Raw genomic sequence first — 144,179 nt, 5'->3', positions numbered from 1 at the left:
GTATCGCTACCCCTTCTAATGCACAAGACAGCTCAACAATGACCTGCATTCATTTTCTATACACATTTATGTAAGAATGTGTGATTCTTTAATATATTGTTAAAATAAATTAATCATAAATCATTTTCTATTCAAAGTATGCAGTAAATCTCTGCACAGATCTTAATTGTTATGTTCCTTTTTTACTTTATGAAGTCAATTTGTACTGATTCAGAGTCAGATATTCCTGATGATGTTATGATCCAGCATATGGTAGTCAGATTAGTCTTGTAGATGTCACAGACATCATAGTCACAATCTTTAGATCTTGTTGTCCTTTCCTGTTTTTTATATTTGCCTTGTTCCTCCATTTTCTGTTTTGGTTACATGTGGTATCTGCATAAGGGTCCACCCGCTTCACCACCCTAAAAAACTGACAGTATGTGTGTGAAGGTGTGTGTATGTGTGTGTGTGTGCCAAAATTACACTTGAACACTTAATAAATGTTTGTCCACACTTATGTATAAAAGTAACTTCTTGAAACAAATGATTATAGTATTAAGTCACTTTTTTTAATATCACACTTGGATCAGGAATATTTTTTTACATTTTAAACTGGAAAAATAGATGCATGCTAAGAGGCTCCACTAACAACTTTCAACAAACTATGGGATTCTTTTTTGGCTTATGCTGAGCAATTATTACTTTAATTAGTACTAATTATTAGTACTATGATTATTGTATAAATATATGTGTACATATGTGCTAATTCATATATATATATATATATATATATATATTTATTAATATCTGTCACACTTGGCTTAGTTCTGGTGGGTAAAAGAAAAATATTCAGATATGTTTTTCTTGTAAAAAAATTAAAAAGCAAATGCTTGAAAGAAAATAAAAAGATGTGTGTGTAAATTCAATGTAGAATAAAATAATATAAAAACTATTATTGTTCATAAAGTATTAAAGTAAATGCGTATGGGGGGGTGTGCATATGTTGCACATCAAAGGGTTAAGGTGGTTTAAAGGCTGAACACAAGCATCCCCTACACTCTTAAATTAAACTTAAATTAGCTGGATAAGCAGCTTGTGACCAGCATTGTGTGGGTTGCATTAGATTTTGGCTATGCTGAAAGATGGATCAAATTGATCATGCTTGTTGACCAATTTAAAGGAAAAAATACCCAGAACTGGGCAAAACCTACACGTCAGAATGCTGTTTATAGACTTCAGTTCAGCATTCAACACCATCATCCCACAGAACCTCACCAGGAAGCTAAGCTCGCTCGGCCTCAACACCCCCCTCTGCAACTGAATCCTGGACTTTCTGACGGGGAGACCCCAGTCAGTCCGGTTCGGGGGCAGCACCTCCAGCACCATCACACTGAACACGGGGGCCCCCCAGGGCAGTGTCCTGAGTCCTCTGCTGTTCACCCTGCTGACTCATGACTGTGCTGCAAAACACAGTTCTAACAGCTTTATCAAGTTCGCCGATGATACAACCGTGCTGGGTCTCATCACCAAAGGCGACGAGTCAGCATACAGAGAGGAGGTGCAGCGGCTGACAGACTGGTGTACAGTCAACAACCTTCACCTGAATGTGGACAAGACAAAGGAAATGGTTGTTGACTTCAGGAGAGCACAACACACCCACTCTCCACTCAACATCGACGGGTCCTCTGTGGAGATTGTTAAGAGCACCAAGTTCCTTGGTGTCCACTTAGCAGATAACCTCACCTGGACCCTGAACACCAGCTCTACAGCCAAGAAAGCCCAGCAGCGTCTCTACTTCCTCCGGAAGCTGAGAAAGGCCCGTCTCCCTCCACCCATCCTCACACTCTTCTATAGAGGGACCATTGAGAGCATCCTGAGCAGCTGCATTACTGCCTGGTTTGGGACCTGCACCGTCTCTGACCGCAAGACCCTCCAGCGTATTGTGAGGACAGCTGAGAGGATCATCGGCGTCTCTCTCCCCTCCATCACGGACATTTACACCACCCGCAGCATCCGCAAAGCAACCAGCATTGTGAATGACCCCACTCATCCCTCACACGAACTATTCTCCCTCCTGCCTTCGGGAAGAAGGTACCGCAGCATCCGGTCCAGCACGACCAGATTCTGCAACAGCTTCTACCCCCAAGCCATCAGACTCCTTAACTGCAGAGACTGAACTGATGGTTTTTCTGTACATGCACACACACTCTTACCCCACTTACCCCAGAAAATGGAAAGCACTAAAAACCCTACTACCTCACTGGACTCTATTGCACACTGTGTAATAGAGTAATTACTACCTCACCTGGTCTTTTTTGCACACTGCAAAATTTGCACACTGTCTTGTTATTTATTATTCTTTGTCTGTATTGTGTTGTATTGTCTGTCTGCACTTTTGTACTGTTGCACTATTGTTCTGTCTACACTGTGTTTATGTGCACCATGGTCCTTGGAGGAACGTTGTTTCGTTTCACTGTGTACTCTGTATATAGCTGAAATGACAATAAAAACCACTTTGACTTTGACTTTGGTCCACCAGTTTACCTACATACCCAAGCCAGCTAAGCACTGTTTTCACTGTATACTACAATATATTAAAATATGAGAACATATCTCGGTACCACTTTAAAATAAGACTACCTTTATAAAGGATTTATAAATGGTTTACAATTAGTTTATTAATGGTTACTAATTAGGTTGTAAATGCCTTAAAAATCATTAATTATCAGTTATAACACATACGTAGAAAGGGCAACAATGACCTGCTGTTTGCCAAATAGTGAACCAGCAGCCATCTATATTGTTGCCCTTTCTACGTATATGTATAACTGATTATTAATGATTTGTAAATCATTTACAACGTAATTACTAACCATTAATAAACTAATTATAAGCCATTTCTTAACCTTTAATAAAGGTAGTCTTATTTTAAAGTGGTACCCATATCTCTACTAGTCTGGTTTTAGAGTATCTGGGCTAAATAGCTGAGACTGTATCCAGCTGAACTCTTTTTTCTCAGTGTGGAAAGACCTGTTTGTGTATTTCTCACACTCTCACACACATGCAGTGAGACGTAAGGTTCATTGTAGTGCATGAACATTGTAGACACAACGTCTCATATCTGATGAATATTTCTAAATATTGTCTCAGGATGTTTACGAGACGCCAGGCGGGTTTTGTTTTAGCTCCGTGCACAAGACGCTCGCGAGCAATTTACCGGAGAAAGGGGAAAAGAAAGATAAGACAATCCAGTAAGGAATATTAAATGGGATGGAAGATTAGTGTAATTAGCCTAAACCTGAGGCTCAGATAAGGGGGCTCGGGGTAAAGAGGAGTCACTGTGCATCCATTATTAATGCCTAAATTGAAGTTGTTTTCATTTATTCAGTTGTTTTCGCGGGCGTTTCCTTCACTTCGCCATCTGCAGGAGAGACGCTTCCCTCCAGGGAGCTCTGACCCAGTCTCAGAACCACGACCGTTCCCTCAGAACTGCAGGCTGGTCTGGCTTCACACACTCTCACTCTCAATCTCCACGCCAAACTCTCAGTCGTCGATTTATTAGTGCTGTCAAATCATTCACAAAAATATTTGCGATTCATGATTTTGTTTTGTGTTGATTATTGCATTTAATTATATTTACTGGCTCTAATTTGACCCTTAAAAAGAGAATTTCCATTTTAATAAGCAGTGAATTGTATTATAATTATATAAGAGAACAGAATATTCACTGCAATGGGCTTAATGCTTGTCAATCATTCAGCGTCACTCAGCGTCGAGTTAATCTGGTGAACTCGGGGTTTACATGCATTAAACATGAAAATCAGATGATTTCCACTCTGTGAAGGGTTTCCCATTTACATCAGTATTGTCCACAGAGAGCAGCAGGGAGCTGGTCTAAATTGTCTCCTTACTGTGGAGAGTTAAGAAAGTAACAGATGACCAGATTTTCAAAGAAAGCAAACAAAAAAAAGTCTAAAATTATTTTTTTAAATTATATTTTAGGCAAGACAGCTTTTTATTTCTATTAACTAATAAAAAAGGTGTTTTTTTTAAAAGCTGGTAACACTTTACAATGAGGGTCACAATTAACAGTAACTTACCACAGTAATAATTGTTAATTAATGTGTTAACCACCTGTCATGTCCTGGCCCCGTTTCCTGTCTGTCCTCGTGCCTGTGCGTGTTCAACGTGACCTGTGCCCCTGTGTTCTGTCCCAGTACTTTTCCACCTGTGTCATTTGTAGCTCCGCCCTTTCCCAGGTGTTCATTGTTTCCTGTTCCTATATATAGTCTTCCTGTGGCACCTTGTCTTCGTCGGTCTTTGCTCCTTCCCCTGTTGTTTTGTCGTTCCACATATCTCTTCACTCTAGTCGTTTATTTGCTTCGTGTTTACCTATGTTTATTTCTTGTTTGTTTTTTTCTAGTTTCTTGTTTAGCTCCGTGTTCCCTAGCTCCTTGTGTATACCCCTGCTTTGTGTTTATTTCTAGTTTATTCCCTTAAGTATATTCCCTGTTTATTTATCATCATTATCTCTAGTTGGTTTAGTTTATGTTCTCTGGTTTGTTTTGGTTATTGGTTATTTGTGTATCTTTGTTTCATGTTACTTGTTCCTTGTTTCTTTGTTTCTTTGTTATTTATTTAATAAATTATTTATTTTGCCCTACCTGCATTTACGTCCGCCCCCGCGTCTTCCCTGCACCCCACCCTGACACCACCTATTAATTAACACTAGTTAAGACATTATTAAACATTCCTAAATTTTATTGATTACAAATATTGTAAATAAAAAATGAATTAAGACATTAGTTAAAACATGTAGTAATGATTAATTTATTAAGTCTTAACTATTTTAAATTAATACTTTGTTGTATTTTCTGTAGTAAATACACTAAATTAATGTACCCTTATTGTAAAGTGTTACTAAAAAGCTTCTATTTCTGAGAGATTCTTGAATCATCTTGCTGCATTACTCTTTTTTTTTTTAAGTAAAGCCACAGATATCTGATAGTGAATTCATCTCCTAATAATAATAATGATGAAAATGAACAAGCCATTAACCTCACAAGCTAATTAGAGTCTGAGACTTTGGTAAAAAAAAATAAAATAGAGGGTGAGAAAACTCCAATCTCTCACAGAACCTAAACTGGTGGTAAAATGTTAAATATTTAACTCTATTACTTTACAGTTCATGTTCTACTATTTTAACATCCACAGTGATAAATACTTTGACCTTGGTGTCCAAATATGCATGTCACTGTATCATATATAGAATTAAGGGTTTCAGCTCCTCTGCAATTGTGGATTTTGTCCCCTCATTCATACAGGCTGTGGATTCTTGTTGCAGTTTGGATGAAACATAGACATGTGCTCTGAGCCAATAATGAAAAGGACCATCCAGACTGTTATCAGCAACAAGTCTAAAAGACAGGGTCTGTCACGGTAATCGATTGGGTTGATACACTTCTAAACTGCACATATGATGCCTTTAAGACATGTTTGCAGGAAGAAGGAGAAGAAATAATACCTGAAACACTTCATCATTCCAGTACCTTTGGTGTCAAATGGTCTTTTAAGTGTTGTTAGAAGTATTGGCAATTTTACAAAGTGGTAAATGCTTTATATCATTCCAAATGTGTAGCAGGTCTGAAAAGTAGGATTTGAATGTATATTCATAAATGAAATGAAGTTCACAAAGTTCAGCAAGTGAAAAATCTTGGGTACACACTGTACACACATGTAATTAAATATAAGTCAAAGTACATGGAAGACAATATATAGCGTGAATTAAGGGTGACTGGGACATATAATCAGTTAGGGGTGACTGGGACATAAAATCAAAAGCGTTTTTTTTTGCATGAAGAATCATATCAATAAAGTTTTAAGAGTTCAGAAATTAATATTTGGTGGAATAACCCTGGTTTTTAATCACAGTTTCCATGCATCTTGGCATGTTCTCCTCCACCAGTCTTACACACTGCTTTTGGATAACTTTATGCCACTCCTGGTACATGGAGGTTTTCAATTTGATAAAAGCAAAGAAATTCATCATTTTTAAGTGGTCTCTTATTTTTTTCCCAGATATATATTAGCTTTGGAAATGAGAACCATTTTTTCTTTTATTCAAACTAAATAAAAAGTAAAAAAAATGCAGAAAATTCACATTTATTCACAGAAACGAACTAAAAGTCCTCATTAATAAAAATTTGACTTCTTGTTTGAAAGAGCTGCGATTCAGCAATAATTGAACAGGATGTAAGAAAAGGCGTTTGGAGATGTATACGCCATGGGGGACCTAGGAGAGTAAAATTCACACAGTGGCAGCAGCAGGGTGCAAAATTTACACTAATGATATTCTGCTGATTCTTCTCCGGGATTTTGGCTGTGTGTCCTGGGCTGAGCTGGGCTGCTTCGTTAGACATCAGAGCGAATAAAAGCAGCCCAGTAATGGAATAGATGTCTGGAGACGCACTTAAAAGAGAGGCTCAAAACGGATAGTGGCAGCTCCATTAGGAAAATGGCCACCCCTGGAAATGAGGGGCTTCACTTATTGAAGCGGAAGGTAGGCCTGAGCTCGCGGATTGAAAAAAAAAAAGAAAAGGCTGGATGGATGAAAGTGAGCGTGATGTGGGACGTGGCTGGTCAGAGCCTTCACTTGCTTTGTCAGCATGATTATGAAAAGTGGGTGGGGACCCATGCAAATGGGGCCACTGCTGGAGCACAGCTGGGAGCACTTGGGGGGAGGGCTCCTGGGATTGCTTCACCTCCCTCTCTCATCTATAATGGATGAAGCTGCAGTAGGGGGTGAGAGAACCTGCAGCTGGGAACAGCCCTGATCTTGTGCTTTAGTCCTTATTCAAGAATGGAAGGTCCTGCGGCAACAGACCATAATATCCTCTGACCTGTCCTTCATTGCTGGTGATGGACAATGGGTTGATCTTCACATTTTTCATGTATACCATCATCATGCCATCATCTAAATCAAATAAATATACAACAATTCAATTAAAAATAAATTCTATCTCAGGTGTGAGCTGATAAATATGCAGGACGCATGACTAAATGCGCGACTGAGCCTCACTAAATAGCATATTGTGTAAGCTACATTCATCCAGGACTAGCGCGCTCTGCTAATACATCCATCCCTGGTCTCCAGAGATCGTCAATACTGAATGTCATGTGTGATTGATGAATGGGTGAATATCTGTCTGGGCTCTTGGCCTTTGCCATAATGGGGTGAAATGAAAGGCATTAAGCTCTTGAATGCTGCCTAGCATTGCAAAGATTAAAAGGTTTCTCTATTTACCAGTCACACATGGCTTCACAGGTAAGTTAAATGGTAATTCTGTAATAAGCAGACATGTGTAAGAGACCATATGGTGGAGGATAGTACTGAAAACAGTAGTGTAAAGTATTACACACACAAATGCCACTATAAACCTAAAAAGCTTTATGTTTACCATGTCCAGTGATGTCAGTAATGTGTTACCTACCATACACTCTCCCCCAATCACACGCTTTTCTTATACCCTAAACACAACAGTGCATTTTTTAACAGTCATCGAACACAGAACATTACTGCAGATTCACTACAGTTTATTTTTACTTTCTTCTTGAGTTTCAGGGAGTGATGTCTAGCCTATGCAAAACACGTATAACACCACACAGCCACACAAACACTGGGAGAAAAGAGGCGTGTTTTTTAGCTGGAAATACAGACACTATTCTGAGTTTGTATCAGCTAAACATGGCAATATCAAGGTTGCTTGTTCACTCTGTGCTGGAGACAAAGTGCTACCTAGCTTCAAAAACACAACGTCAAATATGAAGAAATGGAAATGGTCTTGCAGCGGCACACTTACAGACCAAATCCCAAAGGTGGAGCGAAGCTTCCAGTAAAGAGAAACTCTTATGTTTAGGTGACAGTAACTTATAAGTAACTTAGTAGCTTTTAAAATCAAGTAATCCATAAAGTGAATAAGTTATTTTTAACCCTTGTGTGGTGTTCATATTTTTTGTTACTCGTTTACTTTGTTTGTTATTTAATTCAGCAAAATTAAGCAATTTTACATTAAAATGCTTTACACATGCTTGCTTCACCTAAATTGCAAGCAATATAAACAGCTTACATGGTTAATATACCTTTACCTTTCTTATGTTACATTTATTTTAAAAAGTGCTACTCTTTTTTTTATTAGTGTTTTTATGAAAATGTAAAAGAAAATGAATTAAACTCAAGATATGAGAAGAAAATTTGTTTAGTTTCAAATTTACAAATGAAGCAATGTTTATTAGCCCTTGGCCAAACATACTGTATGTAATATAAATGTGTGTGTGTGTTGGGGGGGGGGGGGGGGTGTACAGTGTGTGTTTATCGAAAATGTGTTTTGATATATGTTTTTCACAAAAAATGAGCCAATGCCAATGAGTTTGAGTTAGAAAAAATATTTTTTTGTATCATTTGATGAAAAATGAAAACGGGTCCCACAGACCCGAACACCACACAAGGGTTGAAGGGGTAATACGTATTTAGATTAATTTCTACATCACTAACCATGTTCCAATGTGGTGTCCACTTCTCTAGGCTCTGAGGTATCTAGGATGGACCATTATGAATGAGAAACATTTACAATTTTATAGTCAGACAAATCAAAAGGACCATCCAGACTGTTATCAGCAACAATCATAAAAGCCAAAAGTCTATCAGGGACTTCTGTGATAGCAGCAATAATGCAGAAAAGTACATTGAGGTCTTAGAGCAACATGTACTGCCTTCTAGATGACATCTTTTCAGAGGTTAGTTTTCAACAAGACAGTGCAAAACCACATGCTGAACTTATTCCAAAGGCATCCCAGCTGGCACACAACCAATCTTCAACGTTGAAATATGGTTGAAGTAATGTCTGTTGTTGTTTCAACGTTAAAACAAAGCATATTATGTTAAATGGTTGTGCAAACGTTGAACATTTTAACATTTAATCTGCTTTTTAAGCTTATAAGACATATATTCAGAAAGAGAGAGAGAGAGAGAGAATAAAAACCTACAGATGTGGAAACACCAAATCCAACCATAACATCACCGTTGATTCAATATTGAAATGTCAGGGCTGGCTGGCTGCTGAAGAAGAGGGTACACCTGTATAAATGAACTAGTCAGTCAGGTTGGGAATGTGTAATTTATAAAGCTGCAGACAGGAAGTGGAAGAACTTACAGCTGTGAACAGCTCTGATCTCATGTGCTTTAGTCCTTATTTAAGACTAGAAGGTCCTTTAGGAACATAGCAAAATGTGCTCCGGTCAGCACTGGTCTCCAGAGATCGTCTATATTGAATGTCGAGTGTGATTGATGGATGGATGAATATCTGTCTGGGCTCTTGACCTTTGACACAATGGGGTAAAATGAAACACATTCAACCATTCAACTTTTGAACGCAGACAAGCACTACAGAGATTAAAATGTTTATTTTTTATTATTAACTAGTCCCACATGGGTTCACAGGTAGGTTGTGCTTTATTTTTTAATAGGTATTTGTGTTATAAGAGAGATTGTATAATGGTAGATACTATTAAAGAGATGTTGAATGTTCTTTAGAGCAAAATTTACAATGACTGTGACGCCCGAAAGCACTGAAAGCGCTAGGATGCACCACATACTGACTCTCACAATCACATGACACTGCACATGGCACCTCCAGGAAGCCAATCACCTGAATATTGAACACCTGCTTACTGCCCTACTTAAACCCCTCAATCCACTTCACTCCTTGCTGAGTATTGTCTGTCAGTTTATCCACTCTACAACAAGTTTATTTTTCCTTGCCCTTGATCTTGTTTTGTTTTGCACTGTTACTAGTTTATGGTTTATGTTCTCTCTCTCTTGCTACTGTTTACTGGTTTTGACACTGCTCGTTTTGAATTTTGTCAATATACTTTTTTTTATTGTATCTGTGCGTGTCTGAGATCTGCCTAGCCATGACAATGTCACTTAAAACTTCTCACTGTGCAGAACACCAACCTTATGGTAAACCCCGTCCAGAAAAGAGATTGATTTCTCTGAGCTCAGAGTCACCTGGAATAGGCTATCACAAAGTGGAAAGTGACAATGTATTGTGGTCAGATAGATCACTATAAAATGGATAAAATGGACAATCCAAACTGTTATAAGAGCCAAAAATACAAAACCAGGTTCTGTCACAGTAGTACACAGAGCTCTCTACCAGGGATGTCCATGAATTTTTTTTCAGCACCAATTACAAAGGCATAGGTGCTAAAAAAAAGATGATACAGATACTAGACTGGCCAGTTGAGAATGTGAAATAGATGAAGCTGCCAATTTGTGCTTATTCCTTATTCTAGACTGTAGGTTTAGGTCCTTTAGGGACATAGTAAAATATGTTCTGGCCTGTACTGGTCTCCAGAGGTCATCAACATTTAATGTGTGATTGATGGATGCATCTGTCTGGGCTCTTGACCTTTGCCACAATGGGGTGAAATGAAACACATTAAACTCTTGAATGCAGACGAACACTACAGAGATTAAAATGCTTTTCTATTAACTACACTCTAAACCCAATATTTGTCTGGATTAAAACAGTTTTTCATAAAAATTGTATATTTTCAAACATTGAAAAGTCTGAATAACTGTGGCCACATTTACATTCACATTCCATTTACATTTACAGTTCAGTCTGTTGTCATTGGCAGCTTCTTTTCCATTGGCTTCTGGCACAACAATTTGCATATTGGGTGTGTCTCCCAGTTTCTGACACTCACCATCAGTGTGTAGTGATGTAGCTACCGTAAATAAATTGCTATACTATTAAATATTTTGTGTTCAAGCAGAAATTATATTCATTATGTAATTCTAATCACATCTGATGTAGTATAAAGTACTTGAGAAAAATCGTTTTGTAAAATAAATATATGTAAGTTCAGGAAAATCTATGTATATCTATTTGTTAAGCTCACTCTACTTTAAAATAATAAAAAAAAATTACATAACCTTAAAATTTCTTAGATAATCGGTTACAACAAATGTTTTAAGTTTAGTGAACTTTTAGTGAACTATTAGGTTTCACAGTGTAGTCATGCATGGTAACATTCCCAGATTCACAGTTTTGTGGTCATATTTTAATGACAATTAGTGTTGTAAAAGACTGTATAGTGGTAAGTAACACTGATTCATCTGACTGTCTGTTTCTCGGCAAAGTTCTGAATAGCATCTCCCAAGTCATTACACTAAGAAGAATAAATTTATCATCTCCAAGCCATTACGTTACTGTCCTCTGCAATTTCCAATGACAATATTACTCATACTAAACTGCTATTATTACCATGATACACTATATGCCATCAGCAGAGAAAATAATTTGCAGGCAGACAGAAAATCAATCAGATGGGCCCACACCTCGGCCACACTATCAGGCAGCTGGTCTTGGGAGGCTGACCTTCAACACTGCAACGAAATTGTCATTTAGCTGAGGACCATCTCTCCCACCCTGCTGGGCCTGGACCACCTGGGCCCAGCTTATTTCAAATGCAGAGAAAAGACAGAACGAAATGACAGGACCAGACATAGCCTCGGGACTGCCGACACGGTGGAGGGCTTGTCAGGAGTGCTGTGAACTGTTCTGTAGAACTATGTACCAATCATTGGAACCGGGGATTTACTACATGGAAAAAAAGTGCTGGAACATCTGCTCACTCATTATTTCTTTAATAAAACAAAAAGGCATTAAAAAAGGGACATTAAAAAGAGTTTATCCTGCTTTTGTTCATGTCTCTGCTGTCTGAGGAAACTTTATACTAGATTCTTTGGAGCATTGCTGTGAGGACTATGACTTTAAATTTAGCATTCAACAAAAACTTTAAATAGGTCAGGATCAAGGTTGGAGCACCATCATTCCAGAGAACATAGTTCCACAGCTCCACAGCTCAGTACTTGGGGGCATTATACTCTTTTGATACCAGTAGGGTAATATTTACAGTATTTGCTCCCAAAAGTCCTGTTCTATTAACATAACTTCTCTACAAGGACTAAACAAGCTGTCTTGGTGCATTTGCACAGCTGTGTCAGCAATGAAAAGGGCAATTAAAGCTAGCAAAATGCATTAATTAGAAGCCGTGTCCACAGACATTTGGGGATACAGTATAAAGCATAAAAATAATGTTTTACTCTACATATGTTTTTAATCTGTTAAATCTGTTTCTCAATCAGTTTCTCTGATTTTGCTATTTATAGGGAATGTTTGAGTAAAATGAACCAAATTCCAAATAAAAATATTGTCATTGAGAGCATTTATTTGCAGAAAATGAGAAATAAAAAGCAGAGTTTTCAGACCTCAAATAATGCAAAGAAAACTAGTTCACATTCATAAAGTTTTAAGTGTTCAGAAATCAATATTTGGTGGAATAACCCTGGTTTTTAATCTCAGTTTTCATGCATCTTGGCATGTTCTCCTCCACCAGTCTTACACACTGCTTTTGGATAACTTTATGACACTCCTGGTGCAAAAATTCAAGCAGTTCAGCTTGGTTTGATGGCAGATATTGATATTGCAGATGTTTTCATTTTGGTAAAATCAAAGAAACTCATCATTTTTAAGTGGTCTTTTATTTTTTTCCAGAGCTGTGTTATATCAATTATATACATCAATTTTTACCCTAACCCAAATCCAGTACACCTTCTTTTGTTACTTAAACACTTCTGAGAGTATGTTAGTAGTTAGATGGACTTGGTCAGGTAGATTTGGATAGGAGTGAAAGTCTACAGTTAGTTCTTTGTTACATGCTGATTTAATTCACAGCATAAATTATTATCTACATATATGTAAAAAGACTCATTTATACTTGTGCATCATATACATGACATCTTTCATATTTACTACATACTGTATGTTAGTTGGATTCACCATAAAAAAACATAAACCATAAAAATGTATGCTGGCTGGATTTATAGCTATTAAAGTAATAGCAGTGAAGCACTTTTTGAATCTTACCATTTGTACTATACATTTTTATGTACCACCTGTCAGTACCGTTAAAATAACCACCCCTAAGTCATAAAGATGATGTGTCCTGTCCACAAACAGAGCTAATGTTAACAGGTTGGGTAGCAGTTAGAGTAATTGACCTAGCAATCTGATAATGTCAGCAAGCTAAATCATTTATATGGCACCCACGATTCAGAGTCACCATGACCAAGCGGTAAGAAAGCAAGGTAGACTATAGGTTATGTGTGTTTTTTGGAACTCAGAAAGAAAAATAATATTGATAATGTTGCAAATAATGATATTATTAGCTAGATTATATTATTTAGTGTTACCATGTATTTTTTTTCTCATTTTTTTTCTCATTTTCTCCCCAATTTACACAGCCAATTACCTAACACAATCATTAGGACTCACCCTATCACTAGTGATGCCCCAACACCAGGAGGGTAAAGACTGGCGCATACCTCCTCTGATACATGTGAAGTCAGCCACCACCTCTTAAGCTACATGAACAGGATTCAAACCGGCGATCTCCTGATCATAGTGTTAGCCCTTACCCTGCTGACCATGTATTAATTTTAATAATTAATACAAAATATAGGGACACAGCACACATAGCATGAAGAATCGTCTAGTGCCTAGGTTGGCATCAGTCATGTGGAATTGGGCCGAATGTGGTTTATACTCGGCAATAGGAGAGGTTTCTAAAGAAGTGCAGGCAGATTCCTATATTATACACAGCAACCGAGGTGTTGGCACAAGTGATAGGTGTTACATTTCACAGATACTTTAAATCTAACTTACCCACTTTTACCAACACATACCATCTACCCACACAGTGCCATCAATAAAGTTCAATGAACAAAAAAAGGGCAAACAAAAAAGCAAATAATATGAAAAGAAAACCACAGAGCAGGACCAGCAAAAAAGTACATAGAATCACAACAATAAGAGGGTCATGGTATTTTCCTTCAGGTAAAAAAGTGAGGCTCACCAGACATTATGTTAGGTAAGAGCCACATAGTATTAGAATCTGGAGTTCAGCACTTAGTATCTGGTGCTCATATACTGTAGAATGATAGATTTGATATAGTTAGAGCAAAAATGGTAGAAATTCCAGACAGTTTACAACACTTAGAATGTTTTTTTAGATTTTTCTGTTTTTCATACAAAAAGGACTCCTTTTTCTGGTCATTGCAGATATTACAGCCTAGGCCAGAGTTCCATAGATGCACGCAAATGTTCTTCAATCCTGGTCCTGGCACCCCCCCCTGTGCTGCAAATTGATGGCTTTCCCTTCTCCCTTCACCCCTGATTCAACTAATCTGCTCATTAATCACACACTGTTTCACTGCTTTAGCTGCAGTGGGTGTGTTAAAGCAGGCAATCCTCTAAAATGTGCAGGGTAGGGTAGGACAGTGAAAGGACTTGGACTGAAGAACCCTGGTCTAGAAAGACATTGGCATAGGTCCTGGCGTATCTGTGTTCCTTTTGTTGTGCAAATTGTGTGTTATATTTATATAGTGTTTAACAAAGTGTGAGTATTAGCTGACAAAAAAAAAACGTCAGATACTGGGTGATGTGAAGGTGTGTGTGAGAAATGAAGCTTCAAATGATTTTGCGATCATCAAGCCATTCCTTTCAAACTGAAACCACATCAGAGCCAGATCACAGCCTACTGTTCCCAATTAACACACTGTCAGCCCATCCCGAGGTGAGCAGTGAAGAAGCACTGAAGGTAAAGATACTGGAGGTAAAGAAAGTAAAATGACATTAGAGCTGTCTTGTGTCTGATGCTTTTATTGTGTTCGTTCTGTTTTTTTATTTTTTTATTTTACTGAATTAGCAAAGACTCCCCCTTGCAATTCTTTTAACTCTAGGAGGGTATAGACAAGTGCACACTCCTCCAACATATGTGAAGTCATTAACTCCCTCTTTTAGAGCTGCAGGCAATGCAGTATTGTATCGCTGCCAAAGCACATAGAGGAAAGTACTGTATTCCCAGCTCTGATACTTCAGCCAACAGACACCTGTGCCAACTAGCATTACAATGGTGGTGATGAGAGAAGAGGCCGACATCTACCTATCTAGCCGATTGTACACTCTCGGACTCCTGCTGCTGATGCCAATGCAGCATGACCTAGCATTTGAGCTTGCAGGTCTTGGGCTACAGTATCAGTGTCTTATGCTAACCATATACTAGGCGACTATTCTGAAAATAACTTTAAATAGACTAAAGTTTGACACCCTCTGACATCCTCTCACATTTTTAGTCACAGACTAGCCACAGACTAATATTTTGCAACGACTGGGTATCTTACCGGGTCACTATTTGAAAGACTGCAACGAAATTGTTTCTGAGATTATTTCCCATCATGCTTCTGGTGGAGTTTAACAGGAAGAGAAGCTGTTTAACAATGGAGCTGAAACAGAAGCACCTTTTGGCACAGCTGCCTTGGTGTGTGCAGTGATTTGTTCAGAAAAACAGTGCACCCCCGCAGCTCTCCTATTGGTTGTTGACATTGTTCACGTCATGATTTGCGTGAGCACAGTATCAAGACTTACTACAATATTAAACACAGTTCATTTAACCTGAACACCAGGACGAGAAAAAAGACTGACTTCAACCTTCAATCCTAAACACCTTACACTGAAAGATCGCAATTTGGCTGCAACTCGACTCTAGCCAGACTCTCGTGATTTTATTGTGAAATGTAAATGTTTAATTTAAGACAAATGGACAGAATCCACTGTGATTGTATATGATTGCTCTGCAATGGAAAATTATACAACAATAATTGAGATTTTACTCCATTTGATGGTTTGCTGGTGAAACAAAAAGTTGCCTGGCTGCCATTTCGCTGAGGGATTATGTGTGTTTTAAATAATAAATCAGGTACCTTGCTTGATTTTACAACATATTTAAAAAGTACCTGACATGGGCACCATGCTTAGGCTGACATGTCCCAAAAGTCCCAAATGTGGTTCGGTAAGCCTTTTAAGGACAACTGCACACATTAGATGGTTTGTTTTAGACCAGTTGTTGTACGCTGGCCTTAAATATGCGTGCAATTTTTTTGCAATTTAATAGGAAGACCTACTGTAAACCTACTAATTCATGCAATGACCTAAACTGCTAATCATATGGCAGCAGTGCTCCTAATGGACAGTGCATCAAGAAACAAGGAGGTGGTCATAATATTCTGCCTGGTCTGTGTATAATTGTCACTCTGCTCTCAAAATCTATTCTGCAGCATGTTAGCTGAGTACTCCTTCTGCTGCTAAATGCAATTCGTCATTGATGTGATCAGAGAACAAGCAGAGACATCATATATCAATAAATAATCCAGAAAATCTAATAAGTGTCAGACTGCTGTTCACTGAGGCCATGTCTCTATTGCGTTATGTATCTCGGATCATTGTACAGTTATACAAGGACTGTAGAAAGGAAAAAAAAAAAGCGAAGCCCCCTGAATGCCACTGTATAATTTCCACTCTGACACCCGGGGTGCCCAGCCTTGCTCCTGGTAATTATCCTGCAGAGTAGTGTTGTAACCCTAATTATATCCACTTGCTTCTCTCTTCCAGATGCTCCTGAAGGCTTGATCAACCGGATCAGGTGTGTTAAATGCATAGGTGAGTTTCTAGTCAGCCTGTAATTAAAATCTGGCAAATGTATGTGATGCTTTTCTATGTAACACATTTTAAACCAGTATATTCCAACGAAAACCACTGTATTTCTTTACATATTCATTTAATCTCATGCCAAAAGTCGAGGAATAGCAGGAATAGGAAGTTGTACACTGGGTAGAGTGCTTATGGCAAGGCAATGTGCCACATGTATGTAAAGAATTTATCATTTACATTTCGGGTATTTAGCAGACATTCTTATCCTGAGCGACTTATAAAAATGCTTCGTTGATTACTTAGAAAATATCCAGAGCTAGTTTGTAGAGACTCAAGAGATATCAAGAGATACAGGGGTTGGACAATGAAGCTGAAACCTGGTTTTAGACCACAATAATACACAAAAAAGTATTGTGGCAACGGACAGTTCTGGTGGAAACAGGAGAGTTGAGGTGCACATTGAATTCTGTCGTGATTTGGGCAGCCGTGGTTTTATGTTTTTTGGATACAATCCGGGTTAGCACCCGAACATCCCTTTCAGACAGCTTCCTCTTACAGCGTCCACAGTTAATCCTGTTGGATGTGGTTTGTCCTTCTTGGTGGTATGCTGACATTACCCTGGATACCGTGGCTCTTGATACATCACAAAGACTTGCTGTCTTGGTCACGGATGCACCAGCAAGATGTGAACTAACAATTTGTCCTCTTTTGAACTCTGGTATGTCACCCATAATGTTGTGTGCATTGCAGTATTTTGAGCTCCTACCCTGCTAATCGAACCCCTGTACATTAAGCTTTGATAATGTTTAGACACCTAGAAGAAAAGTGGTAGTTTAAAAATTTTGGAAAGATGAGTCTTCAGTCTGTGTTTGAAGACAGCAAGTGATTTTGTTCTGTTCTGATATCCAGTGGAAGTTCATTCCACCGTTATGGTACCAGATCAGAGAAGAGTCGTTTCCACTTGTTTTCTGTGGGTGTTGAGGGATGATCGGTCAAGCTGATGAGCTGTACTGGAAGCTGAAAGAGGCACTGGAAGCTCACTGATGAAGGACTAGATGAGGAACAGCCCAAACTGTGCATCAATAAATATGCTTCTGTCTCTGACTTTACATCTACAAGGTGTAGCAGCTATAAGTATGAGTGCCTAATAGAGTGGAGGACAGTAAGTAAACAACACAGTGTTTAAAAACTCCAGCAGCACTGCTGTGTCTAATTCACTTATACCAGCACAACACACACACACTAACACACTAAGCATCACCATGTCAGTGTCACTATAGTGATGAGAATGACCAAAAACCTACTCTACCCTACTGGAAAAACCAGCTCATACCAGCTAAAGCTGTGTTTTGGAACCTGGTAACTGGTTTCTAGCTGGTAACTGGTTCATAGCTGGTCAGAACATCTAAAACCAGCTTGTAGACGGTCTGTACCTGGTAACTGGTTTCTAGCTGGTAACTGGTTCATAGCTGGTCAGAACATCTAAAACCAGTTACCAGGTACAGACCATCTACAAGCTGGGTTTAGATGTTCTGACCAGTTATGAACCAGTTACCAGCTAGAAACCAGTTACCAGGTTCCAAAACACAGCTTAAGCTGGTAAAGCTGGTCAACCAGCTTGACCAGCTTTAGCTGGTATGAGCAGTTTTTTCCAGTATGGTAGGGTTTTGATAATGGAAGACTAAGGTGAAAGGAGGATAATAAAGTTTGCAGAGAATGAGATAGAAATGCTGGGAAAATTCTGTCTGTCTGCTTCAGTGGGAGGGAAATCCAGGCCACACATTCACAAGAGGAACAAAAACGGGGGCACCACTGGGAAACCTCCAACCTGTTGTTTAGATCCAGCAGTGCACCTGGCCCCTCAGCCCGGGGAGGGGGGGATGGGATGGGAACGCAAGAATCAATTTACAACTTCATGGTGGAAATAGGCTACACCAGCTGAGATAAAGAATAGCTCTGTCACAGGGAAGCCATTTTAGGCTCAGACATCGCTGACTCGCAAGAAAAGCCTCCTTCACAGTCTCCCTGGAGACACGCAGATGACCTTGAGGACAGACATGGAGAGCTCGCATGCTCAAACGCGCGAAAGCTACAACACGACCGAGACGGGGGTCAGTCACAACACACACTCTCACAAACATACAAACAAACCAGCTCCTGCTTCCCCTCCCTCCCTCCCTCTCTGTCGCCAAGTTGAAGCGCAGAGCCACAGTGGACTTCACGCCAAAGCAACTGCTGCTCTGTTTCATCATCGTCTACAATGATGGCACAGCCTGTCAGAGATGGCCTGGATTCTGACACAGGCCCAGAGTGTATTTCACCAGAACTTTACACTCAGATCCAAAGACAGCTTGTGCTCATATCACATTCCAGAAGCCAGATCAAAATCTTTTCTGAAGTTCAAGATGTTCAAGGAATTCCTCTTGGTGCAGGTGTCCAAAAAGCCAGAAAAAGCGGAAAAACAACCCAATACGATTCAAAAGTTTGAAATCATGTCCTATAAATCATATATTTTATTTCAGTAATATGACTCCTATTTTATATGAAATAATAATAACTTCAAAGGGTGCTTTGAAATGTTTTATTCAATATTTCTCAAACTGTTTAGAGAACAACAAAGTAGCTTGACATGTAACTAAAAAAATATTATGTATCATATTATCCTTTATTATTATCCTCATTCAAAATGCTGTGAACTTTTTGAAAACAAGGACATGATCTGGAAAAAACATAAAAGACCCACCACTGGGTTTCCTAACTTCATTTCGTCCAATCTAGTCTAATTGCAATGCATATAATCTATACTAGTGCATCTCAAAAAAAATATATATCAAGGAAACGTTGTTTTATTTCAGTAATTCAGTTCAAAATGTGAAACTCATATATTATATACAGCTCTGGAAAAAAAGAATAAGAGACCACTTCAGTTTCTGAATCAGTTTCTTTGATTTTGCTATTTATTTGAGTAAAATTGTTGTTTTATCCTATAAACGACGGACATCATTTCTCCCAAATTCCACGTAAAAATATTGTCATTATTTATTTGCAGAAAATGAGAAATGTCTGAAATAACAAAAAAGATGCAGAGCTTTCAGACCTTAAATAATGCAAAGAAAACAAGTTCATATTCATAAAGTTTTAAGAGTTCAGAAATCAATATTTGGTGGAATAACCCTGGTTTTTAATCACAGTTTCCATGCATCTTGGCACATTCTTCTCCACCAGTCTTACACACTGCTTTTGGATAACTTTATGCCACTCCTGGTGCTAAAATTCAAGCAGTTCAGCTTACATGGTCTGATGGCTTGTGATCATCCATCCTCTTCTTGAATATATTACAGAGGTTTTCAATTTGGTAAATCAAACAACTCACCATTTTTAAGTGGTCTTATATTTTCTTTCAAGAGCTTTATGGAAAATTTCAGCCAGATGTTGCTGGTCCTGATCATTACCACTGACTGCTCTGTGCTGTTCTTTGTACACATGTGCCACTGTGTGTCGAGAAATCCTTATCCATCTGCCACCCGCTATCGGGCCTGAGGCTTCACTATATAATTTACATTGCCTTGCCATGAGCACACTGGCCAGAGATCAACCTTGCTCACAAGATAACAACTCACAACTTATACAGGTGTGTGTGATCCCAAGCTGTCTCCTGAGGTAACAACACTTCATGAGTCATTGTTGCCTATGACTATAAGTCTAGCTTTAGTCTAGCTGAGAGCAGAAGAGAGATTTTGGGAAGGATCCTTATTTAGAAGTCTTCAGAACTCCTGTTTTAGAGAGAATTTGGAGAGTGCATTATTAAAAATAAAAAAACAGCACAGATTCTATCCCAAGGCTGCCAATTTCTGTCCAATATTATTTTGCTGATTTATAACACAAGGTCTCACTGACTATATATCAGCAGAGCTGACTTGCATGTTGGCTTGATCAGACAGAATTAAGACAAGTAGTCAGAAAAGTTATTGGAGGGAGATTCCATCATTTAGTCATCATTTATTCAGCAGTGGCTAATATATTAGGATTGATTTTACTGGCCTTGTGTTGTGATGATCTGATTTCCATCATGGTTATAACACTTAATAGAGCACATTATGCCACTGTCATATTTTTCCCTGATATCATAATTTCCAGGTGAAGTGTCTCCAAACATCTGTCAGTTCAGGTCTGCCTCCTTGCAGTCAGCAATTCCCTGCATACTCTCAGTATGTTTTTGTTATGGTTTTGCACTGCTGAAATACACTGCCATGCTAAATGTCAAGGGACAGGAACTAGTATTATGTCCCATGACTTTTGCCTTATGTCCTGCGGGAGCTAAATAACACAAAACTGACCTTTGGGATTTGCTTGTGGGGTCTTCTGCATTGTCTGTTTGTTGCTTGTCCGTTGCCATGGACAATTCTAGCCAGATGCTGCTGGTTACGATCATTACCACCCATTGTGCCACTGTCTATGATGTACTCCTGGTACACATGTAACACTGTGGATCAAGAAATGTTAAATATTTATATGCACAACTTGAAAATTTAGAAATTGAATGTACCATCCATCTGGTACCCACTATCAGGCCTTGCTTGAACAGAGATCATGCCAAATCTGACAATTTCTGTCTCATCAAAATACATATATTATATAGATGTATTAATACAGAGTGACCTATTTTAAACATTTATTTCTTTTATTGTTGATGTTTGTGTCTTATAGTCAATGACAGCCCAAAAATCTGTGTCTCAGAAAATTTAAATATTGTTGGTACTTTTGTGAGTGTGAGCAGTGTTCCAAGTACTGCTGAAAAATGAAATCTGCATCTTTATAAAAGTTGTCAGCAGAGGGAAGCATGAAGTGCTGTAAGATTTTCCGGAAAAACACTGCACCAGCAGACAACATGAAATACACCATAATCATCAATAAAATAAATAAAAAAAACACTTAAAAAAATATGAGTTTCTTTGCTTTTATCAAATTGAAAACCTCTGGAATATAATCAAGAGGAAGATGGATGATCACAAGCCATCAAACAAAGCAGTGTGTAAGACTGGTGGAGGAGAACATGCCAAGATGCATGAAAACTGTGATTAAAAAACAGGGTTATTTCACCAAATATTTATTTCTGAACTCTTAAAACTTTATGAATATGAACTTGTTTTCTTCGCAATATTTGAGATCTGAAAGCTCTACATCTTTTTTGTTATTTCAGCCATTTCTCATTTTCTGTAAATAAACGCTCTAGACTTGTCTTCGATGTTCCTTCTATGTGTCTTCAAAGCAAACTCTTGAGATGGGATCAGTATGTGGATAAACATTGTCCTGCTGGAACAGTGCACCAGAACGAGAAAGTTCAGAACAATATGTGGGCACTGGTTGCGTTATTAACTCATTAATTTAACATTGAAGATGATGATAAGAATATTTATATATATATATATATATATAATATATAATAAATATATACATAAGGATTCAGCCCAACTTAATGAGAAAGGTGTTACATCTATTAGGTATTAGGGTTATTAGGATTGATCTTATTGGCCTTGTGTTGTGACAATCTGATTTCTATCATGGTTATAAAACCTGATAGAGCACATTATTCCACTGTCATATTTTTTCCTGATATCATAATTTCCCGGTGAAGTGTCTCCAAACATCTGTCAGTTCAGGTCTGTCTCCGTGCAGTCAGCAATTCCCAGCGGACTCCCTCAGTAGGCCTGTGCTTTTGTTATTGTTTAGAGCTGCTGAGAGGAACTCTTGTCTGCGCAGCACTGACTGCATTATATTCCTTCATCACGCATTTGGAAGGTAAACCGAGGCGAGTATAACAAGCGCGTTATCTTTACAATATGCAGCTTAGAGACAGACACTCTTCTTACTTATTCTCAAGAGTTTACAAGCTCAGGCAGAGCAGCAGCCCTGCTCCCAAACCCCTCTTTATCCTCACGCTCCACAGCTTACACTGCTTTCCTTTATCCCCCCCCCCCAGCTGCTGGCCTGGGGTTTCAGCAGTGCTGGTGGTCTTGCTCCTTTTTGTGGTGGATAGAACAATACTGTAAAAGAATACAGAGACGCTGAAACATCACTGAAGTTCATCTGTTCTGTGAGCTTCACTCAGTTCCTCTCCACACACTGGGGGCGGGAGACTGAATGCTGCTGCTGCTGCGTCTGATAGTTTGATGTAGGAATAAAACACATATTGAATACAGAGAGCGGTTTAAATTAAGTAGGTTAAACATGATGAAAAACACACACTGGCACATCCATGGAAAAATATACCGTATGTAAATGATCAGAATGCTCAGTTGAGTGTAGTAAGCCTAAGTAGCTTACTATATGGGGTATATATTTATAGGAGGATTATGCATTTTCTAATGTATTTTAATAATTCAAAGGAATTGCACACCAAAATTCACAATCCATCAGCAATCCTGGAATTTTTCCATATCTGTAAACTGTTCTTCTCTATTCAGGATTCTAATTATTCCCTTTTATCACTGGCTGTTTAATTCCCTTTGTTTGTATGGAGGACCACTACTGCCACAATTAAAAATAAATAAATAAATACATAAATAAATACATCAGGAAATTAATGAATGCAGAAATAAATAGTTATGTAAATAAATAAACAAATAAATCAAAAGAAAAATTGAACAATGTTAATATAGAAACCCATAAATAACAATTTATTAGGATATTTATTTTTTGTATATGTATTTATTGTTATATTAATGATAATTATTATTTTAATCACCATAATACTTTTATTGAGTGATTTACATACATTTTTAATTATTTATTTTTTTATTTTTTTATTTTGGCATATGTTTGTAGTAGCTGTATAATACTGGCAAGTAGACATTATTCAGGTCAAGTAGGCAGTATTAAGGCAGTAATATTTAAGCTTAATGCTAAACACAGATACAAATAAAATAATCAGGGTTCCTACGATCATGAAAAATCTGGAAAAGTCATGGAATTTGAAAATAGCCATTTCCAGGCCTGGAAAAGCTTTGAAAAAATAAAAATACACAGAAAGTTTTGAAAAAAATCCTTCAAATTTGGTCTGCAAAAAGTGTTTCAGTTTACCGATGAAGAAAATCTATTTTAAACTAACAAATACGTCAGCTCAGAGTTAATTTAGTAAGTTAGCCCTACACACAATGGAGCTCTATACAAGGTTGGGTTTTAATGCTTATGTTCAACATCTATTCAACGTTCGGTTTTGATGTCAGACTCATTATTTTCTTTTTTAACTTAAATTTAATTTCAACATCTATACAATGTTTGGTTTTGATGTCAGACTGATTATTTTTATTTTCAACTTAAATTTTAATTAAACATCTACACAATGTATGGTTTTGATATCATACTGATGATTTTCAATTTAAACTTAAATTTAAATTTAACATCTATACAATCTTCAGTTTGATGTCAGAGTAATTATTATTATTTTCAACTTAAATTTAAATTGAATATCTTTACAATGTTCGGTTTGATGTCAGACTGAATGTTTTTTTTATTTTCAAACTTTTTATTTAACATCCATACAAGGTTTGGTATAATGTCTGGCTAAACATTTTGAATTTTAAATTTAAATTTAAATTCAGCATCTATACAATGTTCATTTATGATGAGTAATTACTATTTTTATTCTTAACTCAAATTTAAATTTTACTTTTTATAAGGTTAGGTTTTGAATTCAGCCTAAGAGTTTTTATTTTCAGCTGAAATTCACTGTTTTTAGATGTTTTGGTTTCTACATTTTCAGCTGAAATTCAACATCTACACAAGGTTGGGTTTTAACATCAGCCTGACCACTTTCATTTTGAATTAAAATGTAAGGTTTATAGAAGTTTGGGGTTTGAAATAAAACCAATTTTAATTTTTTAACTAAAATTTAACGTTTGTTTGACATTGTTCAGCGTCTTTCTGGCACGAAATTGATGTCCAGTGCTTTACCTAAACCCAGGCAATGAAATTAAACCTGAACCACCATTTTTAAAAAAATCACATATAATCAAATTAAATATATTACTATCATTGTAAAAAAATGACAGCTTTGCCCACATCTCTAAAAAACACTTTAATAAGAAAACATATAACTTATAGTCATTATAATTTTAATTCTGGAATTCTCCTTTAAGGCAGGAAAAGCTCCACACATTTGCCAGTCATTAGCAGATATCTGCTGCTATATGGGATAGCTGGAATAAGGGTAGGGGATTATGGGTCTAAGCCTGTTTTGACTACAGATTGCGCGGGGCACTCAGATTGAGCGCAGAAGCCAGCTAAGAGATTAAACTGGTGAGGCGAATCGCTCGCTGGCATTTGTTTGGTTAAGAACATCAGTAGGAATGATACTAGATGTAAACAACTTAAGCCCTTCAGCCGGGTCGTAGACGGAAGGGGTTGTTTAGGGTCTTTTACCCATCTTACACTTCTCCTGACCTTCAGCTTACCTCCTCCTCATGTTCCCTCAGCTTCAGAACTCTCATGAAAAGAATTTCTGATTGTTTCTAAATTGTAAAAACAGCATGAAAGTGTTCATCATTTAAACAACAACAAAGATAAGATCCAAATTACCATCTGAGAAAATCAAACACTGGAATTAAGGAAAGACTTTGAGTTCAGAAACTCTTTGTAGCTTGAGCTGAGTGCCTGGAGGGAGGAGAGAGGGGGGAGAGAAATGATAGAAAATATTAAATCATTCATATATTATTTTAGACTCATCAAATAAATAGTGGAAATAGTTGCACCCAGAAAGAATGGAGAGTTTTGATTACATCAAGGAATGTTTCTTTTCAGCTGAAATTTTACATCTATGCAAGAATGAATTTTAACTTTAATTTAATTTAATTTTAATTTTGAATGATTATTTTCATTTTGAATTGTGAAAATGTAAGGTTTATAAAAGGTTGAGTTTTTAGATCAAACCAATTTTTTTTGCATGTCAAAATTAGATTTGAGTCACTTTCATATGTTGTCCTAAATCGGCTACGTATTCGATTCTTCATAGACATACGACATGAATGTGAACGGTCAAATCTGAATACACGCGTCTTTTTGCTTTTACACATGCGCCACGTGCATCTCTCTTCGACCCACACTCTCTCGTATCTCTTGTATTGGTGCAGCTGTAAAGCTAAAGGAGCAAAAAACAGCAAAAGCAAATCGCCTGGGCTTTTTTTTTTTACCACCTCGACCTGAGCACGTACTTTAGTACTTCACTCGAGCAAAAGATGCTCCACATATAAGCTGCTAATGCATCCATTTCCCTTTATAAAGCTACCAGTTGTCTCTCAAATATGACTTTTTTTTGTTGTTGGTAAAGAAGGCGACGTTATATTCAAATAAAAAAAAAAAAAAAAATATATATATATATATATATATATATATATATATATATATATATATATATATATATATTTAATTTATTTGTTATCTGTTAGTCTATTAGTTTGATTTGCTCTTTAAATAACCATATATAATGTTTAGATTGTCTTATACTACTGTATATTAAATAAATGATCATTAATTCGGCACAAAAGTCAACATCCTAAACAATTAACCAAACCACAAATATTCTAGTAAAAAAGCAATCAGCAATTTAATTTATATATTTTCGAAGTTTTTACCTGGCGAGGGGGGGGAGTCCTGGGGGGGCGGTGCTGTAGATAAACCTCCTCATGCAGGATTGAACCCGGGTCGTCAGGCCGGGTAAAACGTCGTTATAAGGAGTTAGGGAGCCCAAGAACGGGCGGAAAAACGAGAACGGATGGAAATTAAGGTACCACTTTAAAATAAGACTACCTTTATAAAGGGTTTATAATTAGTTTATTAATGGTTACAGATTAGGTTGAAAATACCTTAAAAATCATGAATAATCAGTTATAACACATAATTAGAAAGGCCAACAATATAGATGGCTGTGGGTTCACTATTTGGCAAACAACAGGTCATTGTTGCTTTTTCTACGTATGTGTAATAACTGATTATTAATGATTTTTAAGGCATTTACCTAATAACCTAATTAGTAACCATTAATAAACTAATTGTAAACCATTTATAAACTCTTTATAAAGGTAGTCTTATTTTAAAGTGGTACCGAAATGAAACTCTGTAGGTGTCCATGACAGCAGCACACAGAGGAGCGGAGCGGAGTAGAGGGAGGAGGGATTTAGTGTTGATCTGTGGGTAACAGACATGTGGATTGGACATTCGTGGAAATACGGAACAAATCGTGTTCTGTATTGGACATTAAGTTGCCAAATAAAGGACTATTCCATATTTTATGGGATGGGTGGCAACCCTAGATACAGCTCACTTACATTTGTGAATGTGAACCATTAAGATAGCCAAATCCGATCGGAGCAAAAATCCGATTCGAGCAATGTGGCTTGTAATGTGAACGTAGCTTGGGACACTTTGTTACAGTCTGACAAACTACCCACTAAGATTAATTTCTGCCGTTGATTCCATTGGGGAGCAACTATTTGTTTTGATGATGAGTTTATATATTATTTAAAATAATGTTATTACAGAAAAGGCATTCAAAGTTATACATTATTAAGCATCTCAAACAGTTGCATAACTTGTTTTTGTCCTTGTCTAATGTCTCATTAAAGCTCATGAGCTCATGAAACTGACGTGGTCATTTTTTAGCAGGACATTTAATACTCATCACCACTGAACCACATAACAAATGACTTGTCATGTCAGTTCTCTGTTCCTGTTAATTCCACTGGAAATCCCCCAGCAGTAATAGCATTTATTGCGCTGGCTTGCGTCTGCTACTGTTACAGCTGCATCACGCTGCCTATCAGACACACAAAGAAGAGCACGCGGTTAGTTCATGTGGGGACAGAAGTGAAGATCTAAAGTTCTTTATTGTTCCTGAAACCTTATATCCAAACTCCTGACTCCTGACGCCGGAGTATCTGCCGAAGGCTCCAGACTGATCCTTATCGCCTTGTTTATTCACGCCAAAAGACGAATGTTGAGAAGAGAACTTTTGTGTAGAGGTGTATTTACACACGTTTAGCCCCTGTGTGACAGCTTATCTTCAGAGCACCTTCCGATCTTTATCTTGAGAAGAGATCTGCCAAGATACATCGTCCATGACTTGCAGACATATCGTCTGTAGTTCCTTTAAAACTCTTTAAAAAACATATTCATACAGAGCCAATAAAATGTTTTCACCACTTGGATGTTTTTCTCTTTTATTGCTTTTGTAAATGGAATCATAATCAATATAATTTGATTTTTTGAAGAATATAAGAATACGCTCTTAGAAATAAAAGTGAAAAGAGATTTCTATAAATACAGTGAGTTAAATTCAAGTATATTGTCGCTGTCCAATATAAAAAACACTTACCTCCAAAACAGCAACTTTACAGGAGAGAGAAAAAACTTGTAAACTTTCAATGGAAGTCAATGTAAAAAGAGTTTATTTCAGGTCATTTTAAAGAGTTTCTATTGGTCTGTTCATCAATAAATTTTGGCACAGTGTAAGGGACAATTTGTCTGTTCAAATTATGTAGTAAATAAAAAGCGACAATATAATGTTAAAAAAGTGATTGCATAAACATTAAACCCTTCAAGTGTTACTTCTCTTGCAGACTGAATCAAGACTGTCTTTCATGATTTTCCTCTATTTTCTCTATATTAATATATCATAAAATATGTAGAATATAAATTTGAATGAATTATTTTAGCAGTGAAATCAGCACATATACAAATACAATTGTATTATGTTGTTTTTTTTATGTTTACACTGACCTCCTATCAGTTCCCGTATGATACACTTCTCAAAGCCTTATTACCATTTGGCTAGAAAGGTTGGTTAGTATAATGTTTTGGGCTAAAATTAACAGTTAAAATTAGAATTAATACAGCAAGTGCTTTTTCAAAATGGAGCAGTGAATTGCATGTATCAATAGTCAACTATAGCAAACTACGCTAAAAACTAACACTGGGAGTGACTGATAAACTCTTTGGATATTTTTTTTTATAAGAACTAAATTACACAGAATAAATACACTAGACTATTCTTACTGCAGCAAATCATAAAGAATGTAACTACAAGTGTTTACAAGTTCATAATTTACACAATGTATAATGTGTAAAACTATCACACTATCCCTCAGTGACTGGAATGTGATGCTTTGAGGCTCTGGCCAAAAAACACTGGCAAGAAGAATTTCTAGAGTTTTGTGTTCATGGGCCTTACATTTTTCACAATATTATTATTTTTACTGACATATGTCAACCGATCTTCTCTTTTTGTACTTTAAAAAATTATCTACCAATCCCTTCATTAATAAAAATAAAAATAGGACCAAAAAGTTTTTTATTTATATATTTCATATATAAAATTATTCATATAGGTGTTTTTGCTTCTGGAAAGTCTCAGATGATGAAGTTAATAAAACACAGAAAAGAGAATCTTTGTGACAAGAATTTAAAACATTTTTATTACTTTTTTTCATTTATTAAAGAGAATTTCTTTACAACATACATTTATCTGTGAATCAGATGTTAAGGAGGTTGGAGAAGGGCAAGAAAAAAAAAAGAACGTGTGACAGAACAATATCTTACAGGCATACAAACTTCAAACGATTTCCAAAAATTTCCAACTTGGTTTGCCTCTATCAGTGTATAGCAAAAGGGTGAAAGACAAAAGGCACACCAAAGGGCCCACTGTCCACGAACACCATCAAAACGCGTGGGCAGAGATGCATTACTCAGAGAAAGAGGTGTGAGCATGAGTGTCCCGGTCCTACTCCTAACCTGACCCCAGACAGGCCAATGCAATCTGACCCTACAAGCATCTATGTACACGTTAGTCCAAGTAAACACACGCCCGAAGGCCAGGGTGGGGATCTGTTTGATTGATGAGCTGCTTTTTTAGGATTTGTAAGGAACCCCAGTGGGAAAGTTGAAGTAGAAAACTCACTGGCCTACAGAGACTACAACAGAGGAGCGCTGGGTTCATTTAGGGGAAGAGGTGAGAGCCATAAAACATATTAAACAGTTAAATACCCAAATCAGACAATTAAAAGCCCGTCTTTTTACGCAAAACGATTTAACAAGTTAAGGAATTTTATTAGTCGGCATCTGTCATAAACATCGAAAGCATTAATATGTTCCCTAATATTATTCAAGTGCTTCTCTTCACAGGAGCCAGCCTGTATTTGCTGCCTAGAAACTGAGTTTTATAATGAGCATTAGGACCCTAGTGTGTTTTAAGGGGGGCATTAGTTCTGTAGCTGAATTAGCCTTTAGCTATTATTAGATATTATTGCATTGTACCAGAACCAAGGAGGCCTTTTCAGGAATACACACCGCTTAACCTAGAATGTGGTCAGATAAAAGTCAAATAAAAACATCAAGACTCTAAAAAAAAACAAAACAGAAAACAAAACAAAACAAAACCAGCATGGACGACACACCGCCAACACGACAAAAGGGCGTTTCAAGCGTTTTCATTGGCACAATCAGAAATAAATCAATTACAAAGTTTGTGGTTAGCCCCTCCCACCCAATATTTCCAAAGGGAGCAGAATGAACAACAAGAACACCTACATTCTTTAATTGCTTTTTCATCAAATGAGGGAAATACATAATCAGATCAATAAGAACTACTAGGTAACAGTTAACAGCTAACAAACTCTTCACTACTCAGGGGTGTAAGGCACAAATTTACACGTGGAAGAAACCAAAAAAAAAAAGAAAAGAAAAAAAAAGCAGGCTACCAAACAGATGTAATACAATGAAAGGGCCTGTGTGAAGAAGAGACTGTAAAATTGATACGTTTTGATACCTGCCAAATAAAAAATAAAATAAAAAACTAAACGAAGCACCCCCCCCCCCCCACACCCCTGCTGGTCGTGCGCCAACATCCACCCATTTGTCTCGCTGCATGTTTTAAGTGCAGATTATCTGGGGCTTTTTTTTGTTCTTCCTCTTCTTCTTCTTCTTCTTCTTCTTCTTCTCAGTCTTTGCACACTTTCATGCAAAAACGTGAATCAGAATGGCACTCGGTGAAGCTGTAGGAGTAGAAGTTACTGACACGATCCACAGTGCTGAATGGAGATGCCCATGGAAAGGTGAGGGTGCGATCTAGGAGTTCCAGTTTGAGGATTCTTTTTTTTTTTTTCCTGTCTTTCATTTTCTATCCTTTTTATTTCACAAAAGGGAGGTTCTTATCATCTTAGGGTGCTGCTATTTTCAGAGCCCTTCCCGAGCTCCTCTGGCACAGTTCAATAAATATCTCCTCCGTGCAGAGAACTTAATTCTCTCCGAGTTCACTCAGCAACATCCCAAAGAAGTTAGAGGATCTTTTTTTCCACAAGAAGCAAGAAAAGTGGTACTGGCTCCAGTTGAATGACTTTAAATAATTTCACACAATTAATTAAAATTAAAAAGATCTCTTCTCTCTCTCTCTCTCTGTCTGAGCCTAAAAAGAGTCAGTCTTTCTTTGAAAGCACTTTATTAAAAATAAATACAACCAACTATTAGTACTAACAGTCACGGGTTAAGCAGTCACCAGTTACAGTAGACGATTTTTCAGACCTTGCAAAAGGCAGAACTTGATTGCTGTGTCCAGTAGCTGCAACACTGAGAGGCGTTGAGAATCTTCTTTTTTTCTCGTTCTGTTTTTTTTTCTTACTTATTCTTATTTCACAGTTTTCCATTGTAAAGCAGCAGTTGTTCCAGTCTGAGCTTGCTGCGTCCAAGTGCTTTGAACTGGGGCATGTCCCAGCTACCGAACTATACAATTACACTCCTCTCCGTGATGTGCTTTTGGCAGTCCGTTAAGAGAACAAAACAACAGTTGCAACGTGGCTGTGTCCTCAGACTGACATACTGTCATTTCTGGAAAAAAAACCAACAAAAACGACAAAAAAAAATATGGCTAAACGTTGTGGCTCGGCGATGAAAGATTTAAGAGAGTGTCCTTCTCTTTTCAGTAGCAGGTGTTCCATCTCCTGCCGTCCGGGAATCCGGACATTACCAGCCTGAGCTCGACACCTCCATATATATGAAAAACATTTTTTTGTTGTTGTTTGTTTTCTTAAAAAAACAGTGAGTTGCATTTCCTGTACACAGCTGTACAACGCAGATGCACTTTGTGTATCCCCCGTTTTCCCCTTACGCTGCTTTATGTGCATAAGTCACTGGACTTGACTTTTGAGGAGAGGGAGACTTGCGAGGGTTTAGGTGGAACATCGGGCTTGAGGTGCCTGCTGGAGCTGCTGCAGCGGGGCAGTGAGCCGTAGGAGCTCAGGCTGGAGTGCCGCGTAAGGCCCATGGGTGGAGGGGAGCCGAGATGCATGGAGTCCACCCTTTGTGGGGCCGGTGGCGGAGTTTCAGCCCTGGCGAAGCTGTGGTTTCTCGACAAATGGGATGAGTTGGAGGAATTGGTGTTGTGCTGCTTCTTCTGCTTGCTGGAGCTTGCAGGATACCCACGACTGTACATGTCCAGCCTCTTGCCCATTTGTGGGACGGCTGGTGGCACCACAGCGGCCAAAGAGGCCTCCCGCTGTGGGACTCGAGGCGGTATCCCATCACTGTCCGACATGCTAAGACTGTGGCAGGGACTCTTCATGGTTTTGTACTCCAGAGTGGCGGCTTGGTCATCAGGCAAATGTGGCTGCTCGACGTACTCGTGCTGATAGGCCTGCTGGTGCTGAGGTAAAGGCAGCACCACCACACTAGGGATGTGGCCTGGCGACGCCCTCAGTGGCAGGTCAGTTGGGATGACTGGTGAGCCCATTGAGGCTAGGTCTTTGGCACAGGCGTTGATCAAGTTCTGGTTTCGCTCCCATTCGCGGCTGCCCCGGCTTGGTTTGCGGCGTGGCTGCATCGGGGTGGACTCTGGAGTCGGCAGAGCGGCCAGGTCCAGGTGGTGCTGTTCGGCCTTGATGAGCATCTTGCCATTGGTCAGGCGTCCATTGTGCATCAAGGGTGCTAGGATGGCCTCAGGGCGGCCATCTTTTGCTTGAGTCTCGAATAGGCCTGTCAGCTTGGTGACACTGTTCATGGAGCCTCGTCTGGAGTTGACAGAGTCCTTATCCTTGCGTCCGGGGATCTCGAAGTCGCGTCGGCGGTGGTGGTCACACACGCAGTAGACTATGATTCCTGAGAAGACGGCACCCATGACAAAGGCCAGGATCACAGCGACGGCAAGCAGAGTGATGGGGACCATCTGATCCCGTCCTTTCTGGAAGCTCTCACGAATCACTCCTGTGGACAGAGTTTGGAAATGCTCTTCATCAACCAACACAGACAAGTGGAACATTTCACTGTTAGAAAATCTCAAACATAATATATCAACAGATCAATCTAAAAACTGGATCTCAAGACTGTGCAAGGATCATGGCAGAGGTAGAGCTGAAAAAAAGATTGTTTGTTTTAGAAAGAAAAGACTGTTAGGGAAAGGTACGGCATAACAATAAAGACTGCCAGGCAAATCTCACAGCTCCTTTTCAAGTGCTTGTTTTTCACAACAGAACTTTAATGGGAAAAGCAAATACCTCACAACTGACCTACTGTAACACTGCTGCTTTATAAGTGAAGCATGAAAATAAACAAGATTTAATGTGCTGCATTTAAATTGTGTATTATTAAAAACATGCCGGGAACTTAAAGCACAAACAAACTCAGGCAAGTTCTGAGACTCAACTGTATGAAAGTAGATTTTGGACCATAGTTGGACTTTATTATGACCAAAGGGGAAACTCTTGTATTATCTCCATCTATGATTATGAATCTAGTGATTTTTCTCGGGGTAGCAGATCGGTATGTTAACACTAACAAGTAAGGGTTCATTTATATTCTGTAAGGATTAAGGCAAGTGGCATTCATGGTTTTCATCATCTACACAGCAAAACTGCAAGGTGCAATAAGTCACTGGAGCACAGATTGTGATCTGAGTCACACCGGCCTCATGAAATCCACAGGGTCATGTTTAGACTCTCTACTTGGCACAGTCGCTCCTATCGTTGGCACTACGAGATATGGCGAGCCGATCTTTAATGAAACTAGCCTTGAGTCGCCTGTCACGGGGGCGTTAAACCTGACCTCATGATATTTATTTACAGTGCTGTTCTTGCTGGCTATGCCTTTTACTTATCGGAGAAAGTGTCTGCCTTTTTAGAGGCTGCTGTGGATCATGTGGTTTTATCTCACGGCAAGCAGATGAATGGATGACATGTATTGTGCAAAACCCTGGATGACAAAGCGACCCATTTGTACGGTACACACATCTGCTTCTTCTCTGCTAATGGAGAGATCTGAGAACCTTTTGCTTTCAACTTTGTCTGCATTTCTTTCTCACCAAGCAAACTTTTTTCCCCATAGCTCTGTTCTGCATCTATTTGATGTTTTGAAGGGTTTCCCATCCTCAACTCCATACATATACTGTGCACAGCAGAGGAGATAAGACTCTAGGATGTATATTTAGCTGAAGGAGTTGTTTTTTTTCCTTAAAGAGGTGCAATCTCTGGCAAGAGGACTTTGTATTATAGATTTAGTAAAACTCTGAGCAAATGTTTAGGTAAACTGTCAGTTCATATGACCTTTAAAGCAATCAGCTTAACCAGCAATTTGTGCTCAGGCTGAACAGCTTTTTCTTAAAATAAATCAGACTGTGATCACTGGACTGCTTCTTTTTTTTCAGGTGGAGATTAAAAAGGTAGCACTGCCAAAAAGGCTAGAATGACTATAAATCGATAAAAGCTTTCCCGGTATGAACTTTTCTACTCTGCTAGGTTCCTTTACTGCTGTCAGAGCTGTCCCTTTTGGACTAAACAATGCTGTCAGTGGATATAATACATCTGATATTCTACAATGCTACAAAAAGAATGAGCGAATGTCCAGTATGCTGAGGTGTTGGACATTTTCCTGAACAAAAAATACATAGCCAAGACAGAATACTAATGTTAGATTTTGCCAGCTCCACTGAGTATATAGGAGCACTTTTGTAGTTCTATAATTACAGACTGTAGTTCTGTATTTGTTTCCTGTCTCTGCATACTTTAATATTTTTCTTTAACTCTTCAATGGTAAGAACCCACAGGACCATCACAGATCAGGTATTATTTGGGTGGTGGGTCATTCTCAGCACTGTGGTGACACTAACATGATGGTGGTGGTCTGTTAGATAAGACACAGCAGTGCTGCTGGTGTTTTTAAACACTTCAGCATTAATGCTAGACTGAAAATAGCCCAAAACCAGAAATATTCAGACAACAGCTTCCTAACAGCAGAGTCCTATGGGCACTGATGAAGGACTAGAGGATGACCAATACAGTTGTCACAGAAACAGAGTTTCTGTCTCTGACTTTACAACTACAAGGTAAAGCAACTAGGTAGGAGTGTCTATTAGAATGGACAGTGAGAGTTTAAAAACTCCAGCAGCACTGCTGTGTCAGATCTACACACACTAAAGCCCTATCAGGACGGGATTAGTTTCTCAGGGGTTCCTGGGGTAGTTTTCTTTTTTATGGGGGGGTCCTCTGTGATTTTATTCTTGTCAGGAACGACCATGCATGTGTTTTTCTCAGACGTCCTCTGAGAAAATCCTTTCTCAGAAGATTACAGGCTGAATTACCTACTGTTTTTTGCTAAACTCTGTGGTCCTCCGGTAATTTTAGTCCCGTTCGGATGCACATATCTGAGTTTTGTCTCTTTGCGTTTAATAAAATAGCTACGTATTTCCACGGAGATCCATGACAAAAACAACAGAGAGTGGAAATGAAGGAGGTACTGAACACGATGTCATGTGACTAAGAAAGCCAAAAACTCACTGGTCCTCCTGTTTTTTCAATTGCAGTCTGGATGCAAGAGTTCTATCAGTAAGTAGAAGTGTGAGATATTTTTGACAGATTAATCTCGTTCAGATAGGGCTTTTTTCCGCACGACCACCCAAATGATACCCGCTCTGTAGTGGTCCCATCCACTGAAGAACAAAGTGCAAGAAGGACAATAAAGTATGCAGAGCAACAGCCATAGGACTGCAGACTGTAATTACATGTCGACCAACGAAAGAAAGTGCTCATATACGGTCAATGAATAGGATAAAAATGACAAAAAGTACAGAAACAACAAGTTGGTCACAATACTCAAACTTCACTGTGTACATGATAGTGCCAAGGACATTCTTTGCTACATCATTCGGCTACGCGTATAGTGATGTAACACAGTCAAAATGAATTGCCTTTGGTGAACTGAGGGAGAAGAGCTCAGTTTTTAAAATCAATCTTGTCTAGCCACAGAGCCTTGTTTGAAGTGGGGAGGAAAAGAGCAGCCCTCTCATTGGAGATCACGCTCAGGGACAGAGGCTCACTCCCGCCAAAGGGATGAAGAGAAGTTAAAGTGCTCCTCCCTTGGCACTGCGGGCCACTCTCCCTGACCTTGACACAGGGCTGTGAGAATACGGGGCCCCACTTACAGTGCCTCCGGACCTTTGAAGATCCAACTTTCATGTAGGAAGTCAATTGTTTCTGGAGTCAACTTCAAAGAAGAACAGCCATAAAGAAGACCAGGTCTCAGACAAATGAAGTGCCATTAGTTAGGAGCATAGAACTAGAAGATCTCACCCTTTTTTTTTCTTTTTTTTTAAGGCAGAACGTTTTTTATTTTGATTGATCTTGGACGCCCTAACTTGCTTTAAAGCAAAAGCAATCAGTCAGGCTACCGATCCAGCCCTGTCAAACGGTCTCATAAAATTCATGGGCACCAAATAAAACACGTTAATGTAACCTTTCCAGTGCAGGTTGCTGACAGCAAAGCAGGCCCGAGAACAAAGCTCGAGACTAGCGGTCTGCATCTGAATTTCATGAGGCTTTGGTCCTGGACAAATTAGGTAGCTTGGAAAAAATGGTTGGCTGCGTTTGAGAGGGCTAAAACAAATCCATAGTGCTTGTCAATATGCTCCATCCTGTGTGAAGATCTGATGTGTGAATATTTGCACATCCAACAACAAGGCAACCTGTTTTAAGCGACATCTTCCGAAGGGAAGGAAGCAACAATTAATAAACCTACGTGTCTCACAATCAAAGTGCGAAAACACGCCACAGAGGACTCGGAACAACTTGCTAAAGCATAGGTACAAGTGTTGATTGACGACAGGTAGGGGTGGAGCACGTTTGAGGGCTCTAGTTCAAGTGACATGTTCCGATTTAGTCGGTCCCACATGAGAAATCCTGAATCTGAATGCTAGCTGAGCTAATGATGTGGAGGATTTCAGCACTGACACTGCATCGCTAATATGTTTACTTCTCGGCAGAGCAATCAGATACCCTCTGTGAACATTCTGATTCAAATGCGTCTGCACAAAGAACAGGAGAGTTGATGCTTGTGGCTCAATATTTGTGTCTGATTTCTCTCTCTTTCTCTCTTTACCCCTATCTCTCTCTCTCTCTGAGAGGTGTCCCTAATTCTCTTGCATTCACAAAAACAATACCAGCACTGATCTTCAATCAACATATCCTCGGTTATGTTTATCCATATTTTTCAACCCTGTTCTGGGACACAATCAGCTAATCAACTGTTTCCATACAAACTCTCAAAAAAATTATATGTGTTGTGCTGGTAAGAGTGGATCAGACACTTCAGTGTCACTGCTGGACTAAAGCCCTATCCAGACGGGATTAGTTTCTCAGGGGGACGTGTTTGAAAAATATTTTACACTTCTACTCAGTGATAAAACTCTTGCATCCGGACTGAAATTGAAAAAACAGGAGGACCAGTGAGTTTTTTGGCTTTCTCGGTCACATGACATCACGTTCAGTAGCTCCTCCATTTCCACTCGCTGTTGTGTTTACGTGGATCTCTGTGGAAATGCACTGTCCAAAGTGTAATTATGGTGTGTGGCAGTGGACAAATAGCTTTTTTAACACAAGATAACGAAACTCAGAGATGTGCATCCTGAAAGGAATGTTAATTAATAAAATTAACTTATGACCACAGAGTTCAGTGAAAAACAGTAGGTAATTCAGCCTGTAATTTTTTTAGAGGACCTCTGAGAAAAACACACACAATGTCGTTCTGGACAGGAATAAAATAAAAGAAAAACGTAACCCAGGACTCCCTAAGAAACTAATCCCGTCCCGATAGGGCTTAAGAGTACACTAACCAGAACTTTATAAAGTAGTCACCTGGAATGGTTTGCAATAAACAGGTGTACCTTATCAAGAGTTAATGTGTTTGAGAACTGAAGTTGTGTTGTGCAGAGATAGGAGAGATATATAGTTTTCTATGCAGTGCACAGCCCTATCCATCTGCTGTTCTAATCCATATTATGGCAAGAATTACTCAACTAAGAGTAAAGAGAGTTAAAGTAAGAGAACCAACAGTCCATCGTTACTTTAAAGCATGAAGGTCAGTCAGTCCAGAAAATTCCATAAACTTTGAATATATCCTCTATAATAGTGCAGTCATGAAAACCATGATATGCTATAATGAAACTGGCTCTCATGAGGACCGCCCCAGGGAAGGAAGACCAAGTGTTGCGTCTGCTGCACAGGATAAGTTCATTAAAGTTACCAGACTCAGAAACTGCAAATTAATAGCACCACAAAAATGCTTCACAGAGTTCAAGTAGCAGACCGTTTTAAAAATCAGCTGTTCAGAGGAGACTGGGAGAAACCTGGACTTTATTAGCCACTACTTAGCGAGAGCAGCAAGAAAAACAGACCTGATTTGGCTTAGAAACCAAAGGAATGGACTTTAGACCAATGGAAATCTGTACTTTCATCTGATGAGATTTTTGGTTTGATGAAAAGGTTGACAGTTGACATGTGATGGTTTGCATTTAGTGAGGCCATCATTTTGGTTTTCCACAGGACAGCCTCAGGCTATGTAAGGGCTTTCTGAACCATGACGGACAGTGATGGAGTGCTCTGTCAGTTGACCTGTTCTCTACAATCACCCGCCCGAAACCCAACTGAGAAGGATTTGGCATAGTGAAAAGCAGCTGACAAGTGCTCAGCACCTCTGGCAATTCCTTCAAGACGGTGAAAAAAAATGCTAATAGTGTGCAAATCCGTCATCAGAGCACAAGGTGACAACTTTGAAGAATTTAAAGCCTAAAATATATTGTAGTGTTTCTTGGATTGGACCAACAAGGCCACGCCTTAATAACGTTTGAAAATAATTGCCTATGACCAGTAGTTCTCACTGAAATTGGTGGACCACTATTGGACACCTTATTCACATTCTAACCCAACACCAAGTGGAACTGCTACCTTAGTGGAACCTTATCGCATTTATCTAGACAAACAAACACATAAACAAACATAAACCAAACTGACAACAACACAAAACCCCCTAAACAACCCCAAGAACAAAAAGATAGCTGTGCAGTTACTGAGCATTCTGGGAACTACCCTGTAAGGCTCTAAGCCTCACCTCCTTTATCTTTCTCTTCTTTTTTGTTAACAAAATAATTACATAACTGTTTCTCCATAGTTTTGATGCCTTTGTTATTAATCTACAGTACAATAAAAAACATAACAATGAATGAAAAAGTGTGTCCAAATGTTTGAAAAGCAAATATGCTTCAACATTAATTTCAGTGATTTAGCAAAGTCTCTCAAGAGTCAACATAACACAAACACCTACAGGATGCCCAGGGCAAAAGGTCTCAGCATTTCATCTTCTGAATCTGATACTGTGCTCCGGAGCTACAACGGAAATACAAATTGCCCCCATTAGCTATGATTTAACAATAAAAAACAGATTCCTTTGTCCTTCAATGTATAATTTGTATTCCTTCCTTTGTAAAGCACTTTGTTTCACTTCGATCTGAGAAAGTGCTATATAAATAAATGAACTCAATTGAATTAAAAACAGAACACTTACGCCTAACTGCCTTTAATAACTCCAATACGCTCACTGTGACTTTCTTCTTTTTTTAACCACTTTTTCGTAGGAGAGACTCACTTACAGGTTGTTTATTCATTCATCCAGTGTGGTCACCTCTTTCTGCTAGTTTTAGTCATTTTCCGTCTCAGTAACCCCATAAAGCAGCATTCTATTCAAGCCGTTCCTGGAACCCTGTCCGTGAGAGCGTGTACCGATCCCATGTAATTGTGCTTTTGCTGCCGGGATCACGAATGGTTGGCTGATTATTCATCTGCCCTAGATCTATGGGGTGTTTTTATAAGGCTTTGCTTTGTCTACTGCATCCTGATTGAGGCCATCATATGTGCACATTTATTATAAAAATATTTAAGGTCTAAGCCAGGTCACAGTGCCACAGTGCAGCGATCCTTCATTAACGCCTGTGATGTGCACGCGATATTACTGACGAGATTCCCACTTTCAGAAAATGTCACGCCGTGCTGCGTGTGAAAAGCCGTGCTGGCATTTATACCGCGTTCTATCTACTTGAAGATATTGAAGAGATATAGAGTCACAGGTTCCAATCATAGCAAATATTATAAAATGTCATGTGCTGGATTTTTAAAACTAACTCTGACATATGAAGTGAATATGAAAACTGAACACAGTAAAAGTACTACAAAATGTTCCAAATAAAGGTGATTGAATTAAGCAATAATACAGTCGAGGTTTGTGCTATAATGTGTAGTATTGGCACAGCTGTCCTGCAGTCGTAGATCATTATACCACAGCTCCATTATTGCTGTTTAATAAATTGAATGATAAAATACGATCTGTTTGGTTATAAACACTCTACGAGTTAAAACAGTTTCATTGCTGCCCTGTTTGTAGCTGCGCTGTTTGGCTTGTAAGCACTGCACCCTTGCTAGGTTATGGGTATGGGTGGAGTAATACTTAGAGAGCTTCAGTTACAGTGCATTACCGGCTGATAATGTCACTCATAATACGCCGCCTCTCAGCCAATCACATTGCAGGATCGGAAGTAACTGTGGTATAACTGTTCTTTGAATGATGCCATAGAAGAATCGCCACAAAACTGCTACGAAGAGCCATGTTTGTAATAGAAATGTGTGAGTGTGAAACGTTTGAAGAATCTTTGCTTAATAAATGGTCCTCTGCTGTTTAAATTTTGTTTCTTAACACATACACATCTCTTTCAGAAACACTGTCCAGAATCTTCCTATGAATTGTTTTAAAAAAAGGTTCTTGGGCACAGAATGTTTGGTAAAATAATAATTTCTACTATATGATGACATTTTCTTTTAAAAGCAATACTAAAATATGTCTAGGCTAAATAATTAAGCAAGCAATGGTGGAAAAATTGGCAAAATAGACAAAATAGTGGTTTTAATATGTGCCATCTTAAAAAGAACCACATTTCAAAAGGAGGAACATGCCTGAAGGCCAATCTAACATCTATGAATACAATTTTCACTTTGCTTACATGTTTGCACCAAGTCTCAACAAAAAATCTGCAGCTTTGCACTTATATTGATGAATCCTATTGTTCTCATAAACTGAAAATCACTCAAAGAACCATTGAAGCACCTTAAGAACCAGCAGGAAAGCATGAAGTGTATTATATACTTACTCAAATGTAATTAAGTTTATTCTGCCCTGAATAAATGTAGCCTTACATCAGAATAGAGGTGAAAGGTACTAATCTGAATGTCATTAAGGAACAGGTAGCAGAAAATAGTAATATAGTCTGGACACTTATCTCTCCATAACTGTCAATATGATGGAAAGTCCTGTTTTAAAGCCATGTGCTATAAAACGTTAACCATTCCATAATGGAAGTATATTTCTCTGATTTAAAGTTGGAGGCCGGGCAGAGCCCAGTCAAATACTATAATACTATTAGCAAATGTACATACTGGCTGGAATCCAGCTTCCAGCAGGAGAAAAAAATAAGAAGAGATTTAATTCAGAAAACAAAAGAACCGGTACAGAGAGTGGGCGGAGAGTGGCGCTTATCTGGTCATGTTCAATCCTATTATCTGGAAGGTGGAATTTTCTGCCTTTGCATTTGATTCGCTCGCACCGGGCTATCACATATCAGCTGTCATGTCCACTCAGCCGAGGAAGGGTAGGCTGGAATAGTGTTGATTGTGAACATATATATATATATATATACACATACACACCAGTGAAGTGCAGTTATGGCAGCACTATAAGGAATATAGACTGAGAACCTCCAGAAACACCGTGTTCCCTTCCTCTCTGTGTCTATATTGCCTTTGTAATTGACCTATAAATTCGAGAGGCACGCAGACAGCCACAGGTTGGTGGGGCGGGAAGGGGGTGCAGACGGAGAGGGAAAAAGGGTGGGAGGGAGAAAAAAAAGAAAGAAAGAAAGAAAGAAAGAAAGAGAGAGAGGGAGGGTGAAGGGAGGGGCTGATAGAATCCATTCCCCAGACGCGGGGAAAGAGAGACATGGCTCCATTTGGGAAGAAAGAGGATGCGCTGTACAGTAGATTAAGGTTAGTAATAGGTTGTGGCTACATTAAGGTACAGCCTTGGAACGTTCCATCTGGGGAGATGAAAGGTCCTGTGGAAGGGAGACTACTCACAATGGCAGCAGATGGTGGAGGTGCAGATAGGGTGGGAAGGATTACGTGCATGAGTCACTGCATGTGTGTGTGTGTGTGTTTAGCGTTGTTGGAGAAAAGCAGGAGCAGAAGCATCTCACATAGACACACACACATACACTTACACACACACACAGACAAATAGATGAGACCAGACAGACACACAGTGCTCAAATGTACTGCGAAAAAATGTCGCCACCAGCCAGCTTTGGTGCGTTGGGAATGGAGTGAACTCATAAACATTCCTTTTTGAATATTCATCAAATTCACATTTCGCCAGTGTTACACTAATGCACCACGGCACCGTGATATTACAGCAGTATGAAAAAAAAAAGAAGGCAGAACTGGCCACACTGGGCAGATCGAGTCATGCTTCCATGCTGATAAAATAGTGTGTATAGTTAACATACTGTTCGAATATTGGTAATTTTACTGTTAAAATAAATGTTTTTGATTGTTTGCAATAACAATCATTTGCACACATGAAGGCCTGTCACAATAATTACACTGCTGATGCATACATTTACGGACATTTAATGTGTTTTTCTTTATTTTTATTATTTTTTTTTATTTTTGAGTAAAATTGAAAACATCAAAACTATGAAGGATCACATATGAAATTCTGAAGTAAACCAAAAATTGTTAAATAAGACAAAATACGTAAAATAGCCCCTTTTGTTTTAATGTCAAGTATCTATCTATCTATCTATCTATCTATCTATCTATCTATCTATCTATCTATCTATCTATCTATCTATCTATCTATCTATCTATCTATCTATCTATCTATCTATCTATCTATCTACGTACCTATGTACCTACCTATCTATCTATCTATCTATCTATCTATCTATCTATCTATCTATCTATCTACGATCTACGTATCTATCTATCTATCTATCTATCTATCTATCTATCTATCTATCTATCTATCTATCTATCTATCTATCTATCTATCTCTAAAAAGGGTTGACATTAGTGATTCATATTTACCGTCTTCTCCTAATCTGATAAAGGCAATAAGTAAAACATAAGATGTTTCAACTATATCAACTTCAATGTCTGTTTTATTAGGCTGTTTTATTGAAGTAAAACATAAGCAACCTCTACATTCTACACATATTTGTGTCCTAATAATGTCGAGTTCACTATTACATTCAGTTTTATTATCTTTCTGTTAACTTACTTTCAGTTTAGGCCCTGACTTAACGACGCAATACTTATAATACTTATATAATAAAAATAAACCACTTATATACTTTTTCTTCACTCTGTTTATGTGTTCCTTCATAGTTTTTAATTCATTCACAGTACTTAATATTAATCTACAATGTAGTAAAAAAAAATACAAATAAAGTACAAATATTAATGAAAATGTGTGCCCCAAACTTTTGACTGGCACAGTATACGATTAAACATATCATAAGTAAGTATGGGTGTTGTGCTGGAAGGAATGGATCAGATACAGCAGCAGTGCTGCTGGTGTTTTTAAACACTGTGTTCACTCATTGTCCTCCACTCTATTAAACATGCATACCTAGCTTAAACAAGTTGATGTAAAGTCAGAGACAGATGCTTATCAGTCACAGTGGACAGCATGCATCATGGGAAGAAAAAGTATTAATCTCCCTATCATTAATTTAAATCTAATTGCTCTTTAAAACGGTATAAATGCATTAGTATGCAATTGTTTATTTATATACAATTATATTCAATTATTGTGACAGGCAAACACACATGTCCATGTCCATCTACAGACATTTTTTCCTGAGTACATTGGTCACTTTACAACCGATAAAAAAAAAAAAAAAACACAAACACAAACACAGAGCAACAGACATATCCACAAGAAAATGAAAGGTTGGGCTGTGTGAACATTGAAATATGAAAGTGCTGTTAATATATGTTAAAGCAGAAATAATATATTGCAGTGTGGTACAGTTTATATATCGCAAAACAAGTCTTTAAAAGCGAAGCAGTGAAGTCAAATGCCATGCATAAGCAAGAAACAGAAGCAACAAAACATCACAATTAATTATGATTACATAACTAAGATGGGTAATAAGCTAATACCAGCTCACAGAATTACTGGACATTACAAAGAAGAAGCTTTTAATAATAATAATAATAATAATAATAATAATAATAATAATAATAATAATAATAATAATAATAATAATAAAGACAAAAGGAAAAGAAACAACAGCAATAAGAAGCTCTGTTTAGATATGGGCCACTTTGCCTATACCAGTGATTTGGATGTCAGCACTGGGTATTGGCAATGGAGGCAGCAACACTGCAGTGATGCCAAATAAGCATGCCTTTTCTCTGCCACCATTGTGTATGTTCAACAGGTGTACTGCTTCCAGTGACGTAATGGAGGAATCTCTGCAAAAACGCTACACATAAAATAATCAGCGCTCTTAACAGTGCGGGCTGGACAGGAAGTGCATTGTGCTGGTTGTTTATCATAAGAGTAAAACTGTTTTATAGTCATAAATACTCTGTTTAAATAACACATTTTATTCATTTTCAGTAAAACTAATTGAATAAATATTTTATAGGAACCTTAGGAAACCGTCTGTTGCATATTTTACACCACAATACCTATTTAACCCTTTCAGACAATGTGTCCATTACAATGGATATAATGTATATATGTATATAATTTTTTAAATGCTTTGTTGCACATAACAATCAATTAATCGAGACCGGTTGTTTATCAGAATAGACAATTAACAAGCCAATTAAAACGTTTATAAGCCAATGAAACAATAGTTTAGCCACGCCCAGCACTAGAGACAATTTAAAGAGCTTATTTTTACTAACTGTATGTGATTTTTAAATCATACTTTTTATCATGTTTATTATAGTGTTTAGGGATGGTTTGTGAACAAAATGGTCAATATCAAATCTAAAATAAAGATGTTTAGCATTGGCTTCCAATCTTATTATTTTAGTTAACTGGATGTTTATATAATGTTTATATAGATTTAGTATTAGAATATTAGAGTCTTTTTCTTTTTTACTGGCACATAATTCAGGTCTGGAAAATATTCATTTCTAATTTACGTATTATAGTGAATGAGGATCAGTCACTTTATAGCATGAACATAAAGTTTATTAATGTGATTATACTACAATTCTACAAGTGCCTCCTGGTTTAAATGACATGTTTACACACAAAATATGTCAGAGAAATTAAATATGCCATGTTTTATTTATGTTAATGTGAAATAAGGGCATAAATAGTGAACCCACAGCCATCTATATTGTTGCCCTTTCTACGTATGTGTTATAACTGATTAATAATAATTAATAAATATTTTTAAGGCATTTACAACCTAATTAGTATCCATTAATAAACTAATTGTAAACCCTTTATAAACTCATTATAAAGGTAGTCTTATTTTAAAGTGGTACCGGATTTTATTTTCACTTTAAACAAACAAAATAGGTGTCCTTTAACCAGAGGTGTCTACACTTTAGATTTATGACTGTATGGTCTCATTTTACTTCAGTGTTTAACCTGATTGAAAACACTCCATATATTAAGCAGCATCCACACAAATGTGCCATTAAGGAACTTGGCCAACTCAAATTCGCATACTGCATATATTACTATAAAGAATTAGTATAAAGAAGCTTGAGAAACAAGGTTTGATCTTTGTATTTTAACTTTTTGTCTTAATGTGAATCTAACATTGTGTGAGAAATGGTTGCTATGTATAGACCTATTGAAATTGTTTAAACTAACTTAGGATATTATCTTTTTTACAGCGACTTCCACTGAAAGTGAAGAATTTGTTTAATTATAAATAAAGTGTTTTTTTATTTTTTTATGCGATTGGGTTTTAGACAGCAGAAATGCACTTCCTATCTACAGTGTCCTTTTGAACGTGAGAATTTCTTTTGAATTTCTAATCCTGAGAGAGCGAGAGATATTAAACCGAAGGAACAGCCTACATACTGATCACCAGTGATTTAACTTCAGGAGGGAATCTGTGACTTACTAATTGTGAATCTCTCAGATATTACTCTGTACAAATTAAGCAGTTTCTCATAGGCTGTCATTTACCAGGCTTAGTGTAATAAAATTCATAACATTTTATTGATCTGAGAGAATATCCTCACCGCACGGCTCTTGTTGGGAGCTTCATTACGAGCGGCAGTTACAGGCCGACCTTGCGGGAGTTGTACGTCGGTATCGTTCGGAAAAGGGCGTTCAATGTCGTGTCACAGAGCCAAGATAAAGATGGGCCATCATGTGTAGAGGAAATAAATACAGAGCAATCTTCCCTTTTTCATCGGCAATAGCCTGGATATTACACACCCACCTCGGGGGGAAGGTACAGGCTTTGTTAAATAAATCTCTCTCTTTCAGGAGCACGGCAATTTGTCACGCCCACAAATGCGTCTCCGGCTTTTACGCACCGGTCAGCTGGAAGCAGTAAGCTACTGTAAATCTCCTCCCCCCACAGGACAAAAATGGACATGTCCATTCCAAGGCTTACCAGTGGACTCCTGCTGGGTTAGAGAGGGCACCGCGATATAAGGGTCCCTCTTATCGGTGGGCAGGGGCGGGTCCTTGGACTCGACCATGCGGTCCTGTCCCAGCGGCCCGCTGGCGGCGGGCTGGACAGTGCTGAGAAAGGTGGAGGTGGAACGGCCTGCCAAAGCACAACACAGGTTAATGCACTCTTATCTGTGAGGTTCTGGATGAAATGCAGCTGGGATGCTGAGGCTGGCTGAGGTTAAAATCCTGCTCTTTTTTATAGAGCCCAGCCACACACACACACACACACACAGGCAACAGTCTGCCATGGATGCCCAATGAGAGCATCTATATGCTGTTCGACCAAGAAACTACTTTTAAAAAGCTTGGATATAAAGACAGGTCTACTGCACTTATAACATCATTCCTACATAAATCTGGTAAGTTTACATACATTTTTACTCTCTAAAAACTAATAAACCAATTGTAAAAGCAACATTTAGGAATGAAACATTCCCCTAATTTATGAGCAAATCAATCTGTATAATTACTTAAACACAGTTACAAAGGACTATAGGGTCGTATTTAACAAAGGCTATTTCTACATTTATTTAACAACATGATTTGTACTTTTTTAGTAAATAATTATAGATGAATAAAACAATAGAAATGATCTAAAATTATTCAGAAAAGCTCTTCTTTTATTGTACAATTATTTCTATTCAAGCATCCTATACACAGTAAATTTGCCAGTGTTAAATCAACACTTTGAGTATTAAAGTTGATTTAACACTAGTGAATTTACTGTGTAGCTGCTCTATACACTGTGTAAATAATTCCGGATCGATCAACCAATAGAAATGCTCTAATAGTGTTCGAAAAAAAAACTCTTATTTTACACATATTTCAATTCAAAGTTAAGAACATTTTGTCTTCTACTATAAACTCACCATTTTGGAAATACATGTTTTTCATTAGACAACAATATGTGTATGATATTCATGTTATATAAACTGTTTAATGTTTTACAAAAAGTTAAATAGGTTTTTCTTGACCTAAAATAATCTAAAATATATTTTATTATTAAATACTATAACAATCTCAGTTCAGATTATGTTTGGCCTTTGTCAAACATCCTTGAAGAAAGCAGCTCCTGTAAATAAATAACACTATAAACCTTTCAGTACTTCTATGACGCCCAATGCTTGAGCTGAATGACAGGCTGAGTTATGCCCATGTGTCGCTCCAGCATGACTCCAGCCTGTCCTCACGAGGGCCGTGACCTTGCGGTCTCTAACGGAGAGGGCAGCTGCCTTGGAGGAACCCGTCTTTGTGGGCATATTTTCTAATTCGGGGCCCTGACAGATCTGCTCTCTCTGCAGGAGTCACCTGGGGTGAGCTTGCTTTATCATACAGGCAATGGAGATAGCTACAAAAGGCCTCGCCTGTATCTGTGGGACCTGGCTGTTCTTCAAGAACAGCTACATTTCATTCACAGTCTTTTATTAGGTTTTTATTGTGTCATTAAATAAAATAATCACAAAATTTGATTATTCACAAGTTAATCATTTTGTACTTCCTGTTTTTGTGTGTGTGTAAGAGGGAGAGAGAGAGGAGGAGGGATGGGGTAAGCAAGTGAGAGTTAGTTATGAGATTTAATCCATATCACAGCATGAATAAACTGTAATCTAACTCAGAAATGACGCTTAAAATGTTGCTTAAATCACTAAATAAAAGCATTTTGCTCTGTAAAAAGAATTAATTGTGTCTATTATGTTGGGGCCAAATTGGTCAAATGATTAAACTGCATTAAAAATAAATCAATCAACATGTGTGTTCATGCTATCGGCACTAGTACTGACAAAATTATAATAAATAACAATAACAACACAACAGGCCATTAAAACTGTGCAAGTCATTAATCTCTCTGAATTGAATTGAAGAATTGATTCATTTTTTTTATCTCCAGCACGCATGAAAACAAAATTAATTATTATATAAAATCATTAATAAGAGTTACACAAGCAGAAAAAAGGCAGGTGTTGATAAACAGCTTTTAAAGCTTATCATTTCTTCTTCCACCAGCACACAGACATATATATGTCTTTAAGCGCTTCTTCTTCACAGATTACACTGATTGGTGGATCAACTGTCAGCTCAGATACTATTCTATAAATCAGAATAAAACAGCAAAACAGCACCCTTCAAAACAGTCACTTCATCACAAAGTGTATCTTCATAACTGTAATCACCCTGTATCTTAATTAAGCGATAAACTCCCGTTCCCATGTGTGCGCGGGCGGAGTGAGTGTTGTGAAGCTGCCGCTGTTTGCCATCGGTCTATCATGCACCACAGCCTTGCACTCTCCCAGTAGCAATCATTAAAATTATTTATTTAAGAATGCACCGGAGGCTGAGCGATTAGTGTGACAGAGCTATTTTATAATTTATTTTCCACGGCCAGGGGAAGTGCCACGCCGGCAGATGACACACATACAGGAGTGAAGGCTCGGACTCCTTGAATAATAAAAAAAAATTATCTCTAAAACGCCAACTTGCACATCCCTTTTACTGGTTAAACAGAATGCTAAACAGGCCTTGCAGCGACAGAGATACAGTGCACTCGCTACATACACCCAGCGATAATCAATGCTCACTATTTACTGTGTGTGAAATGGAGCTTTTAGAAGGGGAGTCGGGGAAAATATGATAGTGTTCCAAGAACATCGCAATAATATCCCATTTATAATTGCATTTTCTCCATGCCATCAAGCCTCACAAATGTATTTGTTTTGTATGAGGAAATATCTGGCATTTTTCTAATAGTTCCGTGAAACTAACTGAGGAATCAAATTTTACGGAAAAACTAAAAAAAAAAAAAAAACTAAAAAAAAAAAGGAAAGCAAAATCATTAATACAGCATCATTACACAAGATGATTTGAAAAAAAAAAAACACTTTCATATAATAATCATTGTAGGGCATTTATTAGCTGTTGCATCATAATAATAACTAGACGTGAACTAAAGAGGTGTTTAGAATTATTTAAGCAATAAAACATGAATGGGAGTGCTATAAAGTGCCCTGATGTGCCCATCATTGACTAACTGCCAACAGCAGACATTTGTGTGTATACATATTTTACAAATATACATATACATATACAATACGTACATAAATGTACACATGCATAGCTTTTCTTACGAATATTTGTGAATAACTGATAATCAAATTCTATATTCTATACTTTTTATTTAGTTATGAAGCTACAGCTAATAGATGTCTTATAAACTAACATTATTATTTTGTATATGAGTATTTGTTTATACTATACAGTTCTGGAAAAAAATAATAGTTCAGTTCGGTTTCTAGTTTCTCTGATTTTGCTTTTTATAGGTTTATGTTTGAGTAAAACGAACATTGTTGTTTTATTATATAGGTACCACTTTAAAATAAGACTACCTTTATAAAGAGTTTATAAATGGTTTACAATTAGTTTATTAATGGTTACTAATTAGGTTGTAAATGCCTTAAAAATCATTAATAATCAGTTATAACACATAATTAGAAAGGGCGACAATGACCTGTTGTTTGCCAAATAGTGAACCAGCAGCCATCTATAACCTTGTCCTTTGTAATTATGTGTTATAACTGATTATTAACGATTTTTAAGGCATTTCCAACCTAATTAGTAACCATAAATAAACAAATTGTAAACTATTTATGAACCCTTTATAAAGGTAGTCTTATTTTAAAGTGGTACCATTCTGTAAACTACAGACAACTTTTCTCCGAAATGCTTTCAGACAATCATAAATCAATATTGGGTGGAATAATCCTGATTTTTAATCACAGTTTTCATGCATCTTGGCATGTTCTCCTCCACCAATCTTACACACCGCTTTTGGATAACTTTATGCCTGCACTCCTGGTGCGAAAAATCAAGGTTTGATGGCTGTGATCATCCATCTTCTTCTTGATTTTATTCCAGAGGTTTTCGATTTGGAAAAATCAAAGCTGTATATTATATATGGGACTATGCCGAGCAGAGAAAGGCAACATGACAGAAAAGCTAAGAAAATCAAAGAGGAGATCCGAATTCCTATTTTTATCATACAGTATGTGTGAATGATAATCAGACCTTTCCAAATAGGGTGATTGCTAATGAGATATGTAGGTCGAGGAGGCAGGCATTCTCACCACCTCCCACCTATCACTGGATCTGTTTAGCATTCCATTCTGTACCAGAGGGACCGGTATCAGTCATACAGCACTGAGAGAAGCATCTGTGTGCGTGTGTGTGTGTGTGTTTGTGTTTGTGTGTGTTTTTGTGCACATTTGAGCAAGTTTTGCAAGGGCAGGAGAGCATCTGCGTTAATAAATATGAGTGTACGCAAGTTTTTGTGTGTGTATGTGTATTTGTGTGTGTATATATATATATATGTGTGTATGTGAGCGCACTGTGGATGCGCCCCACTTTTGCCCGGATTGTATTTCATGAATAATTTCTAGAGGAGCTTTGGAGAACAAGCTGCTGTTTAGCCTCTGTAAACAGCTTCCATCATTTGCATTTGGCTACGTCTCTAACCCACAAAGCCGCCTTCTATTAACCAGCTAGATCCATCCAATTAGGAAATCAAAGGTCAGGGCGAATCAATGGGACCACTGAAGGCTTGCGGAGAAGACGGGGGGAGGAGAGTTATGGCAGGGGTGGGGTGGTGGGTTGGGAGCACGCCTCGTTTCTAGTCGAGTGGGGAGTGAGACTCGGAGAGCGAGCCGGGCTGCTACGGACCACTGCGCTGGTCGGGGAAGCGTGGGAATTAAATATGTAAAACTGACCATGTGATGAATTTTGAGACATTTCATGACCCTGGTGAATGAAATGAAGGTCTGAAAAAAAAAAAAAAATGATGGGAAAAAGTGTGAAAGGAATTAAACTAATGTAATTAAAAATATGTTTTTATTTGAAAGTATTATCATTATTCCTGCTTTAGCAACTGATTATTTGTAAGACTCAATCAGGAATAATCCAATTCTTTATAATTCTTTTCTAATATCTTATTTTTTTTAACGAAGCGACAGCTAATAGAGGTCTTTTAAACTATTGTTATTATGTTTTTAACAACATTTATGAACATTATATAATATATAGAACCGTGCTCAAAGCATCAGCTGACTGCTGATGTCAGTGACGAGATGAAAAGAAACAGACCAGGAAAGCAGAGAGAATTCATTCAAGGTGAAATCACAATAAAAAAAAGAAAGAAAAAGTAGAGGAAAAAATCATAAAAGGAATTAAGTTATGTAAGTTATTTCTAGGCTAATCTAAAGAGAGTAATGTAAAGGGAAAAAATTGAATGAAATGGAATGAGTGAGTAAATGAAAAGACACTGATAAAATTAGTGAAAATAGCAATGCAATGTGCCTTCGTGTGATTGCCTCTGACTCTGATGTCACTTACCATTTAGAGCCACAAAGGAGTCTGGGGGGGAAAAAAAGTGAAAGAAGAAATATGTTAATGTATTAAAAAAACGAGTCTTTCTTCATTCCGTATCCATTTCACTCTGAAATATGCATGCTCTAATATGTTAACACTTGTTTCTAATATTAAAAGAGGAAGGTATTCATAATTAATACGAAATTCTCTTTACGGCAGCCGAAGCTTTCATTACACTGTACAGAAGGAGATAATCGCACCTTACAGGCCAATTCGCTTTCAGCTTTTTCGCTATTCACGGCAGCTAAAATGATGCAATAAGTGAATGCGGGCGATTCAAAGCAAATCTCTGTAGGGCTTAGTGTAGCTTAGTGAATAGGTCATACTGAAACCCTCTGCGAGTAGTGTGTGTAAGTGTGTGGGTCTGAATCAAGACCTGGCTGATGTGTGACCTGTGTCCATTGTAGTGCTAAAGCTGAAAATCATTCCAACAGGACAATGCTCATCCACATACTGCTGCTGTCTCAAGAGTATGCCTTGAAGACACAGACACTAAACCAGGGCTAGCCCCATCCGCAGACTTGTCTCTGATCGGAAGTGTGTGGGATGGGGATGCTATTGGGACTGTGTGAATATTCAAGCTTAATGCATTGGACCTTTTATTGCAGGACACCATCACCCTTAGGAACCTCTACAACTCCATACTCAGTTAATGCAAAGATAAATGCTTAAATGCTTAAAAAAACATGCATGCTCTAGTATGTTAACAGTTGTTTCTATTAATCAATGAAAGAGGAAGTTATTTATAAGGAATACAAACTTGTGCTGTACAGAAGGAGGATAATCGCACCTTACAGCCAGCCTTTAACTCGCCCTCAGCTTTTCACTATTCACGGCAGCTAAAATGATGCAATAAATGAATGCAGACGATTGAAAGCGGGTCTCTGTAGGGCTTAGTGTAGCTTAGTGAATAGGTCACACTGAAACCCTCTGCGAATAGTGTGTGTACTTGTGTGTATCTGTGTGTATGTGAGTGTATGTGTGTGAGGGTCTGAAGCGAGGCCTGGCCTCTGTGTCCAGTGTATTGCTACGGCTGAAGGACAGGCTTGTGAGGCAGAGCCCAGATAAACAGGAGGGAGAAAAGGAGAACAGAGAGAGAGAAAGAGCGAAAGCGGGAGAGAGAGGAGGCCTTTGCTTACTTTGGCAGTCTCCCAGTCCATCTGTGTTGCCCTGCTCCACGTCCTGCTCGAATGACCATCTGCATAATCAACAGAGACAAGACACACGGTGGTGAGCGGCTGCGGCCCTGCTGGCTCGAAGCGGGTCTGCGTGCGCGAGGACGAGCTCAGCTCAGCCCTGGGTGCGCGACCTCCATTTTGCACTGGGACTCAATGACTTCTAGACCAGGTGGTTCTTGGACATATTTAGCTACATAGCAAGAAATAGCAAGAACTATTCAAGTAAACTCATAAATGACCCTGTCAAAAGTTTTTTTTCAATGAACTTATCAGTGGATGCAAAATTAGGGCAAATTTGAAATGTACACTCATCATCAAAAAAAGTTGGACCCAGAAGGAATCAACCAACATTAATGACACTTGGTGCTTTTCCACCAATTAGCGCTTTTCCACCAAAAGAAATCTTGAACTTGTTCCATTTAGGCTTATAAGAACCTTGGTGCTTTTCAGCTCAGCAGCCCACGTTTCCAGCAGTTTTATTGGAAACTTAAATACGTCACGTCATACGTCATCAACAGAGGGCGCTGCACAGCTGTGGTGCTCCTGTACAAAGAGACACGGCCACAGATGTTGTCACAATTCGTGGTGAAGAACCTAGTATTTTACGTTTTCTGCTGCGAATGAATGTTTCTGGTTCTGGAACCTACTTTTGTTGGTGGAAACGTGGCAAACCTGTTCAAAATTAGGTTTACAAACCAGAATAGTGCCGGGTCCACATCAGTGGAAAAGTGCTAAAAGTGAACTTCATTGATAAATCATGCTTTTTTGTTGGATAAAACCAGATGAATCTGTTTGTGGAGGCACCAATTTCAGCGGCAAGATCAATAGTTTGTTGTCATATGTTACACATCCAGAAGACCTTGTGTCATGGTGTGGGGACAATGTCAGATTTTTCACCTTTTTTCTTCATTACAGGGACTTTAACAGCCCAACATTACGGTAATGATCCTGAAACCAATGGCTCTACCTTTTCTGAATGCACTGGATCACTTCACTGTGGTATTCCAACAAGAGAATGCCCATCCACATACTGCTTTTGTCTCAAAATTAATAGCACAATAAATATGCCATGCCATAGCAGACGATTGCCAGACCCATCCTCAAAGGAATTTCCAAGCTGCATGGAATGGATTACTGCAGGACACCATTAGGAACCTCTACAACTCCATGCCGAGACGTCTGGCATGTTGAGCTGCACATGCCGTACGCATGCCTTACACACTACACTGGTAACCTTTATCCTCCCTCTGAATATCACTGCAATCCGACACTTCCTTCTGGGTGCAAGTGTTTCTTTGACGACGAGTGTATTTCCAAACGGTACCAACGAGAAGAACTCTCCTCCAGAAGTAGTAGTAGTTGCAGTAATGCAATCATAAGTTAAGGGAACACAGACAAGGCACTGAGGAATTGAGCGTGCTGTTATCATACAGGCCTCTATTGTCTTGTGTCAGGCTGAGCCTGCTATTCCTGACAGACGTTCAGCCATGCAATCAGAGACAGCCCAACCGTCAAAGAGATTACATTCCGGGTTGTCACAGCTGACAGAGCCGCGTCTCGTAGCTCCCAGCAGGGCCATGTATAGAGGAGAAAAGTTTCCAAACTATCACAGAAATGAAATGATACATTCGCCTGGACAGGCTATTTTCTGAAGTGCGGCGAAAAACACAGAGAGTTTCATTTACAGGGCCGATCAATTCACCTAAACATTGTACTTTGTGAATTGAGGCGCAGTACATCAGAGATATATGATGTCTGGGTGTCAGGTTGACTCGACATCTTCAAGTATACATAACTTTATACAACAGAGCGCTGTGTGCAGAGAATATTCTTAGAGATACTCTTTTTCTAAGATGTTGCAGGTTGTCAAGGCACAAACTGCAACAAGTGTGCAGGTTTAGCTCTTTATAAACAACTGCACACAATGGAGCACAAAGAGGCGATTTATCTTTTTTAAGTTATTTCAGTCTTGCAGCAACTGAGAAAGTGTAGGAAAGTGTAAACTTTCAGCTATTTCTCTCTGGGGCCTGTTTTGTACCAGCACTTTTCATTAAAATGCCACACAAAGCGTGGAGCCAAATGCCTCTCAATCGCTTACCACAAAACCCAGCAGATCATAACCGCGTAATCCTCCACTCAGTCCCTTTAGAAACACCGTGCAGCAAGAGTGAGGTCATCTAACCTCTTAATGCTTCTGTCTACTCAATTTCCAAAGTGGAAAGCTCAATCAGAGCAGTCAAGGCTTTGGAAATAATAACAGGATAGAAAAAAAAAAAAAACACACACACACACAAAAAAAAAACCAACAGCACGCCATAACCGATCGCTTTGTGGAGATCAAATTCACTCGTCAAACATCAAAAAAGTCTCCCGCTCCTGTAATAATGACTTCATCTGCAAAATGCATGATTTCTGCTCCCAGAAATGCCGTATGATGTTTGTTCAGCAAGCAAACCCACCACAGCATAGTAAATACAGCTATAAATTATGCTGTCCCCCCCCCCTTCCCCCCCAAGGGTCAATATATCTCCCTTGTTCCTTCCGTCAGCTTTTCCTTCAGCCTCATCCACCAGAAGCAACAGAGAAGAGCATCAAACGCAAGGCAAACCACAATTAGATGAAGCTGCAGGAGGGAGAAAAGAGCATGTGTGGAAAAGACCGAGGCTGGAAACCAGAGGGTGGACTTAGGTCATCACCCTGCAAGCCAACTGTGGCTGCAGCAGCTGGTGAAAAAGGGTGGATCAACGTACTTTGTGCTGGTGACGACTTCTCTGCAGGCTCCCTCCGACAGCCAGCCACAGTAGGGGTCTCTGGAGGCGATGCAGGACCTGCGCGGGAAAGACAAAAACCTGGTCAAACAGAGCGTCTTCAATTAACATGATTTTTTTTAAACTGGGGGTGTAAGAAAATATTGTTAGTTTTTTAAGTCTTGCAATATTTTTCTATAATTAAAATAATATAATAATAATAATAACTGCTTTTAAATTAGTTCATATGTAATGAATGGTGGCAGACAGTGGTTCACTTTGTGTTGTGTTTAAACTCCGCCCACTAGATAACACAGTATTGTCATTAGATCCCATTGTTTTCATTGAGTTAACTTTTCCCGGTCAACCAGCAACATGTTTTAAGCCTTACTGGCCTTCAGGGGCCTCTTTGCCTGTAATGTTCGATCCCCGTAAATCGCCGCTTGCGGCTATATTTATTATTATTATAGTTCTTATTCTTTTTCTGCCATAGAAGTGATTGGGCAGAAGAAACCGTAAGGCCTACAGGGCTGAGACTTGGTCATATGGTAGTACTTCTCACCGCTACTTTATTTATAATATGTACAAGATTTTATAAATACTGTGTGTTTATACTCTGACAGTTTCCATAGGCAATATATTGCCTTGCGTACAGAATTTCAATATATAGTGATTTAGTGAATTGTAGCCCTTGTATCATGATATGTATCTTACTGCCAAGTTCTTGCCAACACACTCTATTTTTAATATTATAAATATTGTGAAGTGCAAGGAAATGCATTGTTGTGTCTTTTATAAAAAGTATTTCTATTCTTTTTAAAAAATAATAACTATGTACAGTAAAGCTTGATATAGAGCAAAAATACAGAAATCTAGATTTCTGAGGGGTTAACCAGGATCACTATGCTCACTGATATCATCTCCTGTATTTACTAACAAAGTACATACAGGTCTGACATCTTTTCCCAGTAATGAGGTGAAGACAAAGCTGCTGATAACCTTATCAAGTAAGCTGATATGCAGGCTTTAGAACTCACTTTTTGCATCTCCCATGTCTCTCACACCGCGATAGTGGAACCTTGACTACACAGGACGTGAAGGCTACAAACAGAGCGTGACTTTTGCTGTCGATCTGCATGTTGATTATGCGTTTATCGTCTACGCCGTCAATGCTGCACCTGCAGAAACAAAGACACAATTCATGCCAAGGTCAATTTCTTCTTATTCATGTGATCCAAGGTTTGAGTTATCACTGGCTGCTGAGAAATGGAAAATAAAGGATCTCTTAAGTGGTACCCAAAGTTTTCCAGTAGATCCCCAAGTTCTAGTTTTCCAGTAGATCCCCAAGTTCTAGTTTTCCAGTAGATCCCCAATTTAGCTGAGCCAACTAACACAATTACCTACTAGGATTCCCGCTATCACTTGCAATGTTCCAGATTCTAGAAGGTAGAGGACAAGCACATGCCCCTTAAATACATGTGAAGTCAGCCATCGCCTCTTTTTCAACTTTTGCCAATGCAGCCTCACTAGACACCCAACAATCTTTAAGGAAAGCACCAGATACCCAGCTCTGATACATCAGCCAACAGACACCTGTGCCAGCCAGCATCACAGTGGGAGTGAGGGAGCATTGGCAACTGTGCTCTCTCGGGCTCCGGCTGCTGATGACAAATGAACAAAAGCAAAAACCTAGCAGTAATAGTAGCCAAAACCCCAATCTAACATAGTATTCAACTGTGGGATGTTAGTCAGCTATTCCTTCATAACCTTGCTGCTCATTTCAGTACATATAACGAAACGTGTCTGTATTATTTAGCAGCAGTTATCTGTGAAGTCTCTCCTGATGCTCCTCCAAAGCATTTCTGTTTGGCTTTCTGAAAGCGCACAGAGCTTCACTCTAATCCTGTGCTCCACAGATCTGAAGGGGGGATTTAATTCCGACTTCATGAAGGTTGGCCCCCGTGCATTAGAGCTCTCAATTAAGGCTTACGGTCCATCTACCCTATGTAATGTGTGGCGGGCATCTTTTCTCTGATCCTTCCCTGTAAAGTCACTTACGCTAACCGCTAAAGCTAAGCCACATGGCCTTCAGCCAGAGAATGCTCTACCCGTGCCACGCTGTGTGTGTGTGGGGGGCAGGCTTGCTTGCTTTGCTACTCCACGCTTTGTCACATGACGCAGCTCAGTGGCTAACAACGGCAGTCTCCTTAAATACCCTCATCCACCAGCAACTAACTGTGTCCAACTGCTTCCATCCAGCTTTCATCCACATATTTGCTTTGGCCCCCAGTGCTCTGTTTATCCCGCATCGGCATGGTCCAAACCTCCTCATCGCGTCTTAGAAAAAGAGGGGATCTCAACTGGGCTTTGAGACGCTCATCCGATCCCCTCCTCAAACCGCCCTGCATTCTTTAATCATCCACCATTCGTTAGGCCGGGCCTTGCGGCGGTGGCCCGACGGCAGAAGTTCCACTACGCTCCCTTTAATTTGCTAACCACACTCGAGGGGCTGTAACCTGATAAAACTCTTTTAAATGATAGAGTAGAGCTCTTCAGCAGGGCTGGGGTGCTGTAGCGTGGTCTGGAGGGGGGGGGGGAGGAGAGGTTGGGGGGGGGGTTGTAATGAAATACACACTTCTCGGGGTTGTAGATGCTCAGCTCCTCCAGGAAGAGGCTGTCGTTCAGGAAGCCGCTGTTCATTTTAGCCAGGAACTTGAGGATGATGCCTCTTTCTGAGCCCAGGAAAACGACGGTGTGGTTGCGATAGGGCCCGGCGGCATTATCCACTGCTATGCGCGTGAGCCGGTATCTGCAGAAATAAGAGGGCGAGAAAGCAAGAGAGAGCAAGAGAGAGAGAGAGAGAGAGAAGTGTGAGGAAGCACACATTACCCAGCGATTCGCCAGCGACTTAAAAAACATTCAGCTCTCGCTCTCGCTAAAGAAATTAGACCATTATCTGGCGCCTGCCGCTCCAATTACCATGCTTATCTTGGTGTTAATCAAATGTATGTATAATTTTCAAATCAGTATGCAAATACACTTTCAAGGTAATTAAAACTGGCGGGATGAAAACGCTAAGACAAATAAATTATCCAGGAATTTTCTTTCATCTTCACAAATCTCTCGAGTCTTAGAACGCCGTCTCTGATATTAAAACAGGCGAAGGGAGAAGATGAGAGACATGTTTTACAGAAGTGTATGTTCAGTAATTTAGCATTACTTAGACAAATTTGCACAGACCTCAATGAACACTGTACTGTTCAAGACTAAAGCAGGGACGTGGTGCGCCGGGAGGTCCGCTAATATTCTTCCGCCATTTCTGTCTGTAAACGATTTCGATTCTTTTTAAAACAAAGCTAGTTTTTTCCTGCCTGACCTGAGAGAAAGAGAGTCAGATCTCTTTTTTCACTGTCTGCTTGGCAGGAACATCCTTTCGCTCTGTTCCAAAATGGACTCCATTGTTCTAATTTGTTAGAAAAAGAAACACTTGAATTGAAACATCTTCCCTTCAGGGTAGAGCTCAGATAAAGTCTTACTCCAGATTCAGTTTCCAGCTCACTTCCTGCAGCTAAAGAATAGTCAGCTCCGTTATGGGTGAAACAGATATCCCAACCCCCTGCCCCAGTTACTAAATGAATCTATTTGAGGGGCTCTTAGTGCCTGAATTTGACTTGATCATTCTGCCACCATCATTCTGCATTGCAAATGCATTGCTGAAACCCATGCCCAAATCTGTGATGACTATTATGCTAAAAAAGAAACAAAAAATGAACCCATACATATCATTATGTGTTAAATCAGTGCAAATTATATACACTCACTGAGCACTATTTTATTAATAATACTACTTATACTACTACTAATAGTGGGTATAGCCTCTTTAAAAATTTGCTTCTGATTTCAAAAGAGCCTCATGAATTCCGTGAGATGTTGAAATTGTTAGGATGCTGAGATGGGGCCAGGAAGGGATGCACACGGTCAGCAAATTCTCAATACTGAAATAGACGATGGCATTTAAATCCCAAGGCATGCCAAGAAAAGATTCCCCACAATATTACACCACCTCCACCAGCTGGTAATGTTGACACAAGGGAGGCTGGGTCCATGGATTCATGTTGACGCTGCCAAATTCTCGTCATACCATCTGCATGCCTCTGCAGAAATCGAGATTTATGTGCCGCTTGCAGCCTCAACTTTCTGTTCTTGGCTGACAGAAGAAGAACAAAACGTGGACATCTTCTGTTGTAGCCCAATTAGTGATATCTGTTATGTGCTGTCATAGCATTTGTGTCAATTTGAACCTGTCTGGCTATTCCTTGTTGACGTGGTGTTTCTATTTGCTGAAATGAGTGGATGTTTTTTTTTTATTTATAGCATTAGAGTAAACTCTGGAGTAGCACTGCACAATACAGCTCTGGAAAAAATTAAGAGACACTCAGTTTCTGAATCAGTTTCTCTAATTTTGCTATTTATATGTATACGTTTGAGTAAAATTAACATTGTTGTTTAATTCTATAAACTACAAACAACATTTCTCCCAAATTCCAAATAATAATATTGCAATTAAGAGCATTTATTAGCAGAAAATGAGAAATGGCTGAAATAACAAAAAAGATGCAGAGCTTTCAGACCTCAAATAATGCAAAGAAAACAACAAGTTCATATTTATAAAGTTTTAAGAGTTCAGAAATCAATATTTGAGGGAATGACCCTTATTTTTAATCACAGTTTTATGCATCTTGGCATGTTCTCCTCCACCAGTCTTACACATTTTTTTGGATAACTTTATACCACTCCTGGTGCAAACATCCATGCAGTTCAGTTTGGTTTGATGGCTTGTGATCATCCATCTTCCTCTTGATTATATTCCAGAGGTTTTCAATTTGGTAAAATCAAAGAAAATCATAATTTTCAGGTGGTCTCATTTTTTTCCAGAGCTGTATATAATTTAAGCTTTGTTATTGCACTGTGTTCATATGCAATTGTCACATCTCAGGATAGGAAAAGCTTTTTTTGTGCAAAATGTTTTTTCCCCACATTTTGATGGTTGATGTGAACATCACCTCAATGTACATTATTTTATATATTTTAACATTTAAACTGCTGCCATATGCATATGCATGGATAGTAATAGATATATAGTGAATAGATAGTAGTACTTACTATAGATGTTCCGAATAAAGCGATTCCAGATGTACTGGTTACATTTATTTACAAAGCCTTACTTGAATAGACTGCGCCATTAGAAATGTATTTATGTTAGGAAGTGGCCACTGGGCTTCATTAGTGTCTATAAGCTGGAATGATGTGAATGCTCACCGAACCATAGTCTTGAGAAACCAAGGGCGGTTGGCGATAGAGGGCACTGCCTCTTCCATCAGAGGATGCATCTTGATGAAGTTCAACGTGTCGTCTGGGAATTCGTTGGACACTTTGTACTTTTCCACTGATGGTGTCCCAGCACAGCAGCCTGGCCTAAAGGGCAGAGGACATGAGGGCTTAGAGAGAGAGAGAGACTGAAACAAATAAATGACACAGAATTTCTAAATATAATAAACTGTGTGCAATCTATAATAATAAAACATACAAAGGGAGAAGATGTAGGGATTCAACAAGTTTACGTATATGTATTTGTGGTATATGAATGTGTAAATTTAGCGTCAATGCTGGGAAAATATCTCCAATGTAGATTTATGACTAAAATAGCACAGTTGAGGTAAATATTTAACAGAAAATTGCACTGCTGAGGTAAATGTGTGACTAGAGTAGCACTGCTGAAGTAGGTGCTCAATAATTTTTTTTTTATTAATTTGTAGTCTTGTATTTGCTTTTTCTTTGAAAAGTAAGCCAAAATACGTTTAGGTTATTTAATTAATGGTATCAATGGTACGATACTTGAAATGGGTGTTCACTAACATTAGTTACAGTTTAACATATTTACACAGATTGAACAAAGCAAAAAACATCAGGGGCAAAGAAAAATCACTGGAAATGTTGTATATGTTGCTTTGCAACAAGAGTTTCTGTATATTTGTTCAACTCAAACCACAGCATTCCAATAAAGGAGCTAAAAGAAAAACAGCTTCCTTCAGCAAAGGTTTAGATTTAATAAAGGGGTCCTGTCAGCTTCATTTTATCATAGTCCAATCTATTTGGCATCCATTTACCAATGCGCTGGCTGGCTAAACGTTGTTTTGAATTCACAAGCAACACATGGAGTCTTTTCCTCCCGATTAAAATAGCAAGGTTCAGCAACCATGTAAACCTTCTTAGTGTTAGTACACTCCCGGCATGTAGAGGGAAAATCTAAATTACATAAAAACAGAGCTAGTGTCTTCGCTCTCATTAACACCTGACCTTGTTTCCCGCAAACACGTAATTTTATGCTAATCAGCGCCGCTGATACCCTTGTTGTCCTCGACTTGACGATGAACCATATGGAGGGGCAGAAGCGGCTAGGAATCGTCTTCCCTGGCTCTTTGCTCTTAAAAGGCTTTTTCGGGGGGAAAGCAGCAAGCTTCTTGGTGTGATAATTAGGGGTACGGGGGACAAAGATTGACCAGGCTGGCTGGTGCGTTTGGAAAATTAGTCGGCCATCTGGAAAATGAGCTCATGCCTCATTTGCTGATATGCACTTTCTCTATTTCTCCATCTCTCTCTCTCTCTCTCTCTCTCTCTCTCCCGGCAAGGTAACGTGTTATTCAAAGAGCACTACCCAAGGTGGCCATGATTCATTTATAAGGCATGCATAATGCCTCCCTAAGTCATTTGTAAATATTCATAATTGTGGTCAGAACCATGTTACAGAATCTGAAAGCTGATACTAATTATATCAGAATGAGCCCAAACCGCACAAATGTCATGGAAAAGCCAATTTTGACAAATCTCTGAAAAGGAGTGTGATAAAGCATGTTAAACCAGTTTTAACTATTTAACACTAGTCTAGCCTATATATGAAAACTAAGCTAGAAAACAGTCTGTACTGCTCTCAGTGTACTACCCTTGTAATTTACATCATATACTGTACATCTATTCAACCTACAGAAATGAGTGATAAGTGATAAGGCCAATGAAGCAATGAATAGCTTTTTAAACCAAGCACAGTCCAGCATTTAATACATAATCAACAAAGTAATGCAAATTATGTGGTTACAAGATATTCTATCCAGATCCAGTGATTTGGTATTGGGGCTGGTCCAGGCATATTTTATTTAATCCCAATGCATTTCTCAGTCCTACAATGTTTAAATAGCAGTGTTCAAAGCGGCATTATTGAACATTGGCCAGCTGACAGCAATGTGGAGAATTCTCAGAAGGTAAATAAAACCATTTAGTTGAGAGTCTGAGTGGGGAACTATTTTATAGAGGAGCGTGAAAACATGACCTAAAATCTGAAATTGTACAAACTTTTAGTTTTTGACTGCGGTGAATGATCAGGAATGTCAGTCAGACTGGATTATGAGCTAGAATACACTACACTATGTAAGCATACTATAAAGCAGTAATTAGTAGTAAAAATCTCGTAAAAAAACGAGATAATTAATCCAGAATCCAGTCCCATTATATAAACTGTTTGAGAAAATAAAAAGATTTTACTTCAGTAGTAATTAGTAGCACATTTTACTTCAACTGTTTGGCTGCGTTATTTATACATTATTTATACGGATTAGTATAGATCAGCATTTTTTAGCATTAAGAGACTCGAATAGGATTGGGGGAAAAATTACGTGATGGAAACAAATTTTTTCTCCTAAGTCTAGCTAGGTCAATTGTCCAACTTGCTGTCTCTTTTCCAACTGCTGCTGATGCAGCATCACCAATTAGCATCACATCGCACTTGGAGGAAAGCACGGTGACTTGGTTCTGATACATCAGCTCACAGATGCCTTCTGCTGATCAACATCACCTTTTGGAGTGATTAGAAGAGAGAGCACCATCTACCCACCCAGAGAGACAGAGAGGCCAAATGGCAAGCTGCATAGCCTGGATTCAAACCAACGATTTCCTGATCATAGTGGCAGTGCTTAGCCCACTGGACCACTCAGATCCCCACATCCATAGTAATAACATTTAGCAAGTATATAAAAAAAAAAATCTAAAGATGAATACCTGGGCTTGGGAACTTTCTCCTCGGGCACCGGGGTCCAGGTGGAATCAGGGGACTTCTGCTCTTTGAAACGGCCCGTGAAGGCTGTAGCGATGTCGGCCATGTCATAGGCACAGACGGCTGAGCCTGGAATGCTGCAGCAGAGCCAAGAGACGTACAGTTATTCACCCACAGATAGCCACTACTGTGTACATAACAAAACTCTGAATCACTCATTCTCTTGTGTCCTCTTTACACCAGTCAGTCGAACAGAAACACAGCAGGGGAAGAGGAAACACAAGGACATAATTGTGATAGCAACAGAGATGGGATTCTGGTAACCTCATTGGGCAAAACTGTAAATCTCAGTAATTAGCCAAAAATACTCAGCCTGCGAGGCAGAACTGGCCTGCTGTCAAGGCAGTCGGTCAGAACCAGTGACTAATCCATCCCCATTGTAGAGCTGGAACTTCCAGTCAATAGAAGTTCATTCTCTATGCTTTGATTAACTCTGAATATGGCCCTTACTGAAACCCTCATTGAAATTTCTTAGTTGCTCGGCTGATTTTAATGCCCATTAAGCAGGCTCAATTGCACTGTCACAAGCAATTGGTTTATCTCCTTACACCTCCATAACGTGGGAATTGTAGAATACGGCAGGCTCTAGGCCGGCTCCGCGATTCCAATTTAGATAAAGAAATTAGCTGCTGAGCCTATTCTCCATTCATTATTGATAAATCAAAACTATTTCCCTCAGAAAACGCCGCTCCGTATTACAGGGCCAAAGACCGGTAACGAGAAGGTAACGAGAACCAGCGTAGGTACCTGTTGTACGGCGTGGAGAAGGTTGCCATGACAACATCACGCCCATTAATATGGATGACGTCAGTGACAGCCTGCAGGATGTTGAAGTAGAAGTGCGAGTCTCCGGGGATGGAGCAGTTCAGACGGGCCTTTAAGAAAGACGTCCACTGTTTCTCCAGGACACGCTGTGAACCGCCGCGATCGTTCTTACACACCCGAGCCACTCGGGGGAAAACCACCTAGAAGAGTGGGTAATGCAGACGTGTTCTAATCATTCTAATCAGATATTAGGTCTGCAAATTCAGAAAAATATAATTGTGTTAAAGGTAAAAAGTGTTTTATTAGAAATGCACGTAAGCATTGTGCAACTGTCTGACCTCTCAATTATTTATTGCATTTTTCGCACTATCAATAAACGTCTATAATAAAGTCTATTTTCTGGTCTATTTTCTGATGATTTTTAAGGAAAGGGTTGTAAGTGTGCCTTACAAATGTTACATTTGTTTTAGAAACGAAACAAAATTTTGCCTCTTTTTTCCACCAGAAAAAAAGCAATTGCAAAACTACAATTTTTTAAATATTCATTTAACACTCAACATTTTTAACATCCTTGGTTAAGATTTGTTCACATCCTTAAAAACTTCATTTTTTTCTTTTTTAAATGATGTGGCCTTTTCACTTTTTTAGCTAAAAAAAATTTATAAATCAATCAATTTATGAATTTAAAATATGATGTGTGATTGTTTTTTGCTAAAAAGGGCATAATCAGTAATTAAAACTACCATCCAAAACTTTTATAGTTTAATCTATTAAATTATTTTTAAAAGGAAATCAGGGGAAACGCTGGCAGAGCCAAAAAAAAAAACACATACAAAAGCTGGAATGCACAGATCATTTTTAAACAGATTTTGTTTCCCAAAATCATCTTAAAAATCCCTTAAAAAAACACACTGAACACTCTTTCTATCAGTCAAGATGATCTTAAATCTCAGATGCATTTAGGAAAGTGAGAAAGTTATTGTAAATTAAAATATCCTGAATTATCCTGAATGTGTCAACTTTTTCCCATTTATTATAATGCGAAAATACTGTTAAACCTCTAAATGTGTACCTGTAAATGTAACTCAGAAACCCCCTGTAAACATACAGTATGATGTTAATTACAGTGAAAATGTCTCTACACAGTGTTGTTGGCAAATACATTCTCTACATTTTGGATCGTTCAGAGATCTGGAGCCCTCCAGCACGCCACTTAACCCTGCATTAGCAGAGCAGGATGACTGTAATTATAGTAATCTTTCAACTGCATCCTTACTGTAAGCACTGAGAGCTGTATTCACAGAATGCGAGTCTGCTCCCTACACGGCACCTTGTTAAAGGATACGAATGAGGAACTAGGAATAATAAAATTAAATTTGCTTTACTTTTCTATTACATTCCAATATGCTTCAGCAACAGCCTATAGAGGAAATCAGGGCTATTTTGAGACTTCAGACTGACTATTAAGACAATAACTGCAGAGTTCTCTCTGTTATTTTTAGCTGTGTATCCTGAGTGTTTTCCTATTTTGAAAATGGCCCGACCTTTCCTGAAAGCTCCTTCAGACATTTGAGACACCCACTTCCTGTTTGCTTCCTATTCGTACATCCTGTCTGTGATGGCTAAGGTAGGACTGCACGCTGCATTTTTTTTTTAATCACGAATACCTTTTTTTAATCCTCACCTTTCCCATGCTGTTGTACTCCATGGCGATTTCCCGATAGAAAAAGTAAATGAAGTCTCCGTAATCCACCGCCTGGACAAAATAGGGCTCTGGAAATAAAGAGGATAAGCAATAAGGATAAACAGATACACACTTTGTTCAAAGTCCTCTCTTAACTCTTTTAACAGCTGCTTAAATGATTGCTAGAGCACATTTGAGTCATTATATTTGATTAAAGTCAGCGTTAGTGTGTGTTGTGCTTGTACAATTAGATCAGACACAGCAGTGCTGCTGGTGTTTTTAAAGGGGTACTAAACCTCTTGATTTTTGCTGACTCCACCCTCAGATAAAATTTTTAAAAAGGCTAAAAAATTGTGAGGGGTAGTTTGGGAGTGGCACTGGGTGATGTATGGGTTTAGAAGCAGGGATTGTCTGATCTGCATATTGTACCAAAGTACACATAATCCATGTCTATAGCACAGTTAATCCTGAGAGGACGCTACAGAGGCGAAAATTAGCACAATAAAAAAGACTAGGAAATGTTTATTAATATTTAGGCAGGACTGGTATGTTTCATTACTTTAAAGGAACACATTTCAGCTATTTCATTAATGAAAAAATATTAAATTTAGAGTTTAGTGTTTTTTTTTAAACCATAGTGTTCACTCCCTGTCCACTCTTTCAGAAACTCAGGGGAGCTGAAAAAATAGATAACAAGGATGTAGTCTTTACGTTATACTTGATCTGTGTATGTTAGGCTAAAAAAAAAATCTCTAGTGCTCACTGTGTCTTACAGTAGTATATTCGTTTTTTCAGGTCTCATCCCTAAATCCCTAAACCTCACACATGTGGATTGTTTTTTTTGTGTGAATTTATGTAAAAAAGCATATTTTAGCTTCAATTAAAGGAATTATGTAACTTTATACAAAATATATTTTATTGCTTAATGAAAATAACGCATTAAAAGGGTAAATCTCGAATCAGTAACGAAGGGCATGAAAAATAAAAAGACGGTCCCACTTTATAATAAGTGTCCCTAAGTACTATGTAGTTACACGGTAACAATCCATGTAACTACAGTGTAACTACTGATGAAGTACACATTGTTACAGATTAACTACAGAGGTACAGGTTATGTAATTACACATGTGTATTAAGGATAATTTTGACTTGTGTAAGTACACATGTGTACCAGGGTGTGTGTACTTACATATGTGTAATAGTGTGTGTGTATAAACTTATCCAACAGCTATTGTCTAGTATGTAATTAGGGCTGAGTACACACACATTGTTACACATGTGTAAGTACACTTGCTCTATTAATTACCTTAGTACATATGTGTAATTACATAACCAATACCTCTGTAGTTAATATGTAACAATGTGTACTTTAGTAGTACTTTAGTACACATTAGTAGTTACACTGGATTGTTACCATGTAACTTCATAGTACTTAGGGACACTTATTATTAAGTGGGACCAAAAAGACTAAACTAAGTAAAAGGCTCTCTACAGCTGAAACACTTCATGAGCGAGTGCAAGGCCATGTTTCTGTCAGCAAACTGGATAAGGAGAGGAAATGTCCCTTAACCAAGCCCAAACAACAGTAACTCCTAAAGACAGATACAATCTCTCTCTCTCTCTCTACGCAAAACACATTCATACTTGCTCTCCTGTTCTAGTCACGCCTTACCTTTTAGCCACTTTGAATCGTGCTTTACTGTTCGTAGAGTCGGACTGTCTCCTAGACTGCGATAAATGACAGCGTCGATAGCCAGAAAGTCGGTGACCGTGGCAGAGTACAGCTTTCCATCTGCAAAGAGAAGACGGACGTCTTGTGTTACAAACACTTGCGCAAAGGTTCCACTCTCTGAGAGAACGACCACACAAGAACACACGTAGAGAAAGAGAGGGCTTACAATCCCAAACCAAAACTAAACTAAGCATGATGAAACACCTGGCATTCACAAACAATCGTACATCTACAGACACGCTCAGACGTTCAGACGTTCAAAAGACAAATTACACATATTTAAAAAAACATCACCAACACAGACGAGGCTTAGAGTTAAAGTTAAAGGGAAAAAGTTAATGAGTCACTGCCAAAATGTTTGCTCTGCTTCGGCAAAACAAAGAAAAATATGACTGCAATAAAGCAATTAGCAAAACTGTGAGTATCATTGGGAGTGAATCACTTTTGCAGGCCTCAAATTGGAAGGCTTCACAAGCCACTAATGGAGAGATGACTCATCTGGGTTTTCCATCTTGGGAGTTATTTTTAATCCCTATATTTCGGGGAGGACTCCATCGTATTCTTTTTTTTTTTTTTTTCTAATACCACAATAGTTTCATGTGTTTCCAAACCGGCCACAGGCGAAGGCTGCCAAGCAGTGCGCTCTTCCCAGAAAGAGTGAACCAGCACGAAAGAGAGAAAGAGAGAGAGGGAGAGAGTGAGAGAGAGAGTCTGTGGCAGAATGAGTATCTGCTACCTCACGCTACCTCGCAGCTCCTTTTATTCCTGGCAGGCTTCTTTAGAACGTACAGTACAGGGCCATGTAAAGAATCCACCCGCATTACTGTTTAAAAGCTGCGGCTTTTAAAGCCTGGCACTAATCACCCGCAGCCTTTAAACAGTCTTAAAATAAAGTGCTACATGTGTAGATATTGTATAGACACAATTTAACAATGAATGAATTAGTGAAGCAGTAGTTATTTTTTTTTATTTTACGATTGGCCGTATAAAAACAGTTGTTTCGACGGCTTACCAGCAAACAAGGCAACATTGGCATGCTTGGCATCATATGGGCATCGGGCCATTCCGCTAATCTCCTCTCCAAGGGTGTCCAGGGTGTCTGTCTGGAGAGAAAAAGAGAAAGAAGCGGAGGTCAAAGGTCGGCTTCACTCAATCAGTAGCAGGCAAGCATTACTTCTACATTCAATCACTTTAATTAACTATTTAATTAACTAAACCAAAAAAAAACCCTGAACTTTTGGGAAGATGTAATACATTATGGTTCATTTTTTTAGTTTTTGAAATGGTAAAAAGTGTTACTTTTGTTATTTAGCTGATAAAACAAAGAAAACACAAACAAATTAAGTCTAAAACAAAATGAAACCTCAATGAGGACCATAACAAAGTACAAATCTAACACTGAACATCACTGAACATCATATAACTGGTAACAAAAACAAGAAACTGAGGCCCTGTCCACACAAACCCGGGTATTTTTGAAAACAGAGGTTTTTGTCTAAGTTTTGGCCTTCCGTCCACACGAAAACGGCGATTTCGGTCACTGAAAACGGAGGTTTTCGAAAATGCCTCCGAAGGTAGAGATGTTTGAAAACTCCGCTCCAGCTGAGCCGTGTGGACGGGGGGAAAAGGTCTCTGAAAACACTGATGTCATACAGGGAGTCTGCGCATGTCTGCTTTTCCTTTTCGATCCGTAGGGGACTCTTTTGGGTGCAACAACAGCAAACTCCGGCCGTTTAAAGCATATTTACACCCAGCTGATCCAACTAATGAACTAACTGCCCTCTCTGACCGAACAGCGCGGAATTACCCAGAACCAGCTTTAAACGCTGTAACAGGTTTTATCAGTGTAGCTAAGACGAGTGATAGTGGCGTGTTTGACTGTTCTACACACTACTCTATCAGTATGAGCTTTAATTATACTGCTCCAACACCACCCTGGATATACTGACAGACCAGCTACACCAGCAAACTCAAAATACATCATATACTGTTACTGGAGCTCCTCATCCAACCTGTTTCCTCCCCAACCTCTCTGGATTTTACAAAACCTCAGTTTTTAAAAATCTCAGGCTTCGTGTGGATGGGGTCTGAGGTACAAGAAAACCCAATACTGTTTATTTCCTTCGCTGCTCAGCGCAGACGTGTTCAAACTGTTTGAACAGCAGCGGATAAATAGTGGTAAAATGAGACAACTGCACGGAATCGTTTCACCATTTCAACCATTTCTATGAGAGACAATAAAACAGCATTTCATGATCACTGCTCATGCCGACAGTCATAATACCCTCAGGCTTCTTCACTAGATGTCTGACATTGTTCAAAACATTCTCGAATTGAGGAATTCTGCCAGGAATTCCAGTGCATCACTAAACTGTACAATGTCTGGATGATGATCCAATAGTTCCTATAGTATTATTTCTTATTGCATAGTAACAGACTGTAGTGCTGCATCTGTTTCTATGCATACCTCTATACATTACCCTCCTTTCATCCTGTTTTAATCAATGATCAGGACCCCAGAGGATAGACCACCACAGAGTAGCTGTATTATCTGGATGCTGGTGGTGTGTTAGTAGTGTGTGATGTGTTGGTATGAGTGGATCAGACACAGCAGTGCTGCTAGAGTTTTTAAACACTGTGTCCACACTCACTCTTTACTCTATTTGACATTCCTTTTAAAGTGCAAAGTAGCTGGTCCACCTTGTAGATGTAAAGTCAGAGACTCTTAGAGAAGCTCATCTCTTGCTGCAGAGTTTGTGTTGGTCATCGTCTAGTCCTTCAAGAGTGCTCACAGGACACTATCTACAGGACACAGGCTAAATAACACTGTTACATTACATTTGGCAGATACTTTTGTCCAAAGTGACTTACAATAGTGAAGTACAAAAGGAATAGAAGTTAAAGGTAAAAACATCTTTATATAGGGCCTCAAGGAGGTCAGAGGGAAGTAGTGGGATAGATGAGTGCAGGAGAGGAAGAAGGAAATAAGGTTAGAAGTAGTTAGTGTGTTAGAGGTGTTAGGAGAGTAAGTGCTCTTTGAAGAGCTCTGTCTTCAGGAGTCTATTAAAGATAGTGAGGGATGCTCCGGATCTGGTGGTGGAAGGTAGTTTGTTACACCATTGGGGAACTCTGTATGAGAACAGTCTGGATTGCTTTGTGTGAATGTTTGTTTGGTAAAGCGAGGCGACGTTCATTGGAGAAGCGCAGCGGCCGGGAGGTAGCGTAAGCCTTCAGGAGTAATCAGTGCAGGTAGGAAGGAGCTGTTCTATCATCACCTTGTAGGCGATTGTATGAGCTTTGAATTTGATGGGAGCATCAACTGGTAGCCAGTGGAGCTCAATGAGCAGCGGGTTGACATGAGCCCGTTTTGGTTGGTTGAATACCAGACGTGCTGCTGCATTCTGGATCTGCTGGCTGGATATTTCAGGTAGGTGGTCTATTCTAGGTATTCTGGTATAGCAGTCTATAAACCTGCAGCAGCACCATTGTATCTGATCCAGTCATACCTCACAACACCAGCACAACACACACTACTAACACAGCACCCTCATGACAGTGTCACTGTGTGCATTTCTGAGAATGATTCACCTCCAGAATAATACCTGCTCTGTGGTGGTCCTGTGTTTTTTTTTTTTTTGACTGTTTTTTTTTGAGAATTTAGTGAGAAGAGGAGTAACTATTCAGAGAAACAGATACAGGACTACAGTCTGTAATAAATTATAGAACTACAAATTGCTCTCATATGCTCAGTGAAGCGGATAAAACAGACAATAACTGTTAAAACAATGAGGTGTTTCACTAAATGTATTTACACTTCTGGTCATTTACTGACGGGGATTTAAAATACTAGGCAACTCTGTCAACTCTGAGCAAAATAGAAAGTCTAGATCATATTGCATTTAAAGACACTTTAAAGCACTCTCTGCACATTTTAGTATAGGTTGATTTTCACTTTAAAAATAAGTGTGTTATTTTTAAAAAGCCTTTTCTTGCTCCTCACAAAGGCCGGAGCTTGCCAAGAAGCGCAAGTGCTTACACCACCCTTTTTGGCTTCTAAACAGGTCATTTTGTTTTCTATTTCTTTCTCGCTCGGCAGATAGAGCTATCATCTAGCTTCTGAAAAAGGTCACGCTGAAGTCTCGCCACATGCAGGAGTTCTGCTGGAGGTCTGCTGGAGGATATGAAATATCAGGAGCCGACACCGAGGTCCTAATTAACATTTTTACAAAGGTGTTAGGCTTAAGATGAATAGGAACGCCCGAATTAGGAACACTGCCAGCGGGGACCGTGTAGTTACTGCTCTTTCTCTACACTTCCTTTGCACTAGAACTTCGTGTCTGACATTACATAGCGGTGCGAGCGTAGGTGAGGGCTGTTTCTGCTGTCTCTTTTGATGAGACCGCGGCAACAACCTTTGCTCTCATTAGAGCTGCCTTTCAAGCTACAACAGGGCTATTCTTGCCTTTTCAGTGAGAGAGCAGGAGACTCTATACTCTAGACTCAAATAGTGAACAGATATATGAGGTCAACTCTGGATCAAACAGCATGTGGGGGGTTATAAAAAAAAAAAATTAAAAAAAGGATCCCGTTGTTTCTTTCTGCTATTCCAGCGTCTTGCAGTTTTCCCTTGAAGGAGGACTTTGACTGATACCTTCATTAATTCCATCAAAAGAAGGAATTTCCTAGGAAATCCGAGCACAGCCTGGTGCTTCCTAGTAGACGCGTCGGTAGACGAACGGAAGGTGGAAGGTGTATCATATAACGCTTAAAGGCCCATCATTCATGTGTGTGGTTATAGCTTCCGTAATGCATTAGGGAGGCCTCCCTTTGAAATTGGTTATGGGAACTGTTTTTTTTTTTTTTTTGCGTGGTTTGAGTTGGCCTGGCTTTTAGTCGCTTTACCTGCGCCGCCCCAGCTCCGCCCGGCAACAGGTGATGTAATCAACACCAGCCGTATATCAGGCGGCCGAGAGAGGCAGGCGTTAATACACAAATCTGTGCTTTCCTGCTCTGAGCCTGGGTCGAGGCTGCCAAGGTGTCTGTCTGAGCGATCTCAGGGTGCGCGAGTGTCGGCGCCAAGAGAGCCGCAGATGGGCCCTCGGGAGGGGGAGGTGTGTGTGTGTGTATGTGTGTATGTAGCAGAGCCGTCGTTCAGTAGAACATTTGTACAGTGGACCCCCCTCCTCTGCTCTCTTTCTCTCTTTCTCTTTCTCTCTCTCTATCTCGCTCTCTTTTGCCCGCTCTCTCTCTCTCTCTCTCTTGGAGGCTCTGATTAATGTGGGATGAGTTTGGCCTCAAAACAGAAGCCCTTTTCAGAGCCGTCACACTGGGAGGATGGAAAGGCGGAATGGTGGCCAAGGTGGACACACACAAGCGCCGCCCGACTACGGCCATCGCACAAACGGGCACGCCCATAGGCCTGCCAGGGCCAAAGATCCGCAGGGGGAAAATCTGTGAGCAGCTTCTGCAGCTCCAGGCAAAAAAGCTCTTGAGTCTCTTCTCAACAAGACTTGGAGGACTGTCTTTTTCTTTCTGTTTTCTTTCTTTTTTTTCTTTTTTTTGCAGTGCCAGTTATTACACAGCCCTTTAGACATCGCTCTTTGTTGGAAGAAAGTAAGGATGGATGATATGGCCAAAACTGATATTAAAATACATTTAAAATTTTTGATTGACAGGATAAAATTCAGATCTTTATGTATAGTATAAAAGCCACTGTGAATGGTGTACATACTGTAATGACACACTGACAAAGGTGGGTGAACTAGACAAAATATTATATAACTCTGGAAGGAAATAAGAGACCAATTAAAAATGATGAGTTTCTTTAATTTTACCAAATTAAGAAACCTCTGCTAAATAAGCAAAAGGAAGTTGGATGATCACAAGCCATCAAACCAAGCAGAACTGCTTGACTTTTTGCACCAGGAGTGGCATAAAGTTATCCAAAAGCAGTGTGTAAGACTGGTGGAGGAGAACATGCATGAGATGCATGAAACTGTGATAAAATAACAGGCTTATCACACCAAATATTGATTTCTGAACTCTTAAAACTTTATAAATATGAACTTGTTTCTTTGCATTATTTGAGGTCTGACCTTCAGCCATTTCTCATTTTCAGCAAATAAATGCTCTAAATGACAATTTTTTTATTTGGAATTTGGGAGAAATGTTATCCGTAGTTTATAGAATAAAACAACAATGTTCATTTTACTCAAATATATACCTATAAATAGCAAAAGAAACTGAGAAACTGATTCAGAAAAGTGGTCTCTTAATTTTTTTCCAGAGCTGTATATCACAATATTTAAAGACTTAATCTATAATGACATGTACAGTTGGGTCAGAGTTTTTTAGTATGTTGTATATCCTCCATATGTTTATTAAAGCATATTGTCATCAAAGAGTTTGTTATAGTGTATATTGCGCTGGTATGAGTCGATCAGGTGCAGCAGTGCTGATGGAGTTTTTAAACACTTTGTCCTCTCACTGTCTATTAGACGCTTCTTTCTACAGTAGTTGGTTCACTTTGTAGATGTTAATTCTGCAACAGAAGCCCATCTGCTTCACAAAAAGCATGACAACTACGGTATTCTAACGCTGACATTAATATTACATTACTACTAAGACATTCAGACGAACAATAGCCTCTGTGTTCACTCTCTCTATAGTAAACCCTGTCAAAAGCCTTCAGCCTAGCTTCATGCATGCCTGCGAATCCTGCTAAAATAAATGCACAAGGAAATGAAAGCAGAGTTCAAAGGGCGAGTCTTCCAGACACTAGGCTGAGAAAGGACTCAATGGCAAAAAAAAGACTATTCAACACTTACAAAGAGCAAGGGAGGGTGACGAGAACATCTCAGTGACAACTACAAGCATGTCGACTAAAAATCCAGCACAGAAAAGACGTTCATTACCATTAGCAGCTAATGCGTGCCCTGGGAGAAGGTGAAAAGCATGTGGGGGGAATGCCAGTGGAAACTTCTCTCATGAAAAATGAACAAGGCCCCCAAACCCAAACCCTTTCTCCAGCCGGTGCACTCTTATTCACCATTCCAAAGTTTTCCGCAGAAAGAGAGAACGCAAGCTCTCACATGTTATCTAGCCTAGGACGGCACTCTGTGATAAATCTGTCAAAACAAAAAGACGAACGCATTCACGTTCGACCAATTGTAGCATCAACACAAGAATGGCTAATGCAAACCATCCGTGCCCTGCTGGGGCGTCTCGGCTTTGAGTCAACCCCGCCAGCCCACACCTGCAAATCACTCATGCAGGGGTAATCCATCACTGTCCACGGCTCCTTGTTTTTTGTGCTACAGTATGTCACATTCTTATTGAGCTGTTTGCATTCCAAATCTGCCGCGTATTCTGGGGCTGGGGAGAGAGGTCACAGGGAATGGAGCAATACCTTGTACGTTCGACAGGAAGGGTTGAAAGCGTTCGTTCCGCACACAAACAGGGTGTCATTGTTTTGCTGGAGAAGGACCTTGATGAAATTGTGGCACTCATCCTACATGAAGGGGAAAAAAAAACATGATGAGAAAAAAGAAGAGGAACCACTGAATAAAAACAGCTTAGCACCAGAGCAAGGCAACATATTGATACATTGATTCAACATGCCAGATACTTTCTATTGTAATACAGTGCTGTGGAAAAGTATTTAATTTAAGTTTTTAACCTATAAATGACAGTAAGGGCTTTGAAATCTTTTGAAACACTCAACAAATGTTAGAGCACTATTAAACACAAGATACATTGTTTTTATTATTTTCAATTTCCAAAAAGAATTGTCCAAATTGCAGTTAACTAAGAGTCAAATCAAATTTTAAAATGTATTTGTATGGCCTGATGTTGTCGCAAAGTGGCTTTACATCAATTCGGTAATCAAACAAACAAACAAACAAACAAAAACAAGTAACCCAAGGTAAGCAAGCATAAAGAAAAAACCTTGGGTGGGGGGGTCAAAACTACTTGCAAAAATGAGCATTAAAATCACTTGGTGTTCCGCAATATATATTAAAATGTGAAAACGTCTGAATTTTTCCAGACGTCACATAAGAAATTATCTAACACAAAATTATGTTAATAATGCCGTATGTGTATCAAATATCAGAGTAAAGTAAATGATATCAGTAGCTACAGCATGATGTTTGATGTTTTGAATTTTCTTGCAGTATTTATTGCAGTAATAAAGCCACAAACAGTAAAGCCATTTTTTAAAAGATATAACAAATAAGGTACCACTTTAAAATAAGTCTACCTTTATAAAGGGTTTATAAATTGCAATGGTTTACAATTGGTTTATTTATGGTTACTAATAAGGTTGTAAATGCCTTACACATCATTAATAATCAGTTATAACACATACGTAGAAAGGGCATATGTGGGTTTACTATTTGGCAAACAACAGGTCATTGTTGCCTTTTCTACGTATGTGTTATAACTGATTATTAATTATTTTTAAGGCATTTACAACCTAATAAGTAACCATTAATAAACTAACTGTAAACCATTTATAAACTCTTTATAAAGGTAGTCTTATTTTAAAGTGGTACCCAAAGAACAAATGTTATACAGATGCCATATATGTTACAATGTTATAACTATGATATCGATATGTTACCGTAACACCACACAAGTAATAACTTGAATGTAGTGGGAATAACTGCAAAAACAACTACAAAAACTTTGAAACCATTTTTTTTTTTTAACCCAACTTTTTTTATTATGTGAGGTCACTCGACTTTAATCAGATACACCTGTAGCTTTTTAAACATCAAGGCCCCACCACAGCATCACCACAGAGTTCAAGCCAGGACATAGGAAGCCCAATTATTCAGTTTCTCAGTAGAACTAATATGCAAGAGCAGAGAAAAAACAGTAGAGAAGGAAAAATGCTTTTCACAGCACTGTATGTGTTTTTGCTGGCTATAAATATAAATTGTGCGGCTGTGGCTTTAAAATAGCATTTCAACTCTTGGCCCTTTATCACCCTTTATTTCAGCCCATTAGTTGCAATCTATTAGCAATTACGCCATTACAACTTCCAAATATATAACTCCAGAAACCTTACTCCATTGTATCACATTGCAAAGCCACATTAGTCTGGACCTGAGAGCCTTTATTAGATTTCTGAACATTGAGTTATCCGAACATCCAAACAAGCGCGCCCTTGTGTAACGACATGACAAAAAATAGATAAATGGAAATGAAACATGGAAATTGTGGATGTACCTTATGCTTCCCTTTCATTCTACAAGTGTCCACATCCGCTTGCCTGGACTTCCACGTCATTTTCTGTTGAGAAGAAATCGATGGTGAATCAGCAGTGATCTGCTTAAGCTTTACGCTGAGGATGCCTCAGACATGCTCAGACACGGAGTGCAGCACATTATACTAGATTACGGCCGTCTCTTATTGGCCTGGAGGTCAAACGGAGCTGTCGTACCGTGGGGCCGTGTAAGCTGTAAACCGCATTTACAAACCACCGACTGATTAAACACTGACGCTAAATTGCATCCTTTTGTTAATCAATCTCTCTAACCCCCAGGCCCCCGGATCAATCTCATTGTTTTATTATTCCCCAGCACAGGAGAGAGAAGAGGAGAGTGCTGCCGGCTTAATGAGAGCAGTTACATGCACGCATAAATCTCCAGTTTCCCGTGTTCCTCTTTTTAGGAAAGATGACGCATGGCAATGGCTCTTGATTGGATAATGTGCTTAGCGGGGTCACGGCGCTGGCGCGGCTCCTGCTAGCGTCCCGCTTGGGTTTCAGTGCCGCCAGGTAATTACAGGGGAGTGGAGAATGGTATCTTGCTGGACAGCTCGACAGGGTGTGCTCACCTTGCTGAAAAAGATCTCTTCGCTGTTGGCTGTGTCGATGTCCACTGTATATACGTGATCCCTAGAAAGAACACAGAAATAATTCATTTAGAAGTGGAATTGATGACAGAATGTTTCTATGTAAACTGGGTACCTTTGTTTCTGAAACAAAGGTGTCAATGCTAGTAGCTGCCTTTGCTTCAGAGGAAAACAAAGACATGTAAATACATATGCGGCAACATTTGTGACAATATAATCCAGAGAATAAACTTTTTTTGTGTGGTGTCAGCACTCATCAAAACTCACATTTTAATTTATTTCCAATTAGTTTTCGCAAAAATTAGTTTATGCACTTAAAATATTAAAATTTTCCCCAAAATCTTCAGTTCGCCCTGTAATCCGGTGCGGTGCGCCTTATATATGAATTTTAGCAGTCAGCACTAGCTCTTTTGCAATTCAGAGGTGAGTATTATTAGCCTGTAGTCTGCTGCTAACCCCCAGCTAGCACTGCTGGAGCAGCATTAGCATTAGCCTGCAACCGTGCTAAGTAATAGCTCTTTCGCAGATGAGAGGCGAGTATTATCTGCTTGTAGCCTGTGCATTTACAGTGTTAAAACAAGACACGTGGGACGAACTGCTAGCTAATATCAACCTGGCTTACCGGTTCCTCAGTGTAGCATTGTTGGGTGGCAAAGTGCTAGCAGTTAGCTGCTAATGCTGCTGCACCCAGCCTTAGTGGAAATCTGAAAATCTAAGCTTACTGTAAAAAAAAAAAATACGGAAGCATATATAAACAGTTTTCAGGAGAGAAATCTGTGTAGATTAACATCCAGCTCTTGTTTGACTTTAAAATATATATTTTTTATATTTTGCTTACTTAGATTAGCTTTACTCCACTTAATTTAACCTATCCCCCCACCACCCCCCAGGAGGGAGACCTGATGAAGTAGATGGAAAACATGGCGAAACCCCTGTTCCTTACTAGTGTCGCATAATAAGACTTAATAATATGGTGCGCCTTATGGTGCGAAAATTACGGTAAGTCTAGGGTTTCTTTTTGTATGTGCTTCTAACTAGCATAATTTCTGGAAAAAAAAAGCATAATTCATAACACATACAAACTGTTTTTATTTGCAAACAGCTGTTTTAATACTTCACACATACCAAAAAAAAATCTTGGTTCTTTGGTTCTTGAAGCCATACAAAATACAAATGAATATATACAGTATTACAGAAACTGATCAATTGTTTGGCGATTTGTTTTCCACCAAAAAAGCTCAAAAACTGTCCCAATCTCCCTATTTAACTTGCTACAAACACTTAACACTATAATCTCTTAACTTACATTTAACATAAATTATTACACTGCTTACACTGTTTATGCAAGGTAATACAGTATACATTAGTGTGCAATAGATTTAGGCACCAGTGGAAAATACATTAAAAAAAAAAGTTTTAATTAGCTCAGTTACACACTGATACTATATTAATGCAAAAAACAAATATACAATGAACATCCTGTGTTCATTAAAACATCTCCATAGCTCTCTTTGTGGGAGTCTGGTATTATTTATGGCTGTAATCATATCAACACCAGGTGAGCTGGTGTTGGAATTGAACACACCCACTGCTGCGCTGGTTGGGGGCTTTATTCCGGGACAAATCTGGAGCCAAGCTGTGTTCTTTAAAGTAGTTCGGAACATTTTCAAATACTTTCTTCAAAACAAGATTTTTCTATTACTTTCTAATACTTTTACTGTATTGATGTTTACTCACATTCATTCTAATACAGTCTTATTTCTGAGATAAATAATTTTTAATAATCTACATAAGTGCCTAAAACTTCTGCATAGTTCTCAATGTGGGAAAGGTGAGAGAAGAGGAAGTCTTGGTGGGTGTAGTGTGCCTGTGAAATAACCTTCATTTCTTCTACAAATGTAATCCCAACTGAATTCCAAAGAAAAAAAAAATCTGTGTCCCAAACTTTTGATAGTCAGTGCACTTTCAATTAGAAAATAAAGCCCACTTGTCCCTTTAGACACAGACACATGCTAACAAAGCTTTCAAAGTGCTCCAGCACCCACAAAGCTGCCTTTGTTCCCGGGGAAGGTTGGTCACTGGGGGAGTGCCAAGTCATTCTGTGTTGTTCAGGTCAATTAAGTTCGGTGCTCAAGCACAGGAAATATATACCAACACTCATTAAAATACGAGACAGGAGTTATGCGTTTCGACCGGTTACGCAGCCATCCCCATCGACGTATGGAGCGGATAAACTCGGGGGCGATAAATGACCCTTGCTGAGGCTCCAGTCTCTGTGTACATAACAATATTTGGAGCGTATCACGTTCGCTTCGGGACGAGGACGCGATGGAACCACGCCCGGTGCAGCAAATTGTTTAATTTGTTTGAGATTACTTGCAAATGTGTTTTTAATCAGAGTGCCTTCGCTGACATCTTCAGAGTTCGGTTTAATTATATCTAACAACCTGCGCAGTGGCTTGCGTTCTCATTACCCAAATTTAATAAAGTCTGGAAGAGAAGCCGTTTCTGCAATGAATCCACTCACACAAGTTTCCTGGGGCTTGGCAATCTTCGGCTGGATAAAACTCTTCCGAATTATGTTATCCAAAAGCCTCAGTCAGAGCGGCGTAATTAATCACGCGTGTGTCAAATTTCTAACAGTTTAGAGTCTCTCCTGAATGACACATTGGAAAAAGTCTACATTGGGGGGAAAAAAAAAAAGGTAGACATTCTCGCTCTCCTGTCTGCCTCGTGGTCAAGTCCTGCCTGAATCTGAGCCCAGAAAATTATCATGTTATAAATGCTTTCATTACACGCTGCTCAAAATGATTAGACCTGCTCCGGCAGATCTGGCCACGGTGGTCAGTGATTTCTCTGCGGCTCCTGATATTCATTCCTCCACCGCGCAGCAGCGACGGCTGGCTAAATCATTCTAATGCTAATGAAGAGTAATTGTTCCGCCGCGTATGAGAAACGCGTCCACAAACTCCAAACTTAAATCTCTGTTCGCTTGAAAGTTTAAATGTGGTTCAAGCTTCATGACTTTGCCTAAAAAAAAAAAAATAAAAAAAAAAGAACAGGAAAAAAAGTTGCGGTCTTGTGGTCAAGATCAATGACTCACAACTTCTAGATTACAGAAAGCTAAACCCCATGTGATGCTATATCGTATTTCTGCGGAGCAATTGAGCTCCACTCCTAATGAATTTCAATTAGCACAGGTAAGGTGTCGTCTCAGCTGACTGTCCCCCAGTTCGTTAATGAAATTTCATTCTACCAAATAATTATGACTGCAGAGGACTTGCTTCGAGGCACGCTAACGGTCTGTGAGCCTCGTGACATCTGATCATGAGGTTCAGCAAGGAAATCGACTCCATATGTTACATAATGAACCGTTAAATATAGTAAATATCGCTGGATAAGTGAAAAAAGTACCATTGTGCACTGTGTTGAAAGTACGCCAAATGATAGGAAACACTACACTTTTTAAATGAATCAATAATACTTCAAAATATTGTAAATATTTGATCCTCTGCTTATCTCATATCTTATAATAATCTCAAATATATCTCATGCTAGATTGGAAAAGAACACAGATAAAGACATATGATACTATAGTTCCCTGGCCTGTAGAATGCTGCAATGACCTGTGGTATATGCCTGTGGGGCATCCCACAGTAGATTTAAACGTGATTTCTGCCAAAGTCGCTTGTCTGTTCGTACGGACAATACTAACCAGATGCCAACGCTCACAATCATTACCACCCACTGCACTGTCCACTGTGGATGGTAATGCCTTCTATGAAATAATCCAAGTACACATATGTTGTAGGGGTGGGCAAAATTATATCGTATACAATATATCGTGACACAAAAATATTGTGATATTAAAAATCCATATTGTGATAATAGAGATGTTCTTTAAGTGTATTTTTTGTATAATTGTTTAAGTTTGTAGTTTATATGCATGCACTAAATATTCTGCAATATTTTTGCTACATTATATTATTTTATTCTATATTATTTATTTTGCCACATTATGATTATGCTGTTATACTCTTATACTATATTCCTGAAAATAATTAATTATTTTTCTGTTTTCCTAAATCGCCAAGTATATCGTTATCGCAAAAATACCCTGAAATATCGTGATATTATTTTAGAGCCATATCGCCCACCCCTAATATGTTGCTGTGGACTAAGGGCTGTTAACTACAATTTGAATTGAACTGAATTTTATTTAATTAACTGCCCACACTTAAACTTCAATAATGGAATGTCATGCCACACGGCGTCCAGCACAAATCCACACTTAAACTCACGCCACATTGCTAAAAGCAGGTGTGGGTGTTTCCACACCTGTGAATAATGAATTGCGGAGAAAATGATCTCTCTCAGACTAGGAACATCAGAATCTCTTCTTTCTCCCAGTTTGACATCCTAAAAAATCCATCTCTATGTTCCATGGCCACAATGAAGTGTTCACAACCCACCAACATCCCACCTCCTCTCTTTACCTCCTTCATCTCGTATCTCTCAGTCCTAACTTGTGTCTTGGTATATTCTGACCATAATCCTATTGCTGTTTTGTAAGGAATATGCAAATCTTCTCATTACAGGACAACCAGTTGTTTATTCGTCCAGCCTCTTCCTGTGTTGTGCTAAAGAGGGATGTTGCCTCAAAATATGCAATTTTACATGAAGTTATGCCTTTTTATAAAACATATGGAAAGGAAAGAGCTTTAGCAGCACTCCATGCTGAGAAGAACATTCTGGTTTGAATGGAATAACTCACTTGCTTAAGCAATGATGTAGAAGTAAAAAAAAAAAAAAAAAGCTTGATTCACATTTCGACGCAGTTTAATCTTTATTGCTGGAAGGGCTTTTGGTTGTCGAATCTTGGATATCTTGAATAATTAGATGCATATACACTGCTATATCAGACCACCTCCTGCTACAGCCAATGAGAGTGCAAGAAACAGATTGAGAAAAAAGGCAATGGGGCAGTTTAATAAGACTGTCTTTCTTTTACTTTTTTTTTTTTTGCTGCAAATCAGCTGATAAACACTTTGTATCATCTGCTTCTTACAGACATTCATTCTGGAAGTAAAACAAAACAAACTTCCTTATACATCTTATCAGATATTGTGTGTGTTTTTGTGACAAAGCCTGATTTTGAAGAGCAGTAAGGCTGGCCGTGTGTTCCTCCTGGTGAAAGATCTTGTGTAGTCCGCAAACTCAAATGACTGAAAGATTCCTGATTACAAGACAACACATTATGTAGTTTCAAAGGTTATGTCTTTTAAAAGTAGTGCGATCCTGGAAAAAACTAATCTTTTTGTAGTTTGTAGACAATGTGGTAAGACTTTCTTTGAATGTCATCTCTGTAAGACTCTATAAACATACTCGTAACACATTATAATGCATTCATAAGGCATTATAAACATGGCTATACATATTTATAAAAATGTATAATTCATTATAGCCATGTTTATTATGCATCATGAACTGTGATTATAATGCATTAATAGCTGTGTTTATAACATGTTATACATCAATACCAAGAAACTCTGTATACCAAGTCCCTGCTTGCAGACTTTATCATGACTTAAAAAGCTTCCAACTTATAAACACACTCTCAGTAATCCTATAAGTATATTTTTAACAACTCATAAATTATTCTTGTCTTGAATATAATATTAATTATAGTCAATTATAACGTATTATAACAGGTCTTTGTGTGCTCTAAGTAAAGTGACAGACTTTAATTGTAGGACTAGATTATTAATGATAGAGATATACTATTTTAACATGTATATATATATTATAAGCACAGCTTATAATGTTCATTATGATCACAGGTCATAATGCTTAACAAACACGGCTATCATTGGTTACGAATTTTTATAAACATTTATAGCCATGTTTATAATGTCTTATGAACGCATTGTAATATGTTACGGATGTGGTTATAGCGTCTAATATAGATGATATTCATAGAAAGTGTTACCGACAATGTCTTTAAATACCCATATTGTCTTTTCTTGCTTATTTTAATTAAGCTCTACTTTTAAAAAGAGAACTATTATCCCCAAACGTCTGAAAGATAACTTCTGACAGGTACTACAGCTACAATAACGATGTACAGTGCAGGTCAGGGGTGTCCAAACTTTTTTTGTTGGGGGCCAGAAGGAGAAATATATTTGAAGTCACGGGCCACACTCTGTAATAAAACAAATAATGAAATATACCACTTTAAATAATACTTTTTTCCTGATAATTTCATTTACACACCATTTTACATGACTTACTATCTTTATCTTTGACAGTGTTGCGTAAACTAAGATTTTTCAAATTGATGTTTAATTAATAGTAATAATTAGTAACAATTTCATGATGTCTCTTAATAATAAACTCCTTAATTACGGCAACTTTTAGACTCTTTTTTAGACCCGTTTTTCTGCCCTTTCCGCATTTAGACTCTTTGGCCCGTTTTCTCTGCGCTAGAAATGCGCACTCTCTCCGCTTTTAGACTCTTTGGCCCGTTTTCTCTGCGCTAGAAATGCGCACTCTCTCCGCTTTTAGACTCTTTTGCCCTGTTTTTCTGCGCTAGAAATGCGCCCTCTCTCCCCTTTTAGACTCCTTGGCCCGTATTTCTGCGGTAGAAACGCGTACCCTCCGCTTTTAGACTCTTTTGCCCCGTTTTTCTGCGCTAGAAATGCGCACTCTCTCCGCTTTTAGACTCTTTGGCCCGTTTTTCTGCACTATAAATGCGCGCTCTCTCCGCTTTTAGACTCTTTGGCCCGTATTTCTGCGCTAGAAATGCGCACTCTCTCTGCTTTTAGACTCTTTGGCCCGTTTTTGTGCGCTAGAAATGCGCACTCTCTCCGCTTTTAGACTCTTTGGCCCGTTTTTGTGCGCTAGAAATGCGCACTCTCTCCGCTTTTAGACTCTTTGGCCCGTTTTTCTGCGCTAGAAATGCGCACTTCAAAAAAGGAAACCGGCTGCAAATGGCCCGCGGGCCGTAGTTTGGACACCCCTGGTGCAGGTAATATGATCAATGCCTCTGATCAGCACCAGAACCGTAACCTCTCCACATTCTCCCACACTCTACAGCATCATCTCTGTTCAAACATTCCAGCCACAAGCAAAAAAGATAAGACAGCGGACAGCGATTAGGCAAACATCCTGCTGGCACAATACTGCGGCGGTCACTGTGTAAACATGACTAGTTCAAACACCAGCTGCACCTGAGGCCACGTCAGTTCGAGTCCACGCTTGCCTCCCGCGGCCTCCTGCTCCCCGGCGTTCCCACTAAAAGCGCTGACAACTGCCATGCTTTTAGAAAGTTCAGGGCTTTGACCAGCTGCAGAACAGCAATTGCTGCGATAGACGAGAGTCTTTCACGCTGAGTGACCGAGCACTGGACTAGACTAGACAAGCAAACAAAGGATTTGGGCGCAAACAAAAAAAATTGAGTTCAGCTTTATCTAACTGTCACTTAGTTCTCAGTGCTGGAGGTGATGTAAAACTATGTGTACATATTTAAATGGAATGGAAGTATGAGTTCATGGTAAAAGATCTGATGAATATTAGGGTGTGTTGGGCTTGGGCAGAGCAGAGCAGGCAGAAGAGGACTTGGCCGTCCACCAGCAGAACAGAGAGGCTTTGTGCTGAGGAATGTCGTTTTCATAACACCCCGCTTCTTTCGGGGGTGACTGTGGGCCAGTGCCGGTCCATCTGGTGGCCTTTTGTAAAACAATCTCGCTCTCCGGCGGCATGTGGCGGGGGGGCTTCGTTAGTATGCACCCCGCACCTATCTAAATGCACCCCACCCCCTTCATAACCAAGTCGTGCATGGCTTGCGGATGGTTGTACTCTTTCTCACAGTACGGAAACTATTGTACACTAGTGCTGAAACAACTAGTTCAGAAAACCAAGAACGATTTATATGTTTATTATAAAGAAAAAAAAATATTTTTAATGAAAACTGAGTATTTATTGCGGTCCTCTGCAATGTTACATGTGGTTATAATAAATGGATACAATACACCTCAACTATTGGTGTACTAATATTTAAAAACTGAAAATGTTTGACCAATAATGACAATAATGAAAAAACCCTTTTTTTGCTGCTCAGCTACAAAAAATGATAATTCAAAAATCCCTAACTGTTTGGTCTAAATCATTCTACATTTCATTACATTACAGTGTAGCAGCTGCAGACCACTTTTATGATTAAAACAGCGCTACTGAGGTAAGTTTATGATTAACATTGTACAAGTGTACAAGTGTGCACTTGTTGGTTTGTATGCTTGGATAATTAAAATGTTCATTAAACTTGTTTTAAAATTCATTTTTTTTTGGCAAGAAAGACAAAAATACATTAGGCCTATTTAATTTATGGTGAAAATTGCACATTTACTGAAAATCTGTGAAAAAAATATGTTTGGTATTTGGCCCAATGCTTCTTTGTGGTGCATCCCTATGGTGTCATAACATTCTTGTTGGCCAATGTCCAATGCTGATATGCTGTAGATTTTTGATACACAAATTGAATCATAGAAAAATATAACTAACAAAATAGCAAAAAATAAATAAAATATATATTTTAGATGTTTTAGTATAGTAGCCCGAATGTTCTGCTTCTCTAAAGCACGATGACATTATAAGAATAAATAGTGGTCAAAATAATATATTATGATACATTTTCAAGTACAACACAAGTTAGAGCTACAATAGTCTTGCTACACCATAAAAGAAGAAGAGAGAGGAACTGAAGAAAGCATTATATTAGATTAATCAATTAATCAAAACACACAGTCCAGTGCCAATACTGTCGCTGTCACTAATCTCTCTCCATGTCACAAGGGCTCATTTCTGTGCAGCATAAACTGGTCAGTGGAGGAAGCGTAATCCGCGTCATTAGCGGAGCTTTAACAGGATTTGACGCCAGCGGATGAATCGAAGGCTCTCACACCTCAAGAGCTCCACCTGGTTCAACAGGCAGGAGGCTCCTGGGGCCGAACCTGCATTCCTTATGGACCAGTGGCCCATTCACACAGCCTGCTGAGGGGCTCCCAGTACAGAATAGTGGAAGTGGTTGCCATGGCAGGCTGTGGAAGGGCCAGGGGGAATGTGGACAATGGCCCGCATGTGGGTGACCCAGGGCGGTGGTCCATAAGTCCATAAGTAATCCCGGTTTTACAATAGGAGAAACTTTGAATTCAGTTTTGTGTTGTAATAAAAGGATTGTATTAGCTTATAAGCTGGTTTATGTTATTACAACTGTATATTATTGTATGGTATACTTCAAATATTGCTAATGTTTAATAGGTTCTATCCAAATATAAGCAGTAAACCTATTGGTTAAAACTACTATTATAAACTAAACTAGCTTAGCAACTCTATATTAAACGTATATTAACTAGTTTAATATAAAAATGAATAACACATTGCCGAGCTAACACAGAAGCCCCATGCCCACGCCTGCACATCACAGACCATGGCAATGGCAACACCTCCTGCTTGCTACCTTTTGGCAAGCGCATCTATAGAGGCTAGCCGAGCTTCCCAGCAGGCAGACACCAGGAAGGAGCTTAACTGAGCTAAGCTGCAGTGTCTGCTCTCTCTGCCTCTGATCACCACGTCTGGCCGACACCAGCCAGTCTGCGTAAACAAGGGGCAAAATCACGCTGCCTATGATGTTAGCACTTCCAGCCCACGTCCTAATTACTAAAGGATGCTGGTCAGTCCCTGCTAGCCACAACAGTACACTGACTCACCCACTTCCCCTGCTTTCGAAAACGCCAATGTATGGCTGTGAGTGTATCACGGAGCTCAAAAAAAAAAAAAAAAGCTGTTCAGAGATTCTGTAGCAAATGAGTTTTGATTAAAAACACCAAATCGGAGACAATATGGGGGATGTTGTAAATGTGTTTCTTATGTTTACTTAGATTCTATTTTAACTCAATATATTTAATGGTTTGCCTGGTCAACCTCATTTCATTTGCTAATATTGTGGAGTTTGGAGGATTATGTGGTGATTTTTTAGTTTTTTGTTTATGTGGTTTGAGTTTTGTTGGGGTGATTCTATTGGAGTGTTGTTCACGTTTCTAGTGTTATGTTAGTTGGTGGATAAGGGCTCTGCATTTTACATTTTAAGAGATGACATTTTAAGGTAATTTTTTTAGCCGTGTTAAAAAAAAAAAGTTACCTAACTGGACTATGACATGGCATTGTTAAAAAAGAGATGTTTTGGCACCAAGGACAGGATTTTCCTCCACATTATTAGCCTTAAACTGGACATATCAACCCTTTTTTAGAATGTGTTGCAGACCTTATAAAGCAGGAATCAGAGACTGTAAAAAAAGATGGACGTCGTGTCTCCGTTCCCATTCATTCAATGAAAATGAAGCCAAAATCTTCCGCCATGTTTGAGATCCTGACACCCGATTCTGCGCAGTAGAGTCCAGAGGAGGGAGAAAGACTGTGGAGAGCAGCCTACTCATTTAAATAACCCCGCCCCTGAGGGCTGCCTCGCGGTCACAGACTGCAGAGCAGGGCGGAGCGGAGCTAACGGTCTGTTATTGGTCCCGCCCATAACCAGACCTTTTACATTAACCACACCTTTTTTGAATAGACCTGAATAACGTTTTAAAAAACGAATTCTGTGGGGATATAAAATTTTGATAATATAAGCAGAGGTTTCACTAGCTGCTGCATTTAAATAATGGAGGTAGAATTACAGTATATTAGAAAAAAACGTGATTGAAAGTTGTCTGTTTCTCCATTGAAACCTATGGGAATGGGTGGAGTTACACAGCTTTCTGAAACCGAACAGCAGGGGGCGCCCGACCTGTGGTGGCTTCACTTTTGAGAGACGATGCTCTGTCCAGCTATATACAGTCTATGGCAGGTATGTATATATATATGTACTACCTAAACAAATTAAATGAAACTGACCAACAACTTAAACTTTATAAAACGTTGGTTCATCTTTGGTTCCTATGCAATTTGCATTTTCTATACTGTGCCACTATTTTTCTGATTTGGGTTTGTAAATGCATACAAACCAGTGTGGGTGGGGGGGGGGGGGGGGGCTGCTAAACATAGAATGCCTTGAGGCGACTGAAACCAGCTCAAAGTTAACAGGGACTAAATTCACCATTATCACACGCTTGAGCCCTGGTGTTTAAAAATAGCCTTCCAATGGCAAGTCACATGACACTAGCAACCTAATTTAATGCTTTGGTGGGTAAATATTTTCAGTCACCAGCTAAATGCTATTTACAGCATCAGCTGGCCCTTCATTACTGCCAATAATCACACGCCTTTCTGAAAAAAAAAGAGAGAAAAAAAATAAATCCAGTTTTGTAGAATTTTGTCTGCACGCCCCACTGTCGGCCTGGCCAGCATTTTAATCACTGGACTTTACCACGAGCCAAGTGATTCGAAGCCATTCACAAACAGCATCTGCTTTTTGGACCGCATATCTGCCGGCCATCTGCGGACGAGGCACAGTGAACTGAATAAAACGAATCTCGTATGCAAAAACCCGGTATCCTGCTGCCGCGGCGCAAGCCCCGGTGCCTGGACACACAAAAGACGAGGTGCGGGCGGTTTGTGAAGGCTCGCCAATCCACAGGACCCTTATCTCCTATTGAGCATCTAGTTGGCTGAGCAGACGCATGTCAGGAAGTGGGTGCTATGCCCATGGACCGCCGCTTTAATCAGCCTCCAATTTCTTTCTGTATTTAAAAGCCAGTAACTGGAACACACTCAATGATCTGCTTCATTCTGTGGGGCTTGTGTGCGATACAGTAGATTGGGTAGACTGGGTAATGTTACCGTTATTTCATTTGGATGGCTGGCTTTGTTGTACGAGCCCCATGAGCCCGGAATATCAACCACTAATATAATCAACTAGCTAGCAGTAGCCTGCTCACTCTCTATATACCACGTGTATAGATTCTTTTAGCACAGTTTGGCTAAAGTGCTCCACTAGCGGTGCTGATAAAAGGTAATTTGGTAACTGATAAAAGACAACCAGCTTCCTAACTGACTGACAAACAAACACAGACTTTCAGCTCTACATACAGACTCTGTGTCTGTCTCTCTAATTTAATCTGTAATCTAATAATGTCCCGATTAACCTGTGTATAAGCGGAAACAGTGGTCAGCATGTGTTTTAGCCCTGCATGATTAACACAGTACTCCTACAGTGTCAGCTAATGTACGGGGGCGAGTAACAAAAGTAAGGCAAAAGTTACTTTTACTGGTAACTAGTTACTTTTATAGTGTAGTAACTCAGTTAGTAACTCAGTTTCCTTTTTGGAGAAGTAACTAGTAACTATAACTAATTACTTTTTCAAAGTAACGTGCCCAACACTGGTTCCTAACGGTATACACAACAGGTTACATCGTTCCTTAAGTTTTGAATGAAATACTTGACTGTCATGTACATTTTGTTGCGAATGTTGTACTAAAATAGTACAATTTAAAATGTTTACAAATAAATAATTCAATACATGTTACACTAAAGTGATGCTGTTGCAATTTGTATTTAAAATAAACAAACAAGATTAACATATTTTGCCACTGGTCTTAGTGTTTCTATGGTGCGGAAAGTCCCAAGTTCCTGATCAAGTATTCTTTAGTTCTTTCAGGGACTGCTGTCAGAAGGCCCTTATTTCAACAAAAAAAAAAAACAATTTGAGCAACCTTTCATTGAGAATACACATATCATCCCACCGGTCACAATTGTGACCAGTAATAAAACACACTTTTTCATCTACTTTTCTCATTTTTTTGGAGGAAATAATTCTTGATTGTTTCAAAGGGTTGCTAATAACCCATGATTTGCATATTTGCATGTCTGGGAAAAATTTGGGCATAAATGGGTTAATCAGCCACGGCTTGTCTCATGCCGCACTTGTGCTGCGGGGTTCGTTCTGCATGTGTAGTTAAGGGTAGAAATATACTTGACATCCACAAAAAGTATGCGAATACATAGCCAAAGAGCAAGTATATCTCTAGCCTTAGGGAGAATAGATTTCTTATAATAAGTGTCTGAACTCAATTAAGTATTTGCTGTTAAAAACGGGGGTTTGAAATTCACTTGCTTGGTAGGATCAAAACCTTTATCGTTTCTGGTTTTGGGCCGCGGGCCGTATTTTTGACACCCCTGCTGTATACTCTCACAATTCAATTGCAAGTCTGTTCATTCTTCAGTTTAGTTCGGTTTAGTTCAGGTTTTCTTTTCCCTGCGCTGTGGTTTTATTATTTTCCTAAGGAGAGACGCTGCCATGTTTTATGCAGGGCTGTAGTATGTAATTATTGTGCGAGCGGTTATGCTAATTATCTTAGTGTATTGGGAATGTTTTGACAACGTGCTGTTTTATGTCAATACGTGTTTAAAATGTATTTCGGTCAACGGAAGAGCGAGGAGAGCTGGTTGCTATGGTCGCTGAATTGAGGAGAAGAATGAGGCGCTCTTGAAGTCTTGTGGTTTACAGTCTCGGGCATATAAAAATCCCTCGGTCCAGAAGCTTCAGACAGCGAGCAAACTCACCTCGCAGCAACGTATAGAGTCCGGTTGGTTATGACGATCAGCTGGATGTCCAACTTGTGCCGCTGTGTGCTGTTCCTTCCTGGTTTGTGGCCGACGAACACTGGGTATTGTTTTGTATCTGAAATGGGGCGGAATTAAAGGGAATCTTATTGGGAAGCATTTCCATATAGTGCACAAACAGCAGTATATTATCAAACAGCATGGTGGTGGGTGACTCGGGTTCACAGATAGTGAGAGGGGGGGAGGAAAAAAAGAGGAGAAGCAAAATGCACTCTGTATCTCTGTGCCCCATATAGCAGTTAGTCTTCTTCATAAGGCTTTAAGCTTTGACAGGGAAAATAAAGGATTATCCTTTGATGTCAGAAAGGCTCCATTTCAAATAGCATTTTAAGTTCACATTTTCTTCTGTGCTTCCCTGGGCAATGAATCATATTTCACATTCAAACAGTGCAAAGGAGAGAGGTGAGCAGGTGAAAGAGAAAGAGAAAGTAAGTGTGAGGAACTGTAGTGAGAACTGTAGTAAAAATGATTTAAAGAAAGAGGAGAAATGCGGATGTGGGTAAGAACGAGAAAGAAAGAGATGCATTAAGGTGCATTAATTAGTGAAGAAAGATAATGAGAGAAAGGGGAACGAAGGGAAAGAAAGAAATAGATGAGGATAAAAGGAGAGAGAGTATGAGAGAGTAAGGAAGCGATGCATGTGCATAGTGAGAAAGAGAGAGAGAAGGTGACTAAAAGAAGGAAGGAGTGTAGATGTGGATGAGAATGAGAGGGATAGAAAGAGCGAAGGAGAGAGTGAATGAGTAGGAGAAAAAAAAGAGCTGTGTAGAATTATGAAATAGAGAATCATAGAGAGGTAGTGAGAGAGAAAGGAGTGAAGAATGTGGATATGAGCAATAAAAAAGAGAGTGAGAGAGAGAGAGAGAGAGCAAATGAGAAAAAGAACCATGTGAAAATAAAGAGAAGACAGAATGAGAAAGAGAAAATGTGGTAGAGAGAATGGCAGTGAGAGAGGGAGAAATGTGGATGTGGATTAGAACGAGAGGGAAAGAGGTGATTGAGGGAGGCTGAGAGAACGAAAGAGTGTGAGAGAGCAAATAGTGTATGAATATGTGAAGAAAGATAATGAGGGTGAGAAACCTAGAGACATATATAGAGACAGATAGAGAGGGAGCGAGATAAAATATGTGACAGTGACGAAAAAGAATAAGCGAGAAAATGAGTGGGGAACGTGGATGAGAATGAGTGTGAAAGAGAAAAAACTGTGTATGAAAAAGTAAAATAAGGTAATGAGAGAGAGAGAGAGAAACAGAGAGAGAAAGAATATGCGAGGAAGAAAGAGAATTAAAACTAGAAAATGTCTGAGAAAATGTCAGTGAGATAGCAATGGAGGCAGAGACAGAAGGAGAGAGCGGATGAGTGCGAGAGAGAAGAAGCGTGTATGAATAATGGAGAGAGAAAAACAGAAAAAGAGAGAGAGAGAGAACGAGAGAGAAGGTATGAGGAAGAAACTATGTGAACATGAGAAGAAAAAGAATAAGAAAAAGAGAAAAGTGAGAGGATGACATTGAGAGAGAGAGGGAAGACTGTGGATGTGGATGAGAATGAGAGAGAGACAGAGACAGAGGGAGAGCGTGATTGAATGTGAGAGAAAAAAGAACTGTGTATGAATAAGTGAAGAAAGATAATGAGGGAAATGGAGAGAGAAATATAGAGAAATATAGAGAAAGAGAGAGAGAGAGAGAGAGAGAGAGAGGGGGGGAGCTGGGAATGAAGAACGGAGAGGTGCAGACTTTCGTGCAGCAGCTCCTGGTTACTCACAGTTGCCATGTGAAATACTGATTGGCTCTGAATCCTCTGGGAAGCCGGCCCCAGCTATCTGCAGCAGGGTGAAATACAGCAACAAGGCCTCCGACCTCATTGTTGCACTGCCTACTGGCTCCTGATTACTACTTTACTTCAGCCTGTGAAGAGAGACAGAGAGAAAAAGAAAGAGAAAGACTCATTACATTCCTTAGTTCCAGTATAAACAAATATATATTGACTCATATGATATACAACTCTGGAAAAAAAAAAAACTCGATCACAAGCCATCAAACCAAGCTGAACTGCTTGAATTTTTGGCATAAAGGTATCCAAAAGCAGTGTGTAAGACTGGTGGAGGAGCATGAACATGCATAAAAACTGAGATTAAAAACCAAGGCTATTCCACCATATATTGATTTCTGAACTCTTACAACTTTAACCTCTTTTCTTTGCATTATTTAAGGGTCTGAAAGCTCTGTATATTTTTTGTTATTTCAGCTATTTCTCATTTTCAGCAAATGAACACTTTAAATGACAATATTTTAATTTGGAATTTGGAAGAAATTTTTAGAATAGTAGTTTATAGAATAAAACAACAATGTTTCTTTTACTCAAATATATACCTATAAAAAGCAAAATTAGAGAAACTGATTTAGAAACTGAAGTGCTCTCTTCATTTTTTCCAGAGCGGTAGATCAAAATCATAAAACTTGCTGGATCACATCACTGATCAGGTTTGAATTAATAATCAAAACACAAAAAAATCGTCATTGCAATACAGACACCCAGGCTAGCTCAGAGTAGCAGCGACTTTAGAATCCTGCCCTGTCAGCGAAATAAATTAATTGGATTAGCTCGGTAATATGCGTCACAGATCGATGGCTGAGATTGAGGCGGACCTGTTGTGTTCAGCTCGTCGCTGCCGAGGATCAGATGGTTGTTGTTGTCTTTTTTTTTCTTTTTTTTTTTTTACTTGCATGGATCGCGGCCAATAAGATAAATGAATAGGGTAAGCTCATATGATTAGATCGAGAGCAGAAATGATTCGCAAGCAACCGGCCATGCATTACTCTGATGGGCCAAAACTGGGCCCCAGTTGTGCTGAGCGGATTTATGGCAACCTACGGCCCTGCTGATGTTTTTATTTCCCCCCTGATTTTCTTTGTAGTAGCAAATCACCCCCACAAATCAGGGCAGGTAATTAGCCTGGGTTCAGAAGTCTAGGCACAGTCAAGCTGACCATGTTGAATTTAATTCTCTAAAACTCTCTAAAAAGTCATAAGGGGAGGATTTTCTGTTTTTTTTTCTTCCTTTTTTCTTTTGGGTTTCTGGTAGTGGCGCTTGGACTCGTTGCAATTCCAAACTCTCCTTCAAGTCATCTCTGCAGAGGAGTGAGTGGTGCCAGCAAACGCAGAAAGAAAAGACAAGAGCAGAGAGAGGCTGAGGATGAAAAGGAAGAAAGGGGTTAGGCGACAGAGCGAGAGAGAGTGCTAGAGAGAAAGTGAGAAAGAGAGAGAGAAAGAGAGCAAGAGAGAGCTCTTTCCATGTGTCTGTGAATCCCATTCAGAGTGCTGAGTGAAAACACTATTCACTGCTCAGATTCCCTTAATAGCAAAGGGCACGCAACTGAAATCCTAGGAAACAACCTAGATGGAAGAGAGAGAGGGTGTCCAACACACACTCTCTCCATGCACTTTATCTCAAAGTGTGTGCATTAAGAGCATCTTACAATCCAACAACAGACGACTGAAAAAGGGACACAGAGAACTACGCACTCTGCACTATGATGGGACGATTGTAGCACTTCCCACACTCTCCGGTAAACACCCAGCACGATGCCTGTAATTGTTTTGTGCCTACCCCGGCCGCTCTGGCACCGGGCCGCGAGTGTGTGATTGATGACCTGGACGAAGCTCAGGCCGCCTCAGACCTCGGGCAGGACAGGTCACTGTAAATATAATCACCGAGAGCGGCCGACGTGACAGATACGTGGAGAATTCAGCGTGACGGCTTGTCACTCGCTGCACAGCAAGGTCTATAACCAGCTGCGGCACTTGTTTGTGTTTCCTAACGAACACCAACCATACTTTTCCCAGCAGAATAGATTGTATTCATTTAAAATGACATTCCAGTCAAAACTTATTTTGCTGAATTACACCATTTCCCCCTTTCCCCCAAATGAGGTCAATGCTACGAGGCTAATGTAGTAGCGTATCGTAAAAAGTAATGGAAGCTTATGGGCAGCATTTAGCATCATGCCTAAGACTGTGTCAAGATGTTAAGTAATGGCAAATAGACTTGTTAATGTTGCATGATGTACTGTATTGTGTTATCTGAAGAAAAAAAAACAGACTTTGGGCATTGCGTATGGTTTTGTACTTATATACAGGAAAAAAGACATTGGGGGAAAAAAACAATGTCTATTTAATCTTAAATATCATTTAATCTTTGAGAGGGTCAGATTTGGACTTTCTACATCTTATATTGTGTGCACCTATATAACAGAAATATTAAAAAATCCATTGCAACTCAAATTAATTTCTAAAAAGTCTGGCACAAGGTTATATTTGACTTTCTGAAATATGGGCTAAAGAAAAAGAAATTGGTCAAATGTCTGGGACCCTTTTTTTATTACATTTAATTACTATTTTCATTAAAGCAGCAGTCCTTAAGAAATCGAATAATTATTTCTGAGTACAGATTCATTATATTCTAATAAATGGCATTAATGTGCTTCTGCACCCATCTCTGGGTGGTCTGCTATGTTTTCCAGGATGTTTTTTTCTGGCCACTTTTTTCTGTCTTTTTGTCTTTCCAACAGCTTGTGCTGGTTAACTGATCAGCCATGGTGTTGATAAGGATGATAATACTACTGCAGACACGGAGATATCAGAATGGCATCAAAAACAAACAAACAAACAAACACACACAATAAATCACTAAGATTAGACGAAAAAAAGATCAGACTTCATGATAGCTGATACAACAGCTCCCACACTTAGTGATAACTGTTAGGATGGGAAACTCATAACATTATGTTACGTTAGCTACGGTAGACTAGCAGGTGCAATACAAGACTAAAGCAGTAAAGCTGCATCATTTTTTTTTTTTTTTGCACAAAGCTATCACTTTACGCTGAATAAACGAACACGATGAACGCTGTGCCTTCGAGTTTATCTCCTCAATGCACAGCTGAGAGATTATACAGTTTGAAATGGATGCTTGAGAAGATGATGTTTACAACCTCCCAGAACAGACAGCAGTGGCTCTTAGATAGTAATTACTACCTGTGCAAAAATAATTACTCTCAGGTAATTGAATAGCCCCCGAGGCACATCTAAAAGAGTCTCATTTAGGGCCACGGAACATTTTCTCAACTAAAGCTTAAAAAACAAAGACTTGAAAAAGCACTTTATCATTTTCTGACACAAGAAGCAGTAATCTTCATGTAATCACATTACATTACATTACATTACATTACATTTGGCAGACGCTTTTGTCCAAAGCGACTTACAATATTGAAGTGCAAATAATAGAAGAGGTTAAGTACAAAAATAATAGAAGTTAAAAATAAAGCATCTATAGATAGGGCCTTAAGGAGGTCAGAGGGAAATAATGGGATAGAGGAGTAGAGAAGAGGAAGAAGGAGATGAGGTTAGAATTAGTTAGTGTGTTAGAGGTGTTAGGAGAGTAAGAGCTCTTTGAAGAGCTCTGTCTTCAGGAGTTTCTTAAAGATAGCGAGAGATTCTCCTGATCTGGTAGTGGAAGGTAGTTTGTTCCACCATTGGGGAACTCTGTATGAGAACAGTCTGGATTGCTTTGTGTGAGTGTTTGTTTGGCAAAGCGAGGCGACGTTCATTGGAGGAGCGCAGCGGCCGGGAGGTAGCGTAAGCCTTCAGGAGTGAGTGCAGGTAGGAAGGAGCCTGTTCTGTCATCACCTTGTAGGCGATTGTAAGCACTTTGAATTTGATGCGAGCAGCAACCGGTAGCCAGTGGAGCTCAATGAGCAGCGGAGTGACATGTGCCCGTTTTGGTTGGTTGAAGACCAAACGTGCTGCTGCATTCTGAATCATCTGTAGTGGTTCTAATACACAGGCCGGGAGGCCAGTTAGTACGGCATTACAGTAGTCGAGGCGTGAGATTACCACAGCTTGTACCAGGAGTTGGGTGGCCTGTTGCGTCAGAAACGGTCGAATTTTTTCGACCGTTAGGGAAAAAAACTGAAAAAAAGCTAGGGAAAAAAAAACAGAGGCAGTACACTCACTGGCTTTGGAGGGCAAACAGATTCTTTTCTGCGTGAAATGCATTAGATATGATGCTGTATATCGTCCAGTCGATGAAAAGATTAATGATTAAACTGCGGTAAGCCTGCAGACTGAATCTGAATCAACAGAGCTACTAGGTATAGGCGCATGTGTGCGTTTAGTGAGTGGGGGGCTGGGAGGCTCTTGTGGTGGGGGGATGGACACTGTCGTAAAGCAGGATTATAGATCTTGTGGTGCTTTCATATCTGATTTAAAAAAAAATACGTGGCTTGAACACATATATGTTGGTGTTTAAACAGTGGGGACAAAAAAAAAAAAAAGCAGCCGGAGACAGAATACTCCTTGTTTTGGTATGAAATAAAGCAGGTAGGTTTATTACTCCAGATGCCAGGAGGAAACGTGTGGCAGGTAATAAAGCTCAGCGGAAATAGGAGCCAGTCTGGAGCACACACACACACTTCAAACACACACTTCACACCTCTAAATGACTGTTCATCCTCTGTGAACCACACTGGTTTTGCACCACTCCAACATGGCAGTGCAATGAGTTTAATGGGAGCAGCAGTAACATCACAACGTTCACAGAACACCAAATTAGTCGAGGCAACTTCAAGCAATCAGGCTAGCTTAGCTTAGCTGCACGGCCTGGCCAGCCAGTGGAGATTAAATTGAATAACCGCAGACGTGTGGTCCACTTCTTCTTCAATGTGGAGTGTGTGGAGAGCCGAGCAGATAAACAAGCTGCTGTTGAGTGACGGAGGAGTAATTTAGCGTGCAGCCGGTGTGGGAACAGCCTCGCGGCGCACGTCGGGAGGATCCCGAGAGCCCGTGGCAGCAGCGAGTGGCTTTCTGCACATAGCTCCACACAAATGTCACTGAAGCCTAATGATCTGATTTACAATCGATCAGCACTTCAAAAGCTTGCGGCTGGTGGGCGTCGCCCACCAGGCCGGATTTAATTAAAGCGGCACTTGACGGCACGCTCTGTAATTGAAATGCTGGCTAAATGAAGCTTTTTCAACCCTTGCTTTTAAAGAGGTTACTCTCGTTAATAACCCTTGCAAAAAGGCGTCGGCAAACGCGATATTGGAGTGGCGGACAGAATTAAACACGTATGTATAAAAAGCGGCTGCATTTAAAGGCATAGTCCACAAACTATGCAAAGTGATGGCAAATTGGATTTTAAGAAAGAGATGGCAGCTCTTACAGAGAACTGACATTATCAACTGATCACTGATGTTTCGCTGGGAACACAAATTGGCCAATCAGATTTTTGCCAATTTCAGCGCTCCTCGATTTCTGTGTATTTAAATTTTTGGTAACACTTTACTTGGATGGTCCATTTTATGGCCTTGTTGATGCTCAACTGACATTCAACTTACACTGAATTGAATGTCCATTAAATTTAACTTAAACATATGTTGAATGTAAATGATTTAAAATAGAACCTAACCCTACACCTAACCCTAACCTTAACCCTTAATCAACCATAAAATCAAACCCTACACCTAACCCTAACCTTAACCCTTAATCAACCATAAAATCTAACCCTACACCTAACCCTTACCCTCACCTTAACCTAAGCTTAAAATCTAACCCTAAACCCAATCCTAAAATATTAAGATAAGCGTTTGGGTTAGAGCTGAATGTAGAGTTATATTCAATAGAGAATCATTTACTTTCACCTTTTAGTTCGTTTGCATTTAATAGACATGAAGTTGAATGTTAGTTGAATGTCAGTTGAGCATCAAAGAGGCCATCAAATGGACCATCCAAGTAAAGTGTTACCAATTTTTTTTTATCAAATGTACATTAAAAAGTCAAGGATTCAAGGATTAAAGGATTCAAGGATTCAAAGTAACTTTGTCATTCGCATCACATGTGGTACATGAGGTGGAGCAAAATTGTAATCTCAGTTACAGTTACACCCTATTTAGTTATTAAAGCTATTGTTATGTAGATAAAATAAAATACCTGCAAAATAAGAATAAGATAAGAAAAATATATATTTAAATGAAATAGATAACAAGATAAACACACGTGGTATAAAAAGGAGAGTATGGAAGTAGCTGCAACATGAAACAAGTGCAAGTGAATAAAGCACTTTTGCTATAGCAGCAGGAAAGAATGTGCAAGAATAGCAGTAACATGATAAAGTGTCTCAGTGCGGGAAAGGTGTCTGTTGGTTTAAATATATGCAATTGTCCTTGAAAGTGTCGATGCAGTGTGTTGGCTAGGCGAAGTTAAAAAAATGAAGTTTTTTTTAAAGAACTAAACTTACAAAAAATCTATTGTTTTTTGGGGGGATTTTTCAGGATGCCCTTGTTGTGATGTGTTACATTCTGTCTCTTTCCTTTAGGTAGGCTCTTATAGGCAGATCTGCCAGAGTAGTTACCCAGGCTTTGATGATGTTCATATTCTTCGTACTCAGGCCTAATTTTAATCTCTTTCATTTTTTCAAGTTAATGACTGCATACTTGTCAAGCCTGAGATTTATGGAATATATTATATTTTTTAAATATTAAGAAATTGTGAAATATCCAGAAATAACCCAAAGTAAGCGGTAGTTTTAACACAAAAGTGCTAAAATCAGCTGATCAATGATGTTAGTCACTTAGTTAGTCAATTTCTGTGATCAACAAATTCTTTGTATTTGTATTTTATCAAATAACAGTGAACACAGAACAGTTAAGGCTGATAACAATATCCACAAATTTCAATGTTCCTCGAATGTTGTGTTTTTCATGTTATCAGCAAACGGACCACCAAACATATTGAGTTTACACAATGTTTCTTGACCACTAAACCACTTAAAGATATGAAATGTAAAAAAAAAAAAAACTTGAGCACATAAACACACAGTGAAGCTGAAGTGGCTTTCAGGAAAATAACTTCTACAAGGAACAATAACTGTAACAGCGGCCCCTTTAATTTGACCACAGTGAAAAAGGGGGTGGCTTCAAATCCTTTGTCCGACAAAACCATTTGTGAAGGCCCCCTACTGTCGCTTCAAACAGTGGTCTAAAGAAAGAATGAGGTTACACATTTAAATATCAGAACCTTTTCCATTTCCGTCAATCAGTGAGGCCCGACAGAGACAACCCAATTCAATCAGGCCGCGGCTGAATGCAGCGAATGCAGCAAATGTGGCAGGCTGAGAGGGCATAACGGAAAATTATTAAAGATAAGACAAAAAGAGAGAGAGAGGCTGGAAATCATATCCTGCCTCACTTTGATCCACTTATCATATCTAGTGCTGTATTTACGCCACCGCTATTCATCAGCGTTCAATATTTCACGCTAAACTAATGGGATGACGATATTAAACGTTATGACATGTATGCAGACAGACAAGACTGGGCTGAGTGGCTTACCCCTTCAATTTCCTGTTAAAATACGGAGGGGAGACAACATGGACTACATCTGTTTATAGGCTGTGCATTACAGACATATTTATATACATCAAAGAGAAGGTAAAGCTAAAGCTCCTGTCTCAGAAAATATGGCATTCAGGTACACTAATTTTGTAATTGGCTTTAGAATCAAATTGGCAATTTTCTGAGGCAGATTTTAGTTTTTTTTTTAAGTTTGCTACATAAAACATACGCATTTCTAGAAGTAGCCAAACTCACAATACAAACATTTTTTTTGTTCTTTATTGAACCAAACTAGCATTTTAACCTTTTAATGAACAACCGATGGACTGATCAGGGAACCTGCGTGTCTGTGTTACCCTCTGGCTCTCTCTCCTTTCAGTTAGTCTGTTATAGTTAGATTTTCATTTTTCATCAAATCATACTAAAAAAAATATTTTTTCTAACTCAAACTCATTGGCATTGGCTCATTTTTTGTTAGAAACATATATCAAAACACATTTTCGATAAACACACAATGTACACACCCCCAAACTAAACAAATTTTCTACTCATATCTTGAGTTTAATTCATTTTCTTTTACATTTTATTAAAAAAACTTTTTGAAAGAAATGTAACATAAGGAAGGTAAAGGGCAAATATTAACCACGTAAGCTGCTTATATTGCTTGGAATTTAGGTGAAGCAAGCATGTGTAAAGCATTTTAATGTAAAATTGCTTCATTTTGCTGAATTAAATACAAGTAACAAAGTAAACGAGTAACAAAAATATGAACACCACACAAGGGTTAATGCAATCTGAACTAATTTAATCTCTTTACCTTTTCAAAACACTGCCCACCTGACAACATTCAAACAACACAGAACTGTTTATTAGTTAATTAGATCACAAATTATTTGTCTGAAGTAAAACTAGGCAATTCTTTGGCCGAAATTAATAGATTTTTGTGCTTCTCACATATATGACTTTTCCCCTGAGAAAAAAAAAAAAACAATAAACATGACAAATTTGACAAAAGGCTGAACTCCACAATACCCACAAACACAACAAACAAATTGAGTTTATACTAGGGGTGGGCGATACGGAACTTAAATAATATCACAATATTTCATGGTATTATCTATCGCGATATCTATACTATTGGCAATATGACAAAAAATGTTTTAAAATACACTACTGCAACAAATCAAAACGTACATTTTATTATTGTATACGATATGATATTGCACACCTCTAACTAAGATATAAAAATCATAAAAAAAGAAGTTTCGCAGATTTGTAGCAGAAGTAAATGATCCAGAATGTCATGACACTATAATATATAATAACGCACTCCATATATCTCCATATATCCAGGATTAAAGTAAAACAAATGATACTGGACAAATATATTCTGTCTCTAGTAGATATTTAATAGGAAATGAGAAACTTGTGATTTTTTTCTTTTGCTTTAAACAAGAAAAAAAGTAGTACCCTGATGTGCCAATTAGGGGTGAGTGGTGAGTGTTATGGCACGATATTTCAGGGTATAATATCGTATAAAATGTTGGCGATAATATCGCATACGATACAATATGGCACACCCCTAGTTTATACAGTGTTTTTTTTTTGTTTTTTGTTTTTTTACCACTGGCCACTTAAACATATGAAATGATGGATAGAAACAGGAAGACAGGATAAATGTATGTCCATAAATTCTTTTTCTATATAAGAAAATCATGTGGTCAGTGTGCTTACTGACCACAGCAAAAATAAGGCCATTCCTCAGAGCTCTCATCTACTAAGTGCACCGTACCGCAGACTTTTGCAATCTCATATTACACAGATCAGTTCAGTAAAAATGATATACAATATACAAAGCATTATGTAGCTCTCTTCACTATAGTTCCTTCTAAGTATTAACTTAGATGCAGTGGAAGAAACAGAAACAGTGCATTTGACTGTAAGTGCCATTCAGGGTAAAAGCCATTCTACAAACACTGCAGCAGCTCAAAAAGCCCCTCTGTACCTTTCTCTGTTCTAGTGCCACTGCCATTCTGCCAAAACACTCCAAGCATTTCTGACACTTCAAATTGTGTGGTGCGCGAGGCTTTTGCCAAGGAACAATGCTACAAGCAACAACCGGTTGTTTCAAGCCGAGGTCCAGAAAATAACGCAGAAAATAAAGGGTGAAAAAGAACAAAAAAAAAAAACTTTAGCTGCAAAAGAAATGAATTCTATGATTCTACGATTTCATCAGAGTCCAAGATTTAGCTGCACTGCATGTTTCAACGTGCTTTAAACCTCCTCTTTCCATAAACCTTCAGGACTTGTTGGATTTCAAATGCTTGTGGTTTTGGCTGTGGGTCAGTTTCTTGGCTCTGGAGAATAGCACTCTCCAGTCCACTGCAAAACCGCCATTCTAGCCAAGGCAGAGGAGAATACTAATCCTTTGGTGGGCTGTGAGTGAGTAAGGCAACACTCGTGTCACTCCTCTCAGCTGGATAGTAATAGGAATCCGAACGCATTCCAACCCTAGTCCACACCAAATACACTTCCGTGGTGTATTCCTTGAATGTCCCAAAAGTCTGAATCCTGCTTATTTTCAGCAGAAAAACTAAACATATGTGAAAATTCGGAATCTGGTAAGTGCAAAGTGCAATCTTTAGAAAATGCATTGCATTTTTGCATGCAAAGAGGTGGCTGACCAGCAAAAAAACTTGTGTAAAGAAGAAGAAGATGCCATGGGCTTCAGAATCATGGCCCGAACCTCTGCCCGGCACTTGTAGAGTTCTTCATAAATGTAAAAAATCTCTACAGAATCTCTGAAAACTGTACACTTGCAGACCCTCGGATGCCTAAAGTAGTAGTATTCTCAAGTTGTGAGGTAAAAAAAACAGATTTTAATTAATATTAATAGATTATCAGAATCAGTGTCCTGGCGCAACCATCCTTGCAATGTTTAATACAAAATTAAGCGACTACTTTTACTACAGTTTTTGAATCAAAGTTCTGAAATCAATATTTGGTGGAATAACCCTGGCTTTTAATCACAGGTTTCATGCATCTTGGCATCATGTTCTCCTCCACCAGTCTTACACACTGCTTTTGGATAACTTTATGGCACTCTTGGTTCAAGAATTCAAGCAGTTCAGCTTGGTTTGATGGCTTGTGATCATCCATCTTCCACTTGATTATATTCCAGAGGTTTTTAATTTGATAAAATCATGGAAACTCATCATTTTTAAGTGATCTCTTATTTTTTTCCAGGTGTATATTCAGCTGTATATTCATTTTAAAAACATGGCCTGGGAGAATGGTCTGGGAGATTTGTTGGATCCCTGATTGGATGATTAATACATTACCTCTTATTAAACCTTGTTTGGAACCATTTGGAAGGCAAAATACCTAACCCACGTCTTAGGACCCTAATTTTTAATAGGAAGGTTGAAGACCTGCACATGCCCCCTCCGAGACGTGTGAAGTCAGCCGCTTCCTCTTTTCCAACTGACACTAACGCAGCAGCATCACTGAGTTGCAGCGCACTCAGAGGTAAGCCCTGCAACCCAGCTCCAATACTTCAATTAATGCTCTGACCAACATCCAACATTACACTGGGAGTGATGTGGACGTGAGCGCCATCTACCCAGTGAAAGCAAGCCCAATTCCAACTGGAGATCCACGAAACATAGTGACAGGTCCTTAGTCTAATAGAGCACTTGGAGCCCCTGTCGCTCTGCAGTTTAATCACAAAGGCGAGAATGTGTAGGCAGGAACAGAGGGCATATTTTTGGATTTTTGAGGATGTGCAGGTCAGGCTAGGCTGTAAACTACCCATAAGGTATATGTATGCTATATGTATGGTGTACTTATGATGCAGAAGCATACATTGGCCTTGAGGCCAAATCAATCAGTAGCTAAATCCCCACAAATTGTATGAGCAACAGAGCTACAGTAAATATGACTTGACTCCGCATTTCATTCAATTTGAACTGATTCACAAGCAGGGCAAAACACATTGCAGCTCCAGCTCAAGCACAGCTGGCTGCCGTCTTCCCCGCTGGTCTATAAAATCTTTAACATAAGCTCAGTGTTGCATACATCTGAATCATACATTATGCATTTGTCTCCTTAGCAAGCAAGACGCCAAAGGTTGAAGTTGAGGTTTAAGTCAGTGAAACAGTGAAACAGTGAAAGAGTCCAGAGCTGCTGCTTCCTGCTTCCTTTATGCTGATGTGAGGAGACTGTGAGGAGACTCAGGGTGTTGGTCTGCCTCTATATGTCCTCCGGCAGCAAGGTCTGCGAGTTTGCGTGCTCAGTGTATTTGCAAGAATCTACTACATGGGATAATTACGTCTGTAACCGCCCACGACACTAATTATGCATGGTGTTGACAACCAACACACGGAACCCAGATTTCCTGAACCACGACGGAAGAGCGGTGAGAGCCCAAGTGCAAATTTGAAGCGTGGTAGTAGTGGTAAATAAAATAGCATCTACTCGGAAGCAGCCCGCTTTCCAACATCTCATTCCCTTCTCATATCTTCTTTTCCTCTCTGGAGGAAGCTGCCATATATCTCTTACTCCCTGGAGGAACTGCACCTAAGGGCAGATGATGGTTCTTCAATATCTAATTTTAGTTGCTGCGTCAGAAGCCATTTTTGATTACCTAGTCCTTATATCAGCTGCTTTCTAATGGAAACTCCTCATTAATTTAGTCAGCGGGGCTATAGATCACAGGCATCTATTTCTTTCAGAGGTTAAGGAGAGTGCTATTGTCTAGCTGCGAGGTAAAGCGCAAAGCAAAAAGCAAAAACAACCACGTAAATTAAATCAGGCGGGCTACGCGAGCAGAAATCCAAAGTTCGAGCACGTTGCCGCCGCTGCAGCCCATATATCAGGGCCTGTAATTCACTTTTAGATTCCAAATAATTGGCGCTAATTTGAAATCCTTGGGCTCACTGGAGAGAACAGTAAATAAATGATACATGCAGGCTCATTTATATTCTTCCCTGCGCAAGGAGGAATGCATCGCAAATGTTTAAAAAAAAAAACATTTCAATTAACATCAAATGTCTATTACTTAATCCTTTAATATCCTGAACAAGAAAAAAAAAGATATATATTTTTAATTTGCACTGTATACATGGTATATGCAGGTGTGGGTAAATTACATTTACATTTATGCACCCATATGAGCTACAAATAATGATAAATAATGCATTAAATTCCATTTAGTTCAGGCTGCTGTTAAACCAATAAGCATGTTAAATTTAGAAACTGCAAAATATACTGCACAAACAGTATTTATAAGACCTTTGTGAGAAGGATTTAAGACATTTTAAGACAAATAAAGGCATTACTAAATTTAAGACTTTATACGACTTTTAAGGATCTGCTGATAATCTGTTTATAGGAAATTTGAAATAACACTTCATGTTAAAATCAGGACAAATACATAACAATAATAATCATAAAGTGTATGTAATACAAATATATATATATATAATTCTCTTAATGAAAACCTCTATAACTATTATACGCTGAAAATAATGTTAATTTTTTTTAAAATCAACTTGCCTGGAGTGATTTACAGATAAGAGATTTCCTCAGTATTAATATATTGTCCTATTTCTTATTGATATGGTGCTAAATAAATATATATATATATATATATATATATATATATATATATATATATATATATATATATATATATATATATATATATATATTTTAATGATTTTTATTAAGTCTGTTATTGTAAACGCTGCCTTAGAGAGAGGACGCTAAAACTGCATTTCACTGTTTTAACATTGTTCTTAACATTGTTTTTTCAGCGACAATAAACTATTCTATTCTATTCTATTCTATTCTATAAGAACTAAAAAGGCATACTCCTAAAATATATTTTGACCTAACATAACTCTGCAGACAGGGACAGAAGGTTCAATCAAATTAAGTTAAGGTTAGGCCTGTCACTATAAGAATTTTGTGTGGATGATATATTGTCCTAGAAATTATTGTGATACACAATATTTTTGTAATTTTTGGACGATTAAATGCAGCTGACATAATGATAACAGAATAGCATAATAAAGTAATTGTTTTAACATGTTTTAAAGATAGCAAACATTTCAATAATAATTTATTATAATTACTTTGGGAATTATATACTTATTTCTTCACTTACTCTAGTCCACACTGTGTGTATGGAGTCACAGGTATTGAAGCATGCCTGGCTAAAACACTGCTCACTGTTATATGTGTGAACAAATATACAAAAAACACAATAGACACGGATAGATAGATAGATAGATAGATAGATAGATAGATAGATAGATAGATAGATAGATAGATAGATAGATAGATAGATAGATATCTATTTTTGAGGTCCTGTTCATTTATTGTACAATAAATCGATATTGCAATTATTGTGACAGGCCTAGTTAAGATCAACTTTACACCTTCTTTAATATGATAAAGTGACTCCAATGTGCTCTATGAAAGGGTTGAGCACAAGTTAAAGGGTTAAATTCAGGAGACCAGGCTGTGCTGTGCATGCTTAGAGAGTACTAAGCTATTTGCCTTCCGCCAATCATGCATCCCACATCCAAATGTTGGTCAGAGCATTTCCGATGCACAAATTATTGGTTTCATATTAGTTTTTGCTTATGCTAACATTTTCCGAGTGCTAATGTTGGCCGGTACCTCAAGGCTCAGAAGTAAAAAAAAAACAGCCTATAGGCATGAAAACGGATCTGATTGAGGCTCTGTGGGAGAAAGAGGGTACAGTTTAAACATGCAGCCGTGGCCTGACGAGAACCTATCTCTCCCAGGCACGACTCCTCAGACACAAAGGGAACTCAGACCTGTCAGCAACAACTCAGTGCAGATTGCCTGGCGCGAGGATTACGGATCCTTTCAGCTAAAACCCTCACCGGGTGCTAAATAAACAGCACAACTAAAGGAGCTTATACCCCAGACTTCAGCGACTATATCCTGAGATAGCAAAGTGGAAGTTTTCATTTAAAGCGGAAGGGGGGAATGGCTGCCCTAAAGGATCCCTGGTAGCAAAACAAGCCTCTTTAAAGAGCTTACAGTGAAAAAGGCATTCATCATGGTCTGGTTAAGAGTGCCTACAGAGAGTTTAAAGAGTTTCAACCAAATAAAAAAAAAAAGATTTAGATCTAGATTGAATGTCTTTTCTCGTCTGTTTTCATACACTAAATTATAAGGCGCATTACAAGGGTAAAGCCATGCTTCCCTTCAGATTAAACAAAACGTAAACTAACCTGTGAACGAGTTTGGGTGAGTAAGCTCTTCCGTTTATTTACAGTAAGCTTAGAATACCAGTATTTTGTCCAAGGGTGAGCGCTAGCCGAGGTTAGCAAGGGCTTAGCCAGCCACAGTTAGCGCTAGTACATGCCGGCCGATGGCGTTAGACTGAGGTCTAACGGTCTAACAGTGTGCTATCAGCTAGCGGTTCATCCCATATAGATAGCTTTAACATGGTAAATGTGTAGACTACAGTCCGATAATCTCAGTGCTGCAGTTAGCAGCTAATGCTAATGCCGAAGAAACTTGAACCACTGAAACTCCTGTATTATGCTGTACTGTAGCGGAGTGGCTTTATTGCTCCCTATAACCTGGCCTAGTGCTGTGCGATATGAAGATAGATATTGTCCCTATCGTTTCTACAGTAATTTCACCAATTGTTCATGCAAATATATAAAGTAGGCTACGATGAAATGTATTGGCATGGTCACGTTGCATAAACTCGGTTTATATAAGTGATAATAAAGTAATCTTCGCAAAATAATCTTCATAATGTGGTTTTGTGACATGACGCTGCTTTATATTATTTGACGGACACGCCGGTTTGCGTCATGAAAAAAATTGCTACTGCATCTACCTCATCTGTTTTCATTTGATACATATATATTGCTGCACTAAAAGGTAGTAATTCTCATTTGTGAAAGTTGGGTTTAATGCCACTCTGAAATAAAGTTGGAAAAAAGTAAGCAATGATATTATTTTGTCATATTTTTTTTTAAGAATAACTGAAAACATACTTAAATGTGGTATATCATGATATATATCGTTATTGTGATATTAAAAAAATCCATATCATGATACATGATTTTTCTCATATTGCCCAGCACTAACCTGACCACTAGAATTCATACATAAGGTGTACTGGATTATTACATTACATTACATTACATTACATTTGGCAGACGCTTTTGTCCAAAGCGACTTACAATAATCAAGTACAAAAATAATAGAAGTTAAATGTAATTTTTTTTTAGATAGGGCTTAAAGGAGGTCGAAGGAAATAATGGGATAGAGAAGTGAAGGAGGGGAAGAAGGAAATGTGGTTAGAAGTAGTTAGTGTGTTAGAGGTGTTAGGAGAGTAAGTGCTCTTTGAAGAGCTCTGTCTTCAGGAGTTTCTTAAAGATAGCAAGAGATTCTCCTGATCTGGTAGTAGAAGGTAGTTTGATTATAAGGCACACTGTCATTGTTTTGGAGAATGAAAGGATTTTAAGTGCGCATTATAGCCCGAAAATTACGGTATATGACAAATATGATTCTGTATGAAGAGGGCAGAAAGCTATTTTCATACTATGGAATAGCCATACGTGATGATACTGTAGCTTACCTTTAATACTGACTATAACACTGCATAGGATATAGTAAAGGTATAGGTAGAACAAGGTAGAGTGTGTTAAGAGTGAGGCACAGTGAGAAAGCATGAGGCAGAGTATGAGTATTGCAGGGTGAGATAGCGTAGATAAGGTAGAGCAAGAATTTGTTACAAGTGTATGTAGTCCTTGTAAAGAATCTGTAGGCAGGAACACAAGGCACAGTGGACCAATCACAGCTGCTGCTGTCTGCATTGTGCATTGTGTACAGTGGTTACATTTCCGGGGAGGTGTGCATCAGACTACAGTGCAGATTAGATGCAGGAGCATAAATTGGCCTGTAGATTCTCCTGGTAGTACCCCCACTAGACAATTTTTCAGTCAGGAACACACACAAACACACACAAGATACGACTGTGAATATTCAGTGCTATTTTTCCTCAGACTTTTAACAGAAACAGTGTTGAATATAAAGTTTGAGCAGAAAGTTTCATTCAGTGTCATTCCGCAGTGCGTTAAAAAGCAGACCTCCCTGAAGTACCAAAAAAATAAATAAAAAATCCCACACTGGAACAATGTTTTCTTCCATAAACGGAAGAAGCAAACCATCAGAGAAAACCCTCCCCTTGAAGACAGAGTGAAGGCAGCCCACCGTCAATTTCACACCCTAATTTTACATTCAATGAAGCAGCATGTGAGACCAAACAAAAATGTTGCTTCCAGAATAAATTGTTTCCCCCCCTGCCGCGACCTTACCATCCTAGGCCCCAAATGAGCCCCGGCCTTAAGTATCCCCCACATTAACATTTCATTTCTATTCCCTCTTTCCGTGCAATTTATCATCGGTGACTGAACACTGGATCCTCGATCTCAGCCTTGAGATAAGAAGACCATTTCTGAGTCTGCTCAAGCAGACACAATATCCACAAGGATGAGCTCGGCTGCGATGAACTCCCGTGCCCCTTTGTCATTCTCACAAAGACAGCCAGCCTGACGGAAAGCTTTCCGTCTGCCTGCTCTTGTCTCCACGCTTTCTGTGCATTTTAGCTCGTCGAGAGCTTCAAATCCAAGAGAAATTTTGCTTAATGAGTCGAGCTGAATAATGTACAACACCTTAATGGAATTGAAGAGCTACTATCTCTTCGAGAGCGCTTCGGTTCAAATATCCACTCAACTAATGAGTCCAGCCGCGGAGCATCAGCTGCTGTCCGCCACCCCACTGGCCTGCTCACAAGACTGTTCTCTCTTTCAACAAGGATCAGAGTAATACCACACCCATATACTGGTGGAGCCACTCAGGCTCCAAGGAGGATTCCAGCATCCTGCGTCTAGCAACTGTTTTCCTTTTAATTCAAAGACGAAACAGCTGGTGTTAAACTAGGGGTGGGCAAGTAGACAATATTTTATTGTATTGTAACAAATGCTCTAATCATGTCAACAATATGATGAGGATTTTATTACAATGAGCATAACTAGTCCTGACTAACAGGATGATGTGCAGCAAACACTGAATGAAAAAAAATTGCATATTACTGTGCTATGCATAAGAGAATATTTGAATAGCATTTTTTAAGAATATGCCACTGCTGATGCCTTTTTTTGTCTGCGTATCAAAACACTGCTATAAATACAGTGCATCATAAACATGTTTTTAAATATGATTCTACAACATTGTTCCACTTGTTCTAAACAACAGTAGTTATTTATGTAATAGCCAATTTGTCCTATTTCTGCCACAATTTCATTGTCTATGTATTCCTCTACGACTCAACACCAGGGTGTAAGCAAAGTGAGGTCTATATAGGTGGCTTTTCCAAAATTTCTGAATCCATCTATCAATTTCTCTTCAAACTGCAGCTAAAGCAACATCATTGAAGAGCTGAACACATTTGAATGAGAATGCTATAACTGCCAAGATTGTGTATTTAGGATAAAACAATATTGCTATGTAGGATGGAATATGCAATTATGCACATTGCAATTATGCACATTGCAATTATTACTGGTGTTTAAGTTCTATGAGGAGGATTTCAGGTTGCTGAATGGGTCTTAGAGTAATGGATGCTTTTACGCTGCTATAACATATATTTCAAATGCGTTCAAATAATTGTGATAAAAGATATGATTGCCATGTTAAGATCCTTTTATGCCAATAATGTAATCATATATTAAAAAGTGATATATGATGTTTAAAAGTGCGATTACACCCTTTTAAAACCAATGAACATATTAACTATTAATTGGAAAATGGGACATGGGAGATGTCATTTTTTTGCCTTTTTTTGCGGTTTAATATTTTTGATCTTCATTGTTATGTGAATAAGCACACAAGTAAAGATAATGGACGATATTGAGGTCCGCAAAATTATTGAGGTCACTCTCATATATTGTATTGTAAGTTAATAATGGAATAATTTTGACAGGCCTAGTCTCAAATGGCTGGTGAACTGTGTAATGGTTTCAAATGCATCACACTTTTTGCATTTTTACATGGTTTGCCTTTATCCAGGTCTTATCCTGATACTCTGATTACCCAGGTGTAAACTTTGGGGGTCTTACTTCAGATAGCTAGATGCCCATATTGGCTAGAATCTTTCAGAGAAGAAGAGAAAGAACCATCTTATCAAACGTAAAAGAGTAAAACCAAGTTTTGCACTTAGACACTTGCACTGTTGCACGACTCTGGAAACATTTACTTATGTGCCTTACTGGGAAAGCATATAATTGTTATGAGCTGTTAAAAAGGACCTTGTTAAATTGTAGCACCTGGAGTTCAGCAAAATGTTCTATTAAGCTTACATTAAAGAGTGGAAGACTTTATAACCCAAACATGTGGCAGCTTAAGAAGTATGTCTGAATTTAATAGGACTATAAAAGAGGGAGGTCAAGAGCAAATGGTTCACATGAGCCTGGCTACAAATGATACAAAATGCAAGCAAAGAACAAATGCCTTTACAGAAAAAAAAATAAATATCTACCAGGTCCAATGAAATCATCTCCGGTTTATGTTCAGAGTGAGGCTCAAGGCCACTACAAGTATCTGTTTTCTTTCATCAGTTGATTTTTACAAAGCATATGGACCAAGAACTCATATAAAAGCTTGTATGATTTACTGGGAGAACAGATCAGGCGCTGGCGTTTATATTTTACAACTTGCTGCAACAGACAGATTGCCAACATTTTTCTCCCCAACACATGTCCATGGCTCGAACTCCATCAGTCAAAGAGCAGCTCTCTGGCAGACAGTCCATTTGGGGGAACAAAATTAAATGTATGGCATATAAAAAAAAAAGAAAACCGGGAGCACATTTCTAACTTTAAATTACTGTAGGGTACAGTATGGAGTATTTCAGGTAAATCCCCACTCGAGTGGCTCATTGAGGGGATTAGAGGCAGCTTTGCACAGAGGGCCTTCAGATACGGCTCTATCTGCTGAGAACAGAGCCCCCCTCCAGCCAGCACTACAAATCAAAGCCTCTGTTCTTTCACTTCTCTAGACGCGATTAGGGCCACCTCCGTAACGACAGAATCCATTAACATTTTCCGTTGGGACCTATCGCTAATGTTTAGTCATAGAATGCTCTATTTTGGAGATTTTCTCGCTTTTTGGGAGGGGTTTAACCACGCACAGAGACAGCCAAAAGTGCGAGAAGATCCTACACTCAGTTGACTCAGTGGAGAGGAAGTGAAGCCTTTTTCCAAGATGAAACCGCACAGTTTGGGGTTTATGTGCGGAGGGCAAATCAAAGGAACGGTGGTTTCAGCAGAAGCCAAGCCTGATGGGAGACAGAAGCCTGTGCCTGAGGAAGAACAGTGGCAGAATGAGGAGTGGAGTGAGTGAGTGACTGGGAATGAGTGAGTGTGTGTGTGTGAGTTCAGGCTGACTTAAAGTAAAGGCGCCATTGTCCTCAGCCTCAGATTAAGCATTTTAAAAACGAGGTGACGTGGGCTGCTCCCTCTCTCTAATCAAGGTCTGACATTAAGCTCATTGAGGGCAGTTCCCCCGACACAATCAGACCCGCTCGCTGCACGCCAGCCAAACTGTAACAGAACACCACCACCAGCAGCCCTGCTGCTGATTAAGGCTCATTACACCGCACCATGTAATGATTGAGAGGGCAGGGGGACGTGAAGCCTTTCATGCCACATGGCTTGATACCATGTTTACACGAAATCCCTTCGCAAAGGCCTAAGACAATGAATGGCACTGGATGAAAGGGCAAGCGCTGTGAAATCCCTGAAACATCTCAGCAAATAATAAAAAAAGAATTCATTAAAACATGAACAAAAAAAAATAAATAAATAAAAGCAGGCTGCTGAAATGAGCTGAATGAAACGGTTCGCTCCACAGGCAGAGCGAATGGCATAGCCAACCATATTCAAAAAGGTAATCTTTTGTTAAACGTTCCGTTGTGTTTCCTGTGAAACATCCCACTTGACTCCTCCACAAAACAGGCAGCGGCAGTATTGAGGGGGAGGCCCTCGCTAGGTTTATCGCTCTCTTGGGCCCGATAGCCAGGCCGCCTCAACGGAGCTCCATTGCTCAGTAGCAAGCCCATAGGGAAAAGCCTGCTGAGCTCACAAAGCATCCCTTTCAACCTCCACACAGACCAACAGCGGCGATGCCGACTACCACAAAACCACCTGTGTGGCATGATCGATTTCACGGCCCAAAATAATCACACCCATAATAAAGCGCAGCCTTGTTTCTTTCAGGGTTTTATTATCGTACAGAAGATGGCCTGGTAAGAACAGAACGTGGGCTGACACACTGCTGTTTAATATATTTTATATGGCAATAGGGGGAGTGTAAGTGTAATGCCAACCTGTTTGAATATCTACAGTCACAGGGAAATGTTTCAACTTAACACATTCAAATGATGTGTTGTTAATATGTTAACTGTAAATAATTAAAAAAAAAACATTTCAATTGTTTAAAACCTTATAAATGATATATTTGTAAAATATTTGTATCTAATTTTTTTTTACCACGAATAAGAAAAGGCCATCTGACCCTAATTGGACACTGCAATAGATAAAATCACTGACCGTCGCCATGCAGCAGACGATGAGTCTCTAACAGGCGTGCCCGCCTGTAAGCAGACAGGCTGCAAGCCGGACCAGAGACTGTATACAGTCATTGTGCTGGACTGAACTGCATTGTCGAGCAAACCAGAATAAACACACAGACATTACAGAGCTTTATTTATTCACTAAAGGTTCACAAGCCGGACAAAAGATTTTATATTTTTAAAAATTTGTACATGATAACTTCTCAGAATCTCTGCTGATTTTTTTTTTTTTTTTTTGAGAGACAAATCATCCTGAAGGAATACGGAATACAAATGCTGAACCGAACAATAAAACTATTATTCCACTTTGGATAGAGGAGAGATTGTCTTGCTGATTGTTGCTGGTGTGCTTTACCAGCGGCAAAAATGCTGATAAGTCATTTAGTGAGAGGAACAAATCTTTTGTAGCACACAATAAATTGGCCAGTGTTAAATTAACACTGACGGTGTGTGTTTAATGTTTACTCAGTGAGTTTAACTGTTTAAACTGCTTAATATTGGCAGTTTGAAAGTGAAGGAACCAAAGTCAGTGGAGTAGATGCATTAAAGAAAAAACTTTACACAAAGAGAGAGGTTGGACAAAGTTCTCTATGACATAATAATAAATATAATTATTATTAATTAAATAATAAACGGCCTGACCACCTTTATCTTTGATATATATATATATTATAAGGGGTGTGGCATATCGTATCGAACACAATAATATCGACGATATTGTATCCTAAAATATCCCTAATTTTCACATCAGGGTACTACTTTCTTGCTGTTTTAAGCAAAAGAAAAACTCACACACTTCTCATTTGCTATTAAATATCTACTAAAAACAGATTATATCTGTCCATTATCATTTATGTTACTTTAGTCCTGGATATATGGAGATATTTGGAGTAAATTATTATTATTAGTATCATGGCATTCTGAATAATTGACTTCTGTTACAAATCTGCTAAAATTCTTGTTTTTTCTTATATCTTAGTTAGAGGTGTGCAATATCATATTGTATACACTAATAAAAAGTTTTGTTTTGTCGCAGTAGTGTATTTTTTATTTTTGTTATTTCGCAAGGAGTATCGGTATCGCGATAATACCATGACATATCGTGATATTATTTTAGGGCCATATCGCCCACCCCTAATATATATATATATATATATATATATATATATATATATATATATATATATATATATATATATATATATATAAATGTTTGTGGTGTGGGAGGATTTTTCCATGAATGTGTCTTTCTGATATAAAGATATAGGAGATCTGATGTTAGATGTGAAATGTGCTCTGGTTTTCAAATGTATTCAAATCTGTATTTTCTAAATCCTGGATTGTGTATCAGGCTTAAACCAGTTTAGTAAATTCAGTTACTGGGTTTTACAGGCCATTAGAGCCAGATCAGTACATTAAGAAGATTGTGACTTTAGAATAGAACACTTACAGTAAACACAGGTTGACCACATGATGAGAAAAACACATTCAGACCATTCAGTGTGATGATCAGGTAATCAGGACCAGGATCAGGACTTTCAGTAAATGCTCAATTTGTGTACGGGTTGCTACACAACCGTGACAGCATAAGTCTCTTATTTCCTGTTTGCGTATTAAGTTGCGTTTGACATATTGGCATAAATAGTGGTGGGAAACTCCCTTTGAGCCAGACATCACTGATAATAAAATTCTGGAAAACGCAGAACAGACTACACACAGAACAGCGGCATAAAATACGGCATAAAATGAGATATTATGCAAATAAAGCAAGATAAAAAAGGCCAGCCAGCCAAAAGAACAACATGCTGTTGCCAAAGAGGCATTGACAAACAACTGTAGGGAGTCATTTTAGGAACAAATTATCTTTTTACATCTTATGAAACAAACTGTAAGAATGTAAATTCAAGATTTGCGCTAATTAGCTTGTAACTTGTCCATTTTAAACTTGTGTGTGAATACAACAGAAAAATCTAGGAGTTAAACACAGACATATCACAGATCACATATGGAGAAGATGGTGCTGTTTTGAGGCCTAGGTGCAAAGTCACAACTTACTAATGTACAAATGTAGAGTGTATGAAATATTTTACGCAGCCAGGTTGATTCCCAGATTCAGCTAATTAGGAGTCATAACACCTTTTTTTATTATTTTTTTTTCTTCTCGATCAAGCCTACTTCAAAGCTGCTTTGGCTTTCAGCTACAGTGGGAGTGAGAGAGTCTGCTGAAATGAAATGAAATGAAATACGTCTGTAAACTATAGGAGTGTAAGAAAATGTTCATATATTTACACAAAGATTGGTGTCAGACATTGGTTGTGTTTTTGTTCTGGGTTTAGCAACGTAGCAGTGTTGTACTCTTTTATTAGATCCCACTGTTTTTTTGGCGGCATAAAAAGTTTTCCTTTTACTCAGATTTTATCCAAAAATTGTCTTAAAAATAATAATATATCCACTTGCTTACAATATTGCAATGTACAACCCATGTATCATGAAACATATAGTATCAAAAAGTTTTTGCCAATACACAGCCAGTAAGGCTGTAAACCCACCTTCCTTTCTCTGAACCCAGAGAAACATCCTTACTGTACTCCATCTTTTTCAATCATCCTGGTTGCGCTTTTAAATGGCAAGTGTTAATTACTTCAAAACATTATCAGGGGGTTGTAACCAGGGTGAAATCAATAGCGAGTATGTTAAAAGACCCACTAATGTCCATCAGCCCATGGTTCAAGAGAAATAATGAGCTCTTTCTGCTGTCTCAAAGCACAGCCAAAGAGTCTCACAACTGGTAGGATCGATGCCGTGCCCCTGGAGCGTGCATCCGGCGACGTCATCGTCCTTGTATCGGAGGTGAGAATTGAATGAGACCCGCAAGACCGGCTCATCTTTCCGTTCCACCCCAAACAGAACACTGAGCTGAAGGAAAAAGCAACAGAGTCAAAGTGTTGCAAACCAAGAGAAAGCACAAGGGGGGAATAAAGGAGGTCTTCACACACGGATGGGCAAGTGGGTCAGAGATAACTTGTTGAGGCCAACGACTGGGATGATTCGCTCCCGCGGTCAGCAATAGGGCTCCCCTGGCTCTTCCCACAGAGGCATTGTTAGAGGGGGGAAACCTCTCCTCCCTTCGCGCCCCCTTTTCTCAGCGCCCACCGACCACGTGATCCCCGCTGACGGTTTTGTGAGAAAAAGCCTTAGAAAAAGGGCCGTGGCCAGGGCCACCAATTAGCCGAGCCCCATGGGGTGACATGGCGCATGAATAGAACGGCCCCCACAACGGTCCATACACCTACAACTTCCTCGGGGCTGCGCACGCCGACAAGCCCTGCCACGTTATCTGTCATGGTCCGGGGCCACTGCTGTTAAACATGCTGAATGAGCCCGACGCCTTTAAAAGCAGCAGCCACTGATGTTCCTCAATGACCTATTAACAGAACATCACAAGATGGATTTTACACTTTGTTTCACCTTCGCAGGATCCTTAATCAGGGCTATACATCACTGGAAGAAACTGGGCAAATGGGCTCAGCCTCTGCCTGCATGCCTGAACAAACCAGCCTGAAATCAAACTGGGAGGGATACGGTATATGTGCTTCATACAGTACTGTAAAAAAAAAGTCAATGATTTTAGATCTTTAATTACGTTTTAAATTATTACCTAATATAATTAAAGAGGAAGGTTATCCAACATGCAAATTACCTGTGTAAAAAAAGACAGGTAATTTCTTTTTAATTTAATAGCTGCAGACAAACCTTAACAGCAATAATCACAGTTTCTTATAATTTAATATCAGCCCATCACATTGTTTTAGAGTTTTAGAACTTGAGTCCACTTGTCTTTAGAGCTGCTTTAATTTAGAAATGCTACTAGTGCCCCAAGTCCCATTATAATGTTAGAATACTGGAATGGTGTTCCTTTTAGAAAATGCAGCACTGACATTGGGAGACTTGTGTTACCTAAATAAGGTCTCTCCATTGAACACTAAACACCCGACCAATGAAGCAGCAAGCAAAAGATTCATTTTTTAATTTTTTTTCCATTTTCTCCCCCTCACAGGACTACCCCTATCACAAGCAATGCCACCAACACCAGGAGGGTGAAGACTAACACATGCTTCCTCCGATACATGTGAAGTCAGCCGCCGCTTCTTTTCGAGCTGCTGCTGATGCAGCATTGCCGAGCAGCCAGCATGTTTGGAGGAAAGCGCAGCGGCTCGGTTCCGGTACATCAGCTCACAGATGCCCTGTGCTGCAGACATCACCGTAGGAGTGATGTGGGGAAAGAGCGCCATCTACCCACCCGGAGGGAGCAGAGCCAATTTTGCTCCCTCTAAGCACCGGCAGATTGATGGCACAGCTGCATGAGCTGGGATTCGAACCTGCGACCTCCCGCTCATAGTGTCAGCGCTTTAGACCGCTGGACCACTCAGCACCAAAGATTCATATTTTAATGTTGGTATGCACACTGGTGCATACATTAAAATTCACACCAAAACGATACCACAAATAGTTATAGCATGTGACTTAAAATTTACACAAAATGCAGGATTTTTTTAAAAGCAACATTTCACTTGGAGTATGCTGTGTGAAACTCAATCTCATCAGAGAGAAAGTCTATATGAGTGATAAATGAGGAGAAGCTGATCATTCAAACGAATCGACCAAACATATTTTTCGCACTATAAGGCATACCCTATCATAAGGCACTCCATCAATGTACGTCTATTTCCTGGTCTATTTTCTTGCATAAGGTTCACTGGAATATAAGGCGCATTATGTGACACTAGTAAGGAACAGGGGTGTCGCCATGTTTTCCTTCTTATTTAATTCAGCAGGTCTCGCCACAGCTTGTACTATTACCGTAAACGCACAGGCTACAGTCCGACATACTTAACTCTAAACGGTGAAGGAGCTAGCACTTAGCTTGGTTAGTGGCTAATGCTAATACTGCTCCAGTCCTTACAACCTGACTGTTAAAATTCATACATAAGGTGCACTGGATTATTTTTGGAAAAATGTAAGGATTTACATTTACTATTAGTGTGCCTAATAGAGTAATTAATACTAAACAATTGTAATAATAAACAATTAAATAAAAAACAATAAATAAAGATAATAAATAATCTAGTTTCCATGAAATGTCGTCAGCTATGTATGGCACGCTCACTTCAGTGCTTATATTGTTGGTTGGGTCCGAAGTGTGATGACCTTTAGGGAATGTGCGGTTACTTTTAGCAAAACTAAATGAAAGTGTGAGTACTGTTTTTCTGCTCTTTTGCTCTCTAACGAATACCAGTCTCTTTCCTTTTGTGGAGATGAACACTGACCTTAGCTAAGACTAGCAGGACCTGCACTTTATTAGATGCTCACAAGAAACCTTTGGTGACTTCCTGGAGGATTTACCGCTGTGCCCTTAGGGGGATTCTGACAGATCTGCCAATCCTGAGAGATTCATCAGTGCTCCAAGAGCTTCCAATTTGAAGATACTGGATGTCAATGTGGTTCAGCAGTGCTCTAGAAGCACTAAAAAAAATTTGTTACACTTTCTAGTCTGATATAAAAGTAGCTTTTTTCCACTTCATAAAAAAAAAAATACCTTTGCGGTCACTAACATCTTCCTGATGGTAACTTCAATAAAGCCTAAATTAAGTTTCCATTCAACCAGCCTGGCTGCATTCCAGCCTGGCTATGTTGAATCAGCTGAATTCAATTACCAATCAATCTGTGGTTTGATTAACTACTGGGTCAGCTATTTTTTAAATGGTTTATTCATGTGCTGGATAACTTTGTTCTTTAAATAAATGAAATCAGAATTTAAAAAAATGTGGTGTGTTTAAAGACTCCTGCGTTCAATATTACTTTTTGTGAGCAATGCAAAGTGAGCAAATTTAGTGACGCAAGCTTAGCAAGTTTAGCTCTGCTCAGCTTTACGCAAACGAACAGTGATGTGTTGCAACGACAACCAATCAGAAAGCGGGTTTGTATGTTCCCTTCGACCCTGTGACATTGGCACTTACTAAAAAATTGTTCAATTTATTTTACAGTGGAGTTCGCTCGCTGCTAGCAAAGCACACTAACAGAGTTACAGGATTTACTACAGCCAGCAATTAGGCCTGTCACAGTAAGAATTTTTTGCAGACAATTTATTGTCCCAGAAATGATTGCGATACACAATATTTTGGTAATTTTAAGACTATTAAATGCCACTGATGTAATGATAACAGAATAGCATAAAAAAGTAATTATACATGTTTTAAAGACAGCAAAAATTTAAATAATCATTTATTATAATTAGTTTGGGAATTATAAACACAGTTATTGAGGCACGACTGGCTAAAATACTGTTCACTGTTATATATGTGAACAAACATACAAATAAACACAATAGACGATATCACGATTATCAAAAATTATTGAGGTCATGTTCATTTATTGTACGATAAATCAATATTGCAATTATTGTGACAGGCCTAAGTGAAAAAATACTTTTATTATTATTCAGTTCCATGTTTTAATCTTATTTTTATATGACGTATCCCCTTAGAAATAAAGAGGGAATGCTGCTTATTTACTAAACCATTATCAGTTTCTGAGTAAATTAACATGTAGCTTTATATATATATATATATATATATATATATATATATATATATATATATATATATATATATATATATATATATATATATTTTTTTTTTTTTTATATATATTTTTTTTTTGCCAAGGTGTGAACCTCTAGAGAATAAATAAATCCTATATTGAATAAATAAAGCCCTATATATTGTTTATACTGGTTTGTTGAACAATGGCCATGTGCTCATGGCAAGGCAACATGTCACATTATCAGACATATAAAAAGGCTTTAGAAATAGCTGTGAGGAAGTTTAACATCCCTTAACCCACAGTGTCATGTGTGTACCTGAGAATACATCATAGGGGACATTATCACCCACGGTGGACAGCCCAGTGGGGGGTAATGATTGTGATTGGTGGTATCTGGCTAAAATTGTCCATGCAAACATTTAATGCAGGACACCTCACACACATATTCTTCTCTTCTCCAGGTCACATGGAGGTGATTGGGCTTGGCAAAATTGCAGGACATGCTACAAATTGCTGTCCCATGACTGGATGGCTTGTCAGAAAATGTATATAAGTATATAATATATCTATATGCAATACTATAGGGACTCAATAAAAGGTCAAATACATTTTCTCAGCACTGTCAGTGATAATGCAATACGTTCAGCCATGCTGAACGCTGACCCACGTGTTACAGACTTACGTAGCCACCTCCGTCATTCAGAGCACGAGGGCTCAATGAGATTACAGGTGGATTTACTCATCAAGCGCCAAGCAACAACAACAAAAGTGCGTGGGCATTGTATAACCCAGACAGGTAGCAGCCACTACATGTTGTTGTTGTTGTTCTTTGCTCTTTTTACCTACTTTTTTAAGAGCACAAAATGGCCTTTTACTTTGTACCACATAACACATACACACAGTGGTTACCCAAATGTGTTTAGCTGGGATTACATGTATTTTTAAAATGTGTGGGATGTCTAATCTTATCCGCCAAGGCATGGCGTCACTGCAGGTTTTCATTACAGAGTGATCAGTTGTTTGAAGTTGAAGACCAACCAATTGATGATCAAGTGGAATCAGATGTGCTGCTGGTTGTTTAGAATGAATTAGAATGAATTAGCCACCCATGCTTTAACCCATATTTACCCTTTAATATTCAGCTCAACTTTATGGTAGAGCACATTTTGAGTTTGTATATGTTATTGAAGAAGGTTCTGAACTTTGCCAATTAGAATCTCATCTGTAAATCACTTAACACATGAATCGTTTTAGGTGGAAGTTCGTTTGGGGAAAGTAAGCATGTGGTTATCAGCACTAGGGGTGGGCGATACGGCCCTAAAATAATAATATCATGATATTTCATAGTTGTTTTTGCTATAGCGATACTGACAATATGTGGCGATATGACACAACACTGAATAACAAAATATATATATATATATTTCAAGAATAGACTACTGCAAAAAAAAAAAAAATAATAATAATTATTGCATACCATGATATGATTTGATATGGCACACCCCTGAAGGTTTGAAACTTAGCCAATTGGAATCTCAACTGTAAATCACTTAACATGTGAATCGTTTTAGGTGGGAGTTTGTTTGGTCAAAGTAAGCATGTGGTTGTCAGCAACAGAGGTGGGCGATATGGCCCTAAATTAATAATATAATAATAGGGGTGTGTGATATGGTATTATATATACGATATTTCAGCGTATAATATCATTCACGATATTAAAAAATGTTGGCAATGGTATTGCGTATGATAAGATATGCCACACCCCTAATCAGCATACTATAGTTTTAGAGGTTTTGATTCTCATATTTAAGGTTTGTGCTCTAATATTAACACAAAGTGTCATTACTAATGTTTGAGGTGTATTAAACTTTAAGCTTTACGCTTTTAAAGGGAAAAAAGTACAACAATGTTAAAAGTTCCATTTCTTTTTTCTTAGTGACTTAAGCTAAAAGTCAAGCTAAGCTTTTAGCTACTTTGGTAATGAATCCACTATTTCCTTTAAGCATCCAGAGGAACTCCACTACTATTCCACTACTATTATTAATGTTATTGAAAGCTAATAATAGAGGGGCTTAAACAACACACACACACACACACACACACAGACCCACACAGACAGACATGTACACATACACTAAGACAGAATATTGCACACTGACCTTGATTTTCGTGCCCTTTCCCCTACTAGAACATTTTTATTCACTGCTAGTCAAAGCCAGAATAGACCTAAACATGAGGTTACTGCCACCCAGCCAAGCTCGGCGTCTCAATCAACAGTGTTGCTAGGTTAGCTACAGGAAAACAGGCTACAATTCCACCCTGGGATGAAGATATCCATTAACCAGAAGCATTAAGCAGATGGATGTTACAGAGTTTCATTAAGTCTTTGAGAAGCACAGACGTAACGAACAGCACGTCTTTTCTTCCTTTTATACCAGTGCAAGAAGTAGTATCTGTCTGTGTGTACAGTTTGGCTTTCTTCTGTTGCCTGTTCTCGCCAAAATAACCCATTACTGGTCGTGCTGATGGGTTTTTCTTTCAGTAATTGGGTTGTACAGCTGCGCGTCAGTGTAGAATTCGCGGGTGCCGCTCCGAGAGAGTCCTTTATCGTACAATTAAGCCGCCTGAAACTTCAAACATGCACTTCTCCACTTTGCAGCCCGAACCGGTTCAGTCGTCGACTTTAATGTAGCCTGCAATGGATTAATGACTTCAGGCTCCCACAGCAAAGGCGCTTTAAGTCGGTGCCCGAAAAAAGCCCATAAGATTTGAGTTCTACCAGCCTGAAGAACAGGAAACCTTTCAGTCAGCGAGGTCTGTGAAGGTCTTGCTTTTGATAAGGGAAAAGTTCTGCTAGTAGAGAGCATTCAATGCAAGACACTAGACAGTCTGTACTTCCTGCAGCCTCCAAAGTCCTTGATTTGAACACAAACACACACACTCACAAAGGCCTGTCACAATAATTATATTAGCAACTTATCTTTCAATATATGGAACTGACATTGATATGGAATCATTTTTCTGCCTGAATATAGTTGATGCACCAGAATTAAATTTTTTTGGGCCACAACTGAAACAGAAGAAAATAAAACAGGTCTTTTTTTCCCCATCATTGCTAAACTTACAAAAGGCATCACTCCATTCTGCCATTGTTTGGTATAAATCACTAGATCTTTTTATTTATTTCATTTTTGGCTGAATAATTTTGTGTTGCCAAATATTCGGAGCATCCCTAAATATTACCCATTGTTTTCCCTAGCAAGGACAGTCCACTCACATGAATAAGCCAAAATCCTAATTAAAAATGTTTATAAATCATGCTATTGTATTGTATAGTTTGCATAAAATTACAATTATATCGTTGATCCCAACTGTTCCTGTGACATATATTTTTGACGTAAGATTATCGTGACGGAGCAACACACACAATACATACAAGAGCTACATCATATATCAGTTTAGCATTGTTATTACAATGCAATAGTCAAAGCTAGGGGTGGGCAATATTATATCGTACATACAATATATCGTGACACAGAAATATCATGATATTAAAAATCCATATCGTGATAATAGGGCTGTTCTGTCTTAAAAGTAGTCTATTATTTACTGTGAAGCTTTAGGTTTATTTATTGTATAATTGATTTAGTTTGCAGTTTATATGCATGCACTAAATATTCTGCAATATTATTTGCTACATTATATTTTTTTATGCTATATTATTATTTATTTTGCCACATTATGATTTTTCTGTTATACTATTATACTATATTCCTGAAATTAATGAGTTATTTTAGTTGTCCTATATCACCAAGTATATAGTTATCGCAAAAATACCCTGAAATATCGTGATATTATTTTAGAGCCATATCGCCCTCCCCTAGACTTAGCCCAATGTAATGCAATGTTAGTTTTGTGTACAGTGTCATTTTTTACTTCTTTATGCATGACATATCTACCAGCAACATAATGTATTCCTAATATTGTTTATCTTAGTTTAATATATATATATATATATATATATATATATATATATATATATATATATATATATATATATATATATATATATATATATATATATATATATATATATATAAAGAGCAGAGTATTAATATTATGAATTATGAATATGAATATTATGCTCTTCTGACTTCTGGTGAAAATCCCTGTATAACACAGTATAATGAAAAAAACGAAAAATATACTCGTGCGACCCTAACCTACACACATTCTTGCACACTCTCTCCTATCTCTATCTCTAATCTGACACTAACAAATGAGAATATGTTCTCTAGCCGACACCCAGTGAATGTAGCATGTAACCAATTAATTCAGTTTTGTATGAGCTCCCATTGGTTCCCCACAATGAGCCGGAGCCCCTAGCTACGTTCTCATGCTCTTCCAAGCGCCGGCACCATTTATTTCCACCGAACTCCATTAATCAACTCAGATTAGCATGATTTAGACACAAAGATTAAAAGCGGCATTTAGCTGCCTCAACTGAAAGTTTGCCTCAACAGTTTTCCCATCTACTTTATTCTGGTGAAATTCATTACATTTGTTTTCAACATTTCGCTGCCATGTCGTGATTGTTCTTGACATGCCATGCATTAAAAAAAACGGAAGTTCAAAATGAACCCAGCTTTTGTTATCTGTTTAATCATTAGACAATGGTTTTTATATTAACTAGAAATGCCACTGAAGCAGACAGTCTCCTCTATAATGAAGAACTCCCCTCCTTCCTCCATGCTCCCCCTGCTGCCTCCGTGCACTGCACTCTCTACGCTTTTTCTTTTGCCGGGTCAATTAAGCCACCTAAACACTACAGACTGTCACATTCCATACAGGGGGTCGCCCAGTGAATGACTACTTTCATTAGCCAGCAACTGGGAGAAACAAGTTGAGTAACAATTACCATATGTAACCTGTGGAACAATTTACAAGCTGCATGGAGCTCCTCTGGTCTTGAGTAGCCATCATTCAGACCACATTAGCCTGCTCTGAAGATACAGTAAAGACTTCTATCTTCTGAGCCATTCTACTGTCACTATCTCTTAGGTCCAGGCTAACGCTACGTGCGGCTACAGCAGGAATACAGCACTACAGCGAGAAAGAAGAAGCTTTGAGCTTTCAGGCTGCTTCTTTTTAAGATCACGGGATCATTCTCACGTTTATTAATATGGGGGTTTGGGGATTGCATGATGGATTTCATTCAATAAGCCCTTCGTCAAAAAAATAAATAAAAGAACGCATAAAAAGAAGCGAGGCAGTGCAGCGCATCCTGTAATTGTCCTGTAATACAGATGTAGGATGTGTCATAGCTGCTCATTTGAAGCACTACTTTGAGCAGTTCATTCTGCCATTTAAGCTCAGCACAAGGAAAGCATCATTGCTGCTTCCTGTGACTCATCTTGATCTTCTCATTTACAGTAGTGGTAGCCTCGAATCTAAACCTATGAATAAAGACAACATTTTTTTATTCAGAATGCAACAGACTGCTGCAGAGTAGCATCCATGGAAAAAAGCATTCCTCAATCCAGTCTGAAAGAAAACATTAAACTGATCTAGAATCAGTTGTTAGAAACAACTACGCACTAATTTTGGCTTTGGGACACAATTAATACCAAATAAAGTGCATTTTCTAAAGGATACATGTGATTGGGGCTTAGGTGTGTGAAAATTAATAGGCTTGACTGAATGGACGAAAAAGAGGGATGAAAAAATGAAGAATACATGAGTTTAGGTCATTATGACTGTGTGGACCTGCCCCAAAAAAGTACACACAGTTTGGTGGCTGTCAGGCAAAGTGGATACTGGGATCTGGCAGGGACAAAAATGAATGAAAGTGAATAAAAGGGATGAAGGATGAGAATAAAACTGCAAATAAATGAGTGCATGTCACATTACATATTGGTTGAGTAGAAGTAGCATTTTTGTACCTTATTCATTCCTAATGGAAAAATGATGTTAATGTTGAAATAATATAAATTGGATAATAGTCTCTGGCAGAATTGGTCAAACTGATCAAAACTAACTGAATCATTTCCTTTAGATTCCTACTTAAACCGAATGACAGATTTACATCTCGGGCACCTGAGACGCCAATGAGACACCTGTAAACCACTCCTGTACGTCTCTATTGAGTATACATGAGGCCTTCACGACATCTGACCAGAAAAACCCAAGAAATTCAATCTGCCTGATTCCTATCCCTGAACTGGACACCCTTAGGTCCGAGAGGACACTGGACCCAGTGCACATGTCCAAGTGATATTTGATCTGTCAGAAGACCCATTAAGATACCAAACCTACAGCTGATGTCACGCCCCACCCAGCGAGGCATGCGCGTAAAGCCAAGCAGCTGTCAGACCATTGTGTTTGGCTGGAGTTTCTACCACCCTGGCATCCCGAAAGCTTTGTGTGTGTCATTGCTGCGTAAAGAAAGGAAGCCAAAGTCAAGTCCAGGTTGCCAAGTTTTAAGAGACAAACACAATACACTGTTACTGTGATTATGCTGGATATATTCATTCATATATAATGATTTCAGGCTTTTCAAGATGACTTATACTGGGTCAGAGAAAGACAGGACTTTTATACAGCATGAATTTCCAGACAGCATGAAGAATCGTCTGAAGCTCGGCTAATGTATAGCAGAATAAAAAGAGTTTAGCCAACCTCTGCATTATACTCGGCAACTGGAGTGTTGGCACATACAGCTTTTTTTCTAGCAGGGTTGGACCTTGGGCATTGTTACATTCACACTGTTTGTACCTTGGCAAACAGAAATACCCCTGTACAGTACCCTTTTAACCTGCCAGTGTGATGTCAATGAGAAATGAGCTACCCAAAGGATCCCAAATTTCCTAAATGTGCCCGCTGAAGATTTTTGGCTCTTGGGACATACTAGGAAACAGTTGTTTGTGAACACAGGACCAACACGGTATCAATGGTTTCATTGATTAGAATCTCGGTTCCCACTCAATAACCTCCAAAACGTAATACAATGCATCTGTTGGAATAAATAACCATCACTAATGGCTATAAAAAGCTCTTCATAGTCCGCTTCATAAAATCGATAGCTCCGAACCGCACAGCATCTCCTTCAGCGTCAACGTGTGAAAGCAGGAAGGGTTGAGAACCTGCAGAGGGTAATGGTATCAATACAGCCAGTCTCTCTTTGAGGATGGTGTGCGTATGAACTCTGGAGGAAACATCACAAATCTGTGAATGGATAAAGCAGTTACGAAGGTAAAGACATGGCTATAACTGTCAGCGGGGGCTTGAGGACCAGACACAAGCAATAAAAAAAAAGAGGCTGCACGCATAATTTCACTCATACGGCACTGTCAAAGCAGCAGTATAATCTCTCAGGGTGTCACATCAATTCGCTCTAATAGGGTTCTCTGGATTTTCCTTTTCATTTGAACGAAGGCCTATAATAAAGCTTTTGTTTTTGCTTGTAGTTTTGATGGATCTGACTCAACAATTTGTTAGATGTCTAAATAAAAGCCTAAAGATAAATGGAGCATTGTAAAGCATTGCAACAAAAACACCACATATGGAGGGCTGACAAATTCTGAAATTAAAACTCTACTGTTGGGCCAACAAAAAGTGTTTTCCACAACAGAACAAAAGCACAGTGCTCTGAAGTCTGAAATCCCTCTAACTCGTTCCAAACTTTCAAGCCTTCACTTGCTCCCCTCATCCTACTTTGTCCATTAAAAAAGAATAGCCAGCATTTGCCCAGACACAATTTCCCTTTTTCAGTGATTACGAACATCCCAGCCAAAATTGTGGCTGGCAACAAAGACAAGAAAGACTGCACTGTGGCGCCGGCGTTCGACACAAATGAGCTGTCTTATCAGCCTGAACGCATGAAACGATGTTTGTTTTAGATACGCGCCCTCTCATACGAACGCACAGCTGGCCTTGGACGAGTACACCTCAACACAAGGCTACGGAGAGGAGCATAAATCCACAGAGCCCTGAGGGAAGAAGATCAAAGTCAGGTGGGGAGGAAATATTCCAGCAACAATACAGCTGGATCTCTCGCTGCTCTCATATGTAGGTCAATTGTAGCACAGGAGCTGCGGCTCCAGATACCGTTCCATCCTTCCCGATCCAGTTACACGGCATTAGCTCGTATAAACTAGCAAACAGCCCAAGCAAGCTCGGAGAAACCCAAGAAGCTCCACACGTTTGCTGAAGATCCATTGCAGAGCCAATGAAACGGAAGGAAGCCTTTCCGAATCGCCTGCTCAGCACGATAGCTGAGTATTATGAACGACCGTCAGACCACCGGAATCTGTCAGCTCGAAATAACATGTTCATTTACACTAAAACAAACACGACGCCAGCTATCCAAATAACATGCCTCTTTGTCTCAGTCAGTCCTGCTGACAAATTGTCTCCATACATCCCAACAAACCTAATTAAACCTTCTAGCAACCCCCCCCCCCCCCCCCCCAGGGGCATACGAAGCCCTCTACTTACAATTATGTCTCATTTAAAGCTCAATGCAAGCAGTTGAGGAATTTCAAATAAACCTTTAGGTTTCGAATAATACCACAGTTTATGTGTATTAGTGAAGATGTTTAATGTTTGAGTTTGTAAAAGGTTAATGTCATCTGCCCAATATTCAACCTCACTCACAAGATGACACCTCATGATTTATACAGGTGTGGGCAATCCCAAGTCATCCTGTAAGGTAACACTTCATGATCAATTTAGATTCTGCTATCCCATGACTTTCAGTACATTTAGCCTTTTTTCTTTTTTTTTTTTTTTGATGTTTTTAAATTCTATTCTATGATAGCAAAATAAACACAAATGAGTATAAATAGCAGGTATAGGTGAACCCCTCAATAAAGCATACATATTGATGTAGAATATTGCATAACTATATAATCATAATACAAATACATTAGAAATTACATAGGAATAACATATAAATAAAATGACATAACAATAACGGCACTTCTAAAATTAAAACATTGCAACAATATCTCAGATGTATCAGTATACAAACTCTCAGTTCGGTTCATGCCTCAGTTTAAACCTCATGCAAGACATCAGGTTACCCAGGTTTCTTTACATTTGAGGCCATTAAATTACCATATATACTTTATATACAGCTCTGGATTATTAAAAATTAAGAGACTACTTCAGTTTCTGAATCAGTTTCTCTCTGATTTTGCTATTTATAGATAAATGTTTAAGTAAAATTAACATTATTGTTTTATTCTATAAACTACGAACAACATTTTTCCCAAATTCCAAATAAAAATATTGTCATTTTGGAGCATTTATTTGCAGGAAATGAGAAATGGCTGAAATAACAAAAAAGATGCAGAGCTTTCAGACCTCAAATAATGCAAAACGTTTTACGAGTTTAGAAATCAATATTTGGTGTAATAACCCTGGTTTTTAATCACAGTTTTCATGCACCTTGCCATGTTCTCCTCCACCAGTCTTACACACTGCTTTTGGTGCCTGATAAAATATATACTTTTTGTTTACTAAAGATTTACATTTAAAGATTGGCTGCAAACAGTGGTTTGGTTTCGTTTTGTGCTTAAACCATGACCTCTAGAAGGCTCTGTTTTCAAATCTCACAGCTCTGATTGGATATAAATTACAATTTCGTTTATTGTATTTAGATTTTATGCATTTGAAAACATGTTTTGCCCTTTTAAAAATCTCAATATACAGTTTTGCTTTCAGTATCACAATATCAAATCATAACTGCTGTATAGTGATACATACCATATGGCAAGGTTCTTGCCAAAACACATCCTTTGCTACTAATATAAATATTCTAAAAACAAAAGCATATTTGGTCTAACACTGACACTAAAGTTTATATAGACAAATCTACTCAAGATCTCCAGGTTTACTGAGGAACAGGAAGTTTTATTATGGCAAGGCTATGCCCAACAGAGCCCTGTTTGTTGTAGGCCTGCCCCCGAGTCTTCACGTGTGGTTTCTTTTTGCGGAGCAGGAAGGAAACAATGTCGGGCTGTTGAGCAGGTCCTTTGAGAGTGATGATAAGTGCTCCTGTCTTGTTTCTCTACGCCCAGCTGATGGACAAGCTGGGCCTGAACACTGGGGGCCTTGTGGTTGTGCTTATGTTACCAGGCACGCGACACCACATGGCTGCAATTTGTTCATTAGATATGTAATAAATGTACACAAAGGACCATTATGGTTAAAACCTTCGCTGACGAGGCTCGGGAAGTTAAAACGTCCCTGGGGCAGCCGTCAGCATGCGCTCAGCCAGACGGCTATGCCAAAAAAATAAATAAAAAAACGGTTCTAGGTTTCTTTTTTTGTTTTTGGCTTTGGGAGCAAAATTTTGGGTGAGAAAAAAACACATGGAGAAACTTGGTATCCAGGAATTCTTATTCTGATCATAAGATTCTCCGATTTTAATGTTGCTTTAATCGTTTCCAACTCTAAGCTAGATATGGTAGCAGTACCTTATGTGTAAACCTTATGTAAATTTGTCAACACTTGACAAGAATGATATGAATTATGTGAATGATATGAAGAATGAAATGAAACATATTTCCAGATAATCCGGGCTCCTCAAACCGTTACAGCAGACGCTTCTACCAGTGATGCAATCCCTCACAAAATCTGACAATACGCCAACCGCCACATCCACGCTCTCCTCCAGCCTCACCTGCAGTAGTCAGAGGGTGATGTAATGGCACCCGCAACCCGCAATCTTCAAAGCCACCAAGAAGCAAAGCTTCACATCCATGGAAAAGAAAAAAAATAAATGCAAAAGAAACTCCCCAAAACAACACCCTCCCCGTTTTGAAACTCTAATGGGTGGCCCATCCGCAAAAGGTCACAGATATGAGAGAAGCGGCGCGTAAATCACATACGGCCGGACTGCGCCCCGGCGGCACTGACAATGACAAGGTTCTTTATTCCGAACCGAAGCCACATGAAAGGCACAGGAGAAAGTCTCATGATTACAGTGCTTCTGTCTGTGCTTGTTCGCTGCCCTAAAAATACTGCCTAGAAAAGCAGTGTGATGATGAGTTGCAGCGGCGGTACGGCCATTAAAACAAGACGGACGAGAGAGCAACCCGAGATTATGAACTGTGCATCCAAGAGTGTAACTAGCAATTGAGTCTATATTTAACAACAAATTTAGAAGCGGGGATGGCTTTTGTTCACAGCTGCAGTAAAAAAAAAAATCAGGTTAAACTGCACCTGAACAGCAGTTTAGCTCAAACATAAAGAGGAGCATTGTCATGAGGAGCACATTCTTACTACTAATGGAGTTGTAGTAGGTGCGGGACCAGAAAATACAATCTTCTCTCACGGATATTGATATTGGTGTTGGTCTGGTTGTTTCGTTCTGCAGCTGATGTGTGGTTACCCCTTTCACCCTAAAAAAAACCCTTAACGGGTTCTAAAAATATATTTTATGATACCTGGTCCCCATTTATAGCTTATTTTGAAGGTTTGCAAATATCTGATTGGATTGAAACCTGGTGTATTTCTGTATTTTGCATTTCGTTTTGGTAAACTGTCCTAGAAACGTATATATTGACTAAAGAGTCTTTTATAAAGTACCTGGATACATCCATTGTGTATGAAAAAAACAATATAATTATGTATAATTATTTTCTTTTTGTGTAAAGGTAAATGGTCACGTAATTTTTTCTTTTTTTTTTTATTGTGCCTTGGGATAGAGGGTATGGGAAAGTAAGAAGCTGTGTCTATGTTTTTGTGGATTGGTTTGATGTTTGAACATGCAAAAGAAATAAACAGAATATTCTAAAAAGAAACACCCTTAACGTTTTCATTTTATTTGATCTTATCTGAAAACAGCACACCAAATACATACCATTGTGACACACCAATCTTTACATAAAAAATCATAAATACTGTGTTTTTCAAAATCGCTGCAGTATTACAATACAAAATACTGTGATAAAATATGATATCTAAATTTCCTTACACATTTTATATGTGTTAGTATAACAATCATTTGGCCTGGAGAGCTTGCTCTGCAATTCCATTCCATTTCATCTTGCAGTGGGTAAACCATCTATGACAAGCCTATCCACTGGGAAAATGTTGCTGTAAGATGAGGCACATTCTCAGCTCCAGCCTTGCGCTGCGTAGCATCATTTACACTTCAGGGACTCACATCCGATGAGTAGGCTCGCTTCAGCATGTCCTACAAAATCTCTGCCAACCAGTGATGCACGCTGTGCCACCGCACAGGCAATGGAAGAATCATCACCCCATCAGTGCTACTGAAAAGCCTATCTACTACTGAGTCAATGGGGCAGTTTCATTCTCGCTCTCTTCACAAAAGCGTGAGCTATTACCAGCGTTGCTAACACCTCCCAAACCATGAGCCAATCGCACTAACGGATGTCGTGCTTTCAGAGTCGGGTAGAATCTCTCAGATGAATCTTCTCTGTGTAAGGCTGTGCATCGTAACTGTAGTTTTATTAGCTTCCTGGCTTTTCTTTACCTTCTTTAGAGTAGAGAAATTCTCTGCTTCTCAATTTAGGGCACTATGCACACTGTGTACTTAAAAAATAATGATGCTGCAGATGGAGCTTAAAATGATTATCCATTATGCATTACAGGAACTAGTATTATTATGTCACATTACTTTTGCTAAGAAGCTAAGAATGCTAAAAAAAAATGCGCCACTGGCTTGGGGGAATATGCATGTGGGCACCTTTGAATTGAACGTCCATGTGTTTTACTATGGATTTCTGCCAGAGTTGCATGTCTGTTAGCATTAAAGATTACAGTCAGATGCTGCCGGGTGGTATTGCCTTCTATGACATATTCCCAAAGTATACAATACACAGTATCCACATATTGTGGATCGGGAATGTTGAATGCTCACACAATTTCAAAAAATGGAAGGAATGTCCCATTCCCATCCCATTCATCTGGCGCTAATTCACATTGCCTTTCCATAAGCATACCATACTGTAAATCCGGACCATACCAAGTCATCCCCTGAGGTAATACTTCATGATAAGTTTGCATACCACTGAATTTCAAGATCTGCCCAATCAGATTTTTGCCCAATTGACATCTGACATCCTGCAAGAGATGAGCTCCGAAGCCTAATTAACTGCCCAAACAAGCTCTGAGTGAGCAGTCGGGTGGCCAGATGGATTTCTGACATTTCAGAAATTTTGGTCACTTGTCTCGCGAGCTGATTTCTCAGCGTCACGACCTGTTTTCACAAAAGCTGCACATTTTAGATTGCACTGGTCACAGACAGATACATACTAACACTGCAAAATTTGTTTGCCAGCTGTCGAAATCCATCTGCGAGCCACCGAATACACAGATCAAGCTGAAAACGTTGTGGGCCGTTTTGTCCCAAGCCTTTTTTTAGTCACCTCAGGGTTTAAGCACGAAATTTAAGCACGCAGCAGTTTAGTTCAGTTCAGAAGATTAGGTGAAGTTTTTGCACATCTATGCACTTTCTCAACATTTCTGATACATTTAAGGTGGCCATATTCTGCTGAACTGAGTGCTTGTAGCTAGACCGTACTTTATACAGCCTAGGGGCTGCATTTCACATGCAGTGTGAGCACCCACTTTGCAGCATGTCAGTCGGACTGACTACTTTCATACAGTGTCACACAGAGTATGTCTGGACTTATAGATATATATGTGGGAAGAGTGTGAAGAGCTTCTAAATTAGTAAAGAACATTTACGTCTGGACCAAATGCTTTATCCAAACCTTTAGCGCAAATATGATTCGCAGCATTCTCTAAACTTTCTAAATTTGTGTTGTCATCCTGCCTCAATGTGTCTTTCTTTTCTGAATATTTCATACTGCGCCGGCCTTTGATGGCTCCTCTGCTTCTGTTCCATGTGGTAAATATACAACCGCCGAGTGCAAATTGTGTGCAACATTCCACATAATTGTTTTACAAATCACGCTCTACTTCATCATCTGGGTGTAATTAGCAGAAGTAGAGAGTAGAGAGCCAGGAATAAGCTATCACAGAAACCAAATGTAAAATGGATTTTTATCGTAAGTGTTTTTGATTGCTGCTTTCTGTGTACACGTCACTGTTACTTTAATCTCCCTCTTGGCGTTGGCTGTAATTTTGCACTATTTTGACACATGTAAACAACTCACACGGAGAACTAGTCAGGCTGAAGCTCAGCCTCCACATGGTGGGGTTAAGAGGAAGAACAGTACGGCAGGGTTACATTTATTACTCTATATTGCCTTTGCAAAGAAACAATGAAAAGTCTTATCCACTATGTAAACCAAGATTAATCATGAATTGCTAATGGTTAATATTTGTTACTTTTTACTACTATTATTGTTTTTGATGCAGATGTTTTTTTGATAGATATGCAGTTAACCCCTCCATCGGTTACTGGTGTTTTTTTTGGCGAGTCCAACCAAAATATTTTAGACTTTTTATGTCCCGGGTTACCATTGTCCCAGGTTAGCACTATTAGAGACATCAGTTCATAGCAACAATTTATATGAAATTTTCCACAACCAAACACCTTAAAAACATGTCCATGGATAGAACTTTAACAGTATTTTGTGTCTACCTAATTTAATGGCAGATAATTTCCTACTAATTTGAAAAGTGGAAAAAAAAAGTTGAGACATGTGATTTGCCAATAAAAGACCAGTAAAAGATCATCAAACTATTACTGGTAGACTCAAACGTCTTTAGCTAACTGTTTTTGGGGCATGTTTTAAAATAGTATTCAATGATATGAGTTAGGTGTTACATCAGTCCCAGCTCATTTAACAGTTGATTTTTTTTAAGGTAAATGGAACGCAGCATTAACCATAGGTTAAGTTAAGTCAAGGCTAAGTCATATTTGCACAAACATTTTCACATGCTGCTAAATTGTTAAGTAATGGTGGGTATTGTAGAGTAGTGTTGTAAAACTGGAGTCTCAAGGCCATAAATGAGCGATCTCAGTCTAGTCTCAGTCTGGGGGTGAGATATACTTGGAAATCACTGACCACTGATCAAGACCAACAGATTCCAATGCTTACATTCATCATGTATGGTATGTACATTAATAATAATAAAGGTACATAACTTTTATATGATGCGACAAAAACCTGTCTCAGTCTTGTTCACTCCTGGTGTTTGTATACTAAAAATCTTGGTCTTGACTAAGACTTGACATTTCCTGGTCTTGGTGTTTCCTAGGACTCGGCTCTAGCAGTCTTGCCTACAAGTTTTCAAATGCAGTAGAGCCGTGTAGGTTGCCGACATTATAAATATGATTTTTCTGGCTTAAAGAAGTGACTCTCCTACACGACATTCACCATAAGCTAAAACTAACTTGCTCTTAAAGTAACTACTCACACTAAAAGTGTGAGAACACTACACAGCCACTCGAACTGAGAAACAGCTATAGTGCCATTCACACGTATCAACACCTTTGGGCGATCCTTCATTTAAAGGGCCTCGGCGCAATCGACTGTAAGCGCTCTCTCTATTTCGACGCTGCCACATCCAGTATATTTCAGAGTGCCCATCTCCTGCACGTCTGATAAGGCTCTCTGTGGGCCAGCGGAGGCCACAGTGGCCCCTTTAAGCACCCTCACTGCTGGAGAGGCTGTTTGGAATTGCTGGCCCCAGCAATCTCCCCACCAGCCCCCTTCCTCCAGGCGCCCCGACACTGTCTCAGGCCTTGAAACTATGGCAACGGAATAAGAAAGCACTCTCCATGATTAATAGATGAGAGAGGCCGTGCCAATCGCGCTGGGCCTGGGGATGGGACAGATGTACGCTCCCTCCTCGGCGACTCGACGCCACAACTCCGTGGCAAGTGCAAAACCTGGCCCGGGCAGGGGAACGCACTTCGCATGCAACATGTCTCCTGGAAGGGCTGAACAGTATATTGTTTTTTAGTTGTTATCGCAATACTGTTTTTTTGTGTTTTTAAAGACTTATAAGGCAGGGTATCCAGATCTGTCTCAGACACTTTCAGACACAGTTGACTTTCTTGGTTGCACAAGATTCCAAATGTCTTCAATATGATAATATTATAGTGTTACTGTAATGAACAAGACACTTTTCATAAGAGCATATCGTGGATACTACTGATTGACCAATTAGTGTTTTTCAGGTCATATCAAAAGGCTCCAATTGCCTTTTACTTGATCATTCAGCCGCCAAAACCATATTAACATTTGCAGGCAAACATGGTAATCCATCTGTCACTTGCTGTACAATCCTAAGCGATGCACTCTTGAGAGGAGCATCTGGTTAGTGGTGTTAAAACACTTTCCTCTGCCTACCTCATAAATCATTAGTTAGTTTTACACATTTTACAAACATGGAAGTTTGAATCAGAACCGGTAAAAAAAAAAATTACATTGGGTTTATTGGGGTTCTGCAGTTGACCTTGCCAATCACATGTATGGGCTGAAAACGTCCTCAATCACTTGTGGGTACTACCACTACTTACTTGGTTTAATTATGAATTTAATTAGTAACAATACGCCTTTAGGGTTTTAAAGACATTTTCACAATACATGATTGTTTATCGCAGTATTTTGATAAGGAATATGCACATGAGTTATCCAAATACTCTCCCATATTTAGTACTGGACTTTTTTTTTGATAATTATTTGCTGCACTCCATCAAATTAAACAGGACTGATTACACTTGCTATATAGCCACCACAAAATATTCAGAAAAAAAACAAAAACATTTTTGTCAGAAAAAACATTTTTGTTTGGTCACAATACAATAAAATACGGTCATCTTCCCTAGCTCAAATCCAGTTTAGTTAAATGCAGTATCATACGTTTCTTTTGATAGCAGTTATTTAAAACATGGATTATAAATACATTTTGTGTGTGTGTGTGTCAACAAATTGCGATACATATCTTACACACTTATGTTGAAAAAAATTATCTAAACATTTTGTCAAATCACACAACATTCATCATTCTTTATCCATGTCACACCAAGAATTCACTAATGTTTTTTTTGTATTATTATTTCTGATGTATTGCATGCTATACTGTAACATGCAACAATATGATGAAATATGAAATGAGGAATACTATGCATATATTGCACAGCCCTGTCTCCCGCATAATCACGTGTAAGCCACAACACAGAAACCAGCCTGAAGAAGCATTCAGTATCCAGGGGGATATAAACATGTGCCTTGTGCTATCAGTTAACTAACTGTGGCTGTGTGTGTTTTACCTCAACACGGTGTGATTTAATATGCAGATTTGCTTACCAAGTGACAACTTGCCAAGGAAACAAGTAAATTGTGTGACAATAAATCAACAAAGCAAGCCAAGAACAACATGATACATGATATATATGATAGCGAACACTCGGGTGGCTTGGTAAAGGTACATAGTTTTGCTTTAACAGAGAAAATTCTCGCTAAAAACAAAGAACAATCTAAGCTAATAACCTAAGACTGATAGATTCAGCCTGAGGCAATTATAAAAATATCTGTGGCTTTAAAGATAGAGAACAACTACCCAGACAATTGCAGCATTGAAATCTCCATATGTCTTTTCATTACAGCGTAGTGTGGTAAAGATAAACACTGTCACAATTCTGAACATGCCTTTGGATCCTTTGGATACCTTTATTTTGCAAACTTATCATTAACATCACAATTCAAGCTTTAACGAGGAGGACAATCCACTTATGCACACACTCATACACACACACACACACACACACACACACAAAGACACACATATCACCAGCACCAGACTGTTCTTTTAATCCATAGCCAGGATTCAGTGTGAGTGGGCTGGCGCGACAACAATGACAAGATAGCAAGTCGACACTGGTTCTATCCATCTGTATAGCGATGAAAGATAAAATGATTATTTATGTTCGGGGCATTGTTCAGAACCAGTCTAATTAGTCAGTGCAATATTTCTGTTAGCGTTATGAATAGAAAGGTTTAGAAAGACAATTCAGCTGAAGGGTGATTTGCTACACACATATACACACACACACACGACAGAGAAAGAGAGAGACATATCAAAAACCCTCCCATAAAATGACACCTCAAACTTCAATTCAAACTCCAATTATCAGGCATCTCATTCCTTCCCCCGCCCTGCCAGCCTTCTCATACATAATACATGATCTTGGAAATGACATGAAGCCCAAAATCCATGCGACATATTGACAGTAAATCTGAAGTCATTATTTACACAGGCTCACTTATCGTAGCTGAGTGTAATTCATAAGCGTGTATCAATTATTCAGGCTGAGCAAATCTGCCTCCGTCCTTGACAGAGAAAATATAAATACGCCACTGCGAGGAACGATTCAAGTCCACTAGTGTGACAAATCCACATCAGTCACACACAATGGAAGCCTCACTGCCATTGTTGGGGAGGGAAGATCAAATGCCTCACTGTGCATTGCTCCATATAAAAATAACTTCATTTTCACACCTCCACCACCTGGTAGGTAAAGTTCGCACGATAACAAAGAGGATTCTATCAATTGGAACACTGTCAGCGTTTTCTGTCAGCGATTGCTAAGATTTTAAAGGAAAAAAACTTTATTAAATATTATATTCAGTCAGTCAGTGTGCATCGCTGTTCATCACTGTGTCTGGTGTGTGGAAATGAGGAAAATGAGGAAAAAAAAAAAAAGCCTGGCTCCTAGGAAGCAAACGGATCTTTTGTTTCATTTAATGATGATGCCTATGATGCCTAGAAATGTTTTGTTTAAATGCAACAACAAAATCTTCCTTTTGATTTGTCTATTTTAATCAGTGCTCATTCTGTTTCCTTCCATTTCCTTCATTTCTTTATTTGAAAAAAAGAAAACTCTAACAAAAGAAGAAGGAAATAAGAGCTCCATTATATTTCCTTGCCAATAACACGCCCAGCAAAATGATGTCCATTTCCACATTTACTACCCCAAGAGCCACTATGTGCCAGTTGAACCATACCGACATTATAGACATGGTTAAACGAACTGACTGCTCATGCTCACCAGATCCCAAGCACCCAATCTGCCCTCTCTCTGTACTTGTGATATAACTGTACTGGTAGGTGGGGATGCTGCAAGCCATCTGGCAAGCTGATAGGTGGGATGCATCCTCCCTGCAGGTCATGACCAGGAACCTGCTTCTGTTTTCCCCCCAAATTGATTCCAAGGCTCCATATGAATCAATATCAGAGCAGAGGGTTGCTATCTTACATGAAATACACTGTGAAATGACTAGAAAAATAAATAAATAAATAAAATAAAGGAACTTCTTTCAAACCCACCCTCCCTCAGAATTGAAATAAATAAACAAAATGCAATACGTTAAACTGCCTTTTTTTAACATCCATGAACCACTAAAGACAGCAGAGATTTGAAGAGATGTAGAGATGTAGAGACTGTACAGTGCATAGTCCTGTACATCTGTTCATATAGGCTAATCTTAACAAGCCTCTATATTAGGACATCCCTTCCTTATTCATGACCAACCAGGCACAGAAACGTCCGAACCTTTGTCATACCTAAGAGCCTGATTAACCCTAAGAAAAAAAAGGGAAAGGAAAGACAGGAAAAGTAAAAAAAAAATCCATGACCAATTAAAATTTGTACAGAAGGTCTAATCCAAAAAAGAACATCATGAAAGCCTCTTTGAGTCATGTGAATATAAAGCTACACTGATAGTTCGGGAATCTTGGCACGGTCGGGTGGCAGTTTGCCATTATAGAGAGGGAAAAAAAAAGAGCTGAGAGAGAGAGAGAGAGCGACGGACAATGAGCTTAACAAGTACCATCTAATGCCTCGCCATTAAATCCGTTACCGTCCTATCCACTGAGTTCAGGGCTACGATTGAGATGCACACCATAAAAAAAAAAGGACTGAACGGTTTCGGATTAGGCTTTGTCGTGCTGGTAACTGTGCAGAAACAGATGCTGTGTATTGTTGCGACCAGGCAGAAGTCTGGCCTCTTCAGTGTGGGGAGCGGCGCTTGGTGGGAACAGCGCTGACATGGTCACACCCTAAGTGACCTCAAGGGTCAAAGGCAAACTTCAGCTGGTGACCGACCCTCCGGAAGACCTTCATCTGAACCACATTTCAACATTCCTGCACCTGTAACTCTTGATTCAAGTGAGGGTAAAAACCCTACCAAGCTTTTTTTTTTGTCTTTTCAGCTTTTTTTTCATTTAGGGAAAAAAAAAGAACAAGATAGCTGAACTGTGAAGCATTTTTTATCTCCACAGAACTGCTCCTACTTAAGAGGCTCTTTCATGTGGTGCTGCTAAATCTGTCTGGTTCAAAATATTTTGAGAAGGCTAGCTGCAATAATGAGGCTACACAGACTTATACTTCACTTTAATTCCTGCCTGAAAGCACATTATCCGTTAGTACTATTTATTCACTTAATAAAAATTTTAAAAAAGATCACAAAGCCTCCCCGTGTTTTACAAACCATTCAAAAGTTAATTCATGGGGGTATTAGCAGTGGTTTCAATATTTGCTTAATGAGCTAAATAAATAAATAAATGTGTTCTCAATTCAATTTTCAGAACCAAAAGCAGGCCAACACATGTCCACATTGTTTGTATCCACTCAATTATCTAACGACATCACAACACCATAACTTTAAAGTCAGAGCACCATCTCTGAATGTGAAAGAAGTTCATCACAAAACCAACTCAAAAGCTGAATGGCAATTCTTTTACACAATGCAATTTAAGCGCTGGGGGTGGGCAATGTGGTAAAAACCACAACATGTATCACGATTTACGATAAATAATATTTATCACAATATTTTGCACACAGACAAAATGTATCAGCAGTGTCTAAAAATAAGTAAAAACTGTTTTTTTTCCCAGCCATATAAATGAAAAACAATGATCAGCCATCTCTAATAAAAACAGTTGGGTATCGACTGATGAAAAACAATTTAAAAAGGAACGAAATACAAGAGATTAGATCAGGTCTGACCTAAAAAGCTAATCAGTTTTAGCTTATCAGTTATCAGTTAATTGTTAAATTCCTAATTTGTCTTTAATTATACTCTCTAAATAATAAAATGTACCAATGTTCCAATGTTTAGCCAGTGGTCTTTCAGCACTGATGCTTATATATCCGTAATATCCTCTGAAATGTAGCATATGCAGAATACTGTGTATCAAGACAATACAATTATCGTATCATGATATTTATCACAATATTTTGCACACAGACGAAATCAGTATCAGCAGATCAGCTGTGTCTAAAAAGATTCCTAAAAATTGTCCAAACTGAAAAATACTAATCAGCCATCTCTAACAAAAACAGTTGTTGAATGGACTGATTAAAAAAGGAAAAAAGAAAATAACACAATACAAGGGAGCAGATCAAGTCTGGTCCAAAACGGTTTAAGGAATTGTTAAATTCCTCATTTTTCTTTAATTATACTCTCTAAATTTGTAAAATGTACCAATGTTCCAATTGAACCAGTTGTCTTACAGCACTGAAGCTTATTTATATATATATATATATATATATATAAATATTTCCATAATATCCTCTGAAATGTAGCACAAGCAGAATATTGTGTATCACACAACACAAGACAATTATCGTATCGTATGGTATCGCGATACGCTAAAATCTTATATATATATATATATATATATATATATATATATATATATATATATATATATATATATATATATATATATATATATCGTCACATTGCCCACCGCTCCAAACGACGATTAAAGTTTACGAGTGACGTAGCAGCGTGCTCTCTCTCTCTCTCTCTCTGTCTGTCTGAGTGTGTAAATCCGTCTAACACCTCCTCAGACACGCGAGGCAAAGTAGCACAAAACAAAAGAAAGGTTTATTTGGGCGCCTGGAATAAAATGCGCGTTATTTCAGAGCGCGCTACGCGCTCCGCGCGCTCCGCTCCACACTGCCCGTTATAGGGGCTCACTTTCCCCCCGCCGCTCGCCCGCTCCTTCTTTCTGGGTTACGTACCGTGTCAGTGCGCCCCTCTCTCACAGCGGAATATCCATTGGAAATCCAAGTATCGAAACAATCCGTGAGAGCGAACTGCGCGCGGAAACAAAGTGCGGCTCCAGCAGAACTGATCAGCCAAGCGGTCCGAACCATTCGTAGCTCCGGAGCACCAAAGCGGCTGCTCATCCTATTTAGAGATGAAGGCTTCTCACCAGCACGCAGCTCTCCCAGCTGTCACCCGCTACACACTGGGAGGAGCCAGAGCGCAGAGCCGAGTGTGTGTGAGGAGCGGGCTCTTTTGTTTACTAAGCGAACACACACACACACACACACATTCACACACACGCTCAACTACTGAGACTGAGGGGGACGCTCGATTCAGCTTTCAGAACCGACTCCGTCTCAACGAATCGAACAACCGATTCGACGCCCCCTTTGATTCACAGACGTAAAAATAAACATTGCTAAATAAATAATTGCTAAACATACAAATAAATGAATAAATAAAATCTATAAGATCATCATAATTTAGCCTATGCATGCATTATAAAATAAAAAAAAACATAATATGAAAAATATGAAACACTATAACACATGGCAAATACAGCTCTGGAAAAAAAAGAAAACAAGAGACCACTTAAATTACTAAAATGCTGAGTTTTTTTATTTTAACAAATTGAAAACCTCTAAAAATAAA

The 144,179-nt window shown here is 38.8% G+C and overlaps 1 protein-coding gene across 2 annotated transcripts; it reads right to left on the bottom strand.

Annotated features, from left to right (window-relative positions):
- Window positions 1-29,038: 29,038 nt before the first annotated feature.
- sema6a (sema domain, transmembrane domain (TM), and cytoplasmic domain, (semaphorin) 6A) lies at window positions 29,039-143,786 on the bottom strand. Of its 2 annotated transcripts, XM_049486014.1 has the most exons (19): window positions 143,501-143,786; window positions 93,590-93,732; window positions 91,769-91,886; window positions 78,199-78,259; window positions 77,590-77,652; window positions 75,764-75,865; window positions 69,368-69,458; window positions 68,296-68,415; window positions 66,624-66,712; window positions 64,922-65,139; window positions 64,120-64,251; window positions 61,330-61,485; window positions 58,646-58,819; window positions 57,048-57,188; window positions 56,014-56,091; window positions 53,225-53,283; window positions 52,050-52,070; window positions 46,609-46,764; window positions 29,039-32,840 (listed from the first exon to the last, which is right to left on the bottom strand). In XM_049486014.1, the coding sequence occupies exons 2-19, from the start codon at window positions 93,687-93,689 to the stop codon at window positions 31,756-31,758; spliced, it is 2,964 nt and encodes a 987-aa protein (XP_049341971.1). In that variant the 5' UTR covers window positions 93,690-93,732; window positions 143,501-143,786; the 3' UTR covers window positions 29,039-31,755. The 2 variants fall into 2 exon arrangements, with proteins under 2 accessions (XP_049341971.1, XP_049341972.1); XM_049486015.1 differs by lacking the exon at window positions 46,609-46,764 and having other exon boundaries at window positions 143,501-143,784.
- Between the last annotated feature and the right edge of the window lie 393 nt (window positions 143,787-144,179).

The sequence above is a fragment of the Astyanax mexicanus genome, chromosome 12 (assembly GCF_023375975.1).
Source record: "Astyanax mexicanus isolate ESR-SI-001 chromosome 12, AstMex3_surface, whole genome shotgun sequence".
Taxonomy (NCBI): Eukaryota; Metazoa; Chordata; class Actinopteri; order Characiformes; family Acestrorhamphidae; genus Astyanax; species Astyanax mexicanus.
This window is presented reverse-complemented; position numbering and strand designations above follow the sequence as displayed.

Coding starts and splice junctions, on each gene's coding strand:
- sema6a (XM_049486014.1), bottom strand. CDS start 93,689: ATGAGGTCGGAGGCCTTGTTGCTGTATTTCACCCTGCTGCAGATAGCT. Junction 69,459..75,763: donor CTTCCTGTCGAACGTACAAG/GTATTGCTCCAT, acceptor TTTTCTCTCCAG/ACAGACACCCTGGACACCCT. Junction 61,486..64,119: donor GAGAAAGTTCCCAAGCCCAG/GTATTCATCTTT, acceptor TCTGCCCTTTAG/GCCAGGCTGCTGTGCTGGGA.